This window comes from Pseudonaja textilis, chromosome 3 (assembly GCF_049901715.1).
Source record: "Pseudonaja textilis isolate UNSWEBS1 chromosome 3, rPseTex1.2, whole genome shotgun sequence".
In the NCBI taxonomy this organism is placed as follows: Eukaryota; Metazoa; Chordata; class Lepidosauria; order Squamata; family Elapidae; genus Pseudonaja; species Pseudonaja textilis.
Window position 1 is genome coordinate 78,001,168 of NC_141992.1, and position 135,691 is coordinate 78,136,858.

At 37.0% G+C, this 135,691-nt stretch overlaps 3 protein-coding genes and 1 non-coding gene across 10 annotated transcripts; 2 read left to right on the forward strand and 2 right to left on the reverse strand.

Annotated features, from left to right (window-relative positions):
* Positions 1-760: 760 nt before the first annotated feature.
* EVI5 (ecotropic viral integration site 5) lies at positions 761-83,679 on the reverse strand. 6 transcript variants are annotated; one of them, XM_087930163.1, is made up of 20 exons: positions 83,621-83,679; positions 65,235-65,452; positions 58,767-58,956; positions 58,331-58,555; positions 55,806-55,880; positions 54,764-54,889; positions 54,206-54,349; positions 53,900-53,989; positions 53,703-53,800; positions 53,316-53,376; positions 52,295-52,348; positions 48,804-48,836; positions 48,135-48,281; positions 42,855-42,989; positions 41,199-41,339; positions 38,525-38,683; positions 34,346-34,492; positions 32,039-32,134; positions 28,207-28,302; positions 761-2,024 (listed from the first exon to the last, which is right to left on the reverse strand). In XM_087930163.1, the coding sequence occupies exons 2-20, from the start codon at positions 65,381-65,383 to the stop codon at positions 1,722-1,724; spliced, it is 2,469 nt and encodes an 822-aa protein (XP_087786289.1). In that variant the 5' UTR covers positions 65,384-65,452; positions 83,621-83,679; the 3' UTR covers positions 761-1,721. The 6 variants fall into 6 exon arrangements, with proteins under 6 accessions (XP_087786289.1, XP_087786288.1, XP_087786290.1 ...); XM_087930162.1 differs by lacking the exon at positions 83,621-83,679 and adding an exon at positions 76,224-76,877; XM_087930164.1 differs by lacking the exons at positions 65,235-65,452; positions 83,621-83,679 and adding an exon at positions 60,641-60,750.
* Positions 83,680-90,699: 7,020 nt separating this feature from the next.
* On the forward strand, positions 90,700-99,444 carry RPL5 (ribosomal protein L5). Its single transcript, XM_026700325.2, has 8 exons — positions 90,700-90,783; positions 92,529-92,598; positions 92,696-92,811; positions 94,034-94,168; positions 95,223-95,425; positions 96,288-96,465; positions 97,141-97,229; positions 99,286-99,444. The coding sequence occupies exons 1-8, from the start codon at positions 90,781-90,783 to the stop codon at positions 99,383-99,385; spliced, it is 894 nt and encodes a 297-aa protein (XP_026556110.1). The 5' UTR covers positions 90,700-90,780; the 3' UTR covers positions 99,386-99,444.
* On the forward strand, positions 96,045-96,140 carry LOC113436193 (small nucleolar RNA SNORD21). Its single transcript, XR_003374035.1, has one exon. It is a non-coding gene; the product is annotated as a small nucleolar RNA SNORD21 (small nucleolar RNA).
* A 6,027-nt stretch (positions 99,445-105,471) lies between the features above and the next one.
* DIPK1A (divergent protein kinase domain 1A) lies at positions 105,472-129,680 on the reverse strand. 2 transcript variants are annotated; one of them, XM_087930174.1, is made up of 7 exons: positions 129,443-129,628; positions 129,024-129,156; positions 127,816-127,831; positions 113,766-113,900; positions 113,240-113,347; positions 110,683-110,859; positions 105,850-110,062 (listed from the first exon to the last, which is right to left on the reverse strand). In XM_087930174.1, exons 1-7 carry the CDS (start codon positions 129,504-129,506, stop codon positions 109,250-109,252), a joined length of 1,446 nt encoding a protein of 481 aa, XP_087786300.1. In that variant the 5' UTR covers positions 129,507-129,628; the 3' UTR covers positions 105,850-109,249. The 2 variants fall into 2 exon arrangements, with proteins under 2 accessions (XP_026556108.1, XP_087786300.1); XM_026700323.2 differs by lacking the exons at positions 127,816-127,831; positions 129,024-129,156 and having other exon boundaries at positions 105,472-110,062; positions 129,440-129,680.
* Positions 129,681-135,691: the final 6,011 nt, after the last annotated feature.

Consider the following 135,691-nt stretch of genomic DNA (forward strand, 5'->3'; position numbering starts at 1 on the left):
AGCACTGGGACACTGGTCAGGGTTGAGGGAAAGCTTGAATGGAGCAAAATACAGGGATATCCTTAATGAAAACCTCTTCCACAATGCTCAGGACCTCAGGCTGGGCCGAAGATTCACTTTCAACATGAGAATGGCCTAAGCACACAGCCAAGACAACGCAAGAGTGGCTTAGGAACAATTCTCTGAATGTCCTAGAATGGCCCAGCCAGTGTCCTGTCTTGAACCCTATTGGAACATCTCTGGAGGCATCTGAAAATGGTTGTACACTGATGGTGGCATCCAACCTAAGCTTGAGAGGATTTGCAAGGAAGAATGGCAGAAAATCCCCAATCCAGGTGTGCAAAGCTTGTCGCGTCATAACCAAAAAGGCTGTAATTGCTGTCAAAGGTCCTTCAAAAAAATATACTGAGTGAAGGGTCTGAAAACTTATGACAGTGTGATATTTCAGTTTTTTCTTTTTCATAAATTTACAGACATTTCTAAAATTCTGTTTTCATTTTGTCATTATGGGATACTGAGTGTAGATTAAGGAGGAAAAAAATGAATTTCAAGAACTGCAGAATCAGGCTGCAGCGTAACAAAACTGTCAAAAGTTAAGGGGGTCTGAATACTTTCTGAATGCACTGTATTATCTTCGCATGATAGGCATCTCACTGGCTGTATTTTTTTATACTTTTATTTACTATAAAAAGTTATTTACACATTTGAGCAAGCTTATGATCAACGCTTTTGAGGAAGAGTTAAACTTAACTGCTTAGCATTTGTTAAATCATGAAAAAGGTTTTATTATATAGTTAGATATACACAAAGTTAAAATTTCAGTGAATCGCATCATTTCAAACATAATTAAATGGGACATCAACTGTAGATCATCTGATCATCAACTGTAGATCATCTACAATCTCAGAACGAGTTTAGTGTTTTTCTTATTTTTTTCCATACATCCTTCCCAATTTCACTTGCTTACATGAAATTTCGTTTTTCTTTTAAAATGGCTAAGATACTTGTATAACATTTACACATCTCATACAAAAATTCAATATACATTTTAGGTAGGAGTACAGTTATACAAATATATACAAAATAGATATTATTTGTAGTTAACATATCTGATCAAATTCATTAGCAACATGTCAAAAACAAATGCACATAAATGTTGACAAAAGTTTTCAATCCTTTAGAATGAACTATTGACCATTGATTATATAAAATAGCACAAATAGAGGCTTCAGATTGGAAACTCTGTTAGTCTCCAGTAGTTGAAGTTAATTAAAAATAAGACACTCAAAATAATCAGATTTTCCATATCTGATATTTCTAACGTGCGCACATCCATCTTGACTGCAAATTGCTTATGGAACGTAGTTGTTCACAGAGCATTAAACTATTGCACGAGACAGTTTCTTCCGAAAAGTAATGATTTTCCATATTTATGAGCAGCAGCTATGGTTTTTGAGAAGGCAACAATTATGAATGCACATCTTCTAGCATGAGAAACGTACAAGGAATAGTAATTAATACTGTTAAGAGTTGTCAACCATCCTATATCTTCTCAGTCTATTTTGTGACAAAAATGTCAAAGAAAGATTTGGCAAACACAGATGGAGATAGGCTGTGGCATCAGATAAGATACAAGGACAAGTCAACTTGAGAGTTTAATGCTAATTTTCTTAATTATGGAAGAAGCTCTTTGAGAATGAAAGCCAAATTTTTCACAGTGATCACACCATAGTAGAATAAGACTCCAGTCTTTTTTTATTGTTTTCCTTCTCAGTATTTGTGCTCAGTGATTCTGTGTTTTCAGTATCGCTGCCACTACTGTCTGCCACTGTTGGATTGTGCTCCATGTGACCAGTTCTGCTGTGCAAATGAAAATGGATCCCGTGTTCTTGAATGTGATTGGATATAAAATCTTCATCTGAAGAATGCAATGATTCATCATCTCCTATCAAATGGTTCACGATATGAATCCCATCAAAAGTGTTTGTGCCTGGAAAAGTTTTCTTACTTTTTAAGCATTTGATCTGTTAAAAAAAAAAAAAAAAATTAGAGAACAGATCCTTTGTCCTTTTCGGTGGACCAATTGCTGTTGGATTATGGGCTGCAATTACAAAAGTAGAGTTTCAGTATATGCAAATCTTTGCTCCTTCTGTTTTAGAAGAATTTGAAACAGATAAAAATATATGACTATAAACTGATCCTGAATAACTTTACATAATGACGGCTTTCAAGCTTCCAATGATAAACAGGATTAGATATTTGAGCATTGAACTTTCTGAAATTGTTTATTATGAATTTCAATCTCATCATTCAAGTTGCACGTGAATCATTTATAGTACCAGGAAACGCAAACATCAACAGATTTGAACTATAAAGAAAAACTACAGAAAAGACCATAAAGTTTTGTGGATGTAGAACCCTACATTTTGGCTTTGATGCATTACAGCCTGATTCTCAAAACCATCTGGGGAATTCAGGTCAAAAATCAGTTGTAATTTCATTTATATCTAAATTGAGTTAAAAATGATTTTAGTTACACTAAGGATTACCATTTGACAATAATTTTGGTGACCTCTGGGGATCTCAGGTTGTGTATTTTATACAACTTTCTTATGTTTTGCAATGTTCTGCAAATATTTCCTCCTCGCATCTTTATAAAACCTATTATTTTTATCTTATGCTTATGCTTGATCATCTGAGAACATGACAATACATACTTAATATTGAAGTTGGAATATTGTAAGGAATTTCTGTTGACATTGTTTAGAATAAAAAAATGTACTATGTAAAATTAAACTCTGTACTTGAAAAAACACTGTTAAAAGTCCAGACATGTCAATTAATATAACATTAATTAATAAGCAGGCTTAAAATATTTAGTTTTTAGGCACTAGAGCTAATATTCCAAACAAAGTGCCTGTTGAGGATGAGAATAAGTTGTGTTCTAGAAAATTTTAAGCTCATTTTTGTAGCTTGATTCTAACAAGTATTTCAGTGCAAGTGTCTTTAGGAAATGATCTATGCCAACCACTAATTAGATCTAAAATGAAAAGCATACACATTCAATACATCATGCACAGGGTCTTAAATAAGATGTTGAACCATAAATGGTGAGGAACCATTGAAAACATGCTTGAGATGTTAAAATCATAACATGAAATTACAGCAGACTTTGTATGTAAAAATGCAGAATTGCAGGATGCTCAGAATGAAGTATTTAGCGAGATGTCTCATTTTAAGACTCTTTGCCTTAGTAAGACACCTCATTATAGTGAGAAATAATTTTTGGAAAATGCCAGGCGCCTTGCCCAAATTAGATACTCCACAAATAAGATTGTAGCATTTTCAAATTTAAATTAGAATTTGGTAGACTATGCCAGAGTTTAAGAACTTCACACTATGGGACTCAAATTTTAACAGCTCCAAAGCCAATAGGAAATTGCAACTTAGTAAGATCTGAAAAGTCATATGTTACCCATCTCTACTTTTAAGCGCTATCAAATTGAGTTGGTCACTAATGTCCACTAAACTTTGTGAACTTTTTTTTTCAAACATTAAAATGGAAACAGCCACCCACATGCAAATTTTAAGTAACCTACGAACTATCTTAGTGCCATGTAATTTTGAAAAGAAATTGAAAATAATTTCAGAAAGGCTTTTGACTTTTTCTCCTGCTGATATTCTTCTTAAAGCCAAATTAAATTATCAAATTTTGGCAGCATAAATACTGATCTTTCTGCATTCAAGGTATAGTATAGTAGAGAAGCTGAAATGAATAGCAATATCAGCCACACCCTACTTGGTTTCAGTTACTGCACTGCAGGCTGGAAATTATCCTGAAACAAGAAATAAAGCAGGAAATGGGAGGCACATTCTTAAGCTGACTGGTGCTAAGTATTAAGATGTCTTTAAAAACATGTCCTATTGGCTTTGGATCCTTCAAATGTTAACTGTGGCTTAACAGTTGGACATGGAAGTCATCCATTCCAAAGCAGTAAAGTACACAAGGAGATAACCTTAAAGTTACGATGGGCAGGAAAAGTTATCCCATTCTGGAGAAAGCATGGCCACAGAATGGAAATGTTTTCTATGCCAACAGTTAAAGTAATACATAAGTGTATAGAAAAAGAAAGAGAACCAGACTTGGAGGAAGGCCATGTTTTTTTAAAAAATTCCTTGGGAGAAATGTGAGCTGTGGAATAACTAAGGAAGAGTATTTGAATATTTCAGAAAGCTACTATTGGATAGAATTCTTGTTCTTGCAATGCTAGCATAAATCTGAATTTCACATCTAAAGTGATGGGCAGATAAGATTACAAGTATGACAGAACACGTGCTTTTATATGTTTGAAATAAAAGGGATGATCCAGACGGTGTGGATAAAGAAATAGAAAGATTAACCAATCAAGTCTCTCTCTTATCAAGCTTAATTCCAGATGAACTTCATAAATATGTCCATGTAGTTTTCCTGACAATATATGCAACTGGTTTGCTATTGCTTTTCAGATTTTTTTTTAAAGCTTCCTAATTTTGCCTCCAGCACTGGAATTCCATGGTGGTCTCTAACCTACATAGTAACTAAGTCTGATCCCACAGTACTTAGCTTTTTATGATCAGCCAAAGTTCAGTAGATGCTGCCACTTAACTGGATTGAGTACCTGAATTTAAGCATCAGAAAGGTTAGCCAAAACTATAGATTATTACCCCAACTACTGTATCTTAAATAACGTTAGCAGTAATGACAACTGTTGTCCCTTTGAAAAATGAAAAGGCAGAATTAAGTGAACCAAAGGATCTACAAACCCACATCTGTCACACTGAAATCTGGTTATCTTCTTGAGAACACAACATAGCCATGCTCTAAAAACACAGAAATTCATACTGCTTGAACTTTTTCACAACATGCTCTTCTTACCTGTACTTGACTGTTATACCCAAACATAAGCAAGAAGAAAAAGATAGCAGAGAAAAAAAATTAGAAGCATTAAACCATTTTAATCTAAATTTTAAATGCAACAAACTGCCAGCAATTTAAGATTCAAATCCTCTAAAAATATTATGAATGGTCAATGTGTTATTTTTGGGGGGGGGGCGGGAGGGGGGGGGATACACCATAATAAAATAATTATTTAGTTAAAAGTTTTCTTTCAATTAAACAGTAACAGAAAGAATATATTGCCATACAGAAATTTCCAAGAATATATGCCGAAGAACTGTTACCTCTTTTATAATTGGATCTGCACCTTAAGTGATGGTGCTAAGAATTGTCACAAATCTGTGATTTTATAGGTTTAGAATTTAACCTACTGTGTAAGATGTTTCCACCAATTCCTCTTAAGGCCAAAAACAGAAAATATGCACTGTGGAATTATTTACAGTTTTTGTTGCTCTGATGCACATTGGCTACTCTAAAATTAAAACAGGCAATGCAAATTCCAGTTAGAGATCCATTGCATCATGTATCTTTTGGTTCTCTATTTGTGAAACATTGATATTTCTCTTCCACAGTTTGAAAGTGTTGAGAACATGATATAACTCAAATCATACTTTTATTCATCTACACTCTGAAAGCTATGCAATATGCAAGTTGTATGTCTGTGTAATCTTTCTTTTTTTTAACCTACAGTTTTTGCATGTGAAGCTTACTTCCACAGCTTGTTTCTCTTGGTAGCAACACAGTTAGGAAGCATACTACTATTACTGAGAGACAAAACAGCAGCCCTATCTCAGTCAGCATCAGAAGTACAAAAAAATACCTGATTAATCAGAAGGAGCCTGTTAGCACCTTTTAGGCTGACAAACTTTATTAAAATGCAATCTGCCTTTGTGAACCGTGATTTACCTCAACAGGTGCTTATTCCTTTTAATAACAAGTTGTTAATATCAAAACAAACTTTTATTAGGGTCAAATAATCTAAAATGGTGAATCTGAAAAGGTGCTAACGGACTCCTTCTGTTAGCTGTTGGTTACCATATTTAGCCTAACACAATCTCCTCTTCCAATATCTCTTCTGATTAGCTCAATAATCCTTGTCCAGGTGTCTACCAAAAGAACCAAAAGGCTGAACTGGGCCTAAAGCAAACTGGACTAAATAGCCATAAGTGTAATATCTTGTGGCGAGCCCTCTTGCTGTTGGTCTATACCAGGGCTGTCAAACTCCCGGGCCGTGGTTCACAACTGGACTGTGGGAGAAATGGGCGCGCACATGAAGGTCCACTCACACGAGTGGCAGTTAGCAGACATGCATGAAGCTCCGCTCGCACAAGCAGAGGGTGGCTTATGCTTGCATGCAAAGCTCCATTTGCGTGAATGGAGCTTCACATGTGAGCACTCTTCGCTTGCACGACTGGAACTTCAAGTGTGCATGCTTCTCTGCCACCCACACGAGTGGAGTTTTAAGGGCAAGCACTTTCCGCTCAAGCACGAAGCTCCATTTGAGTAGAAGGCCCATGGAGATGTGCGCACACATGCACCTACCGCCCCCACACACCCTCCTTCCCTCACTGGGTTGCCAAGTTGGAAAGGTCTGGGGATTGCAGGTCTATACCTATTGTCCAGTGAGGTGGCAAATAATTATGTTGAGAGAAGACAGTCCTCACTTACTGACCATGATTAAGACCAGCAATTCTGTCGCTAAGCAGCATAGCCATGAAATGAAACATCACATTACTGTGTGCCTAACTTATGATATATAAGTACTGGCTGTAGTCATTAAGTGAATTACCTGCAATTACTAAGCATGATGTCATGTGACCATAGTTTGCAGTTTCCTGCCAGTTTTTCTGCTCTCTTTGATGGTTGTGAAAGTTGCAAAAATGGAGATCATGTGACCACAAATACAACTACCCGAAATGCATGCTGGTCGCCATACACTTAAATCATAATCTCATGATAATGGGGATACTGTAATGGCTGCAACTTCAAGGAAGGAATATTGCTATGTCTCATTGTTCAGTGCTGTTATAACTTTGAATGTTATAACTTTGCTAAATGAGCAGTCAGTAAGCGAGAACTACCTGTATTTTCCAGATTATATTACTAAAATTGCATCAGCATAGATCATCATGCTATTTTGTTAAAGAAACTTCTCATGTACAGGTAGTCCTTGGCTTACCACTACAATTGAGCCCAAAATTTATGTTGCTAAGTGATAAATTTGTTAAGTGAGGTTTGTCCAATTTTACGACTTTTCTCGCTGCATTTGTTAAGTGGATCACTGCACTTCTTAAATTAGTAACATGGTTGTTAAGTGAACCTGGCTTCCCCATTGACTTTGCTTGTCAGAAGGCCTCAAAAGGGGGTCATATGACCCTGGAACATGGCAACCACCATAAAGATGAGTCAGTTGTCAAACACATGACCATGGAGATGCTGCAAAGGTCATAAGTGTGAAAAATGGTCATAAGTCATTTTTTTTAGTGCTGTTGTAACTTAGAGCAGTCACTAAATGAACTGTTGTCAATCAAGGACTACCTTTACAGGCAATATGACTGGATAACTGCATTGCGTAATAGTCAGTTTAATTTCCATTAGCCCACGCCATATCTCAAAAGGAAAACTATTATATCCTGTAATTTAAGAAGAGGTAACAAATGTTTGGTAATGATTAATTCTCATGGCATATATCATTGATCCAGAATCAATTTGCACATATTATTTCAGGCAAAAGCTGCTATTAATGTGAGCCATTCATAATTACCGCATTTATCTGAAATAAAGAACATCTTTCTTCCCAAATAATTCACCTTTAAAAGGGAATAGTCAATTTAGACTTCCAGACAATACGATAATATACATAAGATGTGGGTAGGGATGGGATGGGTGGTATGGAGGGAGGGTTCTATTAATTTGTGGGGTGGTGGAAAATACTTTACTTTCACGTAACTGGCTCAAATGTCCACATATGATGATGATGCAGTTTTGTTACAACTGAGCATGTTATGACACTTCACTTTCACAGAAATACCAAAGTATAATTAGACTGAAAATTAAAGTTATGCATATCTTAATTCTGAGCAATATATTTATGTTCTAAATATCTGGATAATTTTTTTTAAAAAAGTCATGGGAGTAGGTTTTGAAGCTTTATCACTTATCTAAAGCTAAACAGCACACCGGAAAAAAAGATTTTTAACACTAAGATGTTGTAGTGCTAGCTTGACAAAGATTAAAACTTGTGATACATTGAGAGCAAAAGATTTCAAGTAAGTCAGAACAGGAAACCAATAACTTGATCAGGCAGGGTCATGACTTTTTGATCACTGTGCTAATACCATATAATCAAAAGTTTTGAAATCTTAATAGAAAGTATGTGATTGAAATTATAGCATGCAATCAGAAGAACATGTTTCAAACTCAATTCTATAAGCAACTTTGCTTTTTGCAAAACAAATCCTAGTGCCGTATTATTTAGTAAAGAGTTCCGCGATCCACTATCGTGGCTGTGACCTTTTCGCAACTGGGCTGCGTGAACGGCAGGCTGGCATGTGTGCACACATCTTAACTTGCGCAAGTTGAGCTGTGCATGCATTTTGCTGCTCACACAGCCCGGTTCCCCTGTCCCCCTACAGCTACAAAGGTTGAGAACCACTGATTTAGTTGGTAGGAAGTATAGGATTCAACAAAGAATGATAATCCTTAGCAGCCATCATAAATTTTAAAGAAAATAAAGGCATAGTGAGAAATAACCTAATAAAGAGGTTAACATGAAAGGTTTCTTAAGATGAGCAATTATGGCCTCATTAAGTCAGATCGGTTTTTTTTTATATAAAATTGAGCTGAATTATAAAATCCCCATTCATCTATGATTCTCAATCAGTATAATTTTTTTCTATTAAATTTTTCTATTAAAATGTATACCTTGACATACATGTTTCACAAATTCGTTCCTTTTATTAGTTAGGTTCCAAGAAAAATAGTTCTTTGCATTTCACATTGTGAAACAACATTAACAACAACAAAATATATTTTTTTATTTATTTAAATTCAATTTATACGATTTCCCCCTCCGCACCTTGGAACTGGGGTGAATTAATAATCAGTAAAAACTACTCTAAAATTACAAACAAAAATGAAAAGACATCCTACTTGTAACATCTTCCATTAGCTAAGGCAACAAGGCAGTTTAACTATTGGAAAGCAATGGAAATACAGATAGTCGCTGGTCACATGACATCTTACTTGATAACCACTTCACTCAACAACCCAAGATTTCTGGCCCAATTGTGGTCCTAAGTTTGAAGACTACCTCTGTAGACTGAAATTTCTAGTGTGATGGTGTCAGAGAGTGGGAAAGGGAAAAGAACTATCCAGTTGGATATGAATTATATTAAACGTTTTGTCAGTTATCTTAAACACAGAGTGCAACATGTAAATATTAAATTTGTACTGCAGGGTTTACACCTTCTTTCAGACAATTGTGGGGTAAATTAGAAAACAACATGGTTTTGGATTCAATTTGGAAGAAGTGCTTCAAAATGCACAATACCACAAACTCAGTTCCTGTCTGTGATTTATTAAAGGAGCTACATCTGTTTCCAGCATCATCCTGTTACAATAGAAGTGTCTCTGTAGCAGCCATGGGATCCTAGAAAAAAGGATGTAGCTGTTAACAAATCGCAGACAGGGTCTGTGCTCTCATTCCCTTCTCTCCTGAAATGTGTCTTTTGAACGGAATCTGAGCTCCTAAAAATGGCACAAGAAGGGAGACATTCTCACAAAAAAAAATGCTACTAAGTCCCTCAACTTTAATAGCTATCTGGCATGAACAGCAGTTCTGTTTTCACCCTTCAACATATCAAAGTGAAGAAAGTTACTTTAAAACTGAGTGTCCATAAAGCTGCTATGTTAGATTGGGTATTTACTAACCACATGACCTCACAAATGCTATCTTATCGCATCACAGTTTCCTCAGACTGACCACAATCACTGAAAATCTAGACTCCACCAGCATAGATGCTCAGAATCTGACACGTAATAACAAAAACAGCAACTTTTAGCTGTCCAATAACTTTGCTGTTGTGGGAGGACAAATCTGGTGGTGTGGTCTTGTCTTACTGCATCTGCAAGATACCGTACAAGGAAAGCACATGATTTATTGTTCTCAAAGTTTTCACCACAAGTTGGAACACTCACATTTTAAATCTGAAAACATTTTTTTCCCTCTCTTTGGTGTCAGAAGATCATGAAGCAGAAGAAGTTTATGTAGCATTGTATGTTAGCATCATTACAATCATATGCATAAATGTCAAAAGTTTGTATCGTTTATTGGGAGTTCCCGTTTGTCAGGCTTCGGCGGCGGCAGGAATTCACGTAGGGATAACTGAAGACAGGGGAGATCCGGACAGGGGTCTAGGGGCATCGCAACCCCCTTCCTCAGCCAGCTAAACTCCCTTTTCCAAAGGCGGTGGAGCGGCGGTCAGCAATGGCCACCACAAAGAACCTCTCAGCCGGACAAGTTTTGTGCAGGAGGAAGTGAAGAAAGTGAAAGTCTTTGGCTGAACCGGGACAATAAGCAATATCTGAACACCCTGGAAATCTAGCTCTCTAAAGGATACATTGTTTCCCAAGAAGATCGTAAAAAGCTGCGGATGAAAGTGAAAAGGGAAAGTTTTTTTTTTTCTTCACTCTCCTTCCCTATGGAGATAGCAATGGAAATCAGAAACACCCGCTTTGGCAACAGAAGGTAACTAATTTTGAAAATTAAAGCCAAGGGGACATTAAAGATTTCTGAACATTGATATTTAAAAATCCAAATTTTTCTTTTGCTATAAGTGGGAAGGGAGCGGTAAATGATTTATATTAAAATTCTGCTGGAGGAGACTGCTTGGAGTTTATAAGATCAGAGATTAAACTGCAATAAGACTTCTAAAAAATCGTTTTGGAACTGTGTAATTGAACTCTACCCCAGGAAGAAAAAGTATTAAAAGAAGAAAGTGCTAAATGAAACAGTTTGTGTTGATTTGGATTGCTTGATGACTTTGGGACTTTTGCAAACTATTTTTTGAAAGTCTAAAAACACTTGGACTATTTAAAAAAAATAAATAAAAATAAATAAACATATCTTACAATGGCATTAACTGTGGAAGAATTGAAAATGGAATTTAAAAAGCTAAAAGAAGAGGAACAAGAAGGCAAGGGCTCTTCTGGATCTGTTTTTCACTTCTTAGAAATGGCGATTTCTACCTATCAGGAAATACAGCAATCAGAAAGCTGGGATGAAGAAGAAGAAGCCATCTTTAATGGACAAACTATTTTAGTTGATAAAGAAAAGGGAAAAGGGGGAAAGAAAATGGAGAATTCAAGATCTAAAAAAACAACCAAGAAAGGGAAAAATAAGGTGAAAGATCGATATAATGTCAGAAAGCAACAGAAAAGAGGAATACAACAGAGAGGGGAGACTAAAAGGGTGGAGATTGAGAGATGGGGGGTAAAAAGGCTAGATTGACAAGAAAGGAAGGGAAAAAGGTCAGAGAAGTTATAAAGGCTTAAAACAAGATGTTAAAAAACAGGGGTTTTTTTAGAGACAAAGGGTAAAATACAATTTAAAAAGAGATTCTGAAAAAGTACACAAGATTGTATCATAGTATTCGTATTTGAAATAGAGTTAGAAAACTGGTATATTATATGCGCTAATAGAATATTGTAGGGAATGTGTAAAATTTTCAAGACTTAATAATATCTAATATCTATGTGTAAAATATCTAAGATTTAATAACAGAGTTTAATTAACTTGTTATGGAACATTGTTTTTACTATATTATAAGCTTATTATGTTTTTTCTACTTTAAAATGTTATTTAGAATGTACTAAGTGGAATCAGAATGGAAATTATGTATTAAAATATGTGTTAAAATTGGGGGAAAAATAGAAAGGCGTCATACTTCAACCACTGATTACAGGAAAAATTTTGTATTAAAGAGAAAAGATAAATAGACAATTGAAAAAGAACGGACAAAAAATACAAGTATAATGATTTAAATTGAGATGAAGTAAATAAAATAGAATTAAGAGAGTGAAAAGAGGGGAGAAGACATATAGAAAATACAGAATGTTAAATAAGATTGAAATAGTATATAAGGTGAGCATGAATTTGATTTATGTCTGTACAAAAAGATGTAACCCGGGGTTAAGCCGCTTTCTGAAAAGAAGTTTTATGTTTTCATGTTATGTGTTTTGTTTGTTGATGTTTGTTTATTGAGAATTAAGATTGTTGGATGAGAACATATGAAATCGTAAATAAGACAGATGAAAGTATAAGTTTAATGAATAAAATTGAATAGAAGTAAAGGGAAAAATAGTGAGAAGTTGGAAAAAGAGTTAAGATATGAAGCTGAATACATAAGATGCATATTAAATTGTGTTTGTACGGAAATGTGATAATTTGGAACTATGCTGTACTTAAATAAGATGTTTTATTTGCTTTCTTAAAAGATGTTCTATGTTCTTACGTTTTATGTTTTGTTTGTTTATGTATTGTCTTTGAAAATTAATAAAATTTGTTTTAAAAAAAGTTTGTATCATTTATTTAGGTTCATATGACCATCTATCTCAATTTCATGGCTCTGGGCAATGAACAGCGGTTAAAAACTTAAAATTAACTTAAAATAAATAAAGCCATCAACACATTCATACCAAGGGCTCTGTCACATCTCCAATGGCATAACAAGGTCTTCAAAGATGGCTGAAGGCCAGCAGGTTGGGGCTAATTTAATCTTTCATATGGGGATGCTCCACAGAACAGGCACCTCAGAGAAAAAGTTCTCTTTCTGGGCCCTGCCAGATAGCACTCTTTAACAGATGGGACTGAGATACCAAATTATATTAACAACCAGGTTCTAAACTATTTCTTCAAAGATTACCCACAATACTTTGTACTGAGACTAAGTAAAAGATGGAAGCTAACGATGCATTTGGTGTAATAATTGAGTCACTCTCCTATTAACAACTTGGTTATTTCTGGATCAACAATTGTTTTTTGGACCTTTTCATAGGAAGTCATATGATGTTATTCAGTTGTAATGGAACTAAAACACATATAAAAACAATTGGAGTTTTTAGTTTTAAAAGTAAAAGTAAATTTCACATATTCCTATTATTTAGCATAGGGGTGTCAAACTCGTGGCCCCCGGGCCAGATGCATCACGCACTGGCCACTCCCAACCCCAGTTTAGCGAAGGTGAAAAAAGCCACGATATGTCACGTGATGATGTGACAACACAAGTTTGACACCTCTGATTTAGCACTACTTGATAATTCCTTTTCTTCTTATTTAGTCTGAATAATTTAGCAAAGTAATTATTCAGCATTTACAATTGTCTAAAAGTAGAACTTTTGCTCTTTATAAGCCCATTTTGTTTGAACAGAAACATGATCTGAACAAGAGATAGCAGATCTATCAGAATCTTTTACTAACTGCATTAGGAGAGAAACATCAGATAAGTGATAGCACAAAGTTCACAGGGGATAGGAAGAAAGAATTTTTAGCTTTCAAGTTTAAGAAAAGGAAGTTAGATAGTTTCAGAAAAGAAATCCCCTATCTTAAATAATCTCTGCAGGTATTTATCATCTGAAATGATTAAAAGCCTTCCATAAAGAGATTTAGATATCAATCAAATGTTCTTCAGCTAAACATTTCTTTATCAGAAGACAACCTGTATCTGAGCAATTCTGGCTCTAGATTTTGTTTACTTGCAGATCCAAATCAAAAGAATAGTTAAAGTTACAATAAACTAATTTTTTTAAAAAACAAATCTAGGCGTATTGCAGAGGTGAAATATAAAAAGGTCACATAAGATTAATATCTTTCAATTACTTTTCATAACAGTGAAATGTAACATGTCTACAGATATGAATTTACTTCAAAAATAGGGTATTATTTGGTAGTCGTTGACTTACAGCTGGTTGTTTAGTGACTATTCAAAGTTACAACAAACACTCCAAAAGGTATAACCCAGTTCCAGAGTTCTGATGGATGCCGCTTTCCATAGTCACATGACAGTATTTTGGGTACCCACTAACTAGCCTCAATTTATAGCTGCTTGCAGTATCCTGTGGTCATGTAACTGTGGGTTTACAATGTTTTTGCTGAAAAACATTTACTTTTGTTTTCAGCAAAAATGCCCCAAAGCAAACAATGGGTTTCCTTAATAAGCGTGGAGTTTGCTTAACAACCGTGGATTCAGTTAGAAAATATGGTGAGTCATTTAATGACTATAGCAAAAAAAGGTCATAAACTAGGTCAGACACAATACCCTGCTTTATAACCATCACGACTTACAACTGTAATGGGAAGTCTCCATTATAGTCTTAAGTTGAGGACTAGCTGTATATCAATTTCATATTTTTATAGAAAATATCTCTTTTAAAAAGAGGCTAACAATACTTCAAATCAAGGAATGTGTAAAACAGAAGGCATAAATAAGTTATACAAAACAATACTACAGAACAAACTTGTCTGTTCTAATAAAGGAGATGATTGGCATTACAAATCAGATATGGTATTGCTACTGGATTTACTGCATAGAAGCCTGCTGCTATTACTATATAGAAAAATTATTTCCTGAGAATTAAAAAAAAAAAAACAGGAGAGGATCTAAAACAACAATGCAACAGTCACAACCTGCAAATCCAGGATTTTTCTTCATTCTATAACTGGAAACCACGATTCTTTCCTTCTACTTCCCAAGAAACTTTGTGGTTTGCCAATGTAGCCTGTGGGTAATCTTATCAATTCTAATCTTATATACCACTCCTCTAATCTACACGACGCATTTGTTCCATGGAGTATCCAAAAGGAAACGAAAACAACTGTTCAGGAATGCAGAACGTATGCAAATGGCACTAACTTCAATTAAGGCAGTTGATAAAATTGAGAAATAGTACATATGAGAGAATAATAATAAACATATTTTTAGTTTGGACTTGATCTTTTCAAGAGTTAACTGAATCAATATATCTTCCTGAAGAGGCCTGTTTTTGTATCAAGCCAGCTCATGTTAACATTTATGATAGTTAGCAGCATATACCTACAGTAAAAAAAAATGACTGTCTAGATATGGATGCAGGTCATTAAACTAAACCTTTCTGAAATTTGCTTTGCAAAGCTCCCCAACTAATGAAATGCAGGCACTGTGGTTTATGTTATACTACACTACCTAGTTTTGACATATTGTGGCATTTACTAAATGCTGGAAAAGCAAGCAATCTGTTTGTTTCAACAGTTTCAAATCCATAGATATTTTCAGTTATTTTACATATCCCTGCTCTCTTCATGCCTCAGCAGGAGATAACACCTGGCTGGATTTGGCTGGGTTCAATTTATCAGTACGATGAGGCCTGACAGTACTTATAGATGGGAGATGAGTGATATTTGTTTCAATTCTGGCTACTGTTGTCTTGTACTGCAGACCTAAAATATTCCTCCTTCTCAGGGATATTTGCTCAGATGCAATTTTCTGAAATGGATAATATACTGTTTAAAATTTTGCTTGTTTCTTCCCAGAGTTTTGGCAGTCTGGTTGCTACCTAACATTATTTTGCACCTGTTAACACCCAGTTTTCTACATAATTAGTTCATATAACAATGTCTTTCAGGTGAACAACATGTTTCCACTCTCCCTTTCTCAAGGAGAGATATTTGAGGTGCTTACACATACAGACTTACACTAGAAGAGTTCATATTCATTTTCCATATGATTACATAATCATCTATGATTATCCAACCTGGTTCCTATATATCTACAAAAAACTGTAGCCATTTTTGTGTATCTTAAAGGAAGATGACCTTAGATATCCATGAATGTTCTGAAAAGCACGGCCAAAGTTGGGGAAAGGAAGGAAATAATTGTTTCCTTTCTATTGTGGTACTTTGATAGGTAAAGGTAAAAGGTTCCTCTCACACATACGTGCTAGTCGTTTCTGGCTCTAGGGGGCGGTGCTCATCTCAGTTACAAAGCCAAAGAGCCAGCACTGTCCGAAGACATCAAAATGCATTGAGTACCAAATTCAACAAGTTTATTTATTTATTTATTTGATTTGTCAATCGCTTACAAGATAATAGGTATAAGTATATACATAGTTATGAATACATAAAATGGGTACATATAAGAAAAATAAAAGAAACAATAGGACAGGGACGGTAGGCACATTGGTGCGCTTATGCACGCTCCCTACAGACCTCTTAGGAAAGGGGTGAGGTCAATAGTAGACAGTCTAAGGTTAAAGTTTTTGGGGTTTGGGGAAGAAACCACAGAGTCAGGTAGAGTATTCCAGACATTGACCACTCTGTTGCCGAAGTCGTATTTCCTGCAATCAAGTTTGGTGCGGTTAACCTTGAGTTATTGTGTGCTCTTGTGTTGTTATGGTTGAAGCTGAAGTATTCATTGACAGGTAAGACATTGCAATTTATGATTTTATATACCATACTTAGATCAGACCGAAGACGGTGAAATTCAAGGTTTTCTAGTTCTAGAATTTCAAGTCTGGTGGCATAAGGTATTCTACAATGAGTAGAGGAGTGGAGACTTTCTCAACTGTGCTAATATCAGATACGTAATGTGGGTTTTGAATCAGTTTTGAACCAGTCAAGTACCGAGATACCACGGTATTTATTGCTCAGAAATGCCTCATTCTATCATTCAGACTTCTGTATTGATGAAATCAGCAAACGTAATATGTTTACTTAAGTCACAATCTATTAAATCTGGTTTTCACTGAATTAAAATTCTGTGAGGATTTTAATTCTAGAGGAATTAAATCCATATGGAAGAAAATGTTATGTCAAAATGCAAGATTTCCTCATAGTACATCCCACCAGGCTCAAGACTGATTCAGCTTTCCATCCTTCCAAGGTTGGTAAAATAAGGACCCAGATTATGGGGGCAATATGTTGACTCTGTAAACCACTTAAAGAAGGCTGAAAAGCATCATGGTATATAAGTCTAAGTGCTATTGCAATTACTATTATATTTATTTTGTAATTTCCAAAGGCAATCTATACATGTCTATCTCTTCAGAAAAGGTAGGTTTGCTACACACACAATATGCTAGATAAATATGCTTTATGAAATAAACTTTTTGAACTTTTTTTTTTTTGTAAATTTTATTTGAGTTTTCACAAAGAGAAAAAAATACAAATAAAACATCTTTTTTGAAAGTAGCGTAATCCCGGGTTACATTTCTTCGTACAGACACAAATTCAGGTTCATGCTCATTTTTATATACTATTCCATATCTTATTACTATTTTACATTTTCTGCATAGCTTCTCCCCTCTTTTAATTTTCTCAATTTTATTTTAATTATCTCATCTCAATTCAAATCATTGTATTTATATTTTTTGTCTGTCCTGTTTCAATTATCTATTATCTTTTCTCATTAAACAAAATTTCTCCTGTAGTTACTGATTGGAGTATGACGCCTTTATATCTTTTCCCTAAAGTTGTAGCATTCAATATAATACATAACTTCCATTCGGATTCTGCTTGGTACATTCTTAAAATACACACTGTATTCTTAAAAAAAGAAAAAATTATAAATGTATATAATTAAAACAACATTCCATTCCAATTCAATTCTATCATTAATATTAATATTCATTAAAGTCTTAACATCTTTAACATTACTTTTCAATTAAATATCATACTACTATGGGAACAATTATAAGCTTTCCATAGTTAATTCCCCCCCCTTCACTTATATTTTACAAAACATTAACTAATTAAAATGTTCCCGTTCCTTTCTAATTCAATTTTCTCATTTATTTTATTTCACTTATTTTATTCACAAACATTTTACTAAATTACACTAACTATTTTATCCCTCATTTTAAACATACGTTGTTTCCAATTTTCTAAAGTTATTTCTATTACTAATATAACAATACAATCTTATGTACCTTTACAGAATCCCTTTTTCAGTTAGACTTTCACCCATTATCTCTAAATAGGTCCTGTTTCTCTATATCTTGCTCCAGTCCTTTGTAACTTCTTTTCCTTTCCTTTTTCCCTCTCTTCTTCTCTCTCCCCCCTTTACCCCCTTGTCTCTCTACCTCTATTTCTCTCTTCTATATTCTGTTGCTTTCCAGTATTATACTTATTTTTCGAACTATTTTTCTTTTTTTTTCTTTGGTTATTTTTTTAAGTCTTAAATTCTCCACTCTCTTTCCCCCCTTTCCTTTTTCTTCCCCACAAAGAATTACTTGTTCATTAAAGATGGCTTCTTCTTTGTCCCAGTCTTCTTGTTTTGTAGACGTTTCTTGTTGTTTCTCATAGGTCCGAATCTCCATTTCTCAGAATTGAAAAACAAAGCCAAAAGAACCCCTCCCTTCTTGTGCATCTTCTTTGTATTTTTTAAGTTCCATTTTCAATTCATCCAGAAGCAGTGCCATTGTATAAATTTTTAAACAACCACCCAATTAATTTTAGTCATTTAAATGCAATAACCAAGAATCCAAAGATCACCAAGTAATCCAAATACATGCAAGCTGTTTCTTTTTGCTTTTTTCCCCACTTTCTCTTCCTGGGGTTCTACTGTTTAGTTGCCAAGTTTCAGTTAAAATCTATCTTTTACAAGTCTTGTTGAAGTTTTACTGTAGCTTCCTTTTAATTCCAGGCAGTCTCCTCCCTTTTTTCCAGATCCTGCCCTTTTATTCTTTTTCTCTCCTTTCCTGCTTATAAAAATTTTTTAGTGTCCAGAAATCTTTATTATCCCTTCGGCCTTTTGTTTTATTTTCAGCTTAATTGCCTGTTGATGTCAAAGTGGATTTTTTTTCCAATTTCTTATTTAAGTCTCTTAGTTGTCAGTATAGGGAAAGGGAGAGAAGAAAAAAATGCAAACCTTTCCACTTTCCTTCGCTGCTTCAGAATCTTCTTTGGGAACAATGTTATTATTATTTTTAGTTTAAATTCCAGGGTACCTTAGTTGTTGCTTTTGCAGTTTAACCCGGTCAGCCGAAACTTTCACTTCTTATCTTCCTCCTGCACATTCTTTTCCGATCGAGTTCTTCTTTGAGGTGGCCATTTCTGACCACCGCTGCAACCGCCTTCGGGAAAGGGAGTAATGGCCAGCTGAGGAGGAGAGATGCGGCTTTCCTCAACCCTGCTGGCAGTCTCCCCCCTCTTCACCACCTCTACAGGGTGGCTTAGCCCCGAAACCAGCCTGCTTGGGGCACTCCAGCAGCGAACCCAGACCGAAACCGCGCATGATCTCGGATTTCTGTCTGTCGCCGAAGAAGCTCAAACCAGAAGTTCCACCTAATTTGCTTTTAATAGAATGAAAAAGTGCAACAGTTTTACAAGCTTTTTGAAGCTATGAATTTCTGTTTTGCAATACTAATGTAACCAACCTTTAACAATTGATAGAAATTAAATATTAATTATTTAGAGTTCTCCTGCCTTTTCAAGTAATCTTTGTGTGCTTTCAATGATATAATGATTTTAAAGTATTTTTTTTACTGGAGCAGCAGTCTCACCTTTTTTCTTTCTCTTCTCAGGGTTATTATTGTAGTTGTCTTCTTTCTTCTTTAACAAATCTATTTGCATATATACTGAAATGTTTTCAGTTTCATTCCTTGAACGAGTGAGCTATTTGGTTAAAATTATTTCATTAAAGCAGAATTTTTCTTCCAACTAGAATTTAACATTTTCATTCTTTTTTCCCAACTTTAAAAAAAATCTGTGTGCGAGCAATGTTTGAAGTAAACAAATTGAGAATTTATTAATGTTTCAAATTGTCTTCATTCTATTGTTTTCTGCTGTTTTATCATCTTGCTTATCAATGAATCCTCAAAGCTTGTATCTGAATATTTCTGCTGTGTGCTTTTTTCGGTCATATAATTCCTCTGTATTTCTGTCAGCTTCCTCATTTATACTCTTCACTGATAATTTTCTGTATTTATTAAAGGGCTCCAATTCTCTTGTTTCTCTTTTCTATTTATGTGCTTCCTCCCATTGACTTTCTCTTGTACAACCTGCTCAGCATCCTTATTCTTTTTCTGTTTTTCTTTTTAAATCACTGAATCAGCCTTACAACACACATCTGATTTTCTCTTGCCAGTGGCTGATTATGGCTGGCATTATATTTTAATTTTTGCTCATAATATTATAAACACAGCTGAGTTCATATTTAACTGCTAGTAGATCTCATATCAAGAAAAGATACACACACTTTAATTGGAGAGTGGAGAAAAAAAATCTGCTCATAATTCAAGGACTTTTCTGAATGGTTTACAGGAGGCATTTATTATAATCCATCCTATCTTATCTGAAGATTTTTTTAAGGCACAGATGTATGTAGTAACTATTAGCTTTTATCTCTCCCCCACCATCTATCATTTATTTTCATGAAATCAACATATATATCCACCCATCTCAAAAGCAAGCAACTCTAGGGACATTCAAAGAACTAAATAACATTAAAAACATATAAACCAATCTAAAACAAACAATAGAGAAAGGTTGTTCATCTATTAACTGCGATATTTTCCTCGACTCTTTCTCCTTTCTCAACTTATATGCTAGCCATCTACCTGGCTTATTTGCATCTTCAAAATAATTCTGTTTAGCATTCCTAATTTTCTGTGCCAGTTCTTCTTTCTCTATTAAGTCCATTTTATGTTTAATTATATCCAGTTTCAGTTTAACGTCTTTTTTCTGTGGCATTTTCTGCAGTTCTTTTTCGAGTCTTTTATATTCATCCTCCAAGGCTTTAAAAGCTTGCCTTTTCCTAATATTCTTTTTTCTTGTGTAGTCTATTATCAAGCCTCTAACATAAGCCTTCATTGTATCCCAAACATTCTGTATTGAAGTATCTTCTTTTCTGTTTTCTTTAAGAAAGAAAACCAATTCTTTCTCCATCCATTGTGTAAATTCTTTCTCCTTTAAAATAGTATTATTTAATGTCCATCTCGATCTTTTTTTTTGTCCCTTCCATTTGATTGTCAATGGATTATGATCAGCCCAAGTACTTGTTTCAATATTTACTTCTTGGACGCTAGACATTAAGTCTGTTGAGATCCAGATCATGTCCAGTCTTGACCATGATAAATGTCTATTTGAATAGAACGTATATTGCTTAAGTTTAACATTTCTTTCTCTCCATATATCTTTTAGGGTTAATTCATCTATCATTTTAAAAAAAGATTTAGGAAGAGTTTTTCTATTATGCTTTGCTACTGTTGCAATATGATCAAGTTTATTGTCCACGATTCCGTTGAAGTCTCCCATCATAATTATATTAACATAGTCCAGTCCAGCCATCTTTGTATGCAGTTTTTTATAAAATTCTTCCTGTTTATCATTCGGGGCATAAATTGCACTCAAAAGGTAAAACTTGTCATGGCAGCAAAGAGAAAAAAGAAATTATTCATGATTTTTACAAACATTTATATAAGAAAGAAGATATTGATGAGGAGAAAGTTAAACAGTACCTGCAGAATGCAAATTTACCTAAGATACCTAAAGAGATTGAAGAAATGTTAGAAAGCAATATAACAATGATGGAGTTAACCCAAGCACTTAAGAAACAAAATAATGGAAAGGCACCAGGTCCAGACGGGTTTCCTGTAGAATTTTATAAAACCTTTCAAGAATCACTGTGTATTCCATTGTTAGAAGTTATGAATGAAGTTATGTTAAAAAAGATGATACCTAAAACATGGTCAGAGGCCTATATTACACTTATCCCAAAAGAGGAGGCGGATCTACTTCAAATCAAGAATTATAGACCGATTTCTTTATTAAATGCAGATTATAAAATCTTTGCTTCAATATTAGCAGAAAGACTTAAAAAGTACTTGAACAACTTTATCCATCCAGACCAAAATGGGTTTTTGCCAAAGCGACAAATCAGAGACAATATGAGAATAATTTTGGACACCTTGGAATACTATGAGGCGCATCCTGAAAAGCAAATGGCTTTGATATTTTTAGATGCCCAAAAGGCATTTGATAACGTGAATTGGAGATTTATGTTACTCTTAATGGAACAGATGGGCTTTGCTAGAAGATTTATTCAGGCAATAGAAGTAATTTACAATGAGCAAACAGCTATGGTAATGATGGAGGGAGAATTTACAGATCCTATTAGTATAAGAAAAGGCACAAGACAAGGTTGTCCTCTTTCTCCCTTGCTATTTGTATTGACTTTGGAGGTGTTGAATAGAAATATTAGAGAAGATAAAACTATAAAAGGAATGAAAATTAAAAAGGAAGAATTTAAACTACAAGCTTTTGCAGATGATTTAGTCTTTATCTTGGAAGATCCTATAGAAACAGCTTTGAAGCTGTTGGAAAAGATAGAGGCATATGGGGAGGTGGCCGGTCTGAAAATAAATAAAGATAAAACTAAGATTTTGACAAAGAATATGTTGCTAAGACAAAGAGAAGAATTGGCAGAACTGTTAAAAATCCAAGTTACAAATAAGGTTAAGTATTTGGGGATATACTTGACATCAAGATGTAGTACATTAAAGGAGAATAATTATATTAAACTTAAAAAACAGATAGCCCAAGATCTGAAGAAATGGGAAAACCTACAATTGTCATTAATAGGAAGGATTTCAACAATTAAGATGAATATTCTACCCAGAATTTTATTTTTGTTTCAAACAATACCAATTAGGCTTGGAAAAGACTATTTTGAGGATTTAAACAAAATTGTCTTGAAGTATATATGGCAAGGCAAGAAAGCAAGGATAAAGTTAAAGCTTTTACAGGATGCCAGAATCAGAGGAGGGTTTGGCCTGCCTAATTGGGAGTTGTACTACCAAGCTGAAAATTTGACGTGGGTTAAAGAATGGATAACATTAAGGAAAAATAGATTGTTGACATTAGAAGGTCATGATTTGTTGCTGGGTTGGCATGCTTTTTATGGTATAAGGGAACCAAAACACAGGGCTATTTTAGAAGACATTTTATACGGAGTCTCTGTGGTTAAATTGGGAGAAGACAAAAAAACAATGTTATTTGAAAATTCCAGTTTGGTTATCAACGATAGAAGCGTTTTCTTACCCTATAATTTATAAAAAGGAACAAACAGCTATGGGGAATTACTAGATGAAAAGGGTGAACTTAAATCGATACAAAAATTAGAGGAACAAGGTATACAGATGAATTGGTTTTCATATTTGCAAATACATGCAAAGTATCATGAGGATTCCAAAACAGAGGGATTTTATGATAAACAAACTGATTTAGATAAGATTTTGATGGGTACTGATGAAAAGGTGATTAAAAAATTATATGGTTACTTATTGGAAATTAAGCTGGAGGAAGAACAAGTTAAGGAAACTATGATTGCCTGGGGGAGGAATTTTGGATATGGGATTGATTTAGAGAAATGGCAGAAATTATGGTTGCAAAATTATAAAATGACAATGTCTACAGCCTATAAAGAAAATTTGTATAAGATGTTTTACAGGTGGCATTTTCCTCCGACAAGGATAGCAAGAATGTTCAAGAACAAATCCGAAAAATGCTGGAAATGTCATCAGAAACCTGGTTCATACTACCATATGTGGTGGACTTGTGAGGATGCTAGAAAATATTGGACTAAAATCCACATGTGGCTGGAAAAAATGACAAAGAAGCACATAGACTTGAAACCGGAGTTTTTTTTTATTGGGAATCTTACCAGATGTTTATAGTAAAGAGTTGAAATATTTGATTGTAAATGTGTTGACTGCGGCTAGGATTGTATTTGCAAAGAATTGGAAAAATGAGAAAATTCCATTACAGGAAGAAGTTATAAAGAAAATATTGGAATGTGCTGAGATGAGTAGATTGACTTTTGAAATCAGAGAGCAAGAAGATAAACAATTTTATATAATTTGGGATCTTTTCTATCAATGGCTGAATGATGAAATACAAAAATAGAATATTTGAAATGTTAGATAATAAGGAATAATATTGAATTTATTTTTCTTTTCTCTTTTTTGGTATTGGATATTATATTTATATAATGGTTTTCTTTTTCTTTTTCTCTCTCTTATTTTAGGATAGAACTGGCACGATTATACGATTTGTTTTAGAATAAATTACTTAAAATATAGTTATCTCACAAAGGCATGATCGAATAAAAGTATAGTCAAAGTTTTTTTTTTTTTAATAATGATATGATGATTTATAAGTTTGTATTGACAATAAGAGTTATTATATAAGGTAATTGTAACCGTGACTATGAAGTGAACGCACAAAACTGATGAACCAACCGACTCACTGTTTGTATATAAATATGGGGGAGCTGATGTTTTTATGTTTTGTCTGTTTGTTTGTATGTTAAAAAACAATAAAAACTTTTTTTTTTTAAAAAAGAAAGGTTGTTAAGCCACTGGAGTCCCAGCTCTTGGTTTATCACTCTTTGGCCTTGTACTACAATGTTCTATTTAACATAGAGAAGCAATTAGAGAAGAAGGAAAATGCAGGTGAAGAGCAGGCAGAGCTGGGGGCGGAGTCAAAAGAGGAATCTGTCTAGAGTCATCACGTTGCCACAAACGATCCAAGTTCCACCCCCCTTGAATTCCTTTGACTCTTATCTAGCACCAATTAAGTGCTGACCATCAGTTGACTAGATTCTTGTGTGTAAATAAATAAATAAACCATCTTAACTGACAATGTCTAGTCCCAGTTGTTCACAAATAGTGCTGTGAACATTTTATATATAATGCATTATTTATAATACTTTCTCTTAATGATATAGATGCTAACCAAGTTTAAAGCTTAGTACTGATGTATAGATTTTGACTAGAAAATAAGTTTCTAATGATGCTTTGTTTTATTTTATTTATCAGGTTTATCCACCCTATTCTGATAACTGCCTGATTTTTTGTGTGTACCTTGTTTTTTCAAATAACAAAGGAATGGGGAAAAGGGCTCAAGGTATAATGAGAAGCAGGAAAAATGATTATCAAGCTCACCTGAGAAATTGTATGTAACACTGTCCTATCTGCTAATTATTTTGTGTTAATACATAATGCATTCAGAAAGTACTCAGACGTCCTTCACTTTGTTGATTTTGTTATGCTGCAGCCTGATTCTACAGTTGTTGAAAATAATTTTTTTCTCTCTGATGAATCTACACCCATAATGACAAAGTAAACGCAGAATTTTATAAATGCCTATACATTTATTAAAAAGAAAAAAACTGACATATTGGCATAAGTATTCAGACCCTTTGCAACAACCCTTGAAGTTTAGCTCTGGTGCCTATTTCTCTTGATCGTTGCTGACATGTTTCTACATCATGATTGGAGTCCACCTGTGGTAAATTAAATGGATTAGACATGATTTGGAAAGGCACACCCGTCGCTATAGAAGGCCTTACAGCTGACAATGAATACTGTAGCAGAGCAAAAGCCATGAGGTCAAAGGAACTGCCTGCAGAGCTCAGAGACAGGATTATTGCAAGGCTGGGGAATGCTACAATAAAATTTCTGCTGTGCTGAAGGTTCTAATAGTACGGTAGCCTCCATAATTCTCAAATGGAAGAAGTTTGGCACAGTTAGGACTCATCCAAGAGCTAGTCACCTGGTCAAACTGAGCAAGTGAGGGACAAGAGCCTTAGTAACAGTGATGATCAAGAACCTGATTGTCACTCTGACTGAGCTCCACAGATCCCATGTGGAGATGGGACAGAGTTCTAGAAGGACAACTATCAGAGCAGCCCTCCACCAACCAGGGCTTTATGGCAGAGTGGCCAGACGGAAGCATCCTCTCACTTCAAAACACATGAAAGCCTGCTCTGAGTTTGCAAAAAAGCACCTGAAGGACTCTCAGACTTTGAGGAACAAGATTTATCTGGTCTGATGAAATCAAGATTGAATTGCTTGCCTTTGGCCTCCATTCTAAACATTACGTCTGGTGGTCAACCAGGCACTGCTCATCACCTGCCTAATACTCATCCCAACAGCGAAGCATGGTAGTGGCAGCATCATGCTGTGTGGGTGTTTTTCAGCAGCACTGGGACACTGGTCAGGGTTGAGGGAAAGCTTGAATGGAGCAAAATACAGGGATATCCTTAATGAAAACCTCTTCCACAATGCTCAGGACCTCAGGCTGGGCCGAAGATTCACTTCCAACATGAGAATGGCCTAAGCACACAGCCAAGACAACACAAGAGTGGCTTAGGAACAATTCTCTGAATGTCCTAGAGTGGCCCAGCCAGTGTCTTGACTTGAACCCTATTGGAACATCTCTCGAGGGATCTGAAAATGGTTGTACACTGATGGTGGCATCCAACCTAAGCTTGAGAGGATTTGCAAGGAAGAATGGCAGAAAATCCCCAATCCAGGTGTGCAAAGCTTGTCGTGTCATAACCAAAAAGGCTGTAATTGAGGTCAAAGGTCCTTCCCAAAAAATATACTGAGTGAAGGGTCTGAAAACTTATGACAGTGTGATATTTCAGTTTTTTCTTTTTCATAAATTTACAGACATTTCTAAAATTCTGTTTTCATTTTGTCATTATGGGATACTGAGTGTAGATTAAGGAGGAAAAAATGAATTTCAACAACTGCACGATCAGGCTGCAGCGTAACAAAACTGACAAAAGTTAAAGGGGTCTGAATACTTTCTGAATGCACTGTATTATCTTCGCATGATAGGCATCTCACTGGCTGTATTTTTTTATACTTTTATTTACTATAAAAAGTTATTTACACATTTGAGCAAGCTTATGATCAACTTCTTTTTCAAGAGGGGGAGATGATTTCCAGCTCAAATTGTTAGCCTATGCTATCATCCTTCCAAGTACTCAAAGGAGGAAAAGTCAGTCAGCAATTGGTAAAAACAATACTTTTTGTCCAAATAGAACTTTCACATAGGATTAGCATCTCATTATTACTGTGTGTCCCAGAAGCAGAACTTTACTGGCACAAACAGAAAATCAGTGCTAAAATCCAGGCATACATGCCAAACAGTAAGCCCCACTAAACAATGGAATTATTTCCAAGAACAAAGACACAAGGCTAGTTAATTATACAATTATTTCCAAGCATAAATAATCAAAACAGACTGACATTAAAAAAAAGACTATCCCCCCTTTTTATTTTGGAGTTTTCTATAAAGTCTCCCAAAGAATATTAATAAAAGTTTCTAATTAATATTGATAAAAATCACTTTTCTAACCACAAACTGACATGTTATTTTGCCTGGATACATGCTGCAATGCATATTCTGCTCAATGTAAGAACACATAAAGAGACTATAGATGTAGAATGAGGCAAGTTCTTTTCAGACATGCATCTCAATCTACACCACGACCACTGTTTCCAGTCCGACCAATTATACATATAATTGTAAGCCAGGACATTAGTTATGGGAGCTCCTGTGTGGGAAAATATGCATTGTACATCATCTGAGATTTTAGGGGGGGGGGTCTTAACTTGATTGGGGGGGGGTATTTTATGGATTATGCTTTTATTCTATTTGCTGTCCAAAGTTTCATTGTATTAATCACATAATTTTGATTAATAAATAATAAAAAATATTTGTAGCTGGACTACAGATTAATATAAGATGGTTCCATACCAATTTCTCCCGAATGAATTTAGCAATCATAAAAAGTACTAAATGATTATGGATAATATTATGGCTAAAGTAAAAATAAGCTTTCTACTATCAGGCAACTTATAAAAAAAAGGTCTAGGTATTTTATATTCTTTATCTGATTTTTTTTAATACATACCAGGAATGTAATATGTGAATAGGTACAGCTTCCACAGATATATTCTGGTCTCTTACCATTCACTACTTATTAAGACTGAAATTCAAACATCCATACTTTTCAACTTTTTATAGCTGCATTAGTTAAACATTTCCAATTGACTAAAATGATCCTATCAATTAAGGTGAAAGTAGCACTTATCATAAGGGCCCATACTTCTATAAACTTTGCTCTTAGAAAGAGGACAATTTTAAAACCAAGTTTTAAAAGTCAGCTGCCACAGTGTTATTGATGAAAAAATACTAAAAGTCTAAAGAGGCTGTACAGAAATTTTACAAATAAGTGCAAGCATAATCAAGTTAGGTTTTACCAAAAAGACATTTCCTCATATGTTACAGAGCAAAATTATCCATATTTAGTATTTTCTTCCTACCTAAATGAAAATTGTAAAATTTCTGAAAAAACAAGTTACTTGGAATCAGCAAATAGAAGAAAACCAAAGTACAAATTACAGAAAAGGAATTTAAATGAGCAAAAATGATACCTTACCTCATGATTCAACTCTGCTATCTGATCTTTCAGTTCTCTAATATACTGAGTAGAGTCAGAATTATTAAGTTGCCCTTGAATTTTCCCTTCTTCCTTCTGTTCAGGAAAAGAAATAAGTATATCACATCAAATCCAAAACTTTTATTGGCAAGTTTGATTTAATACAATATTTTCCAAAGTGGATTCAGAGCTTTCCACAGATACATTTTAGAGATTTGTTACAGTTCTAATGATTAGTACCTCAATTCATAGTGCATTTCAGTGGCTGATAAAATGTCAAATGAAATTGACTGCAAGGAATGAACAGTTTTAAATTTTATATGTGAAGATCTATTGTAACAAGACTCACATCTTCCCTAAATGGGACAGGTGTCAATCAGCTATATATAACTCGCCTTTCATACAAATGGTTAAATCGGTAGCTATACACTCTTGCAATTTAGCTTTCCTAGCAACTGTTGCCATTTTATTAAGTCCCAATGAAAGTACCCTAAAGAGACAGAATAAAAGAAGTGCTAACCTGTTTTCAAGTTACCCATTCCACTGAGACAGATAAAAATTATGAGCTAGGTATACCCTACAAATATGAGCTAAGTATACCCTGTCTTTTCTATATGGATCTGGCTCCTATGTAGTAAGTATTTGCATTCCAAATTATAGCTGATCAGATTTGTTACAAATAATATGAAATGAAGTCAGAATAAGCCAGTCAGAATAAGTAGAATCCAAATACATTGAATTAAGAAGAAAATGATGAATAAGTGTTAGGTTTACAAAGAAGTACATTCTCAACAGGAACCTTAGTACTAAAATTACAACATTATTTAAGATAGCTCAAAGATAAAAATGCTTCAAAAGGACATATTCATCAATTTATGGAAGCCACAAACTAAAAACTAAAGCAAGTGTTATCTCATGTAAATATACAATAAAACCAATTATCCTTTTTAATCATGTATGCACATCCCTTCACAATGTTACTGATGTTAGGCTAAAAATGAAATGACAGATTAAGGGTATTCTAAAGATTAGCAAATATTTTCTATCACTAATGGAGAATCCTGACTTTTTATAAAAAAAACTCCGGGGTTGCCTAGCAAAACCAAACATATATAATTATATTATTAATTGCCACATTCATTATTTCAAAATGTTAGCAGATTAACATTTGAATTCTAATTCTCTTTCCCTCCATTTTATTGGTTTTATCCTTGGCTTAACTTTTTAAGAACTTTTGAATGTAAATGGATGTATGGATGGAAGGATGCAGTCTCCTCAATTCAATATCAGAGAGACTTCCATTACTCCTGGAGTATAAGAAACTTTTCTTATGTTGCATTCTATTTTATACAGTTATGTTATGTTCCAGGTATGAAAAAATATCTGGGTAGGGGAGGGAAACATATTCTGGATACACTGCCTTCTCAACTTTTACTACCGTACAGAGTAATGACATTTTGTACTGAAAAACTAATTAAGTTTATTCATCAGCGCAGTTGTGGGAGATTTGTGGCCTTTTTGTGATTACGATGATTCATTCTGTACTTTAAAAAAAAACACATCATGCTGCTCGAGAATGTTAAAAGTTTCCTGTAATAGTGAAAATGGAAATTCTGTTTTTAGACATACAGGTCATTTAAAATGTTTTTGTGGGACTTATAATATTAAATAAAGATGTTCCCTCAGCCATCTTTGGAGGAAGCAATAGGGGCAAATGCCATGGATGTCAGTATGGCGTGTAATAATGTCATACGTATAAATGCAAGATCTGAATGATGATGTCACTACACACATGTTGCTATGATTACATCATCATGGTTTCCTGCTTTTACCAAGGAAGATTCCATGAATTTTAAAGACAGACTTATTTTGTAAATCCCATTTATTTTTGGCAAAAATAGATTCGCAACTAAATGAATTTTTTTGAAGATATTAATGTAACATACTCAACCTTCATCCAGAAGAAAATAGATTTCTCAGTTAAACATTTATATTTTCTAATGTCAAGGCCAGGAACATCATATGGTCAAATATGGGGAAAGTAGGCACTAATCATCAGCATTAACTTTTAACATATAATCTGCATTCTGATAAAAATATTTATTCATGCAAAAAAACTAGACTAAGATCCTAATACAGGTTTAAATGCTCTTGGATGGGCTGAAGATCTATAAAGTAGAAGAACCAATTTTGGTCTAGCGGTTAAGGCACCAGCCTAGAAACTGGGTGACTGTGAGTTCTAATCCCACCTTAGACATGAAAGACAGCTGGTGACCTTGCCCAAATTACTCTCTCTCAGCCTAACTGTTGTGGAGAAAATAAGAGAAACATGTGTTGGATATATTTGCTGCCTTGAATTATTTGTAAAAATAATAAATGCAGGGTACAAACAAGCAAACAAACATAAAAAGAAGGTTGAGAATTCTGGTGGAATTCAGCAAAACAAGTGAAAGGAATTCAAATGACTTAGATGAATGTGTCAACTAACCATGAATGTGTCAAATAACCATGTGTTATTTTGGAAAGGTGCTTTTATGTCCTTGACAGTGGCCCCAAACTGTGATTTCATCTAGGAACTGGCATGTCAAGTAATTTCAGTTATAATGTGGGTGTAGCAATAACCAGACAAAATGTACATGTTTAATGCCAAATGCATCTTACACGTGCACGCAGGCATTTCACAGAAAACTGTGAAATAGCTTACTGTTGTAGCCCAATTCGGACTTGAAAAGGAAATTCCTGTATTCTTAAATAATTAAGAGTTATCCTAAAATAGAAAAAGCACAGTTTTGAGTTATAACTGATCCATCAATATGCTAATTGGCCTTAAGAGATGGACCTATGTAAATGTATTATGGTTCACTTTGAAAAAGGCATACTTTAAACACAATTCTTGATTACTGTAAAGTATAAAATTTAAACTACCTTCACAGAAAGTTCATTTTTCTGGTGTTTTTTTACTGCTATATTATTATTGTATCACTATCTTGTAATCAAATGCTTTATCTGAATGTTACTTTCGTAATTTCTTTGAGCAGCACAGCCACAGCTCAGCAAATCAAGTCCATTTAGTGTGAACTGTCTGTTTATAAATATTTTAAACTGGACAGTTAGGCTTCCTAACCCAGGAAGGTGTTGCAATGCATACATACAGTTGTGCTTATCTCAATGCCACAGGCTTGCACAAAAGCTGAGCAAATATATATATTCCCATCTTGTACTATAAAACTCAACTAATGACTCAATCCAAAAATAGATCTAATTTAAAAACAAATCCTGAGACCACAAAAAGCTTTCTATCAGTGCCCCAAAACATACACATACATTAAAAAAAAAAAAACAGAGTTCTAGGGTAGAAGCAAGGTGCAATCACTACAAACCACAACCCTTATGGGTGAAGCACAGTAATGATATTCATGTATGATGGGAAAACTAAGGTTAATATACCTGAGCTGAGAAGGTGTGTGCAAGAATCATCTAGTAGAAGAGACATACCTACCTACAAAGCACTGCGAGGCGGTAAATAAGTCTAAGTGCTATTGCTATATTGTAACTGTCCAGCTCTCTGCTCCCACCTCGTGATCATCCAGCAATTTACAGTCCTAAGGAACAACTCCAGTGACTAATTCTATACATAGGTAGGCTATTTTCCAATCAAAGCTGGATGGCTGGATAGCTACTAGTCAAGAATACTGTTGCTGTTTCTATAGAAGATGGTTTGCAACAAAAAAAAAAGTTCTAAATTTATAGTTCCATAAACTAATGTCTATGTTGAGCATTTTAACTTAAAACTGGAGGGAAGTTATAAAAGAGGAATTGTTTTCATTCTTACCTGGATTTCTAGTTCTGCAATATGTTGCTGGAGTTCTGCCACAGCTGCTATGCTGTCAGCCTCTCTGAGTCTTACAGCCATCACTTCTTCTTTATTCTAGGAAAAAGAAGTGATAAGTGACAAGCTGAATCACACTGCAGGAAAAGTGATGTAGAAAACAAATGGATGGATGTTTATATTAAAAACATTTTACAGTTACTATAAGCAACTGGACTCTTATCAAGATTCCCTCTATAAAAAAATTGACCAGCTTACAGGTTGTCCTTAATTCACAACTACAATAATGACCAGAATTTTCCATTGCTAAGCAAGGCAGTTGTTAAATGAATAACATCTGATTTTATGACCTTTTTAGTTAACAGCTGCAAAGCAAATGACTACAGTTGTTAAGTAAATCAAGCAGTTTTTAAGCAAGTCTGGTTTCCCCTATTGACTATTCAATGTTAAGGTTGCAAATGGTGATCATATGTCCATAGATTTCTGCAAATATTGTAAACACATACTGGTTGCAAGTTCCCAAATTTTGATCACATGACTGTGGAGATTCTGCAATGGTTTGTAAGTGTTAGGACAACTGTAAGTCCTTTTTTTCAGTGCCTTTCTAACTTTGAATGGTTGCTAAACAAATTGTTGTTTGTAAGTTGAGGAGCACCTGCATATCAATTTTTTCAGGATTATATTTTCTCAAATATGGAATAGATTTTCAGTGATGAGAAAACTTGAGTGACACCATTGCTTGTCCATTCTAGCTCCTGACCATGATACCAATTTAAAAATCCTGTAGTCTTCAGCTACTCTAAAGCTGACTGGCTTTGTTGTAAACCATAATCAGCACCAGAATACTGAAATAAATAACTGCCTTCCTTTTCACAATCTGTGCCCTCCTTCCCCATAAGCCCAACTAGATAAACATCTGTTGCACATCTGACCACTAAGCTTTCTTCCCTCAGCAAATAATAAACAGGAAGAGATTCTGATGGGGATCAAAACAGGAATAAGTGGTTAACTCACAGAAAACACCACCTTAACTATAAGAGGCTCATCAATGTTGATTATTTATGGGAAAAACCCAGATGCACCTATATTTTTATTCTGACCCAAATATTGTTTTATATAAGGTTGTCCACAATTTGAAAACAATATCTATTGCAGAATTCCAGCAAGTTATTGAGTTGTTTAAGCACAAGAATAATATGCTTATTTAAGAAAACATTGCTAAGCAGGGAAGCAACTTCTATCCAGCCCCTCCATTTCTGAAATGTATCTGTATCAACAAGAGTTTTATCTCCTCTCTTACCAATCCTTTAATGTGTATCTCATGTGCGTGTTAACATACAAGAAGCATAATAAAACACAATCAGAAATTTGGTCTAGCATTTGTTCAAGTCTAACAACATAGTAATGGATCACCTACAGGTAGGCAAATGTATAGGATAAATATACAAACAATAAATATCACAATACACTCTATTTAATCAAAACATGATTGTATGCATGGTGCAGAAAAGTTGCAAAGTTTTCCCCAAGCCGTGAGAAGGAAAATGTCTGATCTTTTTTATGAAATAAACCCAGTACTTTAAGTTAGTACTCTAATCATTGAAAACTTATCTAGAAGATTATATAGAACATCTCAGTACACTTCCTAGAAAGTGATATAAAGTATATATAATAAAGGTAAACATTCCCCTTGCACATACATGCTAGATGTTTCTGGCTCTAGGGGGCAGTGCTCATCTCGGTTATAAAGCCGAAGAGCCAGCGCTGTCTGAAGACGTCTCTGTGGTGATGTGGCCGGCATGACTAAACGCTGAAGGAGCATGGAACACTGTTACCTTCCCACCAAAGTGTTCCCTATTTTTCTACTTGCATTTTTACGTGCTTTCAAAGTGCTAGAAGCTGGGACAAGCAATGGGAGCTCACTTTCTAACGCAGCACTAGGGATTCAAACCACCGAAGTGCCGACCTTTCTGATTGACAAGCTCAGCATCTTAGCCACTGAGCCACTGCGTCCCCAGTATATATAATATAAATGTACAAAAGCATGATTTTCTACAATTAAAAATTGTATTTCTTTTAATTAAAAACATGATTTTCTACAATTAAAAAATTTCATCTGATGTACAAATGATATCCTATTTGACAACTTAAGTAAATGCCATCCAATATTAATGATAATTAGGCATTAAATCTACCATTCTTCCTGAAAAAGACGCCCGGTAATACTAATACAATTAACATAGGGTTTTTTTTAAAAGGTTACAAATACAATATGCAATGAAATACAATTTATTTATCCATTGTCCATACCTTGCATTCAATCTCTGCTTGCTTTCGTTTTGATTCAGTTAACTGTGCGAGAAGCCCTTTGTTCTGGGCAGACAAAAACTGGACCTTTCCTTGAAGGTTTGTGATCTCTTGCTCAGCCCTCCGTAAATGGTTGCTGTTGATCTGGTTCTGGTGAAGAATGAGGCAGACAAATATTAGTTGCCATCCAGCCAATATAATGCTTTGAAATGGAGCATAAATCAATGCAGACAACACAGTGGTGGTATGCTACTGGTTCGGACCGGTTCAGCTGAGCCAGTAGTCAAAAAAGCCAACAGTCAGCTGAGAGGAGGAAAAAAAAATCATCCACCCGCCCCTGCGCTTTTCTCTTCTTTATCCTCTCAGCTGATTGGCGCTGCAGGTCTTAGCTAGTGTGGGGAAAGCTGTGTGTAGGCATTAGGCAAAGCACGCTCACCAAGCCACGCCCATCGAACTGGTGGTAAAATAATTTGAATCCCACCACTAAGACAACAGAGCCTGGAGGTAAGAGTGATGAAGGCTCAGAAATAATGCTTTTATGCACAGGTAATTCTGATTTATCTTAAAAACATCTTCAATGAGCCCTCCTTCCAAACATAGTTCAAAATTGCCTGCCTAGAAGCAGGATATATTTCCAAAACTAACATTGTAGAATACGGGTGTCAATCTCGCCACGTCATGTTGCCGTCACATGATGCTTTTTGTGTCAAGTCTTCTTCAGATGGCATCTTTTCCTTCTTCCATCCCTGTGCGAAGGCTATTCTCGCCACCGCAGTTATGATATGCATAATGATGTATCAGATGACCTTGCTCAATTTTCCCTTAATTATTCTTAATAAGAATATTTCCAGTTCGAGTTCTAATTTGTTAGCAATCATTCTTAAGTACTTTCATGGTATCACTGGCAGATATTCTGGCAATGGCAGATTCAGGGTAAAAATTATTTTTGTATGCTGAAGATATTCTGGCAATTCTGATATATATATTTTTCAACATCTTTGCCTAATTTGCTACAGGTGGTTTAACAATCTAGAAAATATTCAGATTAAATCATTAATTGGAGGAAAATCTAATTTCTTTCCTTTGGGATTTGATATATGTATGATTCATGTAGAAAGACAGTCCACCAAGGACTAACTCTTGAAGAAAGAAGGTTATAAGTTATCAGAATTCCAGAGCTATCTTCTAATAATTGAAAAACATATGGAATAGAGTCAGAATAGCCAATAATGGAACTTCAAAAGATCCAAATTTTTAAACAAGTTTGCTTCTTTGGACAATGTTGAAATTAATTCAATGTACAATATGGCTACACTGATTTTGTGTAATATATTACAAGTCTATTGGACTATTCAATGAATGTATCAGAAAGGATAGACTAGATTTTCTTTCTCGGAAGTTTAAGGAAATAGACTGTCAAACATACTAAATTGTTTGATTTGGTCATGCAGAGTTTTGGTTTCTTTTTGGAAGAATATATTAACATGTAAGCAGAAGTCTGGATAAATGTTTTCAAGTTAAATGATGTTAATTATTTTGAACTACAGGTAGTCCTCGACTTACGACCACAATTGAGCCAATATTTTCTGTTGTTAAGTGAGACATTTGTTAAGTGAGTTTTGTCCCATTTTACAATCTTCCTTGTTAAGTGAATCACTGCAGTTGATAAGTTAATAACTCACTTGTTAAGTGAATCGGGCTTCTCTATTGACTTGGCTTGTCAGAAGGTCACAAAAGGTGATCACATGATCCCAGGACACTCCAACCCTCACAAATATAAATCAGTTGCCAAGCATCTGAATTTTGGTCATGTGACTATGGGGATGTTGCAACAGTTGTGTGGAAAACGGTCATAAATCACTTTTTTCAGGGCTGCTGTAACTTCGAATGGTCACTAAACAAACTGTTATAAGTTGAGAATTACCTGTAATGGTTGGTCCTCCCTTTTTGGTTATATCACATGTGATAAGTATAAAAAAAATGGCTATTTTCTTTTGAAGAGTTCTTGGTAGGTGTCAAACTCGCAGCGTCACGTTGCTATCACATGACTTTCGTGATGTTTTTCCCAATCATGGAACTGGGATGGGTGTGGCCTGTGTGTGGCCCGCAGGCTGCCAGTTTGCTTATCAGAAGGTCGCAAAAGAGGATCACATGATCCCGGGACATAGCAATGGTCATAAGAATGAATCAGTTACCAAGCATCTGAATTTCAACCAATGATCATGGGGTACTGCAAAGGTTGTAACTGTGAAAAATGGCCCGAAGTCACTTTCTTCAGTGATATTGTAACTTTGTATGGTCACTAAATGAACTGTTGTAACTTGAGGACTACCTGTACATTCCAAAATGGTAGAAATTGACTATAAAGTAGGCTTTACATAATTAAAAAAAGATACCCCACCCCCCAAAAAATTCCTGGGAAAATGGAAAAGCCCATCCCCACCCACCTATGGAATGGCCACATCTAATCTGCATAGCTGATCATTATGGCCATAAATTTAGCTGATGAAAGGTTCACCTATTTCTCATAAACAAGACACAATTCAAAATGAAACCACAAATTAATTGAAATGTGGGTATGTTATATTCATTAGGCTTTGCTGTTTTGGATTACATGTGACAACCCTAGTAGCTCTAGCCAGCATATCCAATGTGAATGATTCCAGGTATTGTAGTTAATGAATTTCTGAAGAACTACAATATCTCCACAAGTTGCCTATGCAGCGTATATAAACACATGATCCTGTATTAGTGTGTGTGTGTGTGTGTGTGTGTGTGCATTGCTTATATATGATCACACAGAACACCTATACCCCCTACTGGCTGAAAAGGTTAGAAAAATGGCTGTTTAAACTAGGAAACATGAAAAGTCACGTATGGATTTCAATTCACACTGCTTTTTAACACAGTAGTATTATATCATACAGTTACTCAGTGTTATTCTTTTTTTTAGATCCTGCATCTTCAATAATTGCTTTTTTACTTTTATAACATACAAGGCCGTACTGGACCAAAAATAAAGCAATCTAACAATTTAATGAAAAGCTAAATGTTTTCATTTAGAACATACATTCTCAACGTGTGATTTCTGGATCTAAGTATTCATATAGATAAAACATATCACTTAAAGATCTACTTGTAAATATCCAACAGTAAACCTTTGAAAATAAAAAATCAAATTTCCATATTAGTAGTGTTGGTGGTGGTGATGAGAATCCTCTAGGTAATACCAATATGAGTGTTATCCCAACTCAGGGTTCATAAGGTAGTGTGTAAACGTTTAAGTTTTCAAAAACTCTTCATAAAGCAAGATAAAATAAATATAGTCTGTGTTTAAGTCGTATCTGCCCTTAGAATTTGGGGCAGATTACAGAGGGGAAAAAAGGGCTTTATTAAGGTTCTAGAACAGGGGTATCAAACTGGCAGCCTGCGGGCCGGATGTGTTACACACAGGCCACACCCATCCCAGTTCCATGATTGGGAAAAACACCACAAAAAGTCATGTGATAGCAACGTGACGCTGCAAGTTTGACACCTACCAAGAACTCTTCAAAAGAAAAAAGCATTTTTTTTTATACTTATCACATGTGATACATCCAAAAATGGAGGACCAACCATTACACGTAATCCTCAATTTATAACAGTTCGTTTAGTGACCATTTGAAGTTACAGAAGCCCTGAAAAAAGTGATTTATGACCATTTTTCACACAACTGTTGCAACATCCCCATAGTCACGTGACCAAAATTCAGGTGCTTGGCAACTGATTTATATTTATGATGGTTGGAGTGTCCTGGGATCATGTGATCACCTTTTGGGACCTTCTGACAAGCCAAGTTAATAGGGAAGCCAGATTCACTTAACAACCAAGTTACTAACCTAACCATAACATAGGGTTAATTTACAAATTCATTTGCTCCTCTCATGGACTCCACCATACACAATTTATTGCCAAATTAAGTCACTTAACAATGGTGGCAAGAAAGGTCGAAAGAAGGGGCAAAATTCACTTAACAAATGTCTCATTTACCAACAGAAATTTTGACTTCAATTGTGGTCGTAAATCGAGGACTACCCATCAAACCTTGAGAAATTTCATTTATGCTTTTCAAATATTGCATTCTCATGGATATACTATGCAATCCAAATATTCAATATTTTTTTGAGTTACTATGTTTCTTACCTGAGTTTCCATTTCCATCATCCTTTGTTTTATTTCTTTTAACTCTGCTTGAGTTTCTGCTTCTCGGAGTCTGACTGTCATTAGTTCATCTTGAAGTTCATTTACAGTATTTTTTTTAGGTGGGTCTTTCCATCTTCCAGAAGTGCGAATTAGATGACGCTAAAAATAGGGCTATGTTTTAATGTACTTCCATGGATTTTGTTATTTATCCCACAGTGCAATATTCAGTTTCTCCATATCTGCTGCTGTGCTCAAGAGTTATTTTGCAAATTTTACATTTCAGCAATAGAATAATATAAGCTAACATAAGGCTTTAATTTCATTCACAGTTTTTCCCACCAAGCTATATTCAACAGCAGTTCCTTCTGAGAAAACATGTTTCGGAGTAGGCTGCCTTTCACCCAGGAGGTTTAAAACCGTATCAGCTTTAAGAAATATGTATGTATGTATGTATGTATGTATGTATGTATGTATGTATGTTATTCAGCTTTGTTCGGGTATTTTCCCACATCATTATAGTTGTGCTTTTAAAGTTGTAGCAACGTTTCGGCAGAATCTCATCTGCCATCATCAGGCTTCTGTATTGTGTTCGTCTGTGAGTCAGACTTTTACAGCCGTTTCAGTTTTAAATTTGGGGCTAGCCTACTGCTGTGCCAGAATGGTTTTTTCTTCATCCTGATTGGTTGGGAGTCTTGCTCTGTGTTTATTGGTCTTGGAGTTTGCTGTGTTTTGCTTGATTGGTGTTTCTAATATCTTCTGTCTGTTTTGTAGCTTTTTTTGTCTTGATTGACTGGCAACATTGTTTTTCCTGTATTGGAGGCTTTTAGTGCGGCTAGGCTCCGAGTAAACAGATGGCTATCATTTATTAGGAAGCTAGGTTTCATCTGGGTGCCTGGTTGGGGTATGTTTGAGCTGGAGTTATCAGGGGGAGTCTGTTTGTGCCCAGGTCTTTGGCTGGCTTGTGGTGTGGAGATTTTTTTGTTTGAGAGTGCAGACTTCCTCAACGCCCAATCCCACCACCACCCAGCACAGATAAACTTCGTGGCCAAAACTTTAATTTCCAGAACCAAACACCTGGTAGACAAGACAAACATAAAGACTGAACTATGCACCCTGACTAAAAGTACTGACAGCCAACAGCTTCCACAAAAGCAAAATCACTGGTTTGATCCTCAAAAACACACTAAGACATAATGGAGACCTAGAAGATGAACAGACCTATGGAACAGCTGTCCTGCCCTACATAAGAGGTACTACAGACAAAATCAGTAAGATACTACTCAGGCATCACATCAAGACTGCCTTCAAAACAGACAGAAAAATAGCAGCCATCCTAAGAAACCCCAAAGATAAAATTGACCTGGAAAACCAAGGCATATATGAAGTCCCCTGTGCATCATGCCTGCCACATACATTGGACAGACCAATAGAAGAATAAATACCCACCCAGATGAACACAAAAATGCAGTAAAAAAAGCTGGAACACACTTCCTCACTAGTCCAACACATGAAAGCCACAGGTCATAGCATCTACTTCAATGGCACCAAAACCCTAGCCACTATAGAAAATCCCAGCTACAGAATTATCAGACAAGCCATAGAGATTGAAAAAAGACCTGAAAGCATGAATAGAAGAGACGATTCCACCAGACTGTCAATTATTTGAAAGCCTGCATTCACAAACAGCTTTTTCGTAAGAAAATGTGTGGCTGAGGTATTGGCAGTGTGTCTATCAGCCTCCTATGTTGTAACAACCTGGGTAATAGGCTGTGTGATGACCTTCTGAGTTCTATTGTTGTGACATCCTGGGTCTTGTGCTGTAATCTCCTGGGCCACTGGCTATGTTGCAACATCCTGAGGTTTTTTGGTGTAACTTCCTGAGTTCCATGATGTGATATCCTGAGCGGGTGGCTATGATGTGACGTTCCGGGTTTTGGTTTGGCTCCGATTTTGAGGCCTGGATATGTGTTCATGGCGTGTGTCAGTTTTCTTGGTTTGCGCGTCGGGGTGTGTGGCAGCTGGTGATGCTGCCATGGTCTAGTTTCTGGACAGTGGTTGTCTTTCGTCTATGGGATAGGTTTGGGTTTAAGTCTGGTGAGGGAGAATGGTGGTGGTGTCATGTGTTGTTTTGGGTCCGGTGTTGGTTTTCATGGCTGGGACTCATTTGTGGATAAGGGCTAGTTTCCAGATGTCTGGTAGGCAGGAGGCATCATCCCGTTTATTCATGTTATGGGGGTGTTCCTCTCTTTTGAAGGCTTCCCTGATTATTCTCTTGTTGAAGTGTTCAGTAATAGAGATTAATTTGGTTCCCTCAAAATTAATTTCATAATTTCATTAATTTCAAAACAAAAAGGGCTGTCAAGCCTGACACACAAGATTAAAAATAACCCAATACAGAAGCCTGAGGATGGCAGATGAGATTCTGCCGAAACGTCGCTATAATAAAAGTACAAATATTAAGACATGGGAAAATACCCAAAGAAACCTAAATACCATACATATAAATACCCGCAAAAACATAAGAAAACATACATACATATATATATATAATATCTTGTTTGCTACATAACATAAGGTTAATTTACTAACTCATTTGCTCCTTTCATGGACTCCACCATACAGAATTTATTGCCAAATTAATTTAGGGGTTTAGTGTTTATCTGCAGAGAATTACCTGCCAGTGTTCCTCCAAATCTTTAACTTGTTGCCGAAGTTCTTTTAAACCCATAAGAGCTTCTGCTTCTCTTAGTTTCACTGCAATCAATTCTTCTTGAAGTCTAGCAATATTATTCTCATCAGGCAAAGAGCTGTTCCTCTGCAGAAAACAACAAAAGACACAATATTGGCACAACATCTACCTCTTGCAGCTACGGGCTAATTTACTAGCAGTTATGCTCTAATAATTCAGAATATAAAAATGATCCCTCCTCCTCAAATAGGGAAACCTTTCTTTTGGAAGGAGCATGTTATTTATTTCTTCACTGTAGTGATTAAAGAACTGAAAGTTCTAAAGAAGACAGTATGTATCTCTTTGGCTGACCTTATTTGGGCTCAGAAGTCTTGAGTGGGAGAACTCCAAGGATATAGGCTTAGGCTGGGAAGTTGAAAAGACAACCCAGAAGAAAGTAACACCAAGCCATTCCCACATTGTAGCAAGGTGATCACAGTGTTGAATCAGGAGACCTAGATCCTAGAGGAGACCTAGATGGGTCCACCCTCAGCCCCAAAAGCTGTCTGAGTGGCTTAAGCCAGTCATCTTCTCATCTCAGCACGATATATTTTATGTTCTGGAGGAAAATAGGAGACAGCAGTATATACAGTGCTATGAGCTCCTTAATGAAAGATGGAACATGAATCAAATAAATCAAGCAAGCAAGCAAGCTGCCAAGAAAACTAAGTGGATTTTCCCATGAAGTCACCAGTAATGAAAGGTTGACTTCAATTTGAAGATGGCTTTTCTCTTTTTACTGTACTTTCAACTATTATCTTCCTGCATAGACAACAATTACGTCTGAACTGTAGAGAAACAGCAGTTAACCAATATCAAACAAGATCATCACATCCAGTTCAGGATGCAATTTAAAAAAACATAAATTACAATACATTTTAGATATTCAAAATTAGCTTGACTGTTTTTATATATAGAGAAAATAATAAAAAGTGACAAATCCTGCATTAATAATTTATAGCAAGGGTCAAAATTCTACATAAAGGATTCTTCATATCTTGAGTGCTTCAGTAGAAGACTCATGTCATCTTCCCACAGTGGTACTGAAAATAACTGAATATACAGTAATGTGCCTGATGCTAATATAATGCACAAATGGAAATATATGGATGAGATGGTCCTTCAACTAAGTCTAATTGTGGACATTCAATCATTTCTTGAACAAACAATTCCTTTTTAAGGTAATAATTAAAACTGACCCATATTTATCATGCACCTTAAATTATATTCCCTTTCAATGGAAAATAAATTTTCCAAAGCACCAAAAGCCAAGGCAAGAAACAATGGTTGGAAATTAGTCAAGGAGAGAAGCAATCTAGAACTAAGGAGAAATTTCCTAATGGTAGAACAATAATCAACCAATGGAACAGCTTGCCTTCAGAAGTTATAGGTACTCCATCACTGAAGACTTTCATAAAGAGATTGGACGACCACTTGTCCGAAATGACATGATCTCCTGCTCGAGCAGGGAATTGGACTAGAAGACCTCCAAGGTCCCTTCCAACTCTATTATTCTATGTTATTCTATGTTATACAAAGTATGTAACGGTCAAAGGATTTGGAAAACTTTAGATTCTACAAAGTGTTCATAGTTTGACTTGCCTTTTCCATCTCAAGAACCTTATCTTGCATTTCCTTCAGGGCACTGTGTGATTCGGCTTCACTTAGTTTTGCTTCGATCAATTCTCTTTGCAACTGCAGCACAAAGTCTTCACTGTGGTGGGAACTGCTTTTGTGCTACAGAGCAAGTAAATCCAACATTGGTGTTAGCAGAAGGAAGGGAGGTATCTTAAAATGTAAAATCATGCACATAATAAAGCAGACAAAAAGATGCAATATTGGAAACAGTAAAGCTTCTTTCCCTAAAATATTTCTGTTCAGAACTACAGCATCACAACAAAGACAGTGCTATTCCTTTCAAAGGTTCAATATCATGTACACCTTCGTTTTCTTTCCACAGTTATTTTTTCCCCAACCCAAACATGTAATCAAAATTAATTGTTTCTAAAAGCTGAAGGAATGCTGATCTAGTTTTCTTAGGTCTAATAAAAAACTACTCAATTAGTCAGAATTATTAACCTTTTCTGGTAGTGCTAAAGTTTTGTTCCAGTTGACTAACAAACCACCCAGTTCTGAAGATATGGTAGAAATATTTTAAGACTAAAAGGTAATGTTTACTTCTCCACTTAGCCACTAAGTCAGTGTTTTTCCAAATATAGGCAATCCGAGTCAGCCAGTCTGCAGCAATGACTAACTGAGAACTCAATCTTTCATTTTTATATTGTTTATTATGAGCAAACCAGCCAGAGCCATTTCTTTCATTGCTGAAAATAAGGTAGAGAGATCTGCCCACAGCAATCAAGAGTTAGTTAACAGATTTGTATCTGTGCCATTATCAAATGTCACTGAGAGTCTATCAAGGAAATATGTGGCCATTCCCAAACAGCACTATGCACCCTATTGCCACCACTGCATTAAGGATTTCACCTCTGAGTGCAATTGCAGCCAACAAATCACAGCAGCATCAAATGTACTCTCCCATCCTGTTTGTTTTTACCTAAATGTCAACAGTATTTTAATATTTTGGCTTAACTGGCTGCAACTATGCAACTGCACAATGGATAACTGACCCTCTTTTCAACAAGACTTTGTCACTGTAATTTGTTACAAATATCATTCCTATCCAAAGCCTCTGGGCAGCTTACATCTTATAACAGCGTTCCCCCAAACTTTCTGGACTGGTGGGCCAGTGGCAGTGGGAGTGGAGGGGATGATTTCATGTGCATGCCGCTTTCACAAATGCAGATGTATGCGCAAATGCATACACATGCGCATTTGCCCACCACTTCTGCCACCCAGTTTCAAACAGGGCTGGCACTGGGCCGCAGAGTGGGGGCTGGGGACCCCATCTTATAAAACATAACACAAGTCACTAAATTACAAGCAGTTTTAAATACTGGTGAAGTGTATGATGACAATTTCCTAATAGGCAAAAATCTGTGATTCATCAACCTGGAAAAGAAAATATGCATTATGGCATACACTTAAACCTGGAAAAGAGACTCCCTTCTCTAGAAATTTAAACTTTCTAAATGAAGTAAGAAAGGGAAGAGATCATTTCCTGAAGCCTCCAAAATGGTGCATTGACTCTCTGAAACATTTTATGCACATAGAGAACAGGGCTTCTTAACTTACGAACTATGGATTCCACAAAACTTTACAGGAGTCTGTGAACCTCCACAATTTCAATTTCTTATTCAAACAAAAAGGAAATGAGCAATTCCTCAATGAAATTTACTTTGGGGCACAACTAAAGTTTTTATTTGTGCAATCTAAATTTATTTAAAGGTTTTAAGGAACTGGATATTAATTTTTGCAGAAAAAATGAGAGGGTAGAATCTTATTTGTAAGACTGTATTTTACATTCTGCCCAGGGAAAGAAAATCCACTTCCAGTGCTATAAAATTAACCATATTAGATATTTTGTGTACTTATGCACACTTTTCTGCAGCAGAAAGTCCCAGCTTTTAAAACATTCTCAAAAATTAGGAACCATTTGTAACAAATATGTTTTCAAAATACTGTTACAAACACCAGGTTTAAATGGGGCCCAAGTGTATTGTTTTTGAGAGCAACTTATTTAAATTCAGTTTAATCATCTGAACTTTATGTCTAGTTATTCTCAACTGATAATATTTATTTGGAATACAATCAAAAATGTTATTTTTTTGACAAAACAGAGTCCTCCTTCAAAGGCATCTGATTTAAAGCAACCAAAGCCATTAAGTATGCAACATTTGTTTTAAAAAAATCCACAATTATTTATAGCCATACAAAATACTTGCAGAACATCCAACATTATTTTTTATACTACCTTAACCTTTTTTAGGCAGCAGTACAGCATATAACAGTTAAATACACTTAGTTAGAATGCTACTGATACAAAATTCTAAATGAGGCCACAAGGCAAGAAAAACAATCTTTCTTTTAAACAATGCACAATGATAGAATGACAGTGGACAGGGTCTGGATATTATTCATTATAAAGTTTTAACTGAAAGGAAATTTCAGGTCACAGTACTTGAACTGAATATGTGCAGGCAGCATCTGATTTAAAAATAGGGAATGCTTTATATAGCATTTGGTTTCTTCCTGTGGCATCTATCCATTATTTCTCACCACATTCTTCATGGCTACCAAGTCAACGCTAAAATCTTTCTTTACCATTTTTAATTACCTCAATGGAAATGAATTTGTAATCCCCTTATCTATCCAAACATTCTAAGAGCTTTAACTTGTTCAAGGCGATTGAATTCAATGATTCATGTCCGGTGGCTGTCTCAGACAATTCCTAGAATCTATATACATACCAAGCAATTTGGAATTATTTTAAGATAATGCAACTCAATTGGAACTAGAATGCAACACAAAGCACAGATGCTGTATCAGGATCTGGAAAATATCACAACTATAAAAATGCAAATTCAGAAGAAAAAATTGTTTTGCCATATATTAGACATCTCAAAGGACTGGAATACTATTTCATATGATACAAATTTGGTATTTTATTGCTACAATTTGGGCTGAATCACCAGGATCGTTCATATGAGGTTGGACTAATCCTGTTGTATAAATCATGCATATGCTCTCCTTGATTATATTTTCAAGTTTCTAATGCTGCTATTTATATTATTGATCAGAATGTAAAGCACTTTTATTAAACAATAAACTGAACCATTGATTTTGCAATGCAAGAATCACAGTAGCAGTAATAATGATTAATGTAAGAGAATCTACTACAGTCTCAAGAATTCTGAAAGTGCTTACAAACAAAACTTTCACTGGAAACAATTTCTGAAAAGCTGTCTTCTATACTTGCAAAACTATAATTATCTCCAGAAAGCTGTATTTTCTTTGTGAGTCTTATCCCATTAAAGCCCGCTACGTTTCCAAGTTTCCACCAGTAAACAATAGTTTTAATGCTACATTCCATCCTCACCTGCTGCAATTTGCAATCACAGGTTGGAAGACAAGAAGCTGTCAACAAGAAGCATGGCAGAGAGCTAATCTCCATAATCTTTTTTTCAAACATGAAGTAATCAATAACAAGAATCTCTTTCTTTCCCACGTGAGCTAATCATCCATCTGTTCCCAGAATCCTTAAGATTCCAATCAACTTCTACTTCCTTTGTTATTTGTTCTGCTAGAACAGGGGTCTTCAAACTTGAACAACTTTAAGACTTGTGGACTTCAACTCCCAGAATTCCACCTCCTAGTCATGTTAGCTCAGGAATTCTGGGAGTTGAAGTCCACAAGTCTTACACTTGCCAAGTTTGAAGACCCTTGTGCTAGAACCTAACCACAATAAAGGTATTCTTGATTTATGGAAATGTTATTTTTCCTTCTGCTTTCATAACCCCACACTGTTATAATTACCTAACCCAACCTTATCAACAAAAAGTAACAGGCTATAAAGTATTTCTCAGTTATCAATTATTTGCTAATGAACAAATAAAACAGGTTTAGTAACGTTTCAATGTTATTTTCTACACAGTGAAGCTGAAACCAATTCTAGTTTGGAAAAACCATCTTCCAATATTTTTCAAACAGTACAGACAAAATAAAAATATTTCTATATATAGGTAGACCTCAACTTACAACCATAATTGAGCCCAGAATTTATGTTGCTAAATGAGACATTTGTTAAGTGAGTTTTGTACCATTTTACGACTTTTCTTGCCACATCACTGAATCACTGAAGTTGTTAGGTTAGTAACATGGTTGTTAAGTGAATCTGGCTTTTCCATGGACTTTGCTTGTCCCACAAAACACAGGACCCTGGGACACTGCAACCGCCATAAATGTGAGTCAGTTGCCAAGTATCCAAATGTGAATCACGTGACCGTGGGGATGCTGTAATGGTCATAAGTGTCAAAAATGGTCATAAGTCACTTTCTTCAGTGTAGTTGTAACTTCGAACATTCATGAAACAAACTGTCATAAGTTGAGGACTACTTGTATTTAGATACAAAACAATAATATTTTTGTTTTGGTGAAACTTATTTGATCCAGATTTGCACATGGAATATAACTAATACGTTAAAAAAAACTTCTACTATTGAGTTTCTAACTTTATCCAAATAGGTGCCTTCCAAATGGGTCAGACTCCCAACATTGCTAGCTGGAAAACTGGAAATTGCAATCTATCATATTCAAAGGGCATTCAGTTGATAACAGCTAATAGCTTTTAATGGTAACTGTGGCACATTACATTGACAACTTAATGATGCATAATAAAATGCTCTTATCATCCCCACTTAAGAGCTTTTTAAACTTCACAAAGATTTGTCAAATTACGTATCTAGCCACATAACACCGTGTGAATAGAAATAGAGAGAAACGTAGGCATCTGGCAATTCAGAGCCCCCCAACCTTTTGGATACCAGGGACTGGTTCTGTGGAGAGAGGTTTTTCTGCAGATTGGAGGGGGTGTGATTTTGCGTGCTGCCTGCAATCCGCGGATGGGGCTTCGCTTGTTTGCGTGGCCTGGCATGCACCGGCCGGGTTCCGATCCACAACTGGAGGTTGGGGACCTCTGCTGCAATTACACTTTATAGTCATTTGTTTGTATATGCCAAATGTGATCATAAGAAAATATATTAGGAAATTGGTTCGTTAAAACCAGTAAGTTTTGTTTTGGAGTAAATTAGATTCATATGGAATTCTTCACTCACTTTCAGTTTCCTTTCATCAATGAAGATTCAACCATATTCAGTGTATTTGAAAGAACAGAATAGAATAGAACAGAAACCAAGCCATGATGAACACAAATAAGTAAAAGTAAAGGAGGAAGACCAGAGATCAAGGTGCTATCAGCCTTACCCATTGTTGCTGTTGCTGCAGCTCTCTGATGGTATTTTCAGCTTGCTCTAGTTTAGTAATGGCCTCATCACTCTGTTGTTTGATGGTGGCCAACTCCCGTTTTGTAAGATAGTTTTCCTCAGCTTCCTGGGCCCTCGTCACTTGTCCCTTAGGACATAATTTTCTTTTTAAAGCAATTGGAAGGTCGATCCAGGGAAGACCGAGAGTTTTATATATTTATTCTGCCGTATGGTTAAGGTCTTGCAAATCATAAATAAGTGTTAATAGCTAATACATAAATTTAGTAAAGTAAAGCAGTTTAGTTACTGCACCACTTTAAAATGTTTAGTATCCTTAAGCAAGGTCAGCTGTGTACCTGCATTCAGTTGAATTCTGTTCATGCATTTATAACTTCATTTGTGCATGCACACGTCTGTTACAAGTTTATGGTAATCTACGGAATTAGTGGCAAAGGATGAGAGCCCACCAATAATTAAGAATCCTGAATGTTATTAGAAGTAACATGCAGGCATGTGCTTGAATATTATCTGAATGGCACAATTGCTCAATTAATTACAGTAAACATTTCATATGAAAATGCATGTAGTTATCCATGCACTAAAAATAGAAAGCTAAGGGTTTGTTTGGTAGCAGAAAAAATAATTAGTGTGAAATACTAAAGTAGTATACCTGTATCAATCTATCTGCCAAGGAAGCACTTTCCTACAAAAAGGGAAAAAAATTCAGACAGAAATAAGAGAAAAGAGAAACCAAGTAACAGAGTAAAAACAGAGAATTATGCTCAAATTCTACCTACTTTCCCAATACAATGAAGTTAAAGCATGCATTTTCCCAGTCAACAGGTCTTTCAGTAGCATAGGCTAATTGATTTGCAAAAATAACATTTAATATTTTTACATTTTTCTTTAAAATTCAATAGTTCCTTGCGTAGAGAATTCTGCAGTGACACGTAGAATATATTTGATCAAAGTGTTACAAATTGAAAGGAGGCATAATCTGAGCATATTTTAAAAGTTTGGCTACTCAAGAAAGGCGGAACTACTTGTGCTAAGCAGGATTTGAGGAATAACAGTTCAGTAATGAAAAAGTCAAGTATGAAGATCTGGAGTATACAAATGAAATATGGCTAATTTTAGCCAAACCTGGCTAATTTACCATTTACAATGGAAGAGAACTTTCAGAATAATTCAAATATTCTGCCTTTTTTCAATTCAGAAATGTCCACCTTAACCACAAATGTATCAGACATTTCTACATATAAATACAGCAACTCGGAACAAGATAAATCAGTAGATCCACATGCAAAATTTGCTTTAAGGAGCATAGGACACAGCTTAATAAAATGTGTTTGTATTAGCAGATTAGATAAACTTCTTGATGTACAGATTAGGGAAAAATTATACTGCAGACAATATATTCAAATGATTTAAAATTTTAATCCTTTTCTAAAGTGATATGATTTAGGAAGGCAATTTCCATTCTACTTTGTGAGATCCAAGACAGAAACTTTTACTAACAAGTAATATTTCCTCAGAACATACTAAAGACAGCCCTGGTTATGGAGAATAGCCATACCCTAGGGAAGAAGAACAAAGTTTTGGGATCAAGAACTAAACTTTTACGGCTCTTTTATTTTTGGAAATACTTGTTTTTTAAAGAGATGTGATTGTATTGGAAAAAAGGAACCCTATCTATTCCCACTAAATATCTATCATAGAAGGAAGGATGGATTATATTTCATACTGTGAGTGGTAACAAGCTTTCCACAGCTGAGGAGGAAGGCTCTCAATGATGTCATATTGATAGACACCAAAATACATTTAAAATATTTCAAGAAAGGTACTAGCTAATCATTCTAGAACACTTCCTGAATCACAGCCCTTCCCAGGGATATTGATTTACCTAGATTTAAAAGCTAAGCATAGCATGATCTATCCTAGAAGTTGGGCATCCATACTTACTAGGCTCTCGTTATTTTTCAAGCTTTCCTAAAATGGAGACTGGTCTCTAAAGAGCTTATAAGAATGTAGCATGAAATAATTTATACATATGATAGAAAAAAGGAATATTATCCCTTAGATCCTTTGGGTTAAACTTTGTAAGAGCCAACAGATTTTCCAAATCTGAGTCATTTAGAAACACGCCAATTAAAAGAAGTTCAAGAACATTTCAAGATAAACGGCAGACCCTCTGATTATTCTATGAATGCTACCTACTGCAAGGTTTTTAAAAAAATATACTTTAGGAGCTAGGAGCAAGATTTGATTAGATTGAATTAGATATTTCTATCATATATTTAATTTGATAACTACATTTTTTTGAATATTACAGAAAACCTGAACAACGCATGTGTGAAAGCGACCTCATGATACTTTAAAAACCATAGTGAACAATATCTTAATCCAGGGGTCCCCAAACTTGGCAACTTTAAGACCTGTGGACTTCAATTCTCAGAATTCCCCAGCCGGAGAATTCTGAGAATTGAAGTCCACAAGTCTTAAAGTTGCCAAGTTTGGATACCTCTATCTTAGTCTTATTTGGGCTAAAGGAGACAAAACTCACAAATGTCCACTGCTAGCAGGAAATTGGATTCCTACTGCTTATGCATAGAGTAGAAATTCGGATGGATTCTCTAATTCTTGCAGCTATTGTTGTCTCTACTAATAAGAACAAAATAAAATTCTGCCCCAAAAGTAAACATTTCAAGAGTGACGATAGCATTATAAAAGCAGCAACATTGAAGAAACAGAATATCTTTGACAATTTGCATATGGTTCAGATTTTCTGCTGTTCTCGATATAATTACCAGGTCAATATGAGCTATTAATCATAGCTTTCACCCCTGGGAAAAATTCAGCCTATTTCCACAATCCCAAGGAAAGTAGAGTTTTTCAGATTGCCCACGCATTGGTAAATATTTCACACCACAAGTATATTTGTAGTACCTTCTGCAGCTTAAAATAAGGGGATTGAAATGGAACAAAAATCTGGCATGACACAACCCAATTATGTACATCTGAATTCATATTTTCTAATAATGCTGCATCAAGAATTTAAATGATATATAACACACTTCATTTTTAAAAATAAACTGTTATCGTTGCTATCCTTCACCTCACTGAGTGTTACATAATTATTTTAGGTCCAGTTATTTCTGTTCAAATACATTTTCATCTTCACCATGCAGCTGCCTGACACAGTTTTTTCCTTCAGTAAGCACTTGATTCTGACACTATTATTTGCACTCTTCTCTCTCCCTCCCCTCTTCTGAAAATTAATGAAACAGGCTGATTTTGGAACATACTTGATCCTCTAACTGTCAAGGGGAGAAAAAAATCATGGCTCATATAAAAGGATTCAATTTTCAAAAACAATTACATGTAATTCTTTTTATGTCTACAGTCCATCTAGGAATAAAGGATGAAGCAAAATGGGAAACAGTTACTTGATCTTATTAGAAATTACTGGTATTTGGACAGTGACATAATTAATTTGGAATTTGACAGAAATTCCCATTCTTCATAGCTCTTCAGAGGAAAAGGATAAAGGTAGCTATTCTTTTCTTAAAAACCTGGAAGTGAGTATATTTGCAGCAGTATGAGGGGAAATGAAATTCTTCATTTGATCTAAGCATAAACTCAAGCAAAGATTTACTGAACTATTGACAAATGATGTAATTCACCTGGGTTTTATTTTCTGTGATAAGCCTGGAACAAAAACAAAATTTCTAGAAGTAATTCAAGTTTGAAAAAAATGGACAACAGCTTGACAGGGTATCATATTTTCTCAGTTAATTGTAAGTATCAAAGAAATAGAAAATTTAGGTGGAAGAACTATTACACAAATGCGAAGAATTCTTTTCTTAATGCACAGTAGAAAACGACTTGCCTTCCTTTCTGTAAGATCACCTGCCAACTTTCGATTATTGTCCATTGTAAATATACTTTAATTCCCTTCTCCCTTCTCCACAATACCCACACTTATGTTTTCATACATAATGGCAACTATATGTATAGCTTAAAAATAAAATCTTATTATGAAAGCCCATCAATATGAGGAACAGGAATAACACCATATTATTAATCTTCATGCAGCTACTCTGTTATTAATAAAACACTTAGAACTAGCGTATTTCAGGCTTCAGTTTCTTGGACACTTACTTTTTCCAGCGTTTCAATTCGCTGTTTTAAGAGTCTGTTTTCTGTTCTCAGTCTCTGAAAATCAAGCAAAACTGTAAAGAATGTTATCTGAAATATTATGAAATAATTTCTATCTTCAGAAACTGAAGGTTAATTTTTTTTTTAAAAAAAGGGCCATTCTGTAGACTGCAAGGCTTATAACAGTTGCCAGACCCAAAGCTAGATGCTTCTCAGTATTTCCTCAAAGTGGAAACAGACTCCTGATATATCACATACCTCACTCTTTTCTAATGGTGCAAGTTATAACATTTTGTAAACCTCCCAGAGCCTCTTCAAGCAGCAGGATAGGCAGCATATAAATTTAATAAACAAACAAACAAATAAATAAATATTCAAGCTGATATGTCAGTGATCATCAGGGAAGTTACAACTTAATTCAGAACTGCTCATAGCTAGATTTAAAAGATGGTACTCAAAACCAACACTGTGGATGCTGCTTGCTTTCTCATTAAAATACATTCAGATGTGCATGTATTAAATTTAAATGTTAAATTTACTAGTACATTAAACTCAGGCATATAGTAGAAAGATATTTTGCTTTTGCTAGAGTCCTTGTTTATTCATTTATGGCAACTTCACCTTTATTCCAAAGGTCTTAAAACAATGGATTCTTGATTTTACCTTTTACATCGTATTTCACACAATATTACTCTCAGGGATTTCTGGCAGAAGGAAATTTTGAACTAATTCAAAATGAAACCCAATATTCCAACTGTTTATAAACCATTGGTTCTCAAAGGTACTTCTGAATTAGCATAATTCTACCATTAGGTATTAACTTCCGTATTTCCTGTTATATTCATTAAAAAAACCTACAACAATATTAAACATGGGTATATTAAAATACAAAAAAGAATAAAAACAAATAAAATAAACCCCACAAACATATACTTTATATGTATTGTAATAATAATCCTGTCCAATCTGATTTTTATTACACAAGTGAAATTCCTGTTATCTTGCTCATAAGATAACTACTTACCTTAATTTCAATTTGTTCTTCCATTTCCTTTGTTTTTATAGTAGTGTATTCTTTTTCTAGCCTAAAGAATATTGAAAAACATGATAATCTCTTTTTAATAATTCAAAACCGTACATACTAGTCAGTATACCAAATTATTGTTCATATTAATTTGTGTGGGACATCAGTGGCTATAGAAAAGAAGGTAAGATAATGGAAGTGCCTACATTTTTTGTCTAGGGATGAGAATAAACTCTTGGTTATATGACTGGCGAATAAACTGATTTTCCAGAAACACCTACATAATAAAATTCACATACTTATGTAGAAAGTGAATGTCATAATTTAATGATTCACCTCTTTGTAATAATAGCATGGGGACATTTTATTAAAAAAAGAAATACCTACTTTTTCATCTTTTTTGCATTATATTTGACTTGGTAAGCCATTTGGATTAACTTGTCTGGTCCACCATCAAATTGATGTGGAACAACCTTTTGAAAGTGCTGGAAAGAAAATGAAAGCAGAGAATCAGAATCAGAAATGAAAAATATGGATTTATACCCCGTGTCAAGTAATACAATACAATGGCATGTTTAGCTTACCTGTAACATCCCTTCCATGTCAAGTTGCACTAATTCTGCTTGATTCATCTGGAGCAGTGCCACACCAACTCGAAACACAATCTCGAAACCCTGTGAATAATGTCATTATTTTCTTCTAGACAGATATCTGTAATGCTTATTATTTAAGAATATTTTAAATATCCTTGCATTGATATATTTATTGGAAAATTACTTTAAACTTAATTAACAACTCATTATAAATGGGGATTTGAATTCAGCTTCCCCAGAAACACAAAATGTTAACCAAACAGCCATCAATCTAATTTGATAGTCATGATAGCTTACCTCAGACATAAATATATCAAATATCCTTGTAGCAATTGGTAATGGGAAAGATGTAAGAAAAATAGTTAAGAACCATGAGGATGCATACATAGAAGTATGGAAACTCTGGGCCTGGAAATGCATAAAAAGCTCTGGAAGTTGCTCCTGAAAGAACAAATATCAAACAGTTGTTTTCAATAAAGTTTCTGAAATATGCATTTTAAAACATTTTACATTGTTAAGAGATTGGAATTTGAAATCCAATCTGGAAGACTTCATATGTCTGGCATAAAATAATTAGAGATTACTTAAAACAACATTAAATCATTTTTATAACTAGAAAGGAAGCACTGTTATCTCATTAAAACATTTTGCATAGAGAACATGTTCAAAATACGAAAGACAATACGTTAAAAAATCTTAGATGACAGTACCATTGATTCCTTCATTCTGTGCTTAGGGCATTTTTCTGCAACTATACAATCCTTTCTGCAATTAATCAATGCTTATGCACTCAGCTTTTTAAATCTACTGCTTAAAAACACCATAGATATGGGCAAGATTTTTTTTTTAATGTACCTGTATCATGGATTCAAATTGATACATACAAAGGCCCAGCTCAGCCATACTTGGTTTGAAGAGTTCTCGAAGTCGATAATCTTGCATTAATTTAAAAAATACACAGAAGGCTTCTTCCTCTGGCATCTATTTTGAAGGAGATTACAATCACAGCTTAACCTTCTTAGTTACAAGCACTTCAAAAGTTCACAAGACGTTTTCAACACCACTTAATTGCAGGTGTAATTCAAGAGATGTATGTGGAAAAAATTACACCTGCCAAACCTTTAACAAGATGTGTTAAACTGCAGCACTATATACCAGCATTTATTGCAGTATCTAAAGAAGTGAAGAAATAATACTGTTGGTATTCTTAGGTCCTTACAGCTTCCCTATGTATTGGTAAGCAAATGGCACATGTGAAGTCTCCTCTTTCTTTTTTCAATTTGGGTATATATGTTCTGTGATTAACGTACAATCCTGGGTCTTCCTACACTTTTTAACACTAATTATTTATTGACAATAAAAAATGCTGTAATCAATTTTTTTACTATTATTTAATACAGTGCTCACATAAAGCACCATTGGATTGGTGTTATCTGTGAAATCATGTTGAAAAAAAATCCCTTTGATTTATAATCAAACCACATACAATTATGGTTTAGTATCTTTGTGAATGAGATTATATACACCTTGCTGGAAGATGTTATAATTCTCTAGAAATCTTCTCCCATAGAAGACCTATTTCGATATTCTAGAACAACCTTTTAAAGAAAAAAAAAGTCAGATGTAATGGGATTTTCTCCCTTTTAGCAAGCAAGGGACTAATATATAGTTGCCTGCAGAAGAAAAATGAACAAGATCTTCAAACCTTAACTCAACCCCAACAAATTAAGAGTGCAACTTGAAAAATATATACATCTGTGATAAATTATGACAACTCCCAATATGAGGGAGTTCTAATTTGTAAATATTGCCCCTCTTTTTATTATTACTCTGTTACTTTAAATGAAGTAGTAGAATTTCAAGATAACTTTTGTAATAGAAGGCTCTTTCTTCCTACCTGCATAAGGAGCAGACCAACAATAAAAGCACTTCCTTGGCAATAACCAACCTCACGATCCACTAAAGAATATGCCTGGAAAACATTAATAAGAGGGTAACATTTAGAAAGGATAATGAATATCCCCACATTGGCTTTCCCAAATAACCTTAATGCTTTCTACCTCCAACGGTAAAGGTGTGGATGCCACTAAGATACAGAAAATGTCAATAGCTTATACCAGAGTTCCCCAACCTTTCTGACTTGGCAGCTTTGAGCAGGAGGGGGGGGGGAGAGAGAGGATGGTTTTGTGGGAGGGGCAGGTGCATGTGTGTTTGTGTGTGTGTGAGCACTTGATGTTTGTGACCATGCTCACATGAGTGGGGCCGTAAGCACCCGTAACAAGGCTTGTGTGAGTGGGGCTGCTCACATGGCTCGTTGAGGACCCTTGGTTTATACAGTCAGTATAATTATCAATATAATATACTTATCAATATAATTTGCACATGATATTAAGATAAAATGAAACAAACCATATTCTAACAATATGAGAGGAATAATTAATTACAGTTTTATACAGATATGACAAAAGTAAATTATGTATTTATATTTTGAAGAAGGATTTTAAATATTAATTTTAATAACTTTCAAAATGTATTCAATAAATTGCAGAAAAACTTCCATGTTCCATGAGAAGCACCATAACTAATTAGGATCCCTAGCACCATTATTCCTTATATGTCAGAAAAGAGACAAGAGTATAGAACAAGGCTTGCTCCATGTCACTATCATTCAATGCATGTTTAATAATATTAGTTAGTTCAACCAACAGATTATATGACAGCTTCCTCCATTCTAGTCTTTATGTTTGAGATTTATAATTCAATTTATTTTCTTAAAACAAATTAGCTTCTCCTTTAGTTAGTTTTATATTAGCCAACAGATGTAATATAAAGAAAGGAAAGTGTTTTCAATTATACATAAAATTCCAAAACCTCCAATTTGCTACATGACTAGTTACTATCCTGCTGATTTCCTATTCAAAAGAAAACAGCAGTCAGAAATATTTTAATGCAATTATTTAAAATAAAGTCAAGGACTGTTTACAGGTTTATTATCTTTGAGATCTACAGCAGAAGTGCTAACCTTTCAACAATAGTTAATTCTTTCTCTAATATCAGAGGTTTTAATTGAAACTGTGAACTTTTTGTACTTTCTAAAGGTCACTTTTTTATTCCAACATTTCACTTATATAATTTTTTATTTTTATATGAAAATGTCTTTCTCACATAACTATATACAAAGCAGGTTAAAAGTTCATGTACTCTTTTTCAGATCACAGGACAAATATGGTTTAAATCCAACACGTCAAGAGAACACGATCTGGGGAAAGTTTACTGAAGTAGAAGACTGTAACCTTCATTGTACCCATAAGAGTGCCAAAGACTTATTTTTAACAGGGACTTGGAGACATTAAGTGGTGAAAAGATTGCATTAAGCATCTAAATCTTAAGACTATGTAAGATTACAAATCTATTAAAGCTATAGCTAGGGCTATCTGGATTTGCATATTCTCTATCTTTAATCCTAAATGGGGTTACACCGCCCCCATTGGGACTGGGATCACGTTTGGGATTCTTCTTGGACCACAGTTCCCATTGAAGCAGCAGGTGGCAATCATGCCTGAAAAAGTTTTAGCAGAGAATTACTTTAGTTTGCCATTTGAATCAGTGGTGGGATTCAAATTTTTTTACTACCGGTTCTGTGAGTGTGGCTTGGTGGGCATGGCAGGGGAAGGATAGTGTAAAATCCCCAGTCAGAGGTGGTATTTGCCGGTTCTCTGAACTACTCAAAATTTCAAAATTTCAGAACCTGCTGAATACCATCTCTGATTTGAGCCCATATCTGGACTCGGAGATCCTTAGTTCCTTATGTTTTGGTGATCTCACATTTCAACCATTGCAATATACTTTACATAAGGCTTCCCTCAAAGACCATTGGAAGCTGTGGCTAGTCCAGAATGCAGTAGCATGTGCAAGTTATTGGGCATCTCAATATGTTCTAGACACACATTGATTACTACTAATCAATGAGCCGATTATCACCTGCAAAACTCTTAATGGCATATAGTCTAGTTCTGTGATGGTGAACCTATGGCATGCGTGCCATAGGTGGCACACAGAGCCCTCTTTCTGGGTACACAAGCCGTTGTCGAGCTCAGCTCTGCTGCACAGGTGCGCATGCACCTCCCACTGATCAACTGGTCTTTGGGTCTCTGCCGCGCATGTGGGGGTCACATGTGCATGCATGGGAGGCGGGGTGCACGTATGGTGGTCATGTGCGCACATGTGGGGGGCGTGGCACGCCCACAGAGGGTTGCATGCACATGTGTGGTCTGGGTGCATGCGCGGGGGTCACACATGCATGCGCGGGGGGTAGGTCCTCACCCTCATCTCCAGCATCTAATATTCAGAAGTAAATGAGCATAACAATAATATTTATATGGAGGAAGTAAACATTTTTATTATGTTAGGTTGCTAACTTACCTTCATTACGTTAAATAAAACCTCCTGCCCAAGGCTATCTTTTTCTTTAAAAAAGTCGTGTTCAGGATACGTTCTAGCAATGTCTCTCCTTATGAGCTTTTCACAAGGTGAAGTCATTTTCAACAGTTCTGAATACTGATCCTTAATTGTCATATTTTGAGCTGTGCACAAAAGCTGCCAAACTATTGCTCGGAAGTGATGTGGTATCCCTTTTCGAACAAGTTCCTAAAGCAGCAAAATATATATACATTTAAAATCCTGATGAGGTTTAGTTATGGACAAAGTTCGCAACTTTCTACAAACTTGTGAAAATTGAAATCTACCCAAATAATCCTAGAATTTTAAAAAAAAATCACCAACGAAATCTAACATACCTTCCTCCTACTATCTTTCCCATAGCAATCACCCTATTACTGAATAACAACACTCAACAAACCTTAATCTGTTTTTCTTTCTTTTTGCGTACATCATCCCATTCATTTACTATTCTCCCCCAGAGGATCCAAGAGTCTTCTTCGAGATGGCTAAGATTGCTAGAAGCAGATGAGCTAGACACAAGTGAGGATCCACTGTTTCTTCTTGATCCATTTACCGACTTCAATGATTTGCTGTCAGTCTCCAACAATCTGAGGAAAAACACAAAATAGAGTAACCCAAGTCAAATTGTATAACAGAATTTAACTATGTACAAAGTGTTTCTTAAACTACAACCATATTTATTTTTTCAAAAAGGACTTTTATGCTTTTGATTAAACAGAACAAAAAGAAAAAAGAAAAAGAAAAACTTTTTATGCATGTATTTATATACTACTAAAACTCTTCAGTCTGTAACTTTCAATTAGCTCAAACAATGCATCATGGGGCAAACATTTCTGAATCAAATACTGCAAATCTGCTAGGTTAAACAATGCATACAAAATGCTCATGTTACTCCTGTTTAATGGAAATTTTAAGGCTCTTCAAACCAGTTGTATTCACAAAGTTATGATGGCTGCAGGTTTCTGCAGTTAGTTGCAATCACATGATCATAATGTCCGATGTTCCCTGCCAGCTTTCCACAAGCAAAGTCAGTGGGGAAGTTAAAGCTGTTACTCCCACTGCTTTTTTTGCTTGCCCGTGGTCATTTTGTTTCTTGATATAGGTAAGGAAATATCTCTGAAAGAATGACCTAATGGCTCATAGGTTGTCTAATTATATATACATGCATGAGAAACATATACATATTACAATATGTATTATAAATTCTACATAGACATTTCAATGAAATATGACTATATTTAATTGTAATCATCTACATCTAATTTAGGTAAACACACGTGACTTTGAACAGCAAGATAGGTGGCATATACATTTAATAAATAAGTAAATAACCAAAAAACTTGTTCATAACTTGCAACCAACTTCAGCTCTTTAACCTGAGTAATCAGTATCAGAAAGAACAAGCTTATGATTAATTCTCTAGCAATAAGAATGACATGGGAGAATCAATTTCCATTGTCCAACTATCCATGTACATATAATAGGTAAATAGTTCAAAAGAATAAGATTAGCTTAGCTAAACTATATAGACTCCCCAAAAATATAGTGCCCTGGCAATGACATAATATTACAGTTTGTTTTTAAAAGATCCTATCTCTCCTGGAGAACTATAATTCCCAGCAAGAAATTTTACTTTGAGAGGCCGGTAAGAGTACAAAAGGAGCATAGGCACATCCTACATTTCAACACCATTCTCAAGCATAGACTATGGCTTGAAAATTTCAGCCTCTCACCATCTGTCAGGAAAATTGATCAGGAATAGAAAGAATTAAACATCTCCCCTGCCATTTATTCTATCGCGTTATTGTGTCTCCGCCCTGATTTTGACTCCCACACCTTTTTAAAGAAAATATGTTCATGAAATGAAGTGTTATTGACCAAGACAGGTGGCCACAGAAACTGAATAAATACATAAATAAATAATCATATGTGCACTTTTACAGGATTCATGAAAGACCTTCTGCATATTCTTTCTCTCAATTTTCAAATGGCTTAATAGATACTATGCTACTTCTTTGATTCTAATAATATAAGTGTGAAATTGTGATGAATCTACCTACTTAACCTAGGAAAATTGCAAGGCTCTATTCCAAGAAGCTCTGTTCTTTACGAGCTTCACAATAAACAAGTCCAAATTCCAGACTAAGCTTAAAAAATGCAGGGTATATTCTAAAAGCAAACACTCCTTTCAGTTCTAATGCTATAAAACCGCAATGTAGAAAACACCTATATTGCAAAATATTGATCATTATTCTATTATGAATATCTTACCTGAATACGTTCATAGCTTTTTAATCAACAAGATTGAGTTTAATGCCATAAACATAAAGTACTGTAAGCCATTTCCTTTCCATTAATGATTTACCTTTTACAAACAAGACCAGTTGTTCACTGGGACTGAACCAAACCAACTTTGGACGGGGGAAGGACTTAACCCATTATTTAACTTGTTAATTGTATAAAAAATCTTTTATATTATGTGTCCGGAGAAAATATCAGTGTTTCTTCTTTTTCATAGACATATTTCTGTAAACTCATCTACATCTACACAGATCAAAAAGATTCCCCTATCCAACACACAATGTAGTCATTTTAGAACTCCACTCAGACTTTTATCAAACCTAGGCTGGTAGTTCCTGAAGTTTGCAAGGAAAGGCATTTACATTTATAAGCGATGACATCATCCAATATTCCTTTGGTCCCTCCACTAAACAAAAGATGGTAGTGTTTTTTTAAATAATCTTTATCAATTGATAAAATGTGGACCACAATCTCAGAAATTTTCCGAAAAACAACATTATACATGTGTGAAAGTGGGTAAAACTCAAGACTTGCTGGTTGGGGGGAAAGTAGGCTAAACATGTGAAACACACTCATTTCTGGAAAAAATACAGTGAAACCAGCCAGTTGACAATGATCTAAACAACAAGAAGAAAAGTATTTTAACACAGGATACGAGGTCAACCTATAAAGAACTAAGTGAAGCATAACAAGGATAGGAAACTGCCTACATTGCCTTTGCTGTCGTTTTATCATTAACTTATGGGCTAGATCAGATCTGGATATATAAACAGACAAGAAATAAGTCCCTTCTCAGTTATTTAACCACAGTAGCAATTCTTAATTATATGCTGAACGAAAGGAAGTTCGGATCACCATGTAAAGATTTGTATAGGTGTGATGAAACCCGGTTAATGGTCAAAACAGCATTTCTTCTAAAATTATTTTGGAAGTAAAAAGTACTTAAAATATTGCTGCCAACACCCTATTAAGATACTTAATAATTATCCTGAGCTGATTTGCTCTCTTAAGAATTGTTTCCCTAGTAGCTTAGCCAGGGGGAGCAGGAAGTTGTTATATTCTCTCATGATTCAGAGGATCTGGAGTATATAAAGAATTAAAACTCTATTTAATTATAACATTGTAGGAATAGATATTGTAGATATATATTGTTTTTGTTTAGAGGTACAGAACTCCATATTTACATACAGAACCAGGATTCACTTTTTTCACAAGACCTACCAATGTTTCTTTTCCTTTCACATAAACTGCCTCCTTTTCTTTTACATCTTTTTTCCCCTTTAACTGTCCATTACATTTTTGCATGACTTTGGACCAATCATTCTCTCGGACCCGTCTATCTCAGAAGTTGTTCTTGTGGAGAAGATGTAATGACAAAGAGCTATTTATGATACCTTGAGCTCCTATAGAAAAAAATGTTACCTAAATCTAATAAATATATAATATAAATCATATTTCTGGTTTTGAATTATTAGAGGCCTTCATAAAAATTAATGAAAATATTTAAGTGGCCAAAGTATTTTATATAGTCAATGTTTTTCAAAGGCTATCAATGAGATTATTCTTCTAACAACAGAATGTCCAAAAACTGGGCCTCTATAGACAGGCAAACAATAAAAGATACTACATATAAAATAATCAAACTCAACAAGAGATTCCTTCTCATGAAGGAATTGGTTAGCTGAAGAGAGATTTTGTTCACTGTATTCATACTATTAAGGGTTTCATAGGCTTGTAAATAGTATTTAAAACAGCTTCTCATGTAATTTTTTCACAACAACGAATACTTACTTCAAGATTAAAAGAAACTACCCTTTTGTAATAATTATAATAATCTAATGCATTATTGTACCATTCAGAAGCACCACTAGGTGGCACCATCTAGCAGATCTTATCTGGGCTGATGGGAGACTTCTAGGAAACCCCAAGGCTTAACCTATGCTAAAAAGACAAACTGATATATAAGGCAAGGTAAAACCATTTCTATGTTTTTCTATGCCAAGAAAATTCCATTAAGTATTCCTGAAGGGAGTTTATCTACCTTACCTGTAAGACATAAGATGATCTTCTCCATTCATTAAAGGAACATATATTTAAGAGATTATTTCAATCAATGTTTATCAAGCCTGGCAACTTTAAGATGTATGAACTTCAACTTCCAGAATTGTCCAAGAAGATTGTTCAAACTAATTATAAACAACAACACAGCACAGTCACTGAAATGATTCACTGGAATGAATTATATCATGTGCCAGTTGAAAAAAATTATGGGTATATACCAGGGGTGGGCAAACATTTTCGCTCGGGGGCCTCATTGACTTTTAAAATTTGACAGACGGGCCGCCACCTGGTGTCGAAATGCCTGTCATTACAAGTCAAAATAAAATGAATGCAATCATTCACATCAAACCTTAATTCTGTACCAATCTTTGGCGGGCCGGATTAAAAAGACCAACGGGCCAGATGTGGCCCCCGGGCCGTAGTTTGCCCACCCCTGGTATATACAGTTGAAAAAATAGTTGAAAATGAGCAGGTTAAAATATTGTGGTATTTCAGAATACAGACTGATAATTCTTGGCTGGAAACACACCAGATATAACTGTGGTTGAAAAGAAAAAGTGTGCATAACTGATGTGGCAATTCCAGGTGGCAGTAAAATAGAAGTCAAATAACTAGATTAGATCACAAAGTATCAAGATCAAAGTTGAAAGGTTGCGGCATAAACCAGGTCATGGTAGTCCCAGTGGCTATCCACACACTTGGGGTCACACCAAAAAATCTTGGACTGCATTTAGAAAATCTCTGGGTTAAGAAAATTTCCCTCTGTCAATTACAAAAGGCCACACTGCTTAGGTCCACACATATACTATGCCAATATATTGGGAAGAACTTGATGTATATGAAGGCCCACATCAGCTAAAGAACTGGCGTTGGTGATTTCCTATTGTTGTGTATATATTAACAACAATAACACTTTCAAACATCATCTGCCTATCCCAGGACTTTAGGAAGGACTCAATAGGTGAATAAAAATGCCAAATCCAGTCAAAACATCTGGCACCCAATCATTATAATTTAAACTTGTATACCATCGGACTGTCACACTCAACAACTTTGGGCAGTTACTTACTAGAGGAGCAATTAAGGCTTTGGGGAAAAAATATTCAAATGCCCTGAGTGTGTTTATATCTACAAAGATATGGATCATATAATTTATATTTCCTCTCTGATACTCTTTGTAAACAAAATTTCCTCCACAAGAAGCAGGATATAAAGAATGCTTTTGAAATTTGATTTTAAAGGAGATTATTGAGAAATCCATGGATGACCAAGAAAATAAACAAGCGGATGATACAATTTACCAATCCAGATTTATGACTTGAGAGACAAAAGACCAACTGCAAATGATCATTTTTTGGATATATTACGCAAAACCTAGATTTCCTGAGAAGTCTCCAATTCTGAGAAACAGAAGCAAAATGACAAAAGACTGCCAGCAACAAAGTGAATGGGTTCAGTTACAGCAGTGGTTGTAACACTGGAATGACTGAAGAACCACGCGAGGAAAAAACGTCCTGTAAAAGATCTATCTCGATCATGAGTGTCAAACTTGATCGCGTCACGTGATCGCAATATTTTTTGCCTTCGCAGGGTGCCCATGATGCATCCAATTTGACATCCCTGATCTAGATGATCAATAAAGTCAACACTGCCTTGATTGATCATACTCCAAAAGCATTACAAAGATTTTAAAATAAAGTAAGAATGACTTAAAGGAAGAAAATCTTAGATTTGAAGATCTTGAATACATACACAATACAGCAGCTCAGATTTCAACAAAGCATAAATATTTTCTTTTTAAAAAAGCAACCCAAATAATGCCCTGGTGATTTACTTGCAGAAACGTACATGTCACATATAATTTAAATTAACTCATTTGTAAACACAGGTATATTGTTGTTAGTCATTCTGAGTCAGACCACTACAAATATTGATTAAATAGTTTCAAAATTGTACAAGTGATGGTGGACAAAGCAAATGAAACTTTTCTCTAACAGGACGAACCCAGTTAATTTATTTTATATCTTTGGAGAATGCTGAAGCATTTTCTATAAATATCTAAAAGCAGCTTTATTTTAAAGAATGCCAAATTATCTTGGGATGTCTTTCCACTAGAGCACAGGTAGTCCTCAACTTATACCACAATTGAGCCCACAATTTATGTTGCTAAGTGAGAATTTTGTTAACTGAATTTTGCCCCATTTTATGACTTTTCCTGCCACAGTTGTTAAGTGAATCATAGCAGCTGTTAAGTTAGTAACCCAGTTCTTAAGGAAATCTGGTTTCCCCATTCATCATGTGACCCCGGGGCACTGCGACTGTCATAAATTTGAGTCAGTTGTCAAACATCTGAATGTAAATCATGGGATCATGGCAATGATAAAATGGTCGTAAGTGTGAAAAGCTCACTTTTTTCAGTGCCGTTGTAACTCCAAACTGTCACTAAGTCAACTGTTGTAAGTTGAGGACTATCTGTATAAATGTCAACGTGGTGGTCACCTACCTGTTTTGTTCTTCTAATTTAGCCAGTAACTCTATGTCATCAGGACTCAGTTCTGCTGGCGATGACGGAGACGCTGCTGGCGTGGAGTGTGTGGTAGAGGAGGATGTAGTGTGTAATGAAACAGATGGACTTGCCACCTGGCTGGCCATTTGACTGACAGTGTTCTTCACCCATGAGAGAGTAGAACTGAATCTCCCTGCAACCTTGTCTGTCGCCACCTAGAGGAGGGGAGGAAAAACATTTTGTTTAACACTGCAAAAAGTCACATAAGTGTGAATTGTCCCAAAGGTGCTTTTTCAAGAGGCAACTGAACTTTCTGGTTTTTCTTTGAAGACATTTCTCTTCTCATCCAACAAGCTTCTTCAGCTCTGGCTGGATTTTCCCATTCCCATGTGAATTGGATGTATCTGTTCACAGAGTTGATATGTTTGGTAAACTCTTCCAATTCCTATGTTTTCAGCAAGAGTTTCCAGCCAGAGCTGAAGAAACTCCTTGGATGAGAAGCAAAATGTCTTCAAAGAAAAACCAGAAAGTCCAGCTGCCTCTTGAAAAAGCTCCTTTGGGACAACCATGACCTGGATGACTGAGAATCTCCACAGACATAAGTGCAAGTTTTGATTATGCAACCAATGAATTAAAAAAAAAAAGATCAGAAATCTCTAACTTACATATTACCCCCACAAATGTCAAAGTATTCCCTGAGCTTTTATGATGCCATTATATCTGTTGAACAAGTAAAAGCACAAAAAGCCTTATAGAAAAGCCTGAAAGTTCTGGAAAGTAGAAGATACGCCAACACGTTACGGAGAAAAAATATCTCTGTGGGCTAATTATCTCCATTACTTGCTCACGTACTCCAACTGTACCTTTGCAGAGAACTAGTCCTACCTTAGATTAAGAATAACTTCTCTTCATATACTTCTGGAGGTATGTTATTTGACCGAAAAGAACCAGCTTGTAGCTATTTACACAACTGGAACCTGACAAACTTTTAACAATAGCAACCGGTTCTACGGCACCTGGTGGGGCTGAGCAAAGAAGGCTCATTAAGGCATAGCAAAGGTTGGGAGACACTTACAGTTGAGTCCTCAACTTATGACCACAATTGAGCTCAAAATTTGTTGCTAAGTGAGACAGTTGATAAGTGAATTTTACCCCGTTTCACGACTTTTATTGCCACAGTTGTTAAGTAAATTTACTGCAGTTGTTAAGTTAGTAACATGGTTCTTTAAGTGAATCTGGCTTCCTCACTGACTTTGCTTGTCAGAAAGCCGCAAAAGGTGATCACATGATCCCAGAACCATCATAAATATGAACCAGAAGCATAATATCCAAATTTTGATCACATGATCACAATAGATGCTCTAACAATTGTAAATGTGAAAAACTATCTTAGGCCACTTTTTGCAGTGCGATTGTAACTTTGAGCAGTCACTGAACAAACGATCACTAAGTCGAGGACTATCTATATAAGAGGCTACTAATGACTGAAATTGCTGAAGCTGCTGTCGTCAGTGCAGTTGTGTGGTCACATGAAGACATCATGCTCTATGACTGGGTTGCTTAGAGATGGAATCCTCAGTCCCAATTACCTGAGGACTAGCAGCATGGATTGTAATCCTTTCAGTGTCATTTGTGACCTTAACCAAAGCAATCCATAGCATAGATAGGATAAATGCAAATTAAACGTCAGAAATAAAAGGTGAAAGAAATCCTCCCCACAATATTCTGTCCCATAGCATCTCCATCTCTAAGCTACGTAATAAAATCAAGAAATAAGCAAACAAGCAATTGAAGAAGCAAAAGAGAGCATACAGATAACTGTGATCCATTTCTCACATTCAGAAAGAGAACACAGTATCAGCTCCAGAGCAATGAAGAGCAAAGCAAACATTGGTTGTGATTAAGTCCAAATAAGTACTTACTGAGAACCTTTGTTTTTATGAGAGAGAAATTTAACACTACCATAAATTTCATAGCCATTATCCTAATCTGAAAGAAGTAAATATTTATCATTTTAGTGTGACAAAACTTACGAGCTGAAACCTTTTCCAGAAATAGGGAAGCTGATATCCTATCTTCTTAGCGAGTTTTCAGAGAACTTGAAAAACTTACATTTGAATATTTGCAGAATACTATCGTAAGCACTTGGATAGATTCAGCAATGGTCAGCACTTCTGTTTCTTGTGTATTACATCCCTACATTTAGTCAGAGTAAGAAACTGCATTGTTAAGGAAAATCTGGCCTTTCTAGCCCACCGAAACTGCTGAGCACCAATACATCAACATTTCAAGCCATAACACTCTAGCAATTTCTTTCGTTATGTAAACTTAATATAATATAACTAGACAGATTTAGAAGCAACCACAGTGGATTATTTATAAAATTGTTCAACACCATAAAACATGACCATGTTTTCAAAAAGGGGACACACAGATCTAGGGCTTATAACCATTTGTTTAGCGAACATTCAAAGTTACAACAGCAGTGAAATAAGTGTTTATGACTGTCACAGCATCCCCAGCAAATTTGGAAACTTCGCAACCAGCATGTGTTTCTGAAGACCAGAGTGTCCTGGGGTTATGTGATCCCATTTACGACCTTCCCAGCTAGCTTCCAACAAGCAAAAAAAAGGGGGGGTGTTATTTGCTTAACGATTGCGTGATTCACTTAACAACAGCAATGATTTGCTTAAACACCAAATAGGTCATAAAATCAGGTGCGATTCACTTGTTTAGCAAACAGAAATCTGAGCCTCAACTGCAGTCATAAGTTGTGGGCTACGTATAACACTCAAAGGATTTCACACATTAAATTGTATTTTATAGAAGATTTAGATCAAAAAGTGAAGACATCAGATCTTACAGGAGGCAATTTAATTGAATGAACGAAAGGTGGAAAGAGGATGTCTTGCACAAAAGGCACACATTTCCACTATGTAAAGGAAAGCAAAAAAAGGTACTTCAAAGATTAGTAAGAAAATGCTTTCTGCGGATTCCTTTCAGAGCATGTAGAAAGTCCTTCACAAGTTAGCAAAATATATGCTGTGTTGCTTATGCCATTCTAAATATAATACAATCACAGAATGTAAGGGGAGAGGAAGAGAATTTTGGAGACAATTTAATCCAACTCCCTGCCCAGTGCAGGAATCTGCTACTACAACATCCATGGCAGATGGTCATCTATAGTCTTTATTTAAACATCTTCAAAGAAAGAATCCATCAACTCCCAGGGTAGTTTCTCTGTATTGAACAACTGTTACTTTAGGGGTCGAATAAAGTAAAACTCTAGTTCTATGGAATGTATCTTTGCATAAAACTAATCTGATTCTGTTTTTATTCCTTGCGCATAATTAATATTTGATATGCAATATCAAACTATTTGTAAAACTCTGAAGACTCATTACTGAATGGGGAAAAACATATCCTCAAACATAAACAAGATAATCTATATTTAATTAATGACCATACATCCTGTAAAACTTACAAACAGTAACTTTACTGTTCTTTAATTATAATTATATATATGTGTGTGTGTGTGTGTGTGTGTGTGTGTGTATGTATATGTATTTGTATATGTATATGTATATGTATGGCATTCAGCTTTTTTCGGGTATTTTCCCACGTCATTGTAGTTGTGCTTTTAAAATTGTAGCAACGTTTCGGCAGAATCTCATCTACCATTATCAGGCTTCTGTATTGTGTTCATCTGTGAGTCAGACTTTTATAGTGGTTTCAGATTTAAATTTGGGGCAGCCTATTGCTGTGCCAGGCTACCCCAAATTTAAATCTGAAACCACTGTAAAAATCTGACTCACAGATGAACACTATACAGAAGCCTGATGATGGCAGATGAGATTCTGCCGAAACGTTGCTACAACTTTAAAAGTACAACTACAATGACGTGGGAAAATACCCGAACAACCGAGGCAAAAGCATCCAGACGGAAGTGTCTTATGAAAGGAGACAGGGATGTCCACGTGGCCGCACGACAAATCTCCTCCAAGGATGCTTGGGTTGCCCAGGCAGCAGAAGTAGCCGCGCTTCTGGTAGAGTGCGCCGTCAGACCTCGGGGAACCAGAAGGGCCGCAGCTTTGTAGGCCTGCTCAATGCAAGATCTGACCCACCTGCTAATAATAGGAGAAGAGGCCTTGTGCCCCAAGTGAGAAGTGGAAAAGGAAACAAAATGGCTTCTGATTTCCTGAAGGAGGAAGTGCGCTTAATGGATATTCTAAGAGCCCTTCTTACGTCTACCGTGTGCCACTGCCGCTCTAATTCATGGTGCGGGAGAGGACAGAAGTCAGGCAAAATGATGTCCTGGGACCTGTGAAACCAGGTGTTAACCTTCAGAATAAATGAGGGGTCCAGACGAAGAACAACCCTATCATTGTGAAAGGAACAAAGGTCCTGTCTGATGGAAAGAGCAGCAAGCTCGGAAATCCTCCTGGCAGAAGTGATGGCAACAAGGAACACTACCTTCAGAGTCAGGAAACGTTCCTCCAACCTCTTCCGAATTACCGCCAGAATGATGGGAAGCGGGGGAAAGGCATAGAGGAGACCCTTGGGCCATCTGCACCGAAGAGCATTGGTCCGCTCTGCTCCCTGGCAAGGAAACCTGGTGAAGAAACTGGTGACTTGGGCGTTTTGAGGAGTGGAGAAAAGATCCACCTCCGGTGTTCCGAATCCGAGGGAAAGATCCATGAATAGAGACGGAGGAATGGACCATTCTGCCTGGTCGACTAGGCTCCTGCTGAGCCAGTCAGCCTGGGAGTTGTCGACCCCGGAGATGTGGTCCACCGAGATCGATAACAGGTGTTTCTCTGCCCATAACCCCAGCCGTAGAGCCTCTCTCATGAGGGCTTGGAGAAGAGCGAATCCCCTTGGCTAGAGGGATTTCCTTGTGGCTCGGGAGCCACTTCCTCTGGCGACAGCTTGGCAGTGACCAAAGCCTTGCTGAGTAATGGTCTGAAGAGAGTAGGTTTGAAGACCAATGCAGAGGATGTCTGCTCTAGGCGAGAAGCCTCTTCCTCTGAAAGATTTTGGTCAAAAGTCTCACCCTCTTCACACTCTGAATGAGAGGAGTAACTGTGTTCAGATGGTGAAGGCCTTCCTTCCTTATCAACCTCCTCCCATTCTGGTAGAGAAGAATGGACCCTGAGGTCCCGAGGCCTGTGTAAATCAGGATGATGCGGCAAGGAACTTATAGATTGAGAAGGGAGACGGGCCTGAACCCTTTCCACAGGTTGAAGAATTTGCTTGAAGCCTTCAGCTAATCCCTGCCTAATGGCTGATGAGACTACATCTTGGATATCCCTTGGTCTATGCTCAAAGGGAGAGGCAGAAGGCCCACTGCTGTGGGAGTGAAGGTGGCTTCAGGCCTAGACTGAGGAGAGGTTTGAGGTCTGGAGGGAGGGGGTGGAGCATAGGGCACAGAAGCCTGTTGGAAATAAGGCCCAGATCTGCTTAAATCCTGAGGATCATTGTACTGCAAGAACCTCAGGAGACCAGGATAGAGGATGGAAAGGCTCATAGATAACTTCTCCTCTCCTGGGAGGGCTTGGTGGGGGCCCACGAGTATCACCTGAAACATGCTGTAGTTGCACTCTCTTCTGTTGAATAGTTCTGTTGAACTGCCTCTGTAGAGCTGAATGTCTGCGTTTCTCTGCCCTCAATTCAGCCTGAGTTGCCTTCTTGGGGCTAGAGCCTTAGCTTTGATTTTAGCAGCCACCTCCCTCTGGACTGATTGGGTGCGTTGCCTACGTCTTTTTCTCCTATTGGGCTTAAGAGACTGTTCCACTGGGGTGGGGGGAAGCTCTGCCAGAGCCTTATCTTGCTCCATTTGTAAAATGAAAGGCTCTTGCATTGGAAAGAAGCTGTTCAGAAATTTTTCTATTAAGCCCCTTAGGGTATAAATGGCCCCCGGGCTTACAAAATGGCCACTCACCTCATGGTGGAAGGCTTGAAACCAAGATGGCCGCTGACTACAGGAAAACAGGCTCCAAGATTGAAGAATCGCTCCTTAGGCTATACAGAGCCCCGAGCGAAGTCAGCAAGGGAAAAACACAGCAACCAGCTACACGATCAGCTGGCTTGAGCTCTTATCAGTTTGCCGATCATGTTTACAATCCCTCCAAACTGCAGGCGTGGGGGAGGTCTACAGACACTGCCCAGCTTGCCTGCACAGAGCTCTGTAAAGCTGCTCCCAAAGTTGCAGGAGAGAGAGAGAGAGAGAGAGAGAGGGAGAGAGGGAGAGAGAGAGAAAGAGAGCCCTGTTCTCCTGGAAGAGCAGCTGCCCAGATCCCTGGGAGCTGCTTGAAGAGAGGAAACAAGTACTGAAGATCGCTGGTGATTGCTATCTAACAGAACGCTTTCAGAGACACAGCTACTGACTGAAAGGAGCTGAGTCAAAAGCTGGGGTCTCTCCCGGGGGCTGGCTTTTATATCTTAGTACAGACTCAGCTATGACATCATAGGAAGGAGTCAACCCGTCCCGGGCTCTCGATGCAGCATGGAGGAGAAGAAAGTCTTTAAAAGATCAGAAAATGTAAACACATCTAGCCAAACTTATTTGGAAATAGTTCTTTTCTGCTTAAATTCTTTAAAATACAGTTAGTCCTCCACTTACAACCATAACTGAGCCCAGAATTTATGTTGCTAAGTTAGAAATTTGTTAAGTGAGTTTTATCCCAGTCTACAACTTTTCTTGCCACATTAGTTAAGTGAATCACTGCAGTTGTTAAATTAGTAACATGGTTGTTAAGCTTGTCAGAAGATCGCAAAAGGGGATGACCCCGGAACACTGCAACGGTCATAAATATGAACCGATTGTCAAACACCGGAATGTAAATCATCTGATCATGGGGATGCTGCAATCGTCATAAGTGTGAAAAATGGTCATAAGTCTCTTTTTTCAGCGCCATTGTAACTTTGAACAATCACTAAACAAACCGTTGTAATTTGAGGGACTATCTGTAATGAAGATTGCTTCAAGCTAAGCTAAACCCTTTATGACTTCATGGATGCATCAATGCAATTTTCCTCACACAATAGAGATGATTTTAATTAATTTCTGGATTTTTTTTCTTAATGCCGGTCTATCACCAGTCTTCAGGTTTCCTAGTAATGTCCACCTACTACAATCTCAGTCCAACATAGTTTACTTTTTGAGATTAACCACTGTCAGCTAAGTACTGCAATCTACCTAGTTCTTAAGTAACTGTGCTTTATTTTTCTGCTCTTGGGAATTAATCCCTTCACTTTCAAGAGAAATACTGAGGGTTAAATGCTAATTCAATTACTTCGCATTGTTAAAATTAAGGACTATTCTTGTCCTTAATGTCAGATTCTGACATTTTCATTTCATTGTATAAAAAAACCTACAATTCGTACACAACTGCCTAGCAAATATATATAAAAGTCAAAACGTATGGCAATCTACTCATGTTACTTTCTTCCAAATAGAAAAAGATTTTAAAATAATTTTAAAATATTAAAAAGGAAAAAAATCTATATAACTGTTTTCACAAATTTATAACTCAAGTTTCTACTAATCTATGATTCAGTGAAGTCTATTCTTCTATGTTCCTTCAGTTGTCATTTGAAGCAAAATTAATTCCCAATTGTAAAAACTTAATATATGCCTATTAAATATATGGATAAGACACAACAATTCAGTCTATAAGATATATACAGTATACTACGTTTTATGTCAATGCATGGATTTCACTTTCATTTACAATCATTCTACTACCTTCTCTGCCCTGGCTTAAACCTCAGAAATCAGAAGGTATCTAAAAGCAAAGACAAAATTAAACAATCCCTTAATTAAAATGACTATCTTTAAAAAAAACTTTTTTTTTTGCTCTGGTAAGGAAATAAACATTGATACAATAAAGCTACATCTTATGCAGAGGAGTCCATGTTTCTATCTTACAATGTTTGTGTTTGTCTGCATTTATTTTTAGAAGATTTATGTTTGAACATTTGTTTACAGGCCTCTATATCAATCCATCACAATTGTTTCAGAACAACAATGACAAATGACAATACAAGAGAGAAATAAGCCTTATCCTAATCAAATTAACTTCTCTCCTTTCAACTCTACAGTATTAAATTAAAATTGAAAAAGTGGATTAGTTACAAATCTCCTAATGCTATTAAGTCTGTCTACTCTAGATCTAGGGATCTGTTACCTTATTCAAGGTCATCTTTTCTTCCTCAGCATTTCCTCACAATAGGCCTAAACAAAATAAAGCCACACCCTTGTCCTGTTGGTATTTTATGGTGGGGGTGAGGGGGGTGTTCCAAGTACCCACAATTTGCAGTTCTTTGCCACATCCTCTAGGAACAACAAATTTTAACAAAAAACCAATCCATTCTCCTTAAGAGAGTAATGTGGTAAGAAAATGCCCACATCACTTCCCATTTTGCTTTCCCCCCAGGGATTCAGACTACCAAGTGGATTCCATAGTTGGAATCCAACTATGGCTTAGCATGGAATCTGAATCAGTTATCAGTTAGACTGATGAGGAATATAAAAAATGGGCAGAGCAGAGATGGAACAGGACATAAGAATAAAGTCAAAAGAATTTCAAGCAGAAAAAAGGAACCTAAATTGAATTTCTAGAGCAGAAAGGAATATAGATTTTAAAAATGGCATGAAGTAGAATAGGGAAAAGGAGGGAACTAATAGGGGTTGAGGATAAAACATCTGTTTTCATGTGCAGAAAAATAATTGACTTGAAATGCTTTAAATATTTAAAAAGTTCATTAATATTTTGTTAACGCTGTGCAATTAATACAATTGTCAGAACAATTTGAGCTGCATCTCTGCTTTTTCAGTATAAAGTGTATTCTAGTTTCATTTATTTTGACATGCTACCTATGTTTTTCTGAAAGAAATTTTCAGGAAGAATTTAGTCCTTCCACAAGCAAACTAAACTTCCTGGAAAGCTGTCCTTGGATAACTTACATCATTGTCAAGTATAACAGCTGACTTAGCAGAGAATATGTTTTGCAGAAAGGAAGCTTAATCACTAATTCATCCTCTTTCTTATGCAACTTCAGCAACCCTTGTGATAAATAAAAAATATTTTTCCCAAACAGAACACTAGCAGATATAAATTTGACATTTAAAACTGTTTTTATAGAAAAGAATGCCTGACTAAAACTAGAGACATATACATTAAAATCAGTACTCAACTATGAAAATTCACTAAATGACTTTGGGGCAGTGATTGTCCGTCAGTCTAACCTTCCAGGTTATTAACAGTATAAAGGTGAATAGGGAAATGATGTTTACACTGCCTTGAGCTTTTGGGGATAAAGTCAAGGGACAAATATAATTCATACTAATGTTTGTAATAGCTTAAGTTGGGGAGGAGGATCTTTTCCTAAAACTGCTTCAATAAAATATTCAGAAACCTTATAAAGGACCACCTTAATAAACAAGAAATTGGCGTAAATTACTATTTCTCAAACAGCAATTTGCATTTCAATTTAATAGATATCATAGCCCAATGAAAGCAACAATTTTAGGTCAATACAAGATTGCCTTGTCTTTCTGAGACAATTCAAAATAAAATAAGTAATTTGGTTAAATTATTATTTTAGGCAAGATCTGAACATATTAACAGGCGTTTTTTAGCCATCCAGTTTACCTTCAGTATCATGGATTTTTTAAAATAATAAAACCCAATAATTTACTGTTGCAGATTTAGAAGTTTTGCCTTTTCCTTGTTAAAGAACTGAGATTCTAGTATCTTTTATCATTATAACCATTCAGAGACACAGGAAAGTACAGTATGACCAATAGAAAGTCTAGCCCAAAATACTTTCTCCTAATCTCACAATGTCCCATTAAACAAAGGAAAGTCAAAAGACCAGCAATTATTTTTAACACAGCAGCTCACTCTTCTACTTCAGCTCCTGATCAGACCAGTAACCATCTTCCTCCTACCTTAGCTATCTTGTTCTAACAGAGAGAATTGATAGTTTATTTTATATATATACTGCAGTCAAGGGTGCTGTATTATATGCAGTATAGATAGAAGTATAGATCAAACATCCTCCAACAGAAACCTTAGAAGTATGCACAGAAGACACACAGGGAAGTATCTGGGGGAGCAAAACAAACAAACAAACAAAAGAAAAAAATGGGATGGGCCCACTAAAGAAACAGTCATTTGTAAAAACTGTCAGATTAATAGAAACCGTTCAGGGGGAATGGAGATGGGGCCATCAAACCCCTAGTTTAAGCAGCCACTTCTAGTAAATCTGATAGCGCACACAGACAGCAATTACAAAATGGACTCGGTGGAATCTCAGAGGCACTCTTGCCATACCTCTCCCACGGAAAGCTGGGGGAGGGGGAAGAGAAAAAAAACTTTTTTGACACTCAAGACTTCTGGACTTCCTGAGAGTTTGGCCCAAGCTTTTTTTTTTTTTTAATCGGCGCTTCCTGCGCGGGAACAAAGGGACGCGATCACAAGAGTGGGAAACCCCACCACAGCCCCCAAGGCATCCCCGGTCCCTCCACCACCCCCGAAAGAGGAAATCCGGTGGGTCGTGGGCGAGAGGCAGAGGAGGAAATCCCTTGGAGCGTGACGACAGCCTAGCCAGCCTAAGCCTTTTAAGGGCAAGAAACTAATACAGGCAGAGCAACTCTTCTCCAAGATCTATCTATATGCCACAATTCGTGCTCGGCCGATACGACGCCCAGGCAAGAGAGTTTTTTCCAAGGCCAGAAACAGGCCCAAGAACGCGGCAGGCGGTCCAGAGAGAACCGGAGAACGGCCGGAGGAGAGGGGGGGGGCTTCCTTCCTTAGGATAGGGTCCTCTGCGCCCCCCCACGACCACCGCGGTGGGACGGAGGCGGGCAGAGCCGGGGAGGTTTCCCTCTCCTTCCTTCCTTCTTTCCCTCCCTCCCTGCTTCGGCAGAAAGGCTCCCTTGGAGTGGAAGGCAAGAACAGGCGACTCCTCCGCGCTCACCTTGGAAGCCTTTGCCAGGGAGGCGAGGCGTTGCGTGCATCGGGTTCTCCTGCAGCCCGGCCCGGAGCCGCCGCGGCTGCAGCTGCCCTTTCTTGTTGGTCAGACCTCTCCGCCCGGACGGCGTCCCGCCTTTCGACTCCTTCTCTCCTTCCTTCCTTCCCCGCCCCCCCTCCTTTCCCTAGACCCCGCGAGCCGCTCCGCTCTCAAGAAACGGGGCCATGTCCCTTGGCGGACAGAATATGTGTGTGTGTATGTGTGTGCGTGCGTGCGTGCGCGTGTAAGTCCGTCCGTGTGTGTGTGTGCGCTCGTGTAAGTCCGTCCGTGTGTGTGTGTGTGTGTGTGTGCGCGCGTGTGTAAGTACGTCCGTTCGTGTGTGTGTGTGTGTGTGTGTGTGTGTGTGTCAGTCACTCGCGTACGCAGGCGCAATCCCGGTGCGCAAGGCCCGCGACTGCGGTCGGGAGGACAGGATCCCCCCCCCGCCCCCCAAAAAAATCTTCACCGGAGGCCGCTGACAAAATAAAGCCCGATGATGAAGGAGGCCGTGAGGGAAGGGAGCGGGGGAGAGATAGAGAGAGAGAGAGCCGCGGAGCCGCAGATACAGGCCTAAAAGAGAGGGTGCAAGCTTGAGCGCGCGTGTCTGGATTGCACGTGTGTACTTGGCGGAATTGCGCGCAGACGGTCCTTAAAGAGGTCAGCCCCGTCGGAGGCGGCGAGGCCGGCTTCCTTTTAAGAACCTTTTCGCTTCTCGCGAGTTGCCGCCGGGCTCTTTGGCTGCCTTGAAGAATCCGGCGCCAGCTTGAGAAAATGGGGTTAAAATAAGGAAAGGAGTCCACTTTCTTTTTTCTTTTTTAACCTGAAGAGCTTAATCCAAAGGCGCCAGTTTCAATTGAGGTTTAGAGTGCTGCGTGAACCCAAGGATTGTGATTTCTGTCTTAAATGGTTGGGTGAGAACTAATTCTGCGATTGCCTTTCTAGCTAAACATTACACCAGAAAGGATTTCGCTGTTCCCGCTCTTATGAAATTATTTTATTTTTTTAATTTTAAAAAGTGTATTAATTTTTAATAAATAATTAAACATATGAATATTTTATTAAATTATTGTTAAATATCTTATTTTTCTTAAAATTATTTTGTTTATTATCAGTCTCTCAAGAGCATCTGTTACATCCTAGTTTGTAGGAGAAGAATGGATAGCCACATTTCCCAATTTTCCCAGAAAACTGCCCGTGATGTCCTTCTACTGTTTAAAAGCCAGTAAGTGGGGGGGAGAAGAAGTCTTGTCAGTCACATCACTGCTATGACAGTTAGATGTATGGTTGAGCCTGTAATGTCAGAATTACCCCTTTGGTGGAAGGTGTTCGCTGTGGGGCTGGCAGAGAGGGCTGGGGAAAGCGGGAAGCCAGAAGATTAGGATCAACCCAAACAAGAGCCTAAACTAAAGGCATGGGGTGGGCTGTTGCACAAACCTACTCTTAACCCCTTCAGAACACCACTACTGTAAAACCTTACTCAGAGGCAATCCCAAAGATAGCTGAAGGGCTTGCAGAAGATTGCTCAGGCCAGCTTTCCTGCACTCCATTGTGCAGCCACCCCCACTCACCAACTGCTGGCCTGGATGCTTCTGTTCAGATTTTAACAGAGTTTGGAAGGGACCTTGAGATATAAGTCTTTTCTGGAACAGCCCAAATCAGGGGTCTTCAAACTTGACAGCTTTAAGACTTTTGTGGACTTCCAGAGTTCCTCCTTCAATCATGTTAGCTCAGGAATTCTGAGAGTTGAAGTCCACAAGTCTTAAACTTGCCAAGTTTGAAGACCCTTAGCCTAAATTCTAAAGCACTTTATCTGACAAGTGCTGTCAGATAAGAAAAGAGAAAACTCTTTCACTTGTCTGAAAAGGTACTGTATAGGGTCTGCTTCTTGGAGCAAGGGGTTAGACTAGAAAACCTCTGAGATCCCTTCCAACTCTATTATTCTATGTTCTATTCTACACTGATTCAAGGCACAGTCCTTCCCCCCTCCCCCATGCACTCTTGTTGCTGACCAGCTGCTATTTGGGCTATCCAGGCCCACAAGTCAGGAAACAGCTTTGAAAACTAGTAAATACTATCTGGCTTGAAAGAAACACACCAGTCCATTGGTCAGAAAGCAGTATTGCTCTAAAAGGCTGAGGGAAGAAGGATAAAATATGTCTGTACCAGTATTAAGTAGCCAATGGGTGTGAGCTGATCCTACCCCATATGGGTTGCCTAACAGCTATCCAGAAAAAGGTTTGCAAAGCACATCAGGTAGCACCAAAATCACGAAGGCGACTGGCTCCTTCGGAAGGACAATATTATTTTATCACTGGAACAGCAAAGTATTTTCAATTCCCTCGGTTATTTATTTTTTTTATTTTATTCTGAAATTTATTTGCCGCCCTTCTTGTATCCAACAGCTCAGGCCGGCTTACAAATAAAAATATTAAAATCATCAATTATAAAACAATGGTTTGGGGTTGGGAAGAAGAAAGCAACATGGAGGCACAGAACATATTGTGGATGTGCAAGAAGGGAAAGTTCCTGTGATGGGCAGCTATTGAGTACAGGTAGTCCTCAACTTATTCATTTAGTGCTCACTGAAAGTTACAACAGCACTGAAAAAAGTGACTTATGACCATTTTTCACACTTAGCGACCTTTGTAGCATCCCCATGATCACCTGATCAAAATTCAGGTGCTTGGCAACTAGTTCATACTTACGACTGATGCTATGTCCCAGGGTCATGCGATCCCCTCTTGCGACCTTTTGACAAGCAAAATCAATGGGGAAGCCAGATTCACTTAACAATTGTCTTACTAATGTATCAATTACAGTGATTCACTTAACGGTGGCAAAAAAAGGCAAAACTCATTTAATAAATGTCTCACATAACAGAAAGTTGGGGCTCCATTGTGGTCCTAAAGTTCACCTGTGGTTAGAGGTGAGATGCTACCGGTTCTGCCCGGCTCTACAGAACCGGTAGTTCTGAAGAGCAGCAGACACAGAACTGGTTCTGTGTCTGCTGCTGTTTGGCCCACCCACCTGCCCAGGCTCTTACCTGTCCTTTATTTCCTGCTTTTTCAACCTTAGCTGCTTTGCGTGGCACAGCTAAGATTTAAAAAGGAGTAAAAAAAGTGGCTTTTCAAATGCTGCACACCCACGCACAGCGCTTTTCAGCTGTCCGGGCAGCACAGCTTAAGTTTTTTACATGCGCACACAGCATCAACAAACCGGTAGTAACACCTGTGCTGTTCAGACAGTATATAGTTAATTGGGAATTGAGAGCTGTTCCCTTAAGGGAATGCCTCATGGTAAATGTAGTTAGTGCCTCATGGGAAATGTAGTTAATGCCTCATGGGAAATGTAGTTCATGTCATGTGATCACATCTGTAATCCTGATTGGTCACTGAATTGACCCTTGGTTGGGTTGAGGGAGTTTCCTTTATTCTTGCTTGGACCCCAGCATCGTGCTGGTGTCTTTCCCTTTGCTCCATCGTTATGGGATGAAAATAACTATATTTTCACACTATGAAGACGACTATGCAAAGATTGGACATTAGATGAATCTCAACATAACTGTGAGTTATACCTTGAGGATGCCTATTACAATCCAATAAAGAAATTTTGTATGGAAGCCTTTGTAGAGTTTATCTAACTCTTTATATTCAGCCAGGAATCCCAACCCTGCCTGTGGTCACTTTGCACCATAAAAGTTAATGTTATTCATTGTTCTTCTGTTCTTTGCCTACTATTTTGTCCCAAGGATCTCTCCCTCCATGATGGAGGGTGAGTGTGGAGTTAGCGTTCTCCTGGAAGCTGCTTATACTAGTATTTCTTGACTTATGATGATTTGTTCAGCAACTGTTCAAAGTCAAGGCAGCACTCAACGAAGGGACTGACAACCTGTCCCTGAGATTACAGCCATTGCAGCACCCCCGTTCTCATGTGCTCAAAATTCAGGCATTTCACAGCCACTTGCTGCAATAATGTCCATGGGGGTGCTTTGCTTCCCCCCCCCCTTGTATATAGGATACTACAGGAAGCTTTCTTCCTGGTTGTGCATGGTGATGTCCTCATGAGATTTGGGGGAGAAAGCTTCACATGGTCAGCAACTGCCTCTTGAAGGGGCCAAACCACCCATGCTTTGCTTGCAGGGAGACCAAGAAGATGGCAATGGCCAGCTAGGATAGCAGAGCACAGACAGCAGGGGCTTTGGCGTGCCAAGGTGACCAGGGCGGCTGCGACTAGGAATAGGCTGGGGTGGCTGGGGCCATCTGAGGCAGTGAGTAGTCCTTTGTGCCACACTGCTCAGCCAGGCTGGGAACTCCATTGCTTCTCATTTAATGACTCACATGTGTCTGGAGTTTCAAATTGTCATCAATAAGCCATGCTGGCATGTGATGTTGGACTGCCTTGCTTAGCAACAGAAATTCCTGCCTCAACTGTGGTCCTAAGTCAAAGATTTTCTGTAAGCCTAAACAACTATAGGTGTTCCTCAAATTACAACAGCTCATTTAATGACTGTTCAGGGTTAAAACAGCCCTGAAAAAAGTGGCTTATTACTATTTTTCACACTTAACGTCTGTTGCAACATCTCCATGGTCATGTGATCAAAATTCAGACTCTTGGCAACTGACTCATATTTATGAAGGTTGCAATGATTCAGGGCCATGTGATCATCTTTTGTAACCTTCTGACAAGCAAAGTCAAAGTTAGGGTCACTTAACAACCACTTACTAATTTAAGGACCGCAGTGATTCACTCAACAAATGTGGTGAGAAAAGTTGAAAAAGAAGGCAGAGCCTCCTCGCTGACGGACCGTAGATTGCGACTCTCTGCGGCTATGGTCTGTGCTCTTTCGTTGGAGAGCCCTGATCATTACGATTAGGGGTTGAAGCTGCCTTGGAGGGGCGGCGGAGCAAGGGAAAGCTGCAAGCCAGGTTGAGGGAAGCCGCATCTCCCCTCCTGTTTTGGTCTTTCTCCCCCCCGAAGACGACTGCAGCGGTGGTTTAAAATGGCCACCCCGAAGAGGAAGACTCAGCTAGATTAAGATTTGTGCAGGAGGGAAGAAAGAAGTGGATAACATCTGAACCGGGACAACTGGACAATACAACTAAACAAAAGTACCCCAGGATTAAGGTAACATGGAATTTTTAAGAAAAGAAAAGCGAGCAGCGAAATTACAAAGGGACAGGGGAAAAAAAAGAAAATATTTTTGACAGTAAGCGGGGCTTCGAACTGGGAAAGGAAGAAGCTGGAACTAAAGATTTAATTAAATTGGACTAAAATATCTTGGCAATAAACAGGCATAAAAGACATTTTAAATAGACAACTAACACAAAGAACACTACAAAGAAGTGGGGAGAGAAGAACGGTTAAAAAGTTGAGATTTAAGAAGGCAATCAAAGGGAATACCTGTGAAGTCGGGAAAGGCAGAAAGACCCAGCAGAAAAGGGGAAAGAAAGATATTAAGAAAGAGAGGGATATAAACTGGAATGAGAAAAGATATGGGGAAAAGAGAGGGAGGAGAAGCAGTAAGAAATACGGAAATAGTAAAATGTTGAAAAGAAATTGTTTCAGAGATAATGGTTGATGAATTAAAAGGGGATTCTGCAGGGTGACAAGGGGTAATAAGAATATTTTTGCAATTAAAAATATTTAGAAAATAGGGTAATATAGATACAGATAACTCTTATTAAAAATTAAGGGGGGAAATATGCTGCGGAATCCAAATGCAATGATGTAATGATTATTATTGTAACTTCTTAAAAACAATCATTTATTGGGAATCAAGATGAGGGAATAAAGGTATATTTTAATCATTGAGGTGTCACACTCAAAGCAGTAAAAGAGGGGAAACCTATACTTGGTTTTTTTTTCTTTAGTGTTAAAATTTGTATTAATCTAGAATTTATAAAAAGAATGTGTAATGGAAAGGGAATATGACAGACTGAAGAACCAATGAAATTAATAAGTTAATGTAGACTATTAAAAGCAAGGAGAGACATTGGTAACCTTTATTATTATTATTATTATTAGACAAGCATATATTGTTTATCTTTATTTTTAAAATAAATATTAAAGGATTATATTTGAAATAATTGAAATGAAACAAAAAGATGTTTCGATTGAGATTAATGAAAGAGGCTAGAATTAATGTGTTCGTTTCTCTCCTTACTAAAAATTTGGAATGGAAAAGGTAATAATAGAATTAAGTATGCATATATGAATGTATAATTGCTGTCATATTTGTATGTAAAGGTGATGACCCGGAAATATGTTGTCCACTAAAAAGAGATTTTTGTTTTTAATGTGAAAAACTGAATAAAATTTTTTTTTAAAAAAAAATATGTGGTGAGAAAAGTTATAACATGGGGCAATCTGTAGAATGTCTGCTGTAGTTGAACAATTTTTACTCTAGCCCGTTCTTTACTTTTGCTAGGCAAGTGTTCATACAAGCAGCAATGGTAAGAGTTGTACCAGAGATAGTCCTCATGTAGCAACCACAATTGTGACTGGCAAGTCAGTTGTTAAGTGAGGCAGTTGCTAAGTGGAACCCGAATGTGCTTTTGATCTTATTTAAGTTTTTGCAGACTTGCGAATGTCATAACTTGCAAGGATCAGTCGCATAGTTATTTTTCACCACAGTTGTAACTGTGAATGGCCACTAAACGTGTCAGTTGCTAAAGGAGCACTACCTGGGTAGGGCCAGTTCTCCGGCTACCTTTAATCCTAGCACAACAAAAGGAAGGTTTACCCAACTGAACAGACCGTAGTGGGGAAGCCTATACAGTTTCTGCAAAATTACTTACAGCTATACATAACAGAGATTGCTCTGTTCGTTATGCATAACGTACAGTTTTAAATTCTGAATGTATATGGGATAGGATCAAGTTTTACAAAAGTATTTTTATCATGCTGGGATGGGGGAACGTTAACAGAGAGTTTTATTTCATGGGAAATGTGCACCCATTCATAGTAAACATATATACTTTTGGACCTACAAATAGGATAGGGGAGGGGAGGAAGAATTTCTGATGCTCCCTGTTAGCTTCTTACAAGAAAACTCAAAGGGAAAGCTGGCAGGAGGCCTGAAGTGGCTCCTGCTTCTACTACTCTTTTGCCCACCTGTGGTCATTTTGTTTCTCAGTCTAGGTCAGAAAACATTTCTGAAATGATTACCCAATGAGTAACAGGTTGTCTAGTCTCGTTATCAATCTGAGGATGCATCTGAGCATTCCTCATATGAGAGTTCAGTAACTGGTATCTCATAGACGCCAAAGGGATTCCATCTGGTCAATTACATTTTAGCCTGCAGGAAGCATGCTTAAATAATGGCTAAATTGCCCGTACATAAGAATTAAACGAAGATAGCTTACCCGATTGTTTAGTATATCCACCCAGGAACTAAGTTGCTTGCATGGAGAAAACAATGTCTGTGGTCCCAGAATCTGTTTGTAAGCATTTTTTCTGGGAGTGAAATTTAACTTCGCCAGTTACCCACTTCCTTCTCCGAGTTAGGCATCTAGCAAAATTATTTGCTGACCATGGCACTAGAAACAAAGTCAGACATGTTTGGAGCATAATAAAGAGGAAATAAGATCTTGAAAGAGGCAACTGGATAAACAAATATCAGAAAGAGTGTAAGTTGCCTGCTTTAACTGGGATTGCAGAAACTCAGTTTGATGCTAGAATTTATCCCATTCTGACAGCATTGCTATCTTTTTAACAATGATTCAAATATGTACCGTTAATTTTGTAAGATGGGTTACATTTGTTTATGGAAAATTAGTCCTATAAAATATTGCTTTACATTCTTTATAGGTATGTTTTTATATATGGAAACTGTAATTTTCACTGTATTAAGGCAATTGCAGGGTTAGCACTTCTGCAGTGGTTCTCAATAACAAGCCTTGCAAACTGGTTTAACAATGCCTGATTTGTTTAATGACTGCAGTAGAAATTGTTTTAAAATAGGGTCCAATCATGTGATCATGACTTATTTGACAACCGTATCACTTACCAATCGAAACTCCAGCCCCAATTTTGGATGGTCATAAGTCAAAGACTACTATTAAATCCATGTTCATTCATCACGCATTCATTCTCTCTGACGTATTTTACTACATACATTTCTTATGTACCGCATTTCCCCCAATAGATGTGCTTTGCAGCTGGGCCTACTGTATCAACTCATATAATGTCTTTATATAATGATCTCCTGATATACTACAACATAATGTGGTTTGTTTGGTTTTGATGTGGCAGTTTGGGTTTCTAAAATGTGGCGTATGGTTTACAATGTTATGAAAATATATACATACTTTAGTTTTAATCTTAGACTACATTTACACATAAATTTAAACAAGATTGAACAGAACACGTTGGCCTCGATTTATAAACTATTTGTTTAGTGGCTGTTCAAAGTTACCACAGCACTGAAAAAAATTTGACTGGTGACCAGCTTTCACATTTACAACTGTTGCATCATCTCCATGGTTACGTATTGAAAATTTGATTGTTTGGCAACTGCTGTACTGTCCTGGGGTCATGTGATCACCATTTGTAACCTTTCCAGCTGGCTTCCAACAAGCAAAGTCAATAAGGAAAGCCAGATTTGCTTAATGAGCGTATGATTTACTTAACAACTGCAATGATTTGGTTACCAGCTCTGGCATAAAAAGTCACAAAATGGGGCAAATCCAGTGGTGGGATTAAAAAATGTTTACTACCAGTTCTGTGGGCGTGGCTTGGTGGGCGTGGCCTGATGGGTATGGCTTGGTGGGCTGGCAGGGGAAGGATACTGCAAAATCTCCATTCCCTCCCCACCCCACTAACCTGCTTTCCAGCTCTGTTCTCCTGTGCAGGGCAACCAAAGAACACCCAGCCGATCATCTGGGACTCGGGAGGCAGAGAATGGATGGGAGCAGGGCCAGTCAGGGGTAGTATTTGTCGCTTCTCCAAACTACTCAAAATTTCTGCTACCGGTTCTCCAGAACTGGTCAGAACCTGCTGAATACTACCTTTGGGCAAATCTCACTTAACAACTGCCTTGCTTAGCAACAGAAGAAGAAGAAGAAGGAGGAGGAGGAGGAGGAGGAGGAGGAGGAAGAAGAAGAAGAAGAAGAAGAAGAAGAAGAAGAAGAAGAAGAAGAAGAAGAAGAAGAAGAAGAAGAAGAAGAAGAAGAAGAAGAAGAAGAAGAAGAAGAAGAAGAAGAACAACAACAACAACAACAACTTTATTGTCATTGTACAACGAAACTGTGGGTGCACCCCAGCAACTGTTCGCAATACAATAAAATCAGAGTACTTAAAAATGAAGATAAGAAAAACAGAGTACCCACGTCTCCATTTGCAATTAGAGAGTACAATATCTATGAATATACACAAAATATACATACAACACTGACTGTGATGCTCTGCCAAGTATAATACACAAGAGATGGATTGTACTGTAATATGTTATTATACATCTGAATGGGGTATTGAGATTTCACATCTTTTCACATCTTAATAAGGTAGTGACTTTGTGTTTATTTGCGGTTCAGATGGCCCAGGGAAAGAAACCATTTGTTAATCTAGTGATGTGGGATTTTATTGACGTAAAGCGCTGTCCAGATGGCAGCAGGTCAAAAAGATAATTGCCAGGGTGTGAGGGGTCTTCTATGATAGCCTTGATTCTGCTTTGGCAGCGGGACGTGGCTAAGTCTTCCAGAAAATTTAGGCTCAATTGTAGTCATAAATTGAGGATTACCTGTATGTCTAAACCACATTATTGCTTAGGATAATTTATAAACTGAGTCTTTGTCCGTTATTTCTTTAAAGGCAAATTAATATCGACAGAAGCATTTCTGATGTCTTTGGCAGCCATACTATAATTATGGTGCAAATTTGCTGTCTTGCAAATGTGTTTTAATCAATTCCATGGATTACTATTTAACCTGAATATTAAGAAAAATTCAGATTGAAATGCAGAGCTGTGTAACAAATTAAAAAATTACATAAGTTACAAAGCAACAGTATATATTGTACGCTTATTTCCCCTACTATAATTCTATTGAAGCCAAAATTGTTTCTATTCCCAGTATTTAAAAAAGCTTTAATAATACTATTTCATCACCAGGCAACCAGTTGATCTACAGTATGAATGATTTAGAGCCAGCTTGAATGTCAGAAACAGCAAGAAGGAGGAAGGTATAAATGTTTTTATTACCTGTAAAGCAATACAATATAGTTTGAGAACAAAACTATCATATATTTGTATGGCTTTCTACTACGAGAGTTCTTTTATTAACAGATATTTACCATGCAACATTTAGGAAAAAAGAACATTTCTGGGCTGCAAAAATCCAGGTGAAGATTAGGTGGCAACAAAGGGTTTCCTGTATTTCTTAGCTTCCATTTGGTGATGATCTAGATTAGGGCTGTCAAACTTACGGCCTGTGGGCTGGATGTGTCATGCGCTGGCCACGCCCATGCCTGGTTTAGCAAAGGGAAAAAAAGTTCCAATATATCATGTGACGCCATCATGACGATGCGAGTTTGACACCCCCTCATCTAGATTGTTGCAGTCTAGATATAATAGATCTAATTTACTTACAGTATTTGGGAAACTCAACCAATTCTGGGTAAGTGTTAGCAATTCATAGCTAATAAGCTAGATGTATTGTGTAAACTAAATCTTGGCCATGTGCACAGAACTTAATTAGATTTAATTAGCTGAACATTGAAAAGATGTATTGCTTTTGTGCATAACATGTTTGTTTCTTAATTGAACAAAACTACATATTTTAGAGTTTTGCCTGTTAAAATTCTTTTTTAAATCATTATTATTGCACTTTTTAAAGTTTTATGGACTCTCTTCTCTTTTGACTCTGCTATCCCAATTTTTGTCTTATTCAGTATTAGTGCCATGCAACGTTTGCTTTTTATCCCTATATTTTTTTCACTTATTTGGAGGTCATCCAATGGCTAAAAAGAGTCTGGTAGCTTACAATATTTAAAATTATACATCATTTAAAAGGAACATGACTGTCCAGAGAAAACCACATAATAACATCCAGAAAAGCTGTAGTGCTTACCAAATTGAGAATTGTCAATATTTGAAAGTACAAAATAGTTAAATATACAGAAATTGATAAATGAATTTCAGACACATAATGCATATAATGGTGAAGGTTTGTTGTCCGAACTTATTGGTTAGTTTCCAAAGATTTCATTACCAGGCTAGGCAGTGGTAGGATTCAGCCGGTGCTGGTTAAGTGAGTGATCCCAATGACACTTCGCAAATTTTGTTTTGAATTGTAACTTTAGAATAGTTTGAACAGGAAATAGTATTTGAAAATTTCTCTTCTGGAAACAAATGACGACAGTTTCCTATTTTATAATTGGCACTACAGGTAGTGCTCGACTTACTACAGGAATTGAGCCCAGAATTAAAATCATAAGTCATGCCAGTCATTAAGCAGATCACCATATGACTGTACCTGATTTGATGACCTTGTTTGTGATGGTTGTTAAGTGAACCTATTATACTCGATGGGTGGCTTTTTTGCCATAAACTGAAAGTGGGATGGTTGTCGTAACTTCAAAATTGGGTCATAAGTAGCTCTGGAGAGAACTGCTGAGCAACTGGTCCTAAGTTGAGGGCTGCCTGTATATAGGTTGTGTTTAATAGTTTACAGTGTATATTTACTACCATGTTTCTCACAAAATAAAGCCGGGCCTTATTTTTTTTTTGAGCCCCTCCCCCCCCCCCCAATGGCTAGGACGTCTTTTCGGGGGTGAATTAATTTCTTCCCCCCACCGCACCGCACACCAATGATGTCTCCAACAACAGCATCTGAGTCACTCCCGCTTTTCCCCCGTCCCCGTAACAAAAGGGAAAAAAAGATTTTGAGGTACCTTGGAGCGCCGCGCGCTGCATTTTGGTTTAATCCTGAGCGGCAGGGTGGGCGTGAGAAGAGCTGAGCGAGTGTCTTTGCTGCTGCTACCCTTGGTGCTCCAGCCTCGGGCTCTGCGTGGAAGCGTTTCAGCCACTTCTTGGGTGGGGAAGCTGCCTCCGTAACTTCCACGGTTCCCGCCACTGCTGCCACTGTTATTGGAGCTGGCGCTGGCAAGAGAGGGACAGATGCAGCTCAGCCTGGGCACTTGGAATGCAGGATCGGGCTGCGCACCGGGACTTTTGCAAACCTGCAGAGCCCGAGGCTGGAGGACCAAGGGTAGCAGCAGCAGTGACGCTGGTTAAACCAAAACACAGAGCACGGCACTCCCAAGTACCTCAAAATGTTTTTTTTTTCCTGTTGTTACAGGGATGGGGGAAAAGCGGGAGCGACTCAGACGCTGTTGTTGGAGACGGCGCTGGTGAGAGAGGCGCCAGCACCAGTGGGAATCGTGGAAGCTACGGAGGCCTGAGAAGTGGCTGAAACGCTGCCGGACATCCACACCAATGCCGCCCTCCTGCTGACCCGGGTAAGGGAGGGGTAAGGGAGCCCTCCGTGCTCCACCATGATTGGCTGTTAGGAGTGGGTGATGGTGAGGCGTAGCTGCCCATGGGACACTCCTAATGGCAAGTTACCCCCCCCCCGCCTTCCCACTCCAATTTCGCATGTTTTAAACTAGGCCTAAATTTGGGGGGAGGGGCTTAATTTCATTTTATGCCTAGAAAACATGCTGGGTCTTCCTATTGAGGGGGGCGTATTGTTGGAGAAACATGGTATGCACACCTGCACAAAGGTAAGCATTGTAGCTGATGGAAATACAGTTTCAGTTAAAACTAAATGAGATATGGTATTGTTATAGTATTGTGACTGACACGTATGCTGCATACACTTTATAGTGGATAAGACTGATTCTAAGCATAAGATCCTGTTTAGCTTGGGCTGGATCAGTGTCATTATGGCTACACCAGGAGAGATCTTGTTGGAATCATCTCCTCAGGCGTCATAATTTTAGTGAAAAGTCCAAAATGAGGCAAAGATTTCTGAGTCCAAAACATATTGACTCATGTCATATTCATTTTCTGCTTAAACCTGCTGTACCTATATTATTTCTACACCAGGGGAAGTGTTACCCATTCACTACTCAATTTAGTTCCTGATGTAATAGATTTAACTCCCAGTCAGCGTGCCCATTTGGAAACTGTGGAATTGAAATTTAATATATGACAGAATGTATACCAGCTAAATTTATCTCTACTCTTAGTAGAAATGTTGAGGATTGGGAAAATGCAAAGGGTTGGTAGCCAAGAAACAGAGAGAACAAATAAAATAAATAAAAAGAGGTCTCATTTGAAGTACAAATGATCACGCTCCAATTATAGTGTCATATTTTGAAAACATTACGTGAAAACCGAGCTGTCTTTAAGAAGTTTCTAATGCTGAGAAAGGAAAGAAGGAAAGACAAACCAGCAGCAAGACGGATGGACTCAGTTGAAGGGATGATTGGGGCACCATTGGAAGACCTGAAGAAACAGACTGGGGGCTAAGCATCCCCCCAAAAATCTGCTTAGATTATAACTAATAGTCAACATTAACTTGATGGCTTCAAAATTATAAGCAATCAATTAACTGCTTGTCAACATGTTAAGTCTATTCAAATGCCATATAAATTTAACACAAAAGAAAAATCTGCAAGAGCATTTTCCACCATTACCATCCAGATATGTTGGTTAAATTCTACAATATTCAGCAATATTTAGTGGTTGAATGCTGAGAAGTAGTGTGATATTTGCCTGGGAGATTTGCAAGAAATTCCCGAGCTGCCTATGGAGAAATTGAAAAAGCAATGGCAAATTACAATCATGGGTGTGTTTCATTGGGGGAGCCTTACTCCTCATTCCTCAGTGTGTTGACTATTTCGATTTGACAGTATGAGATGGTCCAGCACAGCTTCTCAGCATCGGTTGTGAAAGATTGGTCTGGCAACTTTTAAGATGTGTGGAGTTCAAGTCCCAGAATTCCCTAGCCGCTATGAAGAGTTGAAGCCCCCAGGTCTTTAAAGCCGCCAAGTTTGAAAAACAAACTGTTCTAAATGCTCACTGCACGAATCCAGGCACGGACGCCCAAGCTGAAATGCCCTAAGTCAGGGGTCTCCAATCTTGGCAACTTTAAGACTTGTGGACTTCAATTCCCAGAATTCCTCAGCCAGAGGAATTCTGGGAATTGAAGTCCACAAGTCTTAAAGTTGCCAAGGTTGGAGACCCCTGCCCTAAGTTGTCAACGGAAGTTTTGCCACAGTGATGTCATAACAGCAGCCATGGATAACGTACTACTTACTCTGAGGATCTGAACCGACCTAAGCGCCAAGGGGCGCAGGGAAGAGAGAGCAGGAGAAGCGGAGCAAGCGCCTCTCCTCCAAGCCTCCAGAGGGCGGCCCCTTCTCTCCTCGAACGGGCCCCTCTTGACACGAACTGCCTTGTCTGCCCGGTGACGTGTCGCGCCTGCGTCCTAGCTTCGGCCTTTTCCCACAGCTTTACGGCTTGCGGACGTTTCGTTAGGCGGCCGTCGGCCTACGGCGAAACGGGATACAAGCGGCAATCATGGTCAGTACCGGGCCCAAACGAGCCGTGGTGGGGGAGGGCGGGGACCGGCGTTGCATTCCCTGGCTCGGCTGGCTCCTTCTTGGTCTCCTGCTGCCTGGATGGATTCCGATTCGGAAGTGGCGGGCCCAGCCGCGGAAGCGAGTTCCAGCGTGGCCTAATGGCTGCTCTCGCTGTCTTTTGAAGTTGGGAGAGCTGCTGCCTCCCCGAGCTTCATTCAAAGGGTCTCCTGAGTTTGGCTTCTCCCGTTTCTCTTCCCGACCTTAAAGGGTCCCTTCCTCAGGGCCCCAAACAGCCTTTCTTCCTTAGCTTCTCCCTCTCCCTCCCTCCCTCCCTTCCCTCCCTCGCTGGGAAATTATGGAGGGTGGGTAGTTGAACCTTCTTTGGACCGAAGCTCTCGAATGCATGAAAGGTTTCCCAGGCACGTACAGACGTGGAATTGGGCTTGGCTTAAGCCAGGGGTCCCCAAACTTGGCAACTTTGAAGACTTGTGGACTTCAACTCCCAGAATTCTCCAGCCAGCTATGCTATGCTATGCTGTGCTGGCTGGAGAATTCTGGGAGTTGAAGTCCACAAGTCTTCAAAGTTGCCAAGTTTGGGGACCCCTGGCTTAAAGGAGAGAGCTGCCATCCCTGTTGCATCTAGGCCTGTGGAAGGAATGAATGGGAAATAACAGGGGAGTCGACTTGGTGTCCTTCAATGATTTTGCAGAGGAGCCCTAATTACCAGCCCTTCTCTTAGATAGTTTTATTGTATTTTTTTCCCCCTGAACAGTGTTTCCTTTTCCTGAACAGTGTCTTAAGTTTCCCTGAAGTTTGCTGGTTCTGAATGTCTGTGTTTGCTTGTTTTTTTACAGCACATGGTTAAAAACCGGTTCAGGGCTGCTTCATGCATTTAGGTGGATGGGGCTGCAGGTTAATTTTTTTTTTTAAAAAAAGAAGACCTTGTAGAGAGCAAGCATTGGTCTGGCAGGCAGGCTGTCAAGCCAAAGAAAGCTAGTGTTGTGAGTTTTTGCTATTGCTTTGACAGGCTTTGCTTGCTTTTTGGGTGACACACATCATTGTGTTCCGCTGCCAATATATATTTTTGGAGTAGCATTTTTATTTATTTTTTCAAATAAGAAAGGGGTCCAAGTTAGTCCTAGCAGACTAGGATGTGATATTACAGGCTTATGTTGCTTTGGGAAGGGAGAAGACTGCATCCATTTCATCAGCAAAAAGAAATTGAATAGAAGGTGAGATAGAATAGGTAAGCCTGCTGGCTTTTTAGAATTCAGTTCACTGTGAACTTAGTTCCAGCCACAGGCATTTTCCTGAGACATGGGTAGACTGATGGTATGTATTTTGGGGAGGGGATTAACTCATATAAACCAAACGCAAATACAAACTATCTTTCACTAATGTGTAAATTGTTGATGGTAGATGGGTGGCAATAAAAAGTTTGAATGCTTACTTTCCTATATATGTTGTCAGTGCTTCTGATGATTTTCAATGTTTTCACGGTAATTAAGACAGAATTATGTAAGCATCTACTGTCAGAAATGAGGTTTGCAGTCCAGGTTTTCCATTTTGCACTTTATTCTGTATTTTTAGCTGCTTGGATCTCAATCAGACCTTTCTCTCTGTCATAGACCAGCATAAAACAATCCTGAAAAATCACATCTGTTTCAGCTTCTAAGCTTCCCCCCTTTCATTTGATTGATTGTCATACAGATGTTCTAACCTTTTTTTTTTGTCCATTTATTCAAGGGTTTCGTCAAAGTTGTTAAGAATAAAGCCTACTTTAAGAGGTACCAAGTCAAGTTCCGAAGAAGGAGAGGTCAGCTTCGCTTTTTTACAGAGATTCAATACATTGAATGGATCATGGCATAAAGAGCATTTCTAAATATATTTGGTCTTTTTTTTTTCTTATTCAGAGGGAAAGACTGATTACTATGCTCGTAAGCGTTTGGTGATTCAAGATAAAAACAAGTACAACACTCCTAAATACAGGATGATTGTACGTGTCACCAACAGAGATATCATTTGCCAGGTAAGACCATCTTTTGATTTTGGTTATTGTGAAGAACCAATTTGCATATGTCTCTTATAGCCGTGGGGTTGTGTAGGGATTTAATAAAGCATGGCATCCTTAAGTTAGGAGCATCTTTAAGCACCCTTTTTCTCCCAATGTTTGATTTTTTTAGACCGAAATTATATTCTGAAACTAGAATAGTCTGTACTGTCAATGCTTTTCCTTTAGAACACGGGTGTCAAACTCGCCGTGTCACATGATGTGTTGCGATGTTTTTCTCCGCGGAGCTGGGGTGGGTGTGGCCTGCATGGGCCTCCAGTTAGACACTCCTACTTTAAAAGTACTATTCGGAACTTCATTTGATGTTTTATTCTTGTAGACACACATGTATACATTACCAATTACATTCTGTTAAATCAAGATTAATTGCATTCTTTAGAAAACAATGAATTGCCCTTCCCCTTTCAAAATCAGTGTGCAACTTTGGGATTGTTTTGGACTCGTAACTCTTCAGTCCCACTGATTAAACAGTGACATCTCTTGTGACCTGGGAAGAGTGCCTTCTCTGTCGCATGGCTTGCCTTCTAAGAATGAGAAGCCTTCAGACATTTGTGTGATGCTCACTCATTGAGATATATCGCAGATCATAATTCTGAAAGGTCTTGAAACCCTGACTGTGGGTAGGATGGATGTGGCTCCCTTATTAATGTAAAGATAGATAGTTTGATTGATTATATTAGACAGGTACTGTCTGGTTTATTTATATTGTATTACATAATTTTTATAGTATTCATTTTAAGTTGTGAGCCACCAAGAGTTTTGGAATTAGGCAGCAGCTAAATCTACTTTTAATATTTCACCAATAATGTTTAGAAAAAGAGTGGACAACAGGTAGCCTTTGACCTAAATTCTTCTTGCAGTTGAGCATGGAAGAAGTGGGTGAATGTGGAAAAGGACTGTCAAAAAGAGAAATAGATCATATAAGGTATATAATAAGATGCCAGAGGTGAAAACAGGTTATAAAGGAATATGCCATCCCTGGATTCCTCTTCTAAAAGTACTAAAAACGTACTTTCTGCAAACCCGGGAAGCCACATTTGGATACATAGATGTGACTTTCAGATACCAACTTGAATCATGGATCTATTTTCTGGATTAAAGAGACTCAGTTTAGGAGCATTTGCTGCATAGAACAATTGCAATAAATGGATTTGAGATGATTCAGTTTCCCCCTTTTTAGATTGCATATGCCAGAATTGAAGGCGACATGATTGTCTGTGCTGCATACGCTCACGAGCTGCCAAAATACGGGGTGAAAGTAGGCTTGACCAACTATGCTGCTGCCTATTGCACGGGCTTGCTGATGGCCCGCAGGGTATGTATCTCTTGAAGGTTATTATCTCTTGAAGATTACTATTTGTGCCTCCTTATTCACTTGAAAGATCTACAGTCATTGATATACCAATATAGGAAATGAATTACAAATCAATATGCACACAGCCTTTCTGTGTTAGTCCTTCAAGTTCAGTGAAAATAATGAATGTGTTACATTAGCCATTTTTATTAGTGAGATAAATGGCATTAATTTATAGACAGAGCTTACGTTAAATAGATGCAGAGATTTATGCCTGGGGGTTAAACAAGAACCATTTCTCCTTTTTTGTAACCATATAAAGTTTTCCCGTTTCAATTAGTGCTTTACAGGGACTCTGTTATTGCACCCCATAATGGGGGCAGCTTGTAGCATGTGTGCTTGGATTCTTTATTGGCCTCTCCCAGGTAATCTAGAACATTGTTCAGGTGAGCTTTTGAACTAATATTGGACTGCCAGTTTCCGTTGGAAGTTCTATCTTATTGATAAAATAGAGGTTTAATGTGTATGTTTTTGTGTTCTATATTTTATAGCATTTTATTGTATTTTGTTAGGTCTTACATTTTGAACTTCCTGGAATCTTGACAGAGGGGTAGTAATATAAATATAATAAATTAAAAATCTTGAAAATGAGCGAAAATGACATGTTATGGTTTAATGAGATAACCAACTCAAGGACACAATTATAGAGAAACCTTGTTTTAAAGGACTACTTTGGGAGAAGTATTATAATAGTATTCTGAACCGTTTATTATGAAAGAACATCATCCTGGCAATGTTGGTTATGCGTGATAAGTGGTATGATGATGCCATTTTACAAATTGGTATGATTATTATTCAAATGAAGTAAATTGCTGAGGAAATACGATCCAGTGCTTTTGAAGTCTGCTGTAGCAGAATCCAATAAATAGTTGTAATCAAGCTTTCATTGATGTTCCTTAAAAAGTATAATATCTTTTTCAGTTTTACAGGGGTGGCAAGCGTTGCACATCACGGTATAACTGAAGTGTGAACTTCTTTGTCAAAAGGAAAACTTAATATATGCTGTTGTTTGCAGCTCCTGAATAAATTTGGTCTTGATAAGATCTATGAAGGCCAAGTTGAAGTGACTGGAGATGAATATAATGTGGAAAGTGTGGATGGACAACCTGGGGCTTTTACTTGTTATCTGGATGCTGGCCTTGCTCGGACGACAACTGGAAACAAAGTCTTTGGTGCTCTGAAAGGAGCTGTGGATGGTGGTCTTTCCATTCCACACAGGTAACTTCTCCTCTTCTGAATTAAATTCACATTCAGGCAATCATTTCGTTATATGCATTTTCTCTCTCTTTTTATACATTTTTGAATATGCTCTTTTTATTGTGGCTATAACTGTGTCTAATGTCACTTGTATTCCGTTGTGGGGTTTCGTAGATTTTTTTATCTAAAAAATTATATCCATTTTTTTTATCCACCTTTATTGTCTTTATCAATAACTCAAGGTGGTGAACATTCTCCTTTTTTCCAACCACAGCAATCTGGTTGAGGTGAGATGAGCCCAGAAAGAGACTGGCCCGAAATCACTTAGCTGGCTTTCATGCCTAAAGTGGACTAGAATTCACAGTCTCCCAATTTCTAATCGGGTGACTTTGCCACAATACCAAACTAGCTCTCTGTTGCCATGGTCAACACTTTAAGCTATTCTCTGGAGTGGACCCAGTACTTATTTGGCGTATGTAATTCACTGCTAAAATCTTACACGAACTGGATGCACAAAAGTCTGCTTCTCTTTTCACTTGGATTTTAGTAGGTTTTCTGAATTAAAAGATTAGTAAAATAGGATGACGGTAGCATTGTACAATAATCCCAATTTTTTTTTGTGTGTTGCTATTAACTGGCTACTGTGTGATGATATCCCTCTGACTGAACACTCTGTAGTTGGTCCTTGGCGTGTGTATGATTGATCTTGGTGTTTCAAGACGGGACTGATGGTGGCTGAAACTCTTGAATCTGGCACCCCCCAAAAAAAAAAAAAAAAACCAACAACACCAAAAACAACGTTTTGGAATCTTAACAATGTTATGTTCCACATCTTACCCAGTTTGCTCCTGGAGTGTATAATGCTCAGCTCTTTGTTTCATAGTACCAAGCGTTTCCCTGGTTATGACTCAGAGAGCAAAGAATTCAATGCAGAAGTCCACCGCAAGCATATCATGGGCCAAAACGTTGCAGATTACATGCGATACTTGATGGAAGAAGATGAAGATGCTTATAAAAAACAGTTCTCTCAATATATCAAGAACAATGTAACATCTGACATGGTAATACATCTGTTTATATAAGTCCTTCAGTTACTGCTTAGCAGCACACCATTTCATTGTAGTTAAAGAATTGCTAAAGCAAATTTGTAGGTCACCAAAACTTAGACCTGATGTCATTGCTGCATGGTTACAGGTACTCTTGAGCATGGCTTATTTAACAAGTATCTAGTCCATATATATAACATCGACAGATGCACCTCAACAGCATGACTGCTTACCTGTTTGCAATGTGTGCATGATTTTTGGCACATCTTCTCTACTGGCTGGCTTTCTGCTATTTGTAAGTTTCCCTCCATCTATCCCTGAGGTACTCCAGTAGCTGTTGGCTTTTTCTTGCTGTTATTCCTTTTTGCCTCAGAATATACTTTGTTGTCTGGAGAAACCACAGTTTGGTTTTTATCAGGCCTGAAACAACTGTTTTGGTCCCTGCCTGGATAAAACATGAATGTTTCAGTTTGGATATGAGCCACTTGAGACCAGTTGTTACATGCATGAACCGTGTTTCAGATCCTTCTTCGCTATGTATTTGTGTATAATGGATTTTCGGGTTGTAGATGGGGAAGCACTGCATTTGACTTTATTGTAATGCTCATTTCTCCTCTTTGTCTTTGTTTTCAAGAAAAATGTACTAAATATGTAGCAAGTATGAATTAACCTTTAAATTATGTTGCACAGATGGAAGAAATGTATAGAAAAGCTCATGCTGCAATACGTGAAAAACCGGCCCATGAAAAGAAACCTAAGAGAGAAGTTAAAAAGAAGAGGTAAGAGGACCTTTTTTTTTTTTCCTAAGAGGGGTTCCATAGGAAACATGTAACTGTATATTAGTGAAAGAATGTATTGACATTGAAATATATACACATACATATACCCACATATTATATATATGGAAATATAGGGAATATGGAGAAATTATACTAATGTCTGATCGTAGGAAAAAAGGCTCTAAGCACCAGATCATAGAAGCGGGGATGTACCACACTAGACAGGTCCCAAGGTACAGAGAGACCACAGAAACAGTTCAACACATAATGGCAAGGTGTAAGATGCAGGGAGAAACAGCATACATTGAACAGCACAACCAAGTAACTGGCACTGTGTACAGGAATATCTGTATAGAATGTATACTGTACATCTGTATAGAATAAGAGTTAGACCAGGGTGTCAAACTCAAGGTCTGTAGGCTGGATCCGGCCCAATCCTGAAATTGTAAGGGGCCGCCCTGCATGCGCACAGGAGGCCAAGTGTTTCCTCGTCCATCACCCCTTGGCCACCGGTGGCGCTACCTCATGGATCAGGGATGAAGCCGCTGCTGCCACCACCAACAGCCTGCTCCCGCCAGGAGGAAGGAGGAGGAAGCTCTGGCCGCCCCCTCCTCACCGCACCCATTGCACCAGTCCCACCTGGGTGGCTGGCTCACCTGTCTAGCTGCTGGTGCACAATTCTCACGCTCCCCCGCTTGTTCTGCACCACCCGGAAGCCCCAAGGGAGGGCTGGTTTGTGTGACACAGTGAAGCCTATCTGTACTGGCCTGCCCACCCAAGTTTCCAATATCTGCTTTTTGCTATCTCTCCTTGTGCTGTGTTGGAAATTGGGGAAATTAGTGGTAGCAATCTAGCTGTCCTATCCAGCCTTAATCTTTCTAGCCTCTTCATTTTCCTACTTCCACTTACCCATCAACTCTACCACATCCTTGGCTTTTTTTAATGGACCAGTAGAAATGGAACATTTTGCCCATTCCTATCATACAATTACATTTATAAGCTATTGTGCAGCCTGCTTGCCTTGAAATTTCTGCTTTTGCTTGGAATATAAGAACAGACTCCTCAAAACAATGAGCAGTAGTCCAAATATGAACAAAATTTCCCCAGCTACCATAAAACACAACATGAGGTGGTGCAATTGCATTGTACTTACCATTTTTGGAAGGAAAGTAATTAGTCCCATTACATAGGCATCACTATTCCATTGTCAAACCTCAAAATGAAGCTAATTTGCATTAGTTCTTACGATACAAAATTGTACAATTTTCCATTCTAATTTGAAATGCATTATCTCATAGAAAAGTGGTATTGTTTTCTGTTGAAACTAATAGCTTTCAGGTTTCTAGAATGTGCTTATTGGGATTTATTCTAAGATCATTTACAAGTCCAGTATATTAATCTAACCAAACTAAGAATAGATAGAAAAGTTCAAGAAGTGGAGAACTCCTGCTCAGTGAAATGTTAGATCAGGGGTGTCACATTCAATTTCATTGAGGGCCACATCAGGGTTGTGTTTGACCCGGGGGGCAGTGGGATATGGCCAGCATGACATCACTTGTGTCAGTGAGTGCCTATGGTGGCCCGAATGCTCTACCAATGAAAACAGGCTCCTGAGCTCCATTTTTGGCTGAGACAGCCTCCTGCAACCCTCTGCCAGTGAAAACTGAGCTCGGAAGGGCTGTGTGCAAGCTCTGTTTTCGCGGAGCTTGTGTACTTCCCTGCTATTTCTAAGCACCCCATGGGTTGGATCTGGCTCCCGGGCCTTGAGTTTGACACTCCTGTATTAGATGATAGAATACAGCTCTGTTTATGAGGAGGATAATGAGCAGAGACTATCATGTATGGGTGGGCAAAGATAGACATCGTCGTCAACTGGAAGAAGAGCTGGTTTGGATGCCTTTGTGCTATTCCATGAATAATTCTCTGGTGGTGTAGTATCTGACCATTAATGCTAAGGATGCTTATGTTGTCGGTTCTTTTTTAAGACTTATTTATGGTGGATAGGTTCTCTACTTTAGCAAGAATAACCAAGCCAAAAAAAAAAATCTTTTTGCAGGTGGAACCGTCCCAAATTGTCTCTTGCTCAGAAGAAAGATCGTGTGGCTCAAAAGAAAGCTAGCTTCCTTCGGGCTCAGGAACATGTGGCTGATAGTTAAGATGCCTTCCATAATTTTCTGTGAAGATTTTGGAATACAGAATAAACTTATTGAATCAATGTTGTAAGTGTTGACTTGCTGAGACTGAATTCTAGCGGCATTTGAATTAATTGATCACCTGGTTTCTTGGGTCTCCCTCTTTATGCTTACAGAAGAAGCTACAAATGTGAAGATCAGTCTAGCTTCACTGTAGCAAATCCCTCAATAGCAGTCTTATGAGGTAGGTTGGGCTTAAAGAATATAATTGACCCCAAGAAGCTTTCAGGCTGAAGATTGCAGCTGGGTCTTATTAATCCAACATCTCAACAACTATGTCTCACTGATGCTCAATGTTGACATGCTACTAAACCTTCAAACTATTAAATAAAATCCATCGGGTAAGTGATAAACATTTGGGTTATGGTCTCCTTATCGGGGACATCCAAAAGCAGACTCTGGTTGTCCTCTCTAGATTTGCTAGAGATACAGCTTTTCAGATTCCTAGGCACTACATAGCCAGTGACTAGCAATGAATGAAACTAATTTAATGAAATCCCGAAAATAATGTTCTTTTCCTTCTGGAATACATTGATCTTACCTTTGGAATATCATTGGAAATTGTCCAAAAAATCAATTTTCCGGAACAAGAATGGATTCTGGTATTGTGGATGTTGTCTGCCCTCTTAGGAATACTGCAAGCCACTTTTTTGTTCTACAAGGTCACCATATTTAGTACATTTTAAAGTCAGTTCATAGTAACGTGAGCCAGCTTAATCTTAGGCTAAAATCAGACATTCTATGGATGTGCCTGCCAACTTTGCATGACAAAAAAAAGTGTCAGCAGTTCTCAAGTCTGTTTTAATCAGCTTCTGTTGCTTTCCATTGCTTAGCTTAATAAAGCCCTTAAATCTTGATTTTGTTGACATTGCAATTTAAACGGCACTCAAGTCTTTTCCCCATTATCGAAAAGAAAATTCATCCTTAGAAAAGAACAGAAGCTGTAATCAAGAGAAAATATGCAGAAAGGAAGATCCCAATTGCTTTTCAGTCTGTATTTGTGTTGCTGTATATCAAGATAATTCTTTAATAAACAGTATCAAAAAAAAGTGAATACTGGAAAACAGTATAACCACAGATTTTAATATACAGGAAATACACTACAACTTTTCTCCAGGAAGTGTTGAGGCTGTACTGAGTTGTGCTTTCAGTTAACTGATTTCTGCCTTAGTTGAGTTCTGGACCATTCTGAGAACCATATACATAAATATAATTTCCCTTCAGATCTCAAGCCTACAGTATATATATGCATGTTGAATAGAGATTGTCTTCCATCTTGAGCTTTTCTCATTTTCAGATAAAACAGGACCTGCATGCTAGTGTTTTCACTGGATGTCTGTTCTTGACTCACAACCTTTATTTAATAGAACCGATGGTAAAGCCAATACTGGGCGAGTAAATTTGGATTTATCAAAAAAAAAATCTGACTTAAAAATTTCCACTTGAAATCATGAAGTTAAGGATAACTTGTTTTTTGTATCTTCAAGAATTTTTCTTGATAAGAATTAAGGTTTGGGACATAAGACTTCTTTCATTACATTTCAGAATAGATTACATGCTTCCATTTGTCTTCCTTTTAGCATTCCTTGGTTTTCAAGTACTTTCTCTGAATGTCCTGAGTAACTTTAACTTGTCCTGTCTAAGAACTTATGTACTTTCCCTGGTGTACAAACTCTGCTTCAATAAAGACATAAATTTTGGTGGGAAAACTTCCTTTGTAATCCCTTTATAACTACCTAAGAGAACATCTAATTTTCCAGTACACTCTCTCATAAGTCAAAATTATAGCTTCAAAAAAACTTGGAAACAAATATCTAATCATGGGTTTAATAGATGGGAGAACTGTAGAGCTAAAATATAATCTCCAATTACCTTCCTGATAGGTTTGATTTCGTGCAGTATCTTTTGTAGGTAGCCATTAATCTCACCTGGTCTCAAGTAGCATCACCAAGCTGGCCTTGGTCTTAAAAGGCTAAAAAAAATCTCGTATTGAGTACATTTGAGACCGCCAGAATGCTAATTTGGCCATTTAAGAAACATTCTGGAAGTCAGCAAGGAGAAAGCCTACTTCTGCATTGTTACTAAGAAAAATATATGAATATGTCCATGAAGGTATCAAGTCACACTCAGAAGCTTTAGATGTTTTCCTACAATAGTATTGCCATTGAGGATTTGTTGTTTTGCTTTTTGCTATCTACTATTTTATATTAAATTAAGTTTCTTTTATTTTTGTAAAAATCAGGGAACTTTTTTTTAAACAGCCTTGATCATGCTTCAGGCTTGTTCCAGAAGCAACAAATTGTTCCGTATTTGTTTTTCTTTCAATATATCCTTATAATTTAAATTAAAGAGTTCCAATCTCTATTGGGATTTTGAGAGAAAGAAATCTCATTTGTAGCAGTTGTAGTCACGTATTTTCTTTTTTTTTTAACGAGCAGCTGCTCTTTTGCTCATGTTTCCTTTTTTTAATCACTGTTTCCATGTTAATATTTAAACTAATACTGATTTTTCTTTTAATAAACTTTGCTTTTATATAATTGTGAAATAAGACAGTGTCTCAAGGGATTGGATGTGGGAGGGGAGGGCTGATTCACTCTTGCTATACGGTTTAACACAAGATGATCAGGCGGGCACGATTGTAGAGTAAGGAAATGATCTTGATAGAAATATGACAAGCCGTTATCTAGGGAAAAGGACTAAAATGTGAAATCCGGAATGAGGCAATATTCAAAGGCGGATCAAGCAGAGCCCTCCTAATTCATTGAAGTATAAGAGATGATTGGGAGCCATGGGGCTGAGCCATGGTGGTGTAGAATACAGTACTGCAGGCTACTTCTGCTGACTGCCAGTTGCCGGCAGTTTGAGTCTCACCAGCTCAAGGTTGACTCAGCCTTCCATCCTTCCGAGGTCAGTAAAATGACCCAGATTGTTGGGGGCAATATGCTGACACTGCAAACAGCTTAAGAGGGCTGTAAAACACTGTAAAGCAGTATGTCTGACTTGCAAGACCAGTACCAACCCCCTAAGTAAGCCAGACCATGAAATTATCTCTACTTGAAGGATAAAACTTACTTTTATCAAGATTGGCTATAATAGAAGGTCCCAGGTTCTGTAGAACAGTGGTTCTCAACATAGGCCATATGGCTTCCTGGAAACAGGGGCACCAAAACTTAACTGCCAAGTATTTGACCAAATTGACGAAATCCTCAAACTCATTCTCTATTTTAGCAGCATGCTTACTAAAAATCACTAGTTCACAGTAAATATATTAATGAAAGCAGCAGTCTGTAATAAATGCAGATCTATAGTCCAGCTAACAGCAATTACAATGGTACTTAAACTTTGTGAAACCTTTTAATTTTTTCCTATTTCTGCATAGATTTAAACTGATCTGCTCTCCACACAAGTCGTAAAGCCAAAGAACTCATTTAAAACAACTAAGTCTAAAACATGCGTGTTCATTTATTTATCGAGGAAAATGATCCAAATTTATGTACGTGTATGGTTTGTTTATATGAAAGTCTGGAATTATCAGTTCATTTGAAGGAGAAATAAAAGGTGTTTCAACGACTAGGATGATGATCGGGTATGAGTGTAGGAAGTCCTGCCTTATTCAAAAGACAGAATTCTGGGTAGTCACCATCAAAGGCTGATCTTCACAACACAGGTATGAGGAAGTATGTAATAGTTTGAAAAAGATTTCTGACATTTTATGCTCATCATGCTAGAAGAATTAAGAACACTCTTTCCAAAAGGCTCCACCAGTGCACAGTCAAGCAGATCATGTACAAATGAAAGCAATTCAATACCACTGTTACCAGTAGTGATTGATCACCTAAGATCACACCAAGAGTAATGCTTGTACTATTGGAGGTCTCGAGGAACTTCAAGATAACATGTAAAGAACTAAAGGCCTTTCTTGCATTGGTAGATGTCAATGTTCATGAGACCAATCTTCAAAAGAGCACTGAACAACAGTGGTCTGCATGGCAGGAATGCAAGGAGAAAGTCATTGCTGCCCATGTACATAAACCATGTGGATAAGGCAAATGGCTATTGGGAAAATGTTCTATGGGCAGATGAGAACAAAACAGAACTTTTTTTTTTAACTTGAATGACAATTATGTTTGGGAAAGACAAACTCGGGAGAAGTACTTTATACCTTCTGTGATGGTAGCAGTATAACAGACCAGGATGATAGAACTATGAATTCTGAATTGTGCCAGGAAATTTTAGGAAAATATCAGGATATCTGTCAGTGAACTTGGGCTCCAGGGAAAGTAGGTTGTACAGCACAACAATCCATCTCGTATAATCAAAGAATGGTTAAAGCAGAAAAAAGTTAATGTTTTGGAATGGGGTGTCAAAGTCCTCACCTTAATCCTATAAAAATCTTATAGGAAACAGGGAATTCATGCAAGGAAGCCCACAAATAACCCTGAATTGAATCTATTCCATAAAAGGAATTGGTTAAAATTCCTCCAAGCCGATGTTCAGGACTGACCAACAGTTATCTGAAACATTTAGTTGCAGTTACATGAGGGCACACCGGTTACTGAAAGCGAAGGTTCACATACTTCTGCCACATATAAGTATAGATTTGGATAATTTCTCTCAAATACATGGACTATAACGTTTTTGACTTAATTGTTTAATAGGGTTCTCTTCACCTAGTTTTTGGGCTTGTGTGAAGAACAGATTACATTTTAGGTCATTAATGCAGAAATATACTGTATATGTTTATTCTGGGTTCTTATGGGAATCCCTAAGTTGAAACGAAATAGAAATAATTTAAACAATATAGCCAAAAGAGAAACAGAGGTAGATGCAAGCCTTTCGTATTGACTCATTAGTATGTACGTTACAATAACACGATTACAATCAGCCTCAACTATAAGATCTATCAAGAGCATTAATTAAGTATAACATATGCAGGAAAGCAACCAATGGCAATGCATGAGAGGCGTGGATTGACGTAAAGCCGTTTCTGCATGCACAAAGGGGGGCTCAAACTGTTAATGGCAATCGCCTCAGCAAACCGCAGGAAACGAAAGTTCCAGTGGCACAGTAGAACTTTAAACAGAGTTTTGATCCACCTGGTCAGAGGTGGAATTCAGCAGGTTCTGACCAGTTCTGGAGAACCGGTAGAAATTTTGAGTAGTTCAGAGAACCTGTAGTGGACATTTTGAGTAGTTGGGAGAATTGGCAAATACCACCTCTGGTTGGCCCTGTCCCTATCTATTCTCTGCCTCCTAAGTCTCCGCTAATCAGCTGGGTCTTCTTTTGTTGCCCTGCTCAGGAGAACGGAGCTGGAAATCAGGTTAGTGGGATGGGAAGGGAATGGGGATTTTACAGTATATTTCCTCTGCCACGCTCACCAAGCCATGCCATGCCCGCCGTGCTATGCCACACCTACACAGAACCGGTAGTAAAAATGTTTGAATCCCACCACTGCATCTGGTGACCCATAGTATCTCACAATGGCCAAAGAAGGCATTTTATGGCTATGATTTGCTGTTGTGATTGCATTACTCAAGGCTGTCTGGACCCATTTTGGAAGATACTCCTTTATTCTGAAAGCCAAACATCTATCAGTTCTGCCAATGTAATAATTATCTCTGCAATTACAAACAAATTGGTAAACACAATGAGTTTTGGAATAGAAATGGCCAATTGTGTAATAGTCAAGCACCTTCCCCAATCTCTTCCATCACTACATGAAAGTTTCAATCTCAAGAGGAGAGCAGAAGCACCTATTTAGGGTGTGTCAAATTTTTCAACTTTCAATTTCCAAACATTAGGGGGTGCTCAAAAGTTGTGACATGCCTTGGGGATTGTAGAGATATTTTGATTACTTTAATATAATTTAGATGTGCTTGATAACTACATAAATATAACATTTTTTTTTGTTTCATATATCCCATTTCTTTAATCTTTTATTGTATTATATTGACTTTTATATAAAAAAATGAATGAATGCAACTGTATCCCAGCCTATTTTGCTAGGGGACAATAAAGGGCTATCTGCTGGAACAGAGAATCAAACAAACTTGTCATCTCAATAGATTTTAATCCAGGTTCGGGTTTTCTATTCCTCAATCATTTCTGCTTTGTAGCAACCAGACTGACAAAATGAATCAAATTCAATCATCATAAGTATCAAAAAAAATTGTTAGAATACAAAAACTACAAGCAGAAATCAGTGTTTTGGACTTATTTCAACACACCTTGGTCCACTAAAATTGTCATATTGATTTGTTTCTTGTATTTGGAGAAGATAAGGCAAGCACACATTATACACACTCAACTACATAATCAAATTGAACCTTGTTCAAATTTACCCAGAATCAATGAGCTCTTGCTATCTCCATCAATAATTATGCTAATAATTAATAAAGTGTTTCTACCCAACATGTATTACTATCAGAAAGAGGAAATAGTTCCAGTTTATTGTAAACAGTTCATATTTAAAATAAAAACCTGAAAGTGGTATAACAGCAATCAAAATAAAGCACAGTACAAACTGCATTGCTAACAAGTTCCATTATTCCAAACTTTCAAATAGTTTTTTTCTCACTGAGCAATGACTGTTAAATATTGACATTCAGAGTTACTCACCATGGATTTGCTTTTAAGATTTAAGAATGTTTACTGGTACCATTAATAAACGCTGTCTCTGTCAATTTAAAAACAAAGTGGGCATTGTGCAATAAAACTGTTAGTAAAAATATTTATACAAGGCAAAAATATACAAGACCCTAAAGCAAATAATGTCACGTATTATACAGGAAACTATAGTTCTTTTGCTGTTATAAGTGCATGTTTGACAAGTTAAAAAAGAATATTTTGTTGATTTCAAAAAGTGAAATTGTCAATAACTGTTGTCATTTTCTTGTCTTATAAAAAAACTGAATCAAGTCAAAAACTAAAGGTGAATTAGTGTCAAAGGGGAACATGCAAAAGTATTTCAGAAGAGGTCTGCTAAACAACTATGTTGAATAATGTAGTTTATTAACTAGCTAGATGCTAAATAAGATTCCAAAGATTATCCATGTGTGATCAAAGTTGCCATTTCTTTCTAGAACTGGGGATTACGGTCTGTAGTTTTGAGAAAAACACACAACAGAAATGGAAAGTACTACATAATATTTAAAAAAAACAAGTCCAACAAGGGTAGTGGTGAACACATGTATCTTATCACTGCTGTATTTCATTTTGTTTGGTAAGCAATGCCAAAACCAATATTCATTACCTTAAGACAAATGCCACTTTAGAAATTGGCTCATCACATAGTATGAAAACAAACCTACACATTCTTACAAAATCAGTGTGAATGTCATATTCTAGTTTCCAAAGTGCATATGGTGAAATCACAACCGTTTGATAGTTAAAGGAACAAATATGATTGCCTCCCAATAGGAATCTTCCACCTTACAACTACAATACTGATATTACTTCAGAACAGTCATACATAGAATTTAACTGTTGGATAGGCTTTCTTTTGGTGAGATTGTCCATTATGATTTAAATACTTTGCTGATAAAAAATGAGGACTCAATTATTTGACTGCATTAAACTGTGATTTGGACAAACCAAAGCTTAGGGATCTCTTCAACTTCTTACTTTCAATTGTATAATGCTTAATACTTTTTAATAAATCTGTTCATATAGTCCAAATGATTACTGTAGTTTATTGAAGCTTATATTTCATATTGCTGCTAGTGTGTGTGCATGATTGTGTGTGCAACTTATAAATCCTTAAATGCTAGGGCTATTTTTAATGAGGAGATTTGCAAACTTACTAATACTCAATGTATGTATGAGGTAAATGTGTATACAAATGTAAAAATCTAACAAAAAGTTCTGGTTTGAAAAACTTCCATTTTAAAACATTTTCAGTTTTCACATTAATTTTCTCTAAAAATTACTATGGTAATGTGCAAATTCTGCCATGCTAAAATTAATAGACAATCCCCAAAATTTTATTTTAAAAAAGTAATCTAATAGTGATGGATTCTTCAGATTGACGATTGTAAAGAAACTTCAGAATTTTAAAAATCACACTTCAGATCTTTTTAAAAGCACCACAATACATTTTGTAGTTTTTTGAGGGGAAGCAAGAAAAACAAAATAAAGATATAGTTAAGTCAAAAGAACACAAGGAAACTTCCTGTCATATCTGCAAGGTGGTAGCTTTGGAACAAGAGCAGGTCCCTAGATGCAAAGAGTTCTGCATTTATTTGGACTAAATGATATCAATGTTTAGGGACAAAGCTCTTTCCCTTGCATTTAGTTCAGATGAGAAGCCTATCTGAATCACCAGGAATTCTTTCATAAAGTAGCCAGCATTTACAAAAATGGCAGCTAAGAGTGTTTTTTTTTAAACCAATATCCCACAGTCAACTTCGCCCATCCCATTCCTTCTAAGTTTTCTCTTTGCTAAAGACGCAGGGCGAATAAAGACCAGGGCAAAGAACTATCCCAGGGAGCAGACTGATACCTGGGGCGTTGTCAAGAGATATTAATTAATACATTTATTCAAAGGCGTTCTATGGCTGCCATCCTCTGTACAATAAGCCTGGACAGCTCAAAAAACCAGGCAGTAAAAAATGAAAAAAAAATACAGGTAGTCCTCGGCTTACAACAGTTCATTTAGCAACCGTTGAAGTTACAGCAGCACTGAAAAAAGTGACTTATGACCGTTTTTCACAACTTACGATCGTTGCAGCATCCCCATGGTCACATGATTTACATTTGGATGCTTGACAATTAACTCATATTGACCCATGGTTCATATTTATGATGGTTGCAGTGTCCCGGGGTCATATGATCAATTTTTGGCAACTTTCTGACAAGCAAAGTCAATGGGGAAGCCAGATTCACTTAGCACCCGCATTACTAATTTAGCATCTGCAGTAATGTGGCAAGGAAAATGGTAAAATGGGAACATGTCACAACAAATTTCTCACTTGGTGACATAAATTCTGGGCTCACTTGTGGTTCTAAGTCGAGGACTACCTGTAAATCCACCATGAAAAAACGGGTCCTAGAGCCCTCAAACACACATTCCTCCCTACCTCGCCATTTGCAGCTCTAGGACTCCAGCCATGCCCTGAACCAACCCCAGCTCTTCAAGGTGTTCCAGAAGGCTAGAAGGATGGATGGATGGAGGGTCTGCTGGGTCCAAGTGGGAGGGTCTTCTACTGCCAGATGAAGTAGCTTGGCTAACTGGAACTGTTTCATGATGCAGAGGTTCTTGGGTAGTTCTCTTTAGCTGTTATTTAGAAATGGAAGTGTGATCGGTGTTTTTATACTGTCCTACGTCAAGAATTCCCAGTTTTTAATAACTAACTTGTCAGGGAAAAGGGTGGGATAGATGTCAAATGCTAGATTTTTTTTTTTTACATTTAGGAAGCTGTTCGGTTGAATACATGTGAGTTTATAAATTCTATAGAACGGATTTCCTGGGATTATACCAAATGCTCTCTCCATATGTATAAATTTGGCTTTTAGTAAGTTTCTAAAGAAACAGAATGAATACTAACAACAGAAGGCGCTTAAGAAATATCTTAAGCCAGTGAAGGGTAAAAGGGTAACAGGGAATTAGTATTCGTTCCAGCCAGGAATGTTGTAGCCATATGGCTTCAGTAGTCTGACAGGCATACATTTTAAGTACACATATAACTCTTTTCAATTGGGGAGAAACATGTCTGAAAGAGAACGGATAAAAGATGAGGATAACGAATGTTTCAAAAACTATAAAGTATGCTTCACAAAAAGTGGTCAGCTCCTACAGCAGCAACTGTATCTTCTTCTGAGACGAAGCACCTAAGAATCATCTGTATGAGATATTTTCTTCCACAATAGAGTTTTCAAGTTATTGAGTATTAAGGAATGTTCCATTTCCATCTGATTGGCTGAAACTTTCAGGGCAATGCAAGAGTACAGTTGTTTCTCTAATTCTTCATGGATTTCTAAAGGAGCCCCAAGAAGCAGGTAGTCCTTCAGCAAATGGCACACCTTTGCTAAATTTGGCTGAATTATTTCTGTAGTACATTTCATTTTACTTTGGTCACATACAGTTCTACAGTCTGAGCCATAAACACAGTCCAGGTCAGACTCACAGTGACGATCTTTAATAAGTTCTTTTAAATTCATTTCTGGCACTATTTTTCTCATATCCAACATTTTTAAGTCATATTTATCATTATAACCCAGGTTTTTGGCACTCATATCACACATAAGAAAATTTCCATACGGTCCATGGAAAATGTCTTCCACAAATTCTAGGAGCCCTATAGCTATTTTTGCCTTTCTGGGCCATGATGGAGTAAACCACTGATCCATGCTCCTTCTGAAACCAAAAGGAATGAAAAGTTCAAAGATCCATGGAAGGCTTATTCCAAAAAGAGAGGTATATTCAACTTTTTCCATCACATAAAGATCTCCACAAAACCCCAACAATTTGGGAGTGTGTTCTTTATCCTGGAGAATTACCATGAGCAGGAATTCATTTAACTGGAGAAGCGCCCATGCTGACTTTGCTTCTGGCAAGGAAACGCGGCCATCTTTATTCCCATCAGCCACAGTCAAGATGAGATTAACCAATTCAGGAAGATTTCCTTGCTCTCCCAGTTTTGCCTAGAAAGAAGTCACACATATATGTTGAAATATCAGTGCACTCCGTTCTTATTTTTAATTAATTATTGCTTATTGTCAGATGAATTTTCAGAGAATTTAACAAAATAAGTATCCCAACAGTGAGATAACCTTAAGCTATGCAGCAGGTTCACCTTTACTAATATTGAAATTTGCTACAAATAAGTGTGTTTAAAGGTAGCTACTTTACAAAATATAAATTGCATAACTATGGAACAAATCAAGAGTGCCTCTTGAAACATCTGCAAGAAAACAATAAAAAATGAACTACCAATGCAATTTTTAATACCTCTACTTAATCCAAGACTTAGCTATATTTAATCATAAGAGTGCTTAAAATGGAGCCTTTAAAAGAATAAGAGTAGTAACAGAAAGACTGTTAACTGTATTACAATGGCAGTTTGTAATAAAGCAGGATCATAATGGGGAGGCAGAACTTAAAAAGTTCATTTCATGCAATCCTTATAAAACTTCCCAACACAAAGTCTTAATTTTATCTAATGATCTTGCCACAAGTATGAAATAATTAAATAATCCGTCTTGTATCATTACTTTAATCTCAGTCATCATCACTCCAGGCAATGGAGAAATAATATACTTACTTTAAAAAGCCCATAGACCATCTCTTTGAATTTTTGAACAGTAGTTCCTCTAGTTGGTTTATCAAACAGAATTGCTTCCTTCCTTGGTTCTAGTTCGGTTCTGAGATCAATATGAGCAATTTCTTCCATCTGGCATTTTATAACTCCTTGCAAATTACCCCATTCTCCTAAATACATCTGTACAAAATGAATAAAACTAAGATTATAGGTGGAAATTTATCTTTAACACCAATGCCATTTGTAATTGGTACTCAGTATTTCACTGACTAAATTGTTGGCTTAAATGATTATTTTCAGTAAGATGACCTGATTTTCCGGATAACAAATCTTAAAATGTATATGCTATTTATACAAATATAGCATTTATAAAGGACTGTAGCTGACAAATGCTAACCTAGAAACAGCATTTCCACTTTTGCTAAACTACTACTTGTATGCTGTGTCTATATAAAAATGCCACATGCTGTCTTTAAAAGTACTAAATTTAAGTGAATTTCAAAATATCAGATAAGCAGTTGTCCTTGATTTCTTCATTCTTCTCCCTTGAAAATAAGACACTGAAATAAGGCAATCTAAAGACAGTGATATAAAATAGGTGAAATGGGAGTTTTAAGTTTATACTATTATTTAAATCATTTTATACAGAAATATTTTAATGCATTTCATTACAATGAGGCTAGCTTCTTCACTCAGCTTTTACAGAGATGGAAATAAAATACTACTGGTCAAATATAATCTCCATTCAAGATGGTTGTATAGTGATATAGAACATTGTTCAGCAGTCGTCATCAAACACTTTTAACAATACATACTTTTTTGCCTGGTATATAACATGGAAGAGCAAATGCATTTGGTAAGGATATTCTGTAATTTTTTGTAAATCATGGCTGATAAGCATTTAAAATTCATACACTATTGTACATTTTGACATGTACTTTGAAACACTACTAAATATACATTTCACACCCATTTGATTTATGGCACTAATAATCACAAAATTTGACATTTCTTTTATTAATAAAACACTGCTATAAAATATTTTGCAGTAACAGGTTTTAAATGAAAATCTAGATGATGCTGTTGCAGCTTAAAATCGATGTAATTGAACAGTAAGACTCATTTCAAAAAATCTACAACTGCTGTAGCTGAATTGGGTCCAAACATTCCTTCCTATTTGTCAATTTTCCATAGAGTCCTTTTATCAAGTCCCTTTGCAGATGATGATTTTGCAATCCTCAAAATACTATGACGAATACAAGCTTTAATATAGTGTGGTAAGCTTTAGAGATTGGGGAGCTACATGTTGTATTAAGTCTTGTGTGTAGGAGACAGGGGCAAGATTAATTTGTCATATCACTAGATAGGACTGATCTTTTCAACCTTTTAAAAATAATTTGCATAGTGGGATTTTAAGAATGAAATGAATGACTTAACCCTCTGTATGCTGAAGATATTTGCTTTTAGCCCTTCCTTATAACTTTCCCCAAAGCCAAACTTTCAGTCCTTGGATAGGAGGCATTCCTATTCTCTGCTGTTGGTAGCTGTGAATACAGGTAGTTCTTGACTTCAGTCCATTAATTGAGAGCTGAATTACAGTTGTTAAGTTGCGCCAGTTAAGCAACCATGCCCAAATTTATAACCTTTTTTGCAGCAGTCATTAAATCTATCTCCACAGTCATTAAGTGAATGCTGCCATTATTAAGTGAATCCATTATCCGCAATGGGTGAGAGGTTTTGCCGGAAACCAGAAGTAAACACCAGTTTTTAACAAAAAACACATTGTGAATTTTGGTCATGTGACTGTGCGATGCTGCAAAAGGATATAAATGCCAGCTGGTTACCAAGAACCCAAAATGTAATCAAGTGATCATGGAAGGAGAGGGCAGCCCTACTTCAAATCTGGGCTGTAAGTAGCCCTGCCGCAATGCTGTATAGTCGTTAAGCAACTGGTTGTAAGTTGAGGACTATCTGTAGGTATTTTGTCAAATTGCTGGATGTTCTGGCATGTCCTTTTTGTCATAGTCCAGAACGGTTCCATGTCTTGCAGTGTGAAGGGGAAAAGAGAATTACGTAGATAGGTGGGGTGAATCTGGGGAAATATGAGAAGGGGAAACAATAGGATATTCTTAAACATAATGCCCTACATTCTCCTCTATATTACAAAATACTTGATTAAGTCAATTCTTTATCATAAAACACTATCAGCAATTTTGCATGCATACTGTAAATAACTAAGCAAATTCAGTGCTGACTTTGGTTTTTTAAACAGTTCTGTTTTCTATGAGATTTACAAACTAGTGTACCTTAGAATAACTAGAATGTCTGTGTTTGCAGCAATCACTTTATTTAGATGGATCCAATTTTAGGGGCCAAATGAACCAATTGAAGTCCTTATTAGGAGACATTAATCACTGCTCTCTGTAGGTTTTTTTTATCTTTAATATATGAAATCCACTTTCATCTATTTTCAACTGAAGCATTGTTTAACGTAAAATTACACAGTATTACCATTCCATGTTTTTTTCTGAAAGAAAAAAAATATATCAGAATGTCATACCTGATTGTTGGGTTGGGTTGACAAACATTTTCTGAAATAAAGTGTTTGTCTTGTACACAGGCTACTACATGCTGATCCATCAATAACCCCACTCTTGTATTTATCACACTGGAAAAATGAAAAAAAGTATATGTGAGAATTGCTATAATTTTCACTAGCAGCAAACAAAAAATGTTATCATATAAGCTCCTTAAATATAGATCTCTCAGTCTATGTTCCTTGATTCACTATTGTATTCCTTGACATAATTCCTAAACAGTACATTTTTTTCGTCTCCAGTGAACTGGGATTTGATAACTTTAAAAAGTAAGCTACATCAGGTATTTTTTTTCTAATATTATTTCTCATGATGACAAAAAAACCCAAGAACATAAACTACCACTATATTTTATTAGACAAGTGCAACAGCAAAAGTTAGTTAACTCTATCATAACATTTCTCTCATATTTAATTTATAAGAAAATACTAAAGATGAAAGAGCCAGTCAAGAATACCAACAAACCTGCTTTTTAAAAAATATACTTACTATTATTTTCTTGCAGTCATGCCCTCTGCAAAGTTCTGTGTAAGATGAGTACTGAACATAAATAATCCAGCTGCCAATAAATACTCCTAGCCAAGAGAAGAAGAGATATTTCATCCGCATATAAGAGAAGCGAACCTTGAGACAGAGAGAGACAAGTGGAAAGGGAAGAGTTCCAGTCATATTTATGATATTTAAGAAAATCTTAGTTTCTCTGTGCTAGAAATGAAGTATATAACAATAAAAAAGACTTCTGTTTCTCTCTTCCTTAGAATTTTAAAGAGGCAGGGGAAAAAAAATCTAGGGAACTAGACCATCTTCTTTCATTCTATGATTTGCACAAAAACTATCATTCATCCCACCTGAAATCAATCAATCAACATACACACACGTAAGAATCATATACCTGACTCTGAGCTTTATTCTCATTCTGGTACTATCCCAAGAATTCTATCTATCCTAGAATACACCAGTGATCCCATAGCACTCTTTCATGCCCAGATCTAGCTTATATGCATGTCTTGACTTCCCTTTTTGCAATTCCAGGTTACTCACAGAATAGTATCATACCTCCTCTCCTATTTCTGTCGTAGGCTTCATTCTCCCACTCAACTGATCCCCAGAGCATTTTTTTTGTCCCTCAATTAATCCTTATTGTCATTTGCCTGACCTCTTCTATTAACAGTAATAGAATGAAAATGTGAAATGGAAGAAAGGACTAAGTCTCTTCTGCAGTCATGAGTAATATATAGTTTGCCAGACTGCTTCTCCCACTTTCTCCTAATTTGAGAATGTCCAAATTTCTTCATAATGCTCTCTTCTAGAACATAATTTGGACTTTATGAGACTGGGACTGGTGACTCTCCATGTTTTGCAAAAGAATTAGCACAGCTTATGTTAAATAATGGTTGTAGTTAAAAATTCAAGTAATATCCACACAGTACCCAATTTTTGTAAATATATAAATCAGGGATAGTTGGACAGATATGCAGATTTGTGGGAGAATGAAGCAGTTATCATACCCTATTATTTGTGCTTTTGCCTGAAAAATCTAGTGTAACACGGCAACTATGCTTATATTTTGTTTAACTGTACACACAGAGAGACACACAGGAGTTAAGAGTTCAGATATTATTATCCACTGTAACCTTCCTAGAATCTTCCACCATTGTTTATACAAGTTTTCCTTCCCCAGAGAAGACATGTTTACATTGCAATCATTTTGCTTCATCATACAGTTAGAATTTTCTGCAGGATGCTGCATAATTCCTGTAGGATATAAGGATTGTTTTTCTTTCAGTAAGTAAAACAAATAGTCTTGGTCTGATTAATAACAAAAAGGAAGACTTGCTTAGAAACAGAAGATATTAAAATTTAAGTGAGCTAACCTCTGGCTCTTTTATTCTGTGTCAGAAACAAAAATATAGGCTATTGATCTATCAGGTTCAATAGGCCTTTGGATGATAGCAGGCCCCAGAATAAAGAGACATGAACCAAAGTTTCAGATAGGATGATTTCAAAATGTACCAGAACCAAGGTTGGGATTCTACCTGTTCAGATCCATTTGGGTGAACTGGTAGTTCCAATGATCATTTGGCCCCGCCTCCCTGCCCTTTTCCTGTTTTTTTATTTCCTTGTTTTTAAGCACAGCTGATTCGCATGGCAGAGAGGCTTGCCATGAATCAGCTGTTTTACTCACTGGGGCTGCAGCAGAAAGTAAGTATTATAGCTAAAAATGGTCGTTTGTAAATGCTGTGCACATGTGTGAAGTGCGCACTCACCAAACCGGTCGTTACACGGGTTGAATTGCACCACTGACCAGAACTATTCGTAATCCTGCTGAATATTGCTAATTGTGAAACATGATTTTGCAAAGTATAAATATATTTGGACATAGAAGGATGAGAAATAAGGAACTAAAAGTCGCTGGTAGATAGAGGTTTGAGATATACATGGGTATATGTGGAGACTGTCAGTAGGAAAGAACAAGGAAGTAAATTGTAAATTGTCTCTGGACCTCATTGCAATGGGTTATTACTGTAAGTTGTGTTATGATAGTTTTCATGTTCCAAATTGCTCATGAAATAAACCTCTGATCTTAAAGTAAGAATTATTGTGTATTTCTTTATTGGGATATTTTTATGACATCTGAAATCTAGCAGGAAGGCAACTAGGAATGTTGCAGAAAACGTCATGCTGTTTCTGATTCATTCTTTTGGAATCGGTGTTTCAGGATAAAAAACATCCAACTAAACAAGACAATGATGATTCAGTGCAAAACTTGCTTATTCCTCATTAAAAAACAATTCCTAAAATAATCTTCCTATCTTTCATAGCTATCAAAGTATAACGTGTTTATTGCTAAATAATGCAGTTACTATATCTGTTTTTATTAGAAGGAAAAAATACCAGGAATTAAATCAAAGGGGGAAAACGGTGGTTTTATTCACTGCCTGGCAACTACTAACATTAGCTCTTACCTTACATCAGAATAAAGTTTCAACTGTCTCACAAAAAAAAAGTAAAATTTTGTTGGCAGATTTTGGGGCAGAAGCAACATTAAAAATAACAAACCAATTAATCTTGCTTTTAAAAAGGCTAGTTTTCAGTGAGGATCTGTTAAAAAGTTTGAAAGAGCAGGCAAAATCTAGGAGTTAATTACCGTATATACTCGAGTATAAGCCGAGTTTTTCAGCACATTTTTTGTGCTGAAAAAAACCCCCTCGGCTTATACTCGAGTCAGATTCCTCTGAAAAAAAAAATGGTGTGGAGCTCCGGAGCTGGGCAGCCGCTTCCTGCTTCCGTGTTTCCTTTACAACTTGTAAGCATGGGGGTAATCGGAAGCAGAAAAGTTCTTGCATGAGGATGTATTGTTTTTTCTTTATTTAACTGTTTTTAGCGGGGGGAGGAGGAGGGGGGAGGAGGAGGTGGTGGCAGCGGCTCGCGTTGTTTTCTGCGATCTCAGAAAACAACATGAGCTGCTGCCACCACCTCCTCCTCGTCCCGAGCGGACTGAAAGCAGCTGGGGCTGAGGAAACGAAGCCACCTCGGCTCGCGTTGTTTTCTGAGCCTAGAGCCAGGGCGCTTTCATTGCACGGCAGAGCTTCTTGTTTCAGGAAACACCGGGCATCATTGCTGCCCCCTGAGGGGAGGGCGATTCTGGGATGCGCGATTGGGGGACTTTGTGGCTTTGGGTGGGTGGGTGGCAGCAAGGACGGACGGAGTCCGCGAAGCGGGGCTTGCCTGCCCTTGCTGGCTGCCTCTGCTTCCTTAGGGGCGGGGAAGGGGGCTCATCTGGACCAAGGGTGAGTCTCCCCCTCAGTTTCCCCTGAAGGATCTTCCGTCGCTTTTGCCGTCTCCCTATGTCTTCCCTCTGTTAAAATCCCGTCCCCACACACACACACACACTTATTTTCAGGCGGATAGATTTCGTGTCTGAGCATTCTCACATGACGGTGGGTCTTTTTCCCCACCCTAAAAACAGTTAAATAAAGAAAAAACAATATATCCTCATGCAAGAACTTTTCTGCTTCCGATTACCCCCATGCTTACAAGTTGCAAAGGAAACACGGAAGCAGGGAAGCGGCTGCCCAGCTCCGGAGCTCCGGAGCTCCACACCATTTTTTTTTTCCAGAGGGAATCTCACTTGAGTATAAGCCGAGGGTTTTTTATTCAGCACAAAAAATATGCTGAAAAACTCAGCTTATACTCGAGTCAATAAGTTTTCCCAATTTTTTGAGGCAAAATTAGGTGCCTCGGCTTATATTCGGGTCGACTTATACTCGAGTATATATGGTAATTGCTCTAAAATTTGGATTTCTCAATAAAATACAACGTTATTGTTTGAACAATTGGCTGATAGGCAACTTGAATTGCCCACACGGAAAAAAATAGATTTATCATTACATAAAAAGGAATTCCTTTTAATTTTAAATTTTCATTATAATAAATTACAAAAAGTGATATTAGTTACATAAAATAGTAAATTCTCTATTTAAAGAAAATGAAGAGGAATAATAACAAGCCGGGAACATTGAAAATACAAATACATTTACACATAAAGCCAAAAATATCATAATAGATAATAAAGCAATTTAGTTTTTAAACAACCAATTAATCTTTACCCTTGTAGAATTATATTGATAAAATCTGCCCACAGCACTGGCAAAAAAGCCAAAAGGGCTGAAAGGAAGCATGTATCCTTCAATCCAGTATTTTCAATGTGGAGCAATAGTTCTTTCCAGCAAAGGAAAACATTTTCTTGACTATGCAAAGACAAGTTGCATAAACCCAATGAACTTCATTAATTAATATGTTTCAAATTGTCGGCATATAATTTATATTAACATATGTGAAATTATTTTTTGAACAATATGAATATATGTTTGAGTATCAGCCCAAAACAAAAGTATAAGAATAAACTCAAATTATACAGATAGAATCCCCTCAAATCTATATATATAAAAGCTAAATACCACACACACATCATCACAAAATCTCCAGAACTGTAAAGCCTACAAACTTGAAATTTGGCATGTTTGTTCCTCTTGGCTTCTAGGTGCTAAGAAAGGATTTTTCGAAATGACCATCAGAGCATTAGTATTTCATGTATATTAACATGCTCTGATGCTAAAGAGTTCTACTCCCCCTCCCCACCTGAAAAGAAATCTGTTCCAAATGCAAAACACAAGCAGAGGAGAGGAGTTTCAATTTCAGTTTTACAGCATCAAGCAGCTTTAGTACAGAACAGTTGAGCTAAGCCACACCCAGGCTCCTTGCTGTCTCCTTCTTGCTCACATAGCAAATACTGTTTCATTTTCCAAACAGCCCTCAACTCTCTCACATACTGACAGGACACTAGATGAGTACTGATGGATGCTGGTAGGCAGAGGCACATTTTTTTTCTTATTTTCACCCCCCAAAACAAAGCCTTATCACATAGTTTTGTAGTGAAGCACAGGTATTGAGCTAGTACATTATATCTCCAACATTTGCCAAGGAGTCTGATAAAGATACAAAATGATCTTTTGATGAATTAACCTAGACTTAAGGTTGTATGAGACATGTTTAACATTCTTGAGAACTCAAGGCCCATGCTGTATTAAGTTAGGATATTCCTATAATTTATTCTAAAGTTCTTGCTTTATAGGCAAGTGCAGTTTCTTTCAGTTGTTGGATATTCATTTTTATATCAGTTTTGATATTATTCACGTTATCAAACCAGCATTTTCTTTGCTTGCCCTTTCTTCTTGTTCCAACAACCATTCCTAGCATCATAATTGAGTATCTTTAAATTCTGAAAATGTATTATACAATTTTTTAATTTAAAAAAAAACTCAATAATTTTGACCAACTAATCACAAATCTAGGGTTGATAGTAATACTATCAGATAATGGACCACACTGAGATTCAGCTATGCTGCAGTACTTAAAGCATCAGGTTAGAAACCAAGAGCGTTCTGGTCCCACCTTAGCCATGAAGTCAGCTGGGTGATCTTGAGACAATCATTTTTTCTCAACTGAAGGGAGCAGGCAATGACAAATTTTGAAAAAAAAAATGCCAAAAAACTGCAAGGACCAGTCCAGGCAGCTGCCAAGGTTAAATACTTTAAGGAACAACAACAAAACAGAACAAAGTTAACCCAAATTAGTACACATAAATATAGCAGTTTGTATCACTGTAATTATTATAAAAGTTATTTGTCCAGATACATTAACGGATACTTTAAAATACAGTATTGTTCTGAATTAAGTCAAATTATATTAATGTTCCATTTGACTTTCAAAATGAAGGATAAAATTTAGGATATTTATCTGTTCTCAAAAGCACACAATGAAATAAATAGGATGAAAGACTGATTTGTGAAGGATTGCTTAGTATCATCTTCATGTTAAAAATTTGAACTCATACTTTCCCCAATTAATTTTTATCACAAAGCAATGGAGAAGACATAGTACAAATGTGTTAAGTAATAAATATAATACAGTCCTTTTTAATTAGATATACTTCTCAGTTTAACTAGTTTGGGGGGCTCACAAGTAACTCAAAGGATTAGGTTTATTGTATCACACAGCTAAAAACCATTTATCTAGAAATCAATAGAGATTCTTCTGTAGTATTGTTTGTTAATATCAGTAGATAACATGAAATATTATTTTCTATTCATGATTTTCCATGCACTGCTTTCAAAACAAAAGGATAACAAACTGGCAGAGTAATCAAAATAGCTGTTATAAGAGAATAGCAAAGAACACAGGTTATTACTGAATGAATTCAATCATTTAGAGAAGAAAGTTTTCCCCTCCCCCTCTCCCAAATTCCCCTCCCCGCAAAAAACCCCAGTGCTGGTAACTCACATTTTATTATTACAAAGTTGCTCACTTCATATTCTTATTTTACCTTTTTCGTAGATATAAATACAGACTAACTATATCCAAAAAATAAGAATGTCATTAGCAAGTTTATTTCACCTCACTTCATCAGCAGGAAATATTACAAATAAGATTACACTGAATGTACATTGTTGTTTTAAGAGAGATATTGAAGACATCATTAATTTGAGGTTATTCCTGGTGGTCTATATGACTAAAACTACACAGTTTTCTTCTCAAGAGCACAAAGTTGTTTGCTATTGTCTCCTTCTCATACAAATCCAACTTGTAACCCTGGAATGTTTGGACTGTCTTCCACCCAAATACTAATCAGACTTAACCATGCTTACTTACCAACTAGTCAGACAATGTTCAGCAACTGCAGCCATCTACAAACAATGCTATTAGGAGTGTAATTCAAGGAGACACAACATTTAAGTACCTAGAGGAAAAACCTATTTGCCTTTTACCCTTGAGATATGCTAGATCAAAAGCAAGCACAAGTGAAGAGATTATTGAGTACTGAGTAAATAGTTTGTGTCCCTAACTTGTCTATGATCTCTGAAGGGAGAAATTCATTTCATTTTTTAAGTCATTTCTTCAAGTCAGTTTTTGAATCCTGGCAACTGCCTGGACTAATCTCTGCAGTTTTCATGACAAGCTTTTTCAGTAGTTTGCCTCCTTCCTAGGGCTGACTGAAAGTGACTAGTCCAACATCACCCGGCCAGCTAAAGCTACATTACATCAAACTGGCTTTCTTCCTTTAATATGACAAATCTATAAAATGTATTGCCCACATAGCAAGGAATATTGCTTTAGCAACATTATCCATATTCTGATAAATTAACTGGAATGTTTACTTCTCATATATCAGGAAGAGTTCACCATCTGGTATACATCAAAGTATTTATCATTTTTCTTCTTCTTGCAGTGAGAGAGTGAACCAATCGCATTATTTTCTATTAAAAAAAGTAAGAAGGAAAATGAGCACTCTTGGGCCACAGATTGAGTGTTCTATTTCCCTATCTATGCAATTACTATGATTTATAGTTTCATCTATATGCATACACACATTGCAACTCCCTTTTGGCTGTTTATTAGTATGCACTGCCTATACATTTTTGACAGATCTGGAAGAAGAGAAACATCTCTTCTTGTATTCTAAAATACTAGGTTAAATGAGAGACAAAATTATTTCTAATATTTGAAAGATTATGGCAGAATTAAACAGAATATTCAGATCCTTTTACATTCCTCCCTTTCCACCAAACAATTAAAAAAATTATGTATTTTTATCCAGTTTTTTTATAATAAAAAAGAAACAGTTTTCATCCAACAAAGACCCTGTGAGGTGAGTTGGGCAGAGTCCATAACTCCAGAACACCTACTATTTCTGTGCTTATATCATTAAAGTTAACTTTTTTCTCCTAGCCTATGGGATTATTATAGATTTGTCCTTTTCAAAGGGAAAATTTGTACCTTGAAATAATGGTGAGACTGGAAACAGTTTTCAATGCAACCTTTTCATTTATTCATCTTCAACTGACACTTCACAGAACCTCAAAATATAGCACAGCTTATATATAAGCAATATCTCCATCCAACCGGATTGGCAGTTTGGGATTTCAAGTATCTTCAATCAGTTTCTGCTTGTATTTTTAAAGTTCAGTCCATCAATTGTAGTGGCATATAAGCTGAAAGTCTGTTGTAGATAATTGTTTCTGATGGTCCAAAATCTACCCTTCCTTATAAAGACCTAAGAAATATGACAATGTAACAAACAAACAATTATCTTGCTTACATTTTCCTGGTCTCAGTCTCTTCTATCTTTCTTCCTTGAGATTTGCTGGTCTGACCATTTCCCCCAAATCCTCTCTTTATTTTGGTTTCTCCTTTTTTCAAGGATCAACTTTTCCTATGGATTTCACAGCAAATCTCAATTTTAAAATCTACTTTATCCTCCATTCTCTTTCCTCTGCTGTCTTCCTTAATGATCTTTGGGCATTTATGCAACAAATAAATGGCAGTTGTGAGCTCTGAAATTAATCAACTTTTTATTTTGATTTTTTTTTTACAAAGACAAATCAAGGTTGGACTTGGCTAATACACAGAATAGAGATCCCCTGGGAATGTCATGGCTGTAGTCTAGGTTGGAAAAATTGAAACATCCTAGAAATCAGCAGTAGCAACCCATTTCACTGTCATTGCCCCCCCCCCAAAAAAAACCCACCCACATAAATCCTTGAAGTCAGAGCTTGGTTTGATAAAGATTTTACCTTTAGAACAGTTAACTCTTTCATCAGTTACCACCTGGGTCCAATCAGCACTTTTCTTGCAATAACTCAAGAGTATAGCTTAATGGCCCTCAGAGGCATTTTTATAAAGACTAATTAGGCAGGAAAAGAAGTAAACACCTCATGTATAAATTCTAACTTAGAGTATCTTTTTTCAAAGCAATATTATACAAAAAGGAAATGAGAAGCTACAAATAAACCAAAGAGCAATGATGAAATCTGATCACAATACAATTTGTTTATAATATTGTCTTTCAATGGGGCTTATTTTTATATGTAAAGAAAAAATATGCAATATTTTAAAAAAAGTTTTGCAGGAATTTGATGAAACAATTTTCTCCAATTGTGAAGCATTTAAGTACAAACTTTCATTGTGATTTGTATACCTTATTTGAAACTGGAGCTAAAATACATACTTATTCATCATGATATTATCTTGAGTAAGAAATATTGTGCAAGAAACAAGAAATAATAAGAAAAATAAATCATAACATATAACAGAATACAGCCAAATCTAGTTTTCAATACCTCATTCATTGTACCTCTCTATACCTTTCTAATCTTGCAAGCCATCCATGTTTCCATCATGTCCAAGCATTGATTTATACAATGACCTTTATTCTGTGAACTTCTCATATTTCCTAAGGATTTCTTCAAATCATCCAACTGCAAGTTTGCTTTTCCTTACTTCTTAGCCCATTCACCCTTCTTTTATGTATTTGAGTTGTGATTAAGACTTCATTCTCTCTCTATGACATATATCTTCAACACAATTCTTCCATACTATTCACTCACTTTAGCATTCAATCTACATTTATGTATTGTCTATTTATTATTTAACCTGTCACATTCTTCTTAAATAATCTACTCCCACATTTTTACAAATATACTGCTTGTTCTATTTTTCATATTTATGCATAGCCTGGAACAGTTCACTTGACTTTCTCTATCAAACACAACTACCTTTCTACTTCACATTAATCTTCAGGTCTACACCTATTCCATCACAGTCTTAGAATTTGCTGCAAACATTTAGATTCTCAGACATCAATATGGCATCATCAGCATTAAAAAATACATGGATATTCATGCTTCTGATCTATGCACCTCTAATGTCACAAGTATTTATATATTTATCAATAATGAAGTTTTAAGTTATTGATATAACAATTAGTGCTGGTTTTGGAAGGGCTCATGTTTTCATTATTACTGAGCTGCCTAACATAAGCAAAGCTGTCACCTTTACATCTTGTCTATGAGATTTAACTGGCATATTACTCAGTCAAACTAGTTATATTTAAATTGATAGGAGTTCTGTTGGGAATGGAGTATTTAAAGACTATGTTCACTTCTGTACAATAACTGACTAGTCCCTAGAAAAGACTAAGTCATAACCAAAACAGTAATCTGAAACACTAAATATTTTCTCTCTCCCGCCCCACATCCTGTGAACAGTTCTAAAAATAGTTTGATTTCAGACCTAACTACTATCTATAGAATGCTGAATGAGCAAAAGATTTGCTGAATAATTCCAAGTCTAAAAGTACGTCAGCCTGCAATTTAAGCGTATGTGTTGCTCAGTATTAGAAAGTTAAACTACTCAAAGCAGCTTTTAAGATATGCAATTAGTATAATTATAGTTTGAATCATAATTGTGATAGCTACTGTAAATTTGTTGAAAGTCTAGTCAGAATCTAGTCTGACTATTAAGAATGAAGAATATTTCATGGTTGCCATTGTCATAGGCCATTTATATTCCACTTTTCAGTATTTACTTTTGAGACTTACAAACACAAAACTACAACCTAATAACACAGGAAATTGACCTTTACATATTTATGAAAATGTTGCATGATGATTTTGGTGCCTTTGAGTCACTCTTAATTCCAGATTACTTTCTGGACTGGTCTGTCCAATTTTTTTTGGCAAGGTTTATTGGGAGTAATTTGCCATGCTTTTTCTAAGGTTATAAAAGTGTCCAGCCCAAAGTCATCCAGTTTGATTTATACTTAAGATAAAACTACAATTCCCAACCTCTACTTTGGCACCTTAACCACTACCAACTCTCCTCAAATGATTATTACTCAGTATTATTCATTAGAACAATTTAATAATAAAACACACTATTTATCTGACATCACGACTTGAGTTGAAAGACAATAAGCAGAATTATCTCAGAAGAATTTGACAGTCTACACTTTTTGTAGATAATTAGATTATATAGAGTTAATGATTAAAAGAATCATCTTTGTTCTAAAAATTGATAGCTAGAACAGTTTTTTCAGGACATTGGTAATATTTTCCCCATAGCTACTAACTAACATGTCATCCAACAGCATACTGGTTTAGGAACTCTTACTTCGAAATGGATAATCAGGAGGATTAACAGGAAATGATTGATACAATTGCTTCCACTAATATGACCTTAAATAAATGTCTTCATTTTTAAACTGATTTAATTGCAAAACAGTTTTAATACACAAACTGTTGTATTAGCTCCTTTTAATGTTTTAAACAATTATGACAAGGCAAACTATTTTAAAGAACAAGTATTTTGTGATATCTGTCACATTAAAATAAAATTACTTCAGACACTCTCTTCTCTTTCCTGCTAATCTTTTTGGAAATGATCCAGAATACTGAAAGAGAAAGCATGTGACAACACCTGACAAGGAGTTTACAGACTCCATATTCCGCTAAATAAAGTGTACTGCATGGCAATGAGCATGGCATTTCAAGTAGCATTTCAATAGTTCCATAGAATACTGATATTAATACCAGATTGAGACAGAATGAGACAAATTGTTGCACATGCACTGAGATGTATTTCGGTATTCTTGAATTAAATGAAAGTTTAAAGCAATCCAATAAATGAAGAGATGGTCTCTTGTTGCATACCACTTGCTTTGATTACTTTTCTCACTATATTTATATATTATATAAATCTTTTCTTGCTGCTGGGTAACAAATGAAAAAAGGCAATCAGAATGTCATAATTTTGTTGCAGTAAACCACAAGTAAATAAACCCAATAGGAAACACAATTGAAATTTGGATACAGTAAAGCTTTAGTATTACCGTATATAAGAAAAGGAAAGACAGAAGTTCCTAGACAAGAATTCTGTGGTAATTGCCAAGATTAGAGGTAGCAAGCAGATTATATTAGGAGCGGACATGCTGGTTTAACACATTGGGGAATTCTAAAAGCATTTTATATATATATAAAATCCTTTCTGTGTCATATAGAGAACAAACTATAATTCTAAAATTAATATTCAGGTTAATATTTCATGAATTAGTATTGAAAAATAAGAATTACAATACTGAGCTTGGTGGATTTTTACATTTTTAGAAGAGAGAATTACATTTAAAATCTAGGTTGTCTGAGAATGGTAACCAGCATTAACTACAATTAAGCTGAGAGAAATGGGTCTCCTAATTACATTTAAAATAAGGAACTTGATTCCAAAAAGTAAACAAGAGTATTAGTGTCTATTCCATATTTCAAATTTTTAGTCATAGTTTATGGGATTCAGTGATATATCTTCATCAATCTCCTATAAAAGCTGTTTTTTAACTTGCAATATAAATGTTAAAGTAATAACTAATCATTTTAAAGCAATCTACTATTTGGAGAAATATTTACTGGCATACAAACAGTTAACAATACATGTTGCTTGGAAGAAAGATAGATATAGACATTAGTACAGAAATACACATTTGTTCATAATCAATAGTTGAATTCACTTTGAAAAGGAAACATATCAGATGTCAATCCCAAATTAACAGTATTTTTATATAACTTCAAGTTCATAAAAAAGTTAAAATAATTAATGTTTTTACTATACCTATTTACTAAGCAAATGCAACTAAGCTGTGACCATTTGTTTTATTCACATTAAGTCAATTTTGTTCACCATAGGAACAAATATATCACAGTGGCTTGATTCAGAGAATACAGTGAGCCACAAGCTACTAAATCAACATAATGGCTATGTAATAGAGAAGAAGTCAAAACTCACTTCCACCCAGCTGTCACCTTTCTAAATCCCTCCCCTTCCTGCTGTAAGCATCAATTTAATGCTGTTGTACTTCAAATTTTGTCAGTGTCCTGACTTTCTGCCACCTTAAGTTAGTCAGATCCACTTCCAGTGAGAAATTGGGGAACTGCTAAAATGGGTGGCTGGCCACCATTATTTTCATGGGAATGGAAGTGTAAATGAGAAAGACAAGGAGATGGTGGCAAAGCAAATAGCCTTGGCAACAAAAAAGCACCAGGCTTTCAGTTACAGAAGAACTGCTGCAAAATTACTGAGACAGAAATACAGGTGGTGGTGCCCATCTCAACTCATACAGAACAAGTGTTAAGCAGTGACTGGATGTATGAATATTCTACTATAGAGAATAGTCAATATAATCCTGAATGAAATTGTCAAATTTAAAATCAAAGTATTTTAATATAGAAATATAAAGAACTAGAAGTTTAAGCACAAATGTAAATGATCACAAATGATTCCTGTGATGCTTCATAGAATTAATGGACTTTTAAAAGTATTTGTGGTGGAGAAGTAAAGCTTGAAATTATGCCAAGGACAGAAAGATTTGAGAACAAACTAGGAGAGGGGAATGATGCAGACATTGCCAAACTAAATAAAAGCTGTAGAAATAAAGGGTGCATTTTATACTCTGAAAAGCCATGATACAAAGAAACAAAAGCTATAATAATTAGCTACTTTATTATGTCTCATCAAAACAAGTGTGTTCCTTTTTTAAAGAAGTGGTTGTTATTCATGTGTAAATGATTGGAAAATGTATGCATAGTTTTTTAATAATTGCATAGACATTCCCTCTTGTCTAAACATATACACCCATTATGCAACTCTCTTTCATGATAAGCCACTTTATGCAAAGTGTAGAAAAAGTATAAACATATGTTTAAACCATGTGCAAATATATGTGAACTGAATCTGATTATGAAGCATCTAACATAGAAACAAGATTCAGCTCTTGCTCAGAGCACAATATAGATTTGTTAATGCTCTTTATTTTTAGAACATACAAAAGCAGTATTAAAGTTATTCTGCTACTATACTAAGAAGGACATTTGATTGCCTTTGCATATAATCACACCATCCTCTTCAGGGATGTGTTGTACAAACCTCGTCTGAATCCATTCTATTAAAAAGGAGTTGCTCATTTAAATTTCCCTGATTTTTGTTTAAATAAAGATAACTTTTAAAATAAGAGAAAACACGAATGAATATTTTTCACCTTTATTTTTAGAGTGGAATGGGAAGACTATGACTTTACTTCATCCAATGCTGCAAGTTTAATCTCATTTGAATTTTTTTTTGAAAGAAACACTTTACAAAGCCTTTTACATTTTACCCACTCTTCTTCACATCTTATTTGAAATAACTGCAAAAGCTTTTTACACCATTATTACGCATCCCATTTTTTCTTTCCATGTCTAAATATAGACTTTCTGTATAAGTACAGCCGAACTATCTTTTAACATGTATAAAAATTTCCATAAAAGAACAAGAACCAGACTAGAAATCAGGAGACTGTGACTTCAAGTCTCACCTTAATTATGAAAGCCAGCTGGGTGGCTTCGTGCCAGTCACACTATCTCAGCCCAACCCACCTAACAATGTTGTAAAAAATAAGAAAGGTAAGAAACATATAAAATAAAATAACCTCAACTCTACCACACTTTTTAAAAAACAATAAAATAATATACAACCAAATAGGTGCGGTCACTAAATATATATTATGTTCATGCTACAACAATTTTGGCTGGGGTGAGTTTGTAAACCGTTTGACTATAGTTCAATAGATTTGGGGAATTGCTTGTTTTATGCTTCCAGAAAAGGCCCACAAAGAATTTTGACAAGTGTGAGTGCCTAAACTCTTCACAGAATTTTTGTTAGATGGTTAGGCTCTTTTCAACAGTAAATCTAATCAAATTATCTCAAGAATGTATTCTTGATCTCTAACAATTGTAAAGCTTTAACATTAAGTAACAGGTAATGAAGTTAAAGCACAATGAACAGAAAATATATTGGCTTCATGATTAAATCTTTATTTAATATGGGAATAAATAAACAGGAACACAAACCAGCCCCCAGTGCCTCTTCCCCGCTTACATTTTCTAAAAGGTTAGCACTTCACCAAGGTGAAGGCGTTTTGGCCCCTTTTTGTGTGTGCCCTCGCTGCTTTTTAGCCTTTTACAGTATTCTACCACTGACCTCCAGAAAACAACCCATCAAAACAACATATCTTCAAATCCTAAGGGTGCCAGCTACTCTCGGAAATGTTTTAAATCTGGCAATCGGCAGCAAATCCTTTGCTAAATCACCAGGAAAGCTTGATTGGAATCACAGAGATAACCCTAGTTGGAAAGACTTTTTTCAGCAGGAGGCATCACCAGTTCACAAACCTCCCAACATAAAGCCGAGGCAGGAGGTCGAAAAACGAGGAGGAGGAGGAGGGAGAAGTAGGACTGCTGGGTTGAGAAGTGGGGGCGGGAAGGAGAGGGGGGAAAGCCTTTTAAACGAGGGCTTGGGGCCGGGCCTAGTTAAGGATTCGCTTACCTGCTTCTTCCCGTAGTTGCTGACTCCCCCCCAAAAAAAAAAAAAAGAGAGGAAGGCTCGGGAAGTCCTGAGAAACTGATGGCGCGGATTCCTAACCGCCGGGCGGCATTCCTCTGCTCGGGCTGCTTCGCCGAGCAACGCGTAGCCAAGGATCTTTCGCAATTCCTCCCCCCTCCCCCCCGCCGCCCCACATCCCAACCCCCAATGTACACACATCCTCCTTCGTCTTCCCTTCGCCGAGCGCCTAGGCTCTCCCCGCCCTCCCCACCTCGCTTCCCCATTCACGGCAGCCTGGCCCACGCCTGGCTGCTCCCAACCGCAGTGTGCCTGCCCCGCCGCCGCAGCCCCGTCCGGCTGGCTTCGCCTCAGCCCCGCGTCCCGCCTGGACGTCCCCCCTCCCCCCCCTCCCTCCTTACCTGCCCGTAGTAGGGCTTCCTGAGCCAGGCCCCCGCAGAGACCCTCCTCGCCATGGCAATGGCACATCCCCGCAGCGGGCTGCAGCAATCGGAGGGTTTTGTGTTGTCCGCTCGGCCAGCAGGACGGCCGGCCTCGAAAGCGGATGAACGACGGGCCGACCGGCGGGCTGCGGCTCGGCTCAGCTCGCCCAAGCCAAGAAAGCAGCAAAACGTGCCCGAGCGGGGCGGGCGGCTCCACTCGCGTCTCTCCGCCCCGCCTCCCCCTCCTTTGGCAACTGTCACAAAGCGCGGCTTTCTCGTGGGCCGAGCCTCAGAGGGGAGGAGCCGCCGAGGAGCAACTCCTCGACCTGAGGAAGGAAGGGAAGCACCTCGGCTGCTTCGGCCGACGCGCGAAAACCCGCCTGCGCTCGCCTTTCTGCTTCTCCCCCATTCCCCTCAGATAGACAGACAGACAGACAGATAGATAGATAGATAGATAGATAGATAGATAGATAGATAGATAGATAGATAGATAGATAGATAGATAGATAGATAGATAGATAGAGGGGGGGCTTCCGGTTCTGGAGGGCGGCTTGGTAGCGCGCCGCCCAGAATTTATCCCGCTGCCTCGGCAGCGCCTTGAGCCCTCCAGGAAGGGGAGACGGTTTGGGAGTGGAGTGGAGGGCGGCCTCCTTCCACGCTGGGAGCGCTGAGCTAAGCTCTGCCGCTCTGCAGTGGGAGGGATCGTGCCCACCCGAGAGAAGAGAGTCACGAAACGCGTGGAGTGGGGGTGGGGGAAGGAATCCCGCTGAAGGGGGTGGGAGAATCAGGACCTGGGGCTCGTCGTACCCCGATATTAACTCAAGCTGGATCCTGAGCTCTGTAAGATGGGGAGTTATCCGGGGGATGAGCGAGGCAGTGCCTTGTGCTTGTGCTGGTGGTGGTAAAGAGAGAGCCACGCGTGGAGTGGCGTGGGCTTGCTGAAGGTTACCGGGATGTTCACCTAGGGCTCTTCTTCACTATTTTTGTTTTTTTGTTTTAAAAGTGCTATGTGTGTGTGTAGCCAAATCGGAACACGCTGTGGTGTACGTGTGTACTGTATAGACAACTCGTAATAGTTTAACTTGGCAAGCAAGTGGCGCTTAATTTCAAACAATGTATTTAGTGTCTCGGTGACATAAGTATATATCACTTCGTGATGCTATGTACAAACTGGCTGGTGCGGTTTAAAATGTCAAGTGAACGTGGTTTTTGTTTTTAAGAAGGGTCAAAGGCAGGCTTCCCACATCCATTGTAGACTCTGTAGTATTTGCTGTTGTAAATATGTAATTAATACAACTTAATTGTATTGATATGACTTAGTGTAGTTAATTACTGGACTTTAAACTATCCAACTGCAAGAGGCAGGGCAAATAATAACATTAGTTAACATTTATGAAATCCAGACAATTTACTTATGGTGAACAGACTGTGAACTAGTCTCTTTTTAAATATTAAAACATCATATTGGTATTACAGCCTATCTAAGCCTCCACCCCAAAACATATCAAATATTTCTTAAGACTACTGCAAATCTGATTTATTTTTGGTGGGTTGGCAATTTATGACATCCACGTTCAAAACAATATTCTGGCCCTTGTACATTGAAAGTGTGCTTGTATGTAGAATTCTTTCACTATTAGTGAAATACTTCCATTATTAGTGAAACAGATAGATTAAATCCAGTATTCTATAATAAAGCAACTCCCATGATTCAGTGTATCTGCCTCCTTTTGAATATACTGAATGAATCTGCTGGATATCTGTCATTTGTGCTTCGAAAATACATACCTAATGGAAATCCTGAGCTTTCTTCTGAAAATAAATGTAGGCTTCTGTTTCACTCCAACAATTTTCCATTAATAATAGACATTAGGATGATTAATCACAATATACAACTGAAAAAAACAATGAGAGGTTTACTGATGAGTGAATAAAATTACCCTCGTTTCCTTATATGTTCATGGCCCAAGCTTTTTACATCATTAATAAATACAGTTGACACTTACAATTCACAATAGGCTTTATGTACATTTGCAAGTCACAGTATGGTCTCATGTCTCTCCGAAACACGATATGAAATATTTCTTGCTTTTAATAAAGGTACATCAAAGGAGAGAAAGGTATTCATGCTCATTTAAGTAGCAAATGTGAAGTTCAGATAAATATAATCTTACTTATACTTATAATCTAAGAAGAAATACCCTTCTAACCAATGAGAGTTTCCTTAGAGTGAAGTTTGAGAGGTCATGTTCTTTTCTGGCAACAGGATGGAAGTGGTTTGCTGTTACCTTCCAGAATGTTTTGTTGACTTCCGAGACTTTGGGATTGCTTGATGGTATGTATTAACCAGGTCCATCTTTGCTTTGCTTTTCTAGAATCGCCAAGGTCAGCTAAATACCACTCAACACCCATTATTACTAAATAAATGTAGATTTAGGTCAAATTCCATCAAGGTTAATGTAATTCATGGTATAGTTTCATCACTATAGGGCAACTGCATTAAAGCGAGGAGAAATTAAGGAGGTGATACATAAAGTATCTTCCAGCATATCTTCAAGAGGAATATTAGCAGTTCTATTTTAAAAATTTCACTAAAAATCAACCAAAACATACATGAAGCACATAATATTTTATTACTTACCTGAGCAACTGTTGCCTGGAACAAGCCCAAATAATTTAGCAGCTTAATTTTACTTTAAGGATTAGCAGCTTAATTTTACTTTAATGTTGATGAAGAAACTGCAGAAACTTAGGTAACCCAGGAGACATGGCATGGCTGCATAAAGTATTAGTGTTAATTCTAATGTATCGTGACAAGGAAATTGGAAAGGGAAACAGCATTGATGTACAGAAACGCACACCAAATGTATATGTGAAACTAGATCAAATTTTCACACATTTCTGATGATGGATATGATCTCCCTTAAATATTATTATCACATACTGTAAGTATTTAGAATGTGTGTAACATAATCAAGTCGTAAATAGTGTCACTAGGAAAATCCATAAAGATCAATTCATAAGTAAGACTAAAAGTACTTGATTGTTGGACAGGTCTTTGAGCCAACTTCAATAAAGGACAAAGGTTAGTCTTTGCAATGGAACTGTGGTGATTATAATGCAAATGTGGTAACTCGGGGTTCTAACAAATTCAATGCTATAATTTGCAGAAGAAAAATATCTTTTTGGTGTATTTTTGTGCTTATGTTAAATCATGAGTTAATAATTTATATCCATCTCAGGCTTTCTGTTTAATCCTTAAGATTCCCTTAGTTGCTGCCAACTTTTCAGTAAATTGAAATAAAATTTTTAATTCAAGTTTTAGTCCTGGATAAAGTGGGAGAGAAGCAGTAGTGGAAAATCCATTAGGAAATGCTATATTCCATAATGTACTATCAAGATCATCATTAGTGTGTGTGTGTGTGTGTGTGTGTGTGTGTTGGGGGGGAGGGGGGAGAACGGCAATGCAGAATGAACATCTTCTTTTCAACCCTGCACACAACACTCTCTCAAATAAAGCATAAGATTTGCAGGACAAAATAGAGCAGGTTCTACATTTTATGGCTTGAAGCTATCAGCCCTGATTTTGGGAAGCCATGAATTGTATGGAGCAAAAAAACCTATGTCAGGATATTAGATTTTGCTTTTTGACGACTTTTTATACTTCCTGGACAGTTCGCTTTTATTCAGTCAGTCTTTATTATGAGCGTAACCCAGCTTATGGTAGGGTATAAGTGAAAAGAAGCATAAAAATCTAAAAAGAGTAAATTTCTAAAAAGAGTTACAGAAACGTAAAAATAAGGTAAGTAAATTATAAAGTAAAAATAAGAAAATTATAAAAGGTATATAAATTAAAAACTAAAAGATATAAAAAGGAAACATCTAAAAGGGTGAGGTCCTGAGATGGATATAGGAGAGCACAGCCATAACCAGAGAGCCAATCACTCTCAGCCCATCTCACCTCACAGGGTTGTTGTAAGAAAAATAGGAGAAGGAAGGTGGGTTGGATATATTTGCTGCCTTGAGTTATTTATAAAAATAAAAAAATGGGTTACAAATAATAAATAACAAGTTAGCGTGTGGAAGAATATACCTATTAGTTACAAAGCACTTAATATGACAAACTTGGTTCACATTGAGCCTAGTTTACAGTGCACAATCAGCTATTGAATTTTAAGCTATGCTGAATTCAGTTTAGCAACAACTTACTTGATGTTATAGCACAGGGGTCCCCAACCACCAGGCCCCGGACCGGTACTGGTCCATGGATCTTTTCTACCGGGCCGTCGGTTTGCTGGGCGCCGCCATCTTGTTTCGACGAGAAAGTGCTTCTGAGTCAGCTTTTCTGGTTGGAAAGCGGCGTTTGGATCCTGAAGGAATCCTCGCGCCTTAGTTTCATTGAAGGGGGGGCGGCTTCGAACGAAGAGCCGTCCAGATGGCGGAGGAGATTAAAAAAGCACAAAAAAGGTACAAAGGAGGAGTTGAAGGTGGTGGGGAGAAGCGGGGGACGGCTGGCTGGCCGGTTGCTCGGCTCACCTTGCCTTGTCATGTGTGCTGATGCCGGTACCGGGCTGCAGATCATTTTGTGATGCCGGTACCGGGCTGTGGCACAAAAAAGGTTGGGCACCACTCTTATAGCAGATTAACATCTGAAAGCTACAAGCATATAAAATTTCCTATGTGTCCTGGTTTTTATGTAGTAGTGGTAAGACGAGATTAGCGTGAATATTTTGCAGATATGCTCAAATGTTACTTTTCTGTATATATACAGAATATATATATGTATGGTATTCAGCTTTGTTCGGGTATTTTCCCACGTCATTATAGTTGTGCTTTTAAAGTTGTAGCAACGTTTCGGCAGAATCTCATCTGCCATCATCAGGCTTCTGTACTGTGTTCATCTGTGAGTCAGACTTTCACAGCCGTTTCTGTTTTAAATTTGGAGCTAGCCTACTGCTGTGCCAGAATGGTTTTGTTCTTCATCCTGATTGGTTGGGAGTCTTGGTCTGTGTTTACTGGTCTTGGAGTTTGCTGTGTTCTGCTTGATTGGTGTTTCTAATATCTTCTGTCTGTTTTGTGGCTTTTTTTTGTCTTGATTGGCTGACAACATTGTTGCTGGCAGAACATAGCAAACTCCAATAAACCAATAAACACAGACCAAGACTCCCAACTAATCAGGATGAAGAAAAAACCATTCTGGCACAGCAGTAGGCTAGCTCCAAATTTAAAACAGAAACGGCTGTGAAAGTCTGACTCACAGATGAACACTATACAGAAGCCTGATGATGGCAGATGAGATTCTGCCAAAACGTTGCTACAACTTTAAAAGCACAACTAATTCAAGGCTGCGAACACATGCAGTACTTCCTTGAAAGGCATCCAACTGCCTTTCATGGACAAGATGGGACTACACTCTACACTCTAGCCTGGTGCCTTAACCACTACACCAAACTCGTTTCTAGTATTTATTTCTAATATGTTTTGTATCTAAACTTCATTTTATTTTGTGTACGTTAACTTTTTGTCTTGTCCCACTATGGATCTTTGCTTATAGCAACTTTTGAAAGAGCTAAAGGTTACTATGCTGTTTGTAATTTTATCTGGGCTAAATACTTTATATCAATCATTTGTAATTGCTATGGGATTTTGACTTTTTAAAATACAAAGGCAGTTTTACTTTTGATTTTTTTAAATGAATTGGATTTTTAACATACTGTATAGAATTGTTTTTCTTTCATTCTTCTTTTAAAAGATGTTGAACCTATTTTTTCTCACCACATACCCCAATGCTATAAAGGCCAGAAGGTGATTTATAAAGTTAATTTTCTATCCTCAAAATCACTAGTTAATTAAGCTCAAGGTTTGAGATCTCTTTTTGTCTCATAAGCTAGAAAGAAGACAGATCAAGATATTCCTTTGCCTTAGGAAAGTGGGTGGTGCCAGCCTTAAATTACCACCAAACTGCAGTAAGGCATGTAAGCAGGCCAGGATGTATGAAACTCAGTGGAATTCTAGGAGAGAAAGATTACAATACCTCACCATTCACATTAGGCACTCAGCCGTCTCTTGCTACACTTTCTAAACTGGCAGAACAAAACAATTATTTTCTTGTGTGGGGAAAGATAATGCATGTCAAAAGAAAGGAAGGGCAGTAAATTGAATCTTAAGTGCAATACACTTCTGCATAATTGTATGAAAGAATGTAGTTGTAAATAAGCCTATTAAACATAA

Excerpts from the sequence above, each read along its gene's own strand:
- EVI5 (XM_087930163.1), bottom strand. The coding sequence starts at position 65,383 with ATGGCCAGCCAGGTGGCAAGTCCATCTGTTTCATTACACACTACATCC. Across the intron at positions 53,990-54,205 it reads TTGATATATTTATGTCTGAG|GGTTTCGAGATTGTGTTTCG; the intron begins GTAAGCTATCAT and ends CATTATTCACAG. Across the intron at positions 32,135-34,345 it reads AAGCAGAGATTGAATGCAAG|AATAAAGAAGAAGTGATGGC; the intron begins GTATGGACAATG and ends TCTTTTTCCTAG.
- RPL5 (XM_026700325.2), top strand. Across the intron at positions 92,599-92,695 it reads CAAGTTCCGAAGAAGGAGAG|AGGGAAAGACTGATTACTAT; the intron begins GTCAGCTTCGCT and ends TTTCTTATTCAG. Across the intron at positions 96,466-97,140 it reads ACAATGTAACATCTGACATG|ATGGAAGAAATGTATAGAAA; the intron begins GTAATACATCTG and ends TATGTTGCACAG.
- DIPK1A (XM_087930174.1), bottom strand. The coding sequence starts at position 129,506 with ATGTGCCATTGCCATGGCGAGGAGGGTCTCTGCGGGGGCCTGGCTCAG. Across the intron at positions 129,157-129,442 it reads TCAGGAAGCCCTACTACGGG|CGGCGAAGCAGCCCGAGCAG; the intron begins CAGGTAAGGAGG and ends CTACGCGTTGCT. Across the intron at positions 113,348-113,765 it reads ATGACTGCAAGAAAATAATA|TGTGATAAATACAAGAGTGG; the intron begins GTAAGTATATTT and ends TCATTTTTCCAG.